We start from the raw sequence: 130,688 nt of genomic DNA, 5'->3' as shown, positions 1-130,688 counted from the left end.
CGGCTGATCGATGACTCTCTCTCATCGATGTTTCTAGCTCTCTAGCTCTCTCCCTTCCTCTCTGTACAAAATCAATAAAATATATATTTTTAAAAATTGCTTTGATGTTTACAGATTAATCCAGAAAAATCAGTTGCCCTATGATCTCTGATGAGTCAGGGTTTTCATATGGTTCTATTTATTTAGCTCATTTTAAATCAAAGAAATATTCTGATTATAAGACATTTTACATGATCTTATTTTTACCAACTTTGAAATGTGTTTACTCTCCCTGCTATAAATCAAAGGCTTCAATAACCAAAGCCTTCTCTAAAAGCACCTGCCTCTGAACCAGAATTGTAACACTATATTTCATATAATCTACTTTACCCCTTTGTAATATGTGCAAAGAACTCTCATTGTTTTATTTATTTAAATAAATTGAATATTACATAATTTTTAGCAATTCACTTTTTTAAAGTATTATGATTTTAGAGAATTTAGATTTTTAGAGAATCTAGCACATAAACTTATAACTTCTAAATAAAAATGTGTAATTGAGTGATTAATGCTAGACATAAAATGATTTTACTTTTCATAAATAGTATTGCAATATTTAAAAACTCGAGAATTTGAAGATTTTGCTAATGAAGTCAACATTTAAAGTGCTTGAAAGAAAACAAAATGTATTAAATTTCTAAATGTTTAAAGAAATGCAACTAACTAAATTGAAATATAACTTAATTTATTTCATACAGGATTTGAGACACATTTCTAACAGTGAACAACTGTTCGCCAACTTATTTACTAGGATCTTTTGGTAGCTTGTTAAGAGAATGGGGGACAAAAAAAAAAGAGAGAGAGAGAGAGAGAACGGGGGGAGGGGGGGGCCTTTGGAGTCAGGTAAATCCAGGTTAGAGTCCCATATCTAACTGATTAATTTACTTGTTAATCTTACTTGTTAACTATGTGACCTTAACAGCTTAACATTTCTAAACATAATTTTCTTTATGTGTAAAACAAGCAACAATAATAATAATATCAGTTTCACAGATTATTTGAAGATTAAATGAGATGATACATGAAAAAAACACAACAACTCTCTACAGAGACTGGCAAGTATTAAGAGCCCAATAAGTGGCAATTATTATTACTACTATAAAGATCAATGACATTTACGTTTGTGTCCTATAGAATTAAGCACACTGTCTGGGACCTAGAAAATGCTGAAATGTTTATTGAGCTACCTAAACTACCCTAGAAAACAAGACAGACGCAAAAGCACTTTGAAACTAGAAAATACTCTAGAAGCACGGTGCTACCAATCCCCCACCTAACCCTTAACTGGTCAAAAATCTCACTTTTTTTAGATAATACTTGACTAGATGGGTGTCACTGTTCCTGTTCTTTTCAAAATCAACATTTGAGGCATTTTTAGACTTTACTCAGTGTGAAACTTCCATTTCTTTGCTTATTCTGCTTGCAGCACCTCCACTGAGCTCTCAGGAGTGATTGCTTCAGTATGGATCCTATTCCCTATCATCCTCAATCAAACTCCAGAGGTTTGTGCCACAGGCAGTCAGATTGGTTTCAGAGTGTAGAGTTTGGCCTTGATTTTTTTGAGATAGTCCAAATATCAAATATCCAGATAACCTAAATTAATTTTTGTGAACTGTTGTATTTCTTTTTATAGAAATTATCATCAATTTATTCAGTCCTTAAGATTATTATTGAAGACCTATGTGATAAGTAAGTTATACTACTGAACAAGTTAGACATGATCCTTGTCCTCATGGAGTTTATAATCTTGTATTTACATGGGTACTGGACATGGTTTAATTTTTATGCTTTGCAAGACTTTTGATACAAATAAACTCACAAATTGGGAAGAAAAGTTTTCAAAGCTTGTGCCCATATTTTTTATTTTTAAAAATATGGTCACTTTAGCTCTGCCAGTGTGGCTCAGTGGTTGAGCATCGACCTATGAACCAAGAAGTAATGGTTTGACTGCAGGTTGTGGGCTTGATCCCCAGTAGGGAATGTGCAGGAGGCAGCCGATAAATAATTCTCTCTCATCATTGATGTTTCTATCTATCTCTCCCTCTCCCTTCCTCTCTGAAGTCAATAAAAATATATTTAAAAATATATATATGGTCACTTTAGCTGTGAAGAAATGCAAAGGATCATCTCTTTCCCAAGATCCTTTCACAAAGAGGAAGAAAAAGAAGAAAGAGAATTTTACTTTAAAACCAGGTACTTCACTTAAATTATCTAATTAAATTGTAATAACTTCAGAGAAAGAGCTCTCATCTCCATTTTAAGAACTGAGACTCAGAGAGGCTAACTGTCTTGCCAAAGTCTACCACTTACAAATGCCACTCCTGAAATTAGAACCTAGTGCTGCTTTAATTCCCCAACCTAAGTTTTTTCTCCATCTCCATTCTACCCCAAATCAAGCAAACAACAATTAAGCCAAATAAGTATGTGTTAGTAAATATTATGTTCAATAATATGTTTTTTATGTGCTATGGGTACAATACAAAAGAACATGGTTCTTAAATTCAAGGGGCTTAAATCTGTTTGTGACACAAGAATAACATGAACTAAGCTAAGTGACTCCAAGTATAATAAAAATTCCCAGAAAATATACATAAATGTGGGCTTGAGTGGTTCAAAGCAGTTAAAAACTTTTATCATTTTTTTAAAGAGAGAAACATCAATTTGTCATTATACTTATTTATGTATTTATTGGTTGATTCTTGGATGTGCCTTGACTGGGGATGGAACCCACCACCCTGCCATATCCAAATGGTGCTCTAACCAACTGAGCCACCCAGCCAGGGCAAAACAGCTCTGTAGAAAAAAACACAAGTTGCCTTAACCCCTTCTAGACATGTGTTTTTACCTTGCCATCAAGTGATACCTCTGATCACATTGGAGTCGATGAGTTTTCTTGCCTTCCTTCCCTCCAAGAGTATGAACTTCATGAGGTCAAGAGCCACATTCTCACTTAATTAACTTTTGTGTCCCCACAATCTAACACAATGCCTACCATGGAATAAATACTAGGAGTTTGATAAAAGTTTAATTAAATTGAAATGGATTCTTGAGAATTGTGTAAGGAAGAATTATTTAAGATTAATAAGGGAAGAACACTATAGGTGAGAGCCATAGTGAGGGCAAAAGTGAGGAAGTAAGATTGAATATGGCAGGTATGGTAGAAATAGTCTGAATGGAGCAGAAGTTTGAAAAACTGAATGCCATAGCTGTTCCAGTGTTCATGGGGCCACCTATGAACTGATAGAAAGACTTTTCAAGCCAAAACTTAACCTGAGATTAGAGACACTACAAAGGAAAATGGGAAAAGGTAGTTACAACCATTCATGAAAACGAAAGCAATAGGAAGACTGGAGAAACTTCCAAAATGCTCAGGATTGCCATAACCGGTTTTACTCAGTGGATAGCGTGTCGGCCTGCGGACTGAAGGGTCCCAGGTTCAATTCCGGTCAAGGGCATGTACCTTGGTTGTGGGCACATCCCCAGAGGGGGGTGTGCAGGAAGCAGCTCATGGTTCTGACTCTCTATCACTCTCCCTTCCTCTCTGTAAAAAATAAATAAAAATATATATTTTTAAAAAATGCTCAGGATCTCCCAACAACAGCTGGGACTCCCTGTGAGCAGTCAGCCCAGAGGAATCAGACTACTGCAATTATGTCACCAGTGTTGCTAGACAGCATTCCAGGGATGAGTTAATGATCCCATCTTTTATTTGATCCAAGTATAACTCTAGACGAGGCCCATGAAAACATCCCTGAGCACTAAGAGTAGTCAATAAAAGTGTCTTCTGTCATTGTAACCTCCCTCCCCCTTTCATACTTTCCCCTGGATCATAAGGACTCCCTCTCACTGGCCGAGTTGCTAAGCTCTTAAGCCTGCTAGAGCAAATCAAGGTGAGACTCAAAGGACAAGAGAAAAACAAAGTGAAGGTTAAACTATCTCACAAAGAAAAGGCCCAATTTTGAGAGGCTGAGGGAGGGTTCTTCCATGAGCTGGAACCATTTAGTCCAGATTTCAAGCACCAGGGGGTCTGAGGTTCTGGCTGCTGTTCAGTGTTGGATGCTCAGGGGACAAGGAAAGGTCTTGTCATAAATATTAATATTAACACTAAATGAAGCATATGCATCCCTAGGACTAGCTTCATTAAAGGAAGAAGGCTGATTTGTGATGGGAGGTCTCAGTCCCACCTGCATGGTGCAGTGGTTGAGCAATGACCTATGAACCAGGAGGTCATGGTTTGATTCCCAGTCAGGGCACACGCCCTGGTTTTGGGCTTGATCCCCAGTGGGGGATGTGCAGGAGGCAGCTGGTCAATGATTCTCTCTCATCATTGATGCTTCTCTCTCTCCCTCTTCCTTCCTCTCTGAAATCAATAAAAATATCTATAATACTAAAAGCATAATATGCTAATTAGACTGGACGTCCTTCTGGATGTCCTTCTGGATGACCTTCCAGATGAAGCCAGGGCTGTGAGGGAAGCCCAGGTCCCAGGTGCTTCCTGGTGGCCAGAGGGAAGCCTGGGTCATGGGTGCCAGGGGGGAGCTGGTGCCGGCAGCCCAGGGAAGGAAGATGTACTATTGCACGAATTTTGTGCATCAGGCCTCTAGTATTAAAATAAAAAGATGAGAAGCCTTAAAATATGAAATATGAAAGCTACTCCAGCTCATGGAGGCTCTCCAAGGTCTACAAATAAGGAGCAGAGACCTAAACTACAGCATAGATATATCTTTGCACTTAGAGGACTGGAAGGAAGACCTTCTGGGATTATAAATTATAGCTCTTTTAAAAAGGACAAACTCCTCACTTGGGCAATTTAAATTTGTTCCTGCCTGAAGTTTACCAGTATATTTACAAAGAGCTTTCACCCAAAATCATTGACTTGATCACAACAACCCTGTAAGGTCCCAGTTTATAGTTGAGGGTTTAAATGTTCAAAGAGACTAAAATTATTTAAAGAGTTCACCTGGGAGGAAGTTCCAGGATTGGGCCAGGTTTCCTTGGCCTGCTCCAGCACAATATTTGTTTCCACTAAACAAGTAATTCAAAAGTGTCTTTATGGTTTTTAATCCCACTAGAAAAATCAAATCACAGTCTCAGCTCTGTCATCTTGCTAATAACTCAGAAAGCATATCGAGTTTCACCATGAGAAGGGCAGGGCTAGGTGCTAGAAATATAGAGCTAAATAAATTACAGACTTTCCTTCAAGGCCTCTGAGTCTAATCAAGGAGGCAGACATGTAAACAATCAATACAATGTATTGTGGTAAGTGCTGTAATTCAACTAAGAATTGAAATTAGAGTTGAATAAAGGTCAACTCTACTTGCAGGAACTGGAGAATAGTGTCCCAGAAAAAGTGATAATTATAAGTTAAAACTTGAGATATAAGTAGTAGTGTACCTTGTGAACAAGGGGAAAAGGCATTCCTGGCAGGATGAATAGCTCACGCAAAGGCATGGAGATGTGAATCAATAAGACTTCGATGTAATCATCACATGTTAATGAGTACAGGAGTTAACACTTCCTGGTCTAGCTCCATCATCAGTAGTGGCTTCTCTGCAATTTGTACCAGATGGCATTCATCGTGTTTTTGTTTGTTTTTTCCATTCATTTAGCAAATATTTACTGAGCCTCTACTAATGATGAACTCTGTCCTAAGTGCTGGATACAACAAAACAAGCAAAATCCCTACACTTAAGGAGCTTACATTCTATTAGGAGCAAAATAATGTTAGGAGGTGATAAAGGTTATACAGACAGGTAGCTACCATAGCATAAAATCTCAGTTCCAAGAATACATTATTTAGGATTTGTTTGGCTGCACACAACAGAAAAATCAAATAGAACAGAGAATTGCACAATATAGAGTTTATTCCTTATGCAAAGAAAATAGGTAGTCCAGGGCTGTTATAGCAAGTTTTCAGTTGTCAGAGACCCAGACTCTTTGTAACATTCTATTCCATCATCTCTAGAGTGTGGCTCTGATCCTCAAATTCCAAGACAGATGCTGGAGTTCCAGGAATCACTGGGTGGAGGAACATAGAATATCGTTCTTTTTTAAAAAATAGATTTTATTAATTTTTTACAGAGAGGAAGGGAGATGGATAGAGAGTTAGAAACATTGATGAGAAAAACACCGATTCAGCTGCCTCCTGCACACCTCCTACTGGGGATGTGCCTGCAACCAAGGAACATACCCTTGACCAGAATTGAACCTGAGACCCTTCAGTCCGAAGGCAGATGCTCTGTCTACTGAGCCAAACTGGTTAGAGCAAGAATATCATTCTTATATCCTTTTTAAAGAGATATAAGCACTATTTATCATTTCTACTGCTTTGGCCCTGCCTCGCTACAAGAGAAACTTGAAAAAAATAGATTTTTGGTTGTATAGCAATAAACTCAAGTAAAAATAAGCATTTTGCTTCCAAATAAGGGGAAAATAAATATTGGGAAATGCATGACTCAAGATTCCAATGGGAAACTTAGTATTCTCAAAGCTAAGGAAGATTTATTTATAAAGGGACTATTATAAAAGTGATCAGGGTCCCACAGGCACAGTGGGGGCTAGTAGTAAGTACTGTAGCTGTGTTGTTACCAACCTAAGGTCCAACAGATAAAAGGACTGAAGGCTTTCAGAACATAGAACAAAAGAGAGATGTGTAATCCTAGCGGGTTTGGCTCAGTGGATAGAGCACTGGCCTGCGGACCAAAGGGTCCTGGGTTCGATTCTGGTCAAGGCCATGTACCTCGGTTGCAGGGTCCTCCATGACCCAGACTCTGGTCGGGGTGAGTGCAGGAGGCAACCAATTGATGTATTTCTTGCTCATCAATATTTCTCTCCGTCTTTTCCTCTCTCTAAAAATCAATGGATATTGATAGATAGATAGATAGATAGATAGATGATAGATAGATGATAGATAGATAGATAGATAGATAGATAGAGATAGATAGATAAGATTTGGTACCCTCAAAAGGAACTGTGACTTTGGTTGAGGGATTCAGTCAGCCAGAAGTAGCTCTGCAGGGAGGAAGCCAAAAGAATAAGCACTCTCCCTGCCTTCCTTTCCTGCCTTTCCCCCACTCTCGGACCAGGGCTTTTCTTTATGCTAACCTAATTGAGAGCTGTGAGGCATTTAAGCTTTAGACATAGAGTGGGGAAGGAAAGTGAAGAGTGGATCTAGTGGACAAATAGGAAAGATTAAGCACAAGAGGTAGAGGCACTCTCAGCCACCGGAACAATTCTGGCAACACCAGACCCCCTTTCCACCTTGAGTTTTGCATCCAGTCCTAATTCTCTCTCACAAATCTACTTCTTCTCTATTCTCTCTCCGTGATTCTTAGGCCTCCTCCCTGCCTGCTCCTAAGCATGCTATTTTGACTCTTCCTGATAATGGTTCTGGTTTTCCAACAGACAACCCTTCATTAGATCACTTCCAACCTCTTAATCTAGGACTTGGGAGAATTTATAAAGGAAACCTCAACTAAAACTAGAGCCAGGAAGACCTATAGAGAGGGAAGCTTTCATGCTGTCATTTCCAATTATTCCAAACAGGAAAACCATGTCAATTACAGTATCAGTTAATTCAGTTATTGATTCCAACAGGAAAAGAGGCACCTTTTATTCCCAAACAGGATGTGCAAATATTTATTGCTCCAGCAGGAGGAAAGAGGATTTTTCTTTCACCCAGCAACAAGCCCAGCCAATGGAAACAGTATAGCTTAGCCAATGACAAGTTGTTGCCACCTGAACCCTTTCCTCAACCGAACTATCATTTTTCTCTTGTTGATGATTTCCTTGTTACACACTTCTTTCTATAAAAGCCTTCCATCTTGTATAACCCCTCCAGAGTATATAACCTCCCTACCCAACTCATGAATTATTGATAAATCCATTAGATCTTCAAATGTACTCATTTAAATTCTGTTTATCAACACACTAACCGCTCTCTTTTCAGAATCTATCTTTGTGGAGTGTGCTCCATATCAATCTAGTTTAAACCCAAGAGTAGGAATAGTCCAAGCTTCATAGAAAGCCACAAATTCTGAAATACAGAGAGTTCATGAATAATGATAAAAAGTCACTTTATGCATCAACACTCTACATATATGGGTAATTTCAGAACTGTAGCCATCCATTTTGCATCTACCATTTTATACCTAATGTGCTATTTAAAAAAAAAACAAAAAAAAACTATTTGTGTTGATTTCAGAAAGGAGAGGAAGAGAAAGAAACATCAATGATGGGAGAGAATCACTGATTGGTTCCCTCCTGTATGCCCCCCACCGGGGATCGAGCCCACAACCAGAGCATGTGCCCTTGTCTGGAATCAAACCTGGGACCCCTCAGTCTGCAGGTTGATGCTATATCCACAGAGCTAAATGACTAGGGGTCCCAATCTGCTATTAACTGGGCTGTTCTGCTGGTCTCTTTCTTTGGACTAGTTTAATTCCTGGAGTCTGCTAATAATAGAAAACATGAATACTTCCTCAAGCTTATCATTCACTATCTTGATGTTCTCTGTTAAAGATGCTGATAATCAATTCAATAAATAAACCAGGGGAATGAGTCTACCCAGCACAATATCTGATTATTGGAATAACATCAAGGCAAATGGGATAACCACAAATTGTAGGAGAAAACAGTTGGATGTTAAGAAATCATTGAACATTTCTAAGAGTTCCCTCTTTTGTAGTTGTTTTTTTTTGTGGGCAGTTTATGCTTTGGTAACTGCAGTCTCCCCTACCAAACTTATTTATTTTCCCTAAAAACAATAAATTTGAAAAACATTTAAACAATCCTGAGATCATAAATATTGTTTTTATAGAGAAACCACCTTTAAAACTTCTGTTATTAATTTACTCACAACAGAATTAGTAGAATTAGTTTCACTATAGTCCCAGCCACTTTGTGTATGACTTCAGGCAAGTTATTTCAACACTTAAGCCTCAGATTCCTCATCTGTAAATTAGAGATAAAAAGACCTTCCTCCCTTCCTGGAAGTTGTAAGGATTAAGGGAGATAAATTTTGTAAAGCTGGTATCACAATGCTTAACATTTAGTGGGCAATGAAAAAAATGTCTATTTTTTTCCCCTCCATCCTTTATGAAACTATCATTTGATGTAAAATTCTGTAATTACAACACATTTCCTTTCAAGCAGGTCTGGACAAATAGACTTTGAAGTCCTTTGAGTAATTATTGGTAAACAATAATATTAAGTTTAAATTTTTCCATTGTTATATGTCAATTATACCTCATAATGAAAAAAATTTCCCCAGACATTGCTTTTCTTTATTAGCAGTACCTGGCAATAATGGGTGTTCAATAAAGTCTGTTGAAAGAATGAATGCATAATTAACAAAATTCTTCCTCTTTTGAAGCCCTGTGTCATGTTATTTGTGTTTCTCTTTCATATTTTAATATAAGCTTTTTTTTTTTTTTAAGGAGTTATAGGTTCACAGAAAAATTGAGAGGAGGGAATAGAGATATCTCATACCTTGGTCCTCACACATGCATAGCTTCTCCCATTATCAACATCCTCCATAAGAGTAGTATATTTGTTAAAATCGGTGTACCTGCATTGACATCATTATTATCCAAAGTCCATAGTTTACATTAGGCTCCACACTTGGTGTTGTACATACTATGGGCTTGGACAAAGGTATAATGACATGTATCCACCATTACAGTATCATATGAAGTAGCTTCACTATCCTAAAAGTCTTCTGTGTTTCACCTACTCACCCTCCTTTCCCTTTAACAATTGACCATTTTATATCTCCATAGTTTTCCTTTTTCAGAATCATATACTTGAAATCACACAGTATGTAGCCTTTTCAAACTGATTTCTTTCATTTAGTAATATGCATTTCAGATTCCTCCATGTCTTTTCACAACTTGATAGCTCGTTTCTTTTTAGTAATAAATAATATTGCATTGTTTGAAAGTACCACCGTTTATCTTTCCATTCACTTACTAGAGAATATCATGGTTGTTTCCAAGTTTTAGCAATTATGAATAAAACTGCTATAATCATTCATGTACAGGTTTTCATGAGGACATAACATTTTCAGTTCCTTTGAGTAAATACCAAGGAGCACGATTGCTGGATTGTATAGCAAAGGTATGTTTACTTTTTTAAGAAATTGCAGCCGAAACCAGTTTGGCTCAATGGATAGAGCATCGGCCTGCAGACTGAAAGGTCCCAGGTTCGATTCTGGTCAAGGGCATGTATCTTGGTTGTGGGCACATCCCCAGTAGGGGGTGTGCAGGAGGCAGCTGATGGGTATTTCTCCTTCATCGATGTTTCTAACTCTCTATCCCTCTCTTCCTATCTGTAAGAAATCAATAAAATATATTTTTTTAAAAAAGAAGAAGAAAGAAACTGCAAACTGTACCAATTTATATTCCTACCAGCAATGGAGTTCCCATTGCTCCACATCATCACCTGCATTTAGGGTTGTCAATGTTCTGGATTTTGGCTACTTTAATAGGTGTGTAGTAGAATCTTATTGTTGTTATGATTTGCATTTTTCTGATGACATATGATGTAATCTTTTATATGCTTTGTGTTTTTCTTTTGACACATTGTTTTATATTTAATTTTAGTGATATTTACTTGCTTTATTCTTGTTGTTAGTTTCACCCTATGACCTTCCCCTGTATAAGTATCCATAAAAATAACAAAACTGTTTTTTTACTAGTATAAGAATTTTCATATGCATTCCCAAATCAAAATAATAATAATAATAATAATAATAATAATAATAATAGAATTCTGTAACTGATGTTTTTCTATTTAGATGATTTTTATAGTATACTGAGCCAGAATTTCTATTTAAAAAGCTAACAAATCTAAATGACAAAAAAAGCAATAAAGGGCCAGCTGGCCTGGTTCAGTGACTGAGCATCGACCTAAGACCCAGGAAGTCACGGTTCAATTCCCAGGGAGGGCACAAGCCCGTTTATGGGCTTGATCCCCAGTGTGGGGGATGCAGGAGGTAGCAAATTAATGATTCTCTCTAATCATTGATGTTTCTATCTCTCTTTCCCTCTTCTTCTATGAAATTAATAAAAATACGTATTTTTTAAAAAGTAATAAAGAGGTATAAAACTAAATTACTTTATATAGCAAGATAATTCATCAGGAACCAGGATGTACATTTTGCAATCAATTTATTTTGAGTTAATCACCCCATAGGTACTTTGCTTATGCTAATTAGAGTCTTCACTAGGATGTTGTTTACTGGCATGCTGGTTAAAAATATATATCTAGGTTTCACCATAGATATTCTGATTATATTAACTCAGGGTAAAATCCTAGAATCTGTATTTTTAAAATATCCCAGGCAATGGTATATGTACAAAGATAATAATTTAATAATAATAAAAAAATATCCCAGGCAGGGAAATAAACCTCTGGGGTGGTTTTAATGTTTTTTTGTTTTGTTTTGTTTTTTCTGATTTGAGGGAGAGGAAGGAAGAGGGAGAGATAGAAACATCAATGATGAGAGAGAAACATCAACCAGCTTCCTCCTACACGCCCTCTACTCAGGATCAAGCCCCCAAATACATATTTCTAAGGAATCGCACCATGACCTAATGCTTCATGGGTTGACACTCAATCACTAAGCCATACTAGCCAGGCTGGGCTGGTTTTCTTATTGCTTTGCTTTATAACTTTGTTTTGTACAATTTTTCTGCATCGATTATTATTATTATTTTTTTTTTTTCCCCCAGCAAGGTCCTATGCACCAAAAGGTTTCCAGTTTGATTCCTGGTCAGGGTACATACCTAGGTTTCAGGTTTGATCCCTGCTCAGGGCACATACATCAGGGAGCTAATTGATGTTTCTCTCTAACATCGATGTTTCTCTCTCTCTCCCTACTACTCTCTCTAAAAATCAATAAACATATCTTCAGGTGAGGATTTAAAAAAATGCCTTGAGAGGAATCTTTTGGCCTTTTTAAATACAGTGAAGAGTCTACTTTAAAATATACGTTTGTGAAACTTCTAGTAGTTACATTGTTTATTTCAAGAGAACTCAGTGTCCATAATGATTTCAATGAGGTGTCAACCATATTCTTAGCCACATCATCAAATGTCCATATCTTAGATAATAAAAAGCTAATATGCAAATTGACAGGATGGCAGAATGACCGGTCGCTATGACACCCCTGACCACCAGGGGCAGATGCTCAACACAGGAGCTGCCCCCTGGTGGTCAGTGTGCTCACCCTATGGGAGCACCACTCAGCCAGAGGCTGGGCTCACTGCTCCTTAGCCCTATTTCAGAGGCAGGAGAGGCTCCCGCCACCGCTCCTGCACTCATGGCTGGCGAGTACAGCAGCAATGGTGGGAGCCTCTCCCACCTCTGCTGCAGGCGGGTGGTAAGGAGCAAGGGGTCACCGAATGCACGAGCCTTGGACTGTGAGAGCCCTGGATTGCAAGAGGGATGTTTGACTGAGAAAGGGCACAGGCCAGGCTGAGGGACCCCACACACAATGCATGAATTTCATGCACCAGGCCTCTAGTCTATAATAATAAAAGAGTAATATGCAGCCGAGACTGGTTTGGCTCAATGGATAGAGCGTCGGCTTGGGGACTGAAGGGTCCCGGGTTCGATTCCAGTCAAGGGCATGTACCTTGGTTGCAGGCATATCCCCAGTAGGGGGTGTGCAAGAGGCAGCTGATCGATGACTCTCTCTAATCGATGTTTCTAACTCTCTATCTCTCTCCCTTCCTCTCTGTACAAAATCAATAAAATATATATATTTTTAAAAAGAGTAATATGCAAATTGAACAAATGGTAAACAGCAGAATGACCATCTTCACAACCTTCTGGATGACCGCGCTATGACACGCATTGGCATCAGACATATAAGGGTGCAATTAGTCGGAGGCCCTGCCATTACTCACGATTGCTCTGTAGAGGGAAATCCAGGCCACCCTCTGTGCAGTGATCGATCATGGAGCCCTGGCCAGGTGGGTGGGGGCTCCCTCTGAGGGGCAATCAATCTGGCGGCTCCGTGATCGATTTCCCCATAGAGGGAGGCCCAGGTCAGCCAAGCCATCACACCCCACACCTGTCTCCCACAGAGGGAGGTGACTGGTGACGGGGAAAGGGGACAGCGCTGTACAGATGACAAGCAGTGGCAGTGGCAGGAGTGGGGTCAGCTGCCAGCCGCAGAGGAAAGGAAAGCCCCGATAGGCCCTGATTGCTGGCCAGGCCTAGGGACTCTACCTGAGGGGTCCCAGATTGTGAGATAGTGCAGGCCGGGCTGAAGGACACACTCCTCTTCTCCCCCTCCCTCCCCCCATGCACAAATTTTGTGCACCGAGCCTCTGGTGTGAGTGTGTGTGTGTGTGTGTGTGTGTGTGTGTGTGTGTGTGTTGATTCAGAGAGGAACGGAGAGGGAGAGAGATAGAGACATCAATGATGAGAGAGAACCACTGATCGGTTGTCTCCTGCATGCCCCACACTGGGGATCGAGCCCAAAACCTAAGTATGTGCCCTCACCAAGAATTGAATCATGACCTCATGCCAGCTAGGGCTCAAATGACTTAATGAGGTACTCACAGCAAAACCTACCCAACAAGATGAGATGATAACATCATTGAACCAGGGTTAAATACAATTGAAGTCCAGGGCTTCCACAATGAGTTTTTGTGTGTGTGTTTATTTGATTGTTAATCCTCACCCGAAGATACGTTTTCATTGATCTTTAGAGAGAATTGAAGGAAAGGGAAGAGACACACAGAGAGAAACATCAATGTGAGTAAGACATATTGATTGGTTGCCTCTTGCATGTGCCCCACCCAGTGTTGGGGAATCTAGCCTGCAACTGAGGTACCTGCCCTTGACCGGAATTGAACTCAAGACTCTTCAGTTCTCGGGCCAACGCTCTATCTGCTGAGCCAAACAGGCTAGGGCCACAATGAGTTTTTTATATAGTCAGCCTGAACCTTTAAAGTATTTTGGTATCATTAATTTGATGGATAGAACTGCAGACTAGCTAGAACAAAATGCTCTCTGTCCCTTATCCTGGCTTTAAATCGGAGCTGCAAACATGGTGTCTGGAAGACTTACTCTTAATGTTCTGTTTTAAGAAAGAAAAAAAAATGTTATTGCCAGAGTTACCTCTTAGTTGCTGATTGAGAACACAGAGTGCTTCCAAATGTTCCTAAAGGTAGATTCACACTCCACAGCACACCTGGGTTCACACAAGTTACCAGACTTCCTTCACAGGTGCGGTGTCTGTATTTTGTTGGGATAGGGGAAGATTCCTAGCCAAGCCGTATGGATAGCACCATCTCTAAAAGTCGGATAACGGAAACATCAGTGGCTTTGGACAATCCAAAGTTCAAATCCTAAGTCACTTCCTGGCAAGCTGACCCTTGGGGAACTGAACATTTAGGAGCCCTCGTTTCTCCATCAGTATAAATTAGGCATATAAATGATACTTCATAAAGTAGTTGAGAGAATTAAACAAGAAAACAAATATAAAAGGGCTTTCCAAATGATGTCTCTTTGAAAAAGACTGTGGAGTCCACAGGAACCTTTAAAAAATGTCAAGCTCTTCACACCTAGCGTATTTATTATTACAGAGTCATTAGTCCTAGGGCAGTGGTAGGCATACCACGGCTTGAGAGCTACATGAGGCTCTTTGGCCCCTTACATGTTCTAATTGCCATTTCTTCCAAATAGACTTGCCTAGCAGAAAACCAACTTCTGTGCATGGGCCATGAAGTTTCAATCTCACTGTACGTGTGTGCCCGCATGTGATATTTTGTGGAAGAGCCACACTTAAGGGGCCAAAGAGCCATATGTGGCTTTCGAGCCCTGGTTTGCCAACCACTGGACCTAGGGGGATGAGCTTTTGACAGTAAGAGATACCTCAGTTTTTTCCTGGCTTCTCTGCACCAGACTGGGTTGGAATTGTAGCCAATATGCAAAGCAGCCAACTGCTTTTTATTTATTTTTTTAAATATATTTTTATTTACCTCAGAGAGGAAGGAAGAGGGAGAGAGAGATAGAAACATCAATGATGAAAGAGAATCATTGCCTGGCTGCCTCCTTTACTCCCCCCACTGGGGATTGAATTCGCAATTCAGGGCATGTGCCCTGACAGGGAATCGAACTGTGACTTCCTTGTTCATAGGTCAATAATCAATCACTGAGCCACCTTGGTAGGGCAGCAGCCAACTGTTTTGATTGAAGAATAGTGAATGTGTGGTGGCTCTTTTGGATTTGGTCAAAGGAGTTGGAAAGAGAGACTTAAACATACATCTTCAGTTTCTACTACTTGCAAGGCATGAGTGAGAGGAGTATGATGCAATGCTGTGGAGCATGGGCACCAGGACCAGATTGCCTGGGCTCCACCTCTGACACTGTCACTTGTAGGGATGTCAATGTCCTCATCGTAAATTTGGCATTATATTATAACATACCTGCTGTGAGGATTAATGAGGTAATGTTTGCCAAGTGCTTATAGTAAGTTTTTGTGTTTGGTCAATTCATTTTGTGGTTAGTGTTTACTTCATCTGTGTAGGCCTTGTTTTTTATCCACTGGATTATAAATCCCCACGGAATAAATGAACCTTAGAAAGGGAAGGGGAAGTTCACATTTTTGCCTTGTGTTAGGGAGAGTCCCTATACATAGTCCGTGTTAGATTGTGTTTTATATCCATTACACACATTTAATTCCCACCGATAGAGAGAGATGTTATCATCTTTTTACAATCAAAGAAGCTAAGGTTCAGAGAGTACAGTACTGGAGACAGAATTCAAATCCGTTCTAATGGTGAACTCCACCTACCTTAAATAGTTACGAGGATATGGAGGGGAGACTCCAGTGCTTGTTGTGTGATCACATTCTGCTGTTATCTCTTATCAGTCACCCTAAAGTGTTCAGTGTGTGTTTCTGAAATAACACAAGGACATATAGTCAGTATTGTGCCTATGAATCAGAGGCACAAAAGTGTTCATCCTACTTTCCCAAAGTAAATATAAATTCATGTCAGGGGGGAAAAATAGTAATTATATTCTTAGGGGGAGGATAAAGGAGTGGAAGAGGTAAAAAGGGGGCTAAGAGGAAGGGAAGATATTTTGCTGACTAGCAAATGATATAAACTAAATTTATAGGACTGATTCACACAAAACATGCAGGAAGCATCCTAAGTAGCATAGAATTAGCTTCTGCCTGGAGGTAAGAAAAGGCCAGCAGACAAACATGTCACAGGCCACCAGGAAGCTCCCAGGTGATCAGACTCAGGTGCTGTCAAGCAGAGGAGGCATCCCTAGGACAGATGAGTTTCAAGCCAGGTGTTAACACAAGGAGCACATGGAGAGAAGCCCATGGACACTGCTACTGACCTTCAGGTAAGGCTGACAAATCCACTGATTTGTGGCTTTTGGAGTTGGGTTTTGAAAAATGCTGTTCAGAGTACTTGTGAAAGATTGTTCCATAAGATAAGCGGTGTAATAAGAAGGAGAAACGGGATGGATAGGACAGATGTGGAGCAGGCAGGAGGAAAGGAAAAAGGAAAGACAGAATGGGGTCAGCAGAGAAGAATATTAAAGGTTTTAATGAAAAAAACACACACTATCAGGCAGGTATTTTAATTGACCACCTACTACATGCAGAACACAAACTATACGCTTAGAATACAAGAGAATAATGAGACCACTGGGTTTTTTTTGTGTGTGTGTGTTTTTTTTAATGTTTACAAAGTGTCACATACTATGGTAGCAGGTTACATACTTATTTTCTGTTTTAATCTTAACAGCTCTCTGAGGTGAGGATTCTTGCCTTGAAAGTTTAATCAAAGCTAGTTAGTGGCAATCACAGATCCCTAAACCGAGTCTATTAAGATAATACATGTTCCTTCTCCTCCTTCATCTTCCCTTTAATTTTTATAAGATTTTTTTTAAAAATGCATTTTTGTATATTTTAAAATATAAAACGGAAACATACTTATTGTAGTAAAACTGGAAAACACTGCTAATAGCGTAAAAAGTAATGAGTTTTTCAAACCTATACTCTTTTAAGGAAGGACAAGAAAGAACATCCTGACATTGATTGCTAAAGAATGTATGAAAGATCCTGTCCTTAACACTCAAATCAACATTGAGTACCATCATTTTTAAAAATGCCCATTTAATAAAAAGAAGAGGAAGGTCATTGTTATTTTAATTTGCATTTCTCTAAGAGGTTTTACAGTTTTTCATGTTTTTGGTTTCTTCTACGTTGTTTGTCTGTGTCATACATGAGTATCTTTTCTTTTTTTTAAAATGTATTTTATTGATGTTTTTACAGAGAGGAGGGGAGAGGAATAGAGAGTTAGAAACATCAAATGAGGGAGAAACATCAATCAGCTACCTCCTGCACACCTCTTGTTGTCATGTACCTGCAACTAAGGTACATGCCCTTGACCGGAATTGAACCTTGGACCTTCAGTCCACAGGCCAATGCTCTATTCACTGAGTCAAACCGGTTTGGGCGAGAATGATTTCTTTATTTTTCTTACCGATTTACAAAATTATATTAAGAGTATTAACACTTTGTCTATTATATGTAGCAAACATTTTTCCTATATTCTTTTGTTTATAGTACATTTTGGCATAAAGAAGCTTTTTATTCTTGTGTAATCAAATCTACTGAACAATTCCTTTATGTTTTCCTCATTCGATTTCTTCCTTTTGGAAAGGACTTCTCCACCCCATGAGAAGCTTTGTTATCTGCTAATGGGCTGGGTTTTGAAGGAGGCCAGGGACAAGGATTAACTCAGAGGAGGAAGAAGGGATTTAGGGACTCTAGGCAAATACAATGGTGGGGCTGATGTTGCCAGAAGCAGGGATTGGCAAATAGAAACTGGATTGCATCAGTGCTCAGAAGGCAGACACGGAGAGGACACTATGCAGACTTGAGGCCTTGAAGGCTGGGCCGTAGAGCCTGGTATTGATTGGTTAAACAGGAAGTAGAGACTCATGCCAGCTTTTCCCAAAGGGGAATCCCAGGTGGAAAAGGGGAACTATATAAGGGTAAATTTGCTGGAAGTTGCACAAATGCAGGGAGCCAGTGGGCTGGGCCACTGTTGCTGCAATCCAGGCCTCTGATGATGACATACCACATTGGCAGGCCCAAGAAATAACAGCGATAAGAACGAAACTAGGATTTTGTGACTCGGCACACTAGGAGACACTCAAAAGGTAGGTTTTTAAAAGATGTCTTCAGTGTTTGGAGAAGCAGGTGAGGTTTCTGTCTCAGAGAGAGCAGCAGAGAGATGTGTAAGGATGAACTGGCTTCAGGTGCAGTGCAGGTAAAATCTAATCATAGTGTTGTAATGTTCTCATTTCTTAGCAATGATGAAATAGCCAATCACTATCCCAGTGGTCAGCAAACTCATTTATCAACAGAGCCAAATATCAACAGTACAATGAATGAAATTTCTTTTGAGAGCCAAATTTTTTAAACTTAAACTTCTTCTAACGACACTTCTTCAAAATGGACTCGCCCAGGCCATGGTATTTTGTGGAAGAGCCACACTCAAGGGGCCAAGGAGCCGCATGTGGCTCAAGAGCCGCTGTTTGCCAACCACGGACCAATCCTATGACTAAGGCAAGAGAGAGCAGTTCACTAGTGGAGTGAAGGAAGTTTGAGATCAAGCAGGAAACTGGGCGGCTTAGTCTCTCTTTCTGAACACATGGCTCTGAGCAAGGCCTGTGCTGTTCTGGATTCTTTGGGGGCTTCATTAGGAGCTTACAATGAGTTTTTTTTTAATTTATTTTTATTTTTTAATATATTCTTATTGATTTTAGAGAGGAAGGGAGAGAGAAAAACATCAATAATGAGAGAGTATCATTGATTGGCTGTCTCCTGCATGCCCCCTACTGGGGGACAAGCCTGAAACCTGGGCATATGCCCTGCCTGGGAATCAGTGACCTCCTGGTTCATAGGTCAGTGCTTAACCACTGAGCCGCACCGGCAGGGCTACAGTGAATTTTAAATGAATTTCTATAGTTAGTCCCTTTTTTTTTTTTTTTTTTCCTCACCCAAGGATATTTTTCCATTGATTTTTAGGGAAAATGGAAGAGAGAGGGAAAGATAGAGAAAAACATGTTAGAGAAACACATTGATTGGTTGCCTCCTGCACGTGCCCTGACCAGAACCCAGGTCGGGGAGGAACTTGCAACCAAGGTATGTGCCCTTGACTGGAATCAAACCCGGGACTCTTTGGACCACAGGCCAGATGCTCTATCAACTGAGCCCTTTAACAAGCATGATAACCAGCTATGTGTTGAGTTCAGACCTTGACACTAAATTATCAAATGAAGAAGATAGTGGCACTTACAACAGTAGGGGAGACTAGAGTAACTCAGGAGAAAAATTTGGAAACCAATTCAAGATGGAATCTAATTAGAAACTAAAACTGTGGCTTTGAAGAGCAACAGGGTGAGCTTAGAAGTGATGTCTCACCCTAGCTGGTTTGGCTCAGTGGATAGAGCATCAGCCTACGAACTGAAAGGTCCTGGGTTCTATTTCAGTCAAGGGCACATGCCCAGGTTGCAGTTTCGATCCCCAGCAGGAGGCAGCCAATCAATGATTCTCTCTCACCATTGATATATCTTTCTTCCTCTCCCTCTCCCTCTCCCTCTCCCTCTCCCTCTCCCTCTCCCTCTCCCTCTCCTCTCCCTCTCCCTCTCCCTCTCCCTCTCCCTCTCCCTCTTCCCTCTCCCTCCCCCTCCTCCTCCCCCTCTCCCTCTCCCTCTTCTTCTTCTTCTCCCTCTCCCTCTCCCTCTCTCTCCCTCTACCTTTCCCTTCCTCTCTCCTCTCCCTCTACTTCTCCCTCCCTCTCTCCCTCTACCTCTCCCTCCCTCTCTCTCTCCCTCTTCCCCTTCCCTTCCTTCTCCCCCTCTCCCTCTCTCTCTCTCTCTTCCTCTCCCTCTCCCTCTGCCTTCCTCTCTGATGTTCCCTCTATCTTTCTGGCTTTGCTTAGTTAGCTTTGAGAAGCAGACATAGTTCAAAGGAAGTAGCAATCAGCTGAAGGCCACACATTAATTAGAGGACAGGTGCTTCAAGCCAAGCCTTGAGTCACTTTAGAGCTCTTTCCATGGCTGCAAAGGAAGAGCTCATGAAACATACCAATTGTTTGCACTGACATGAAGATGAAAAGGTCTGCTCTCATTGCAGGAATATTTTCTGAAAAGAAATTGTGGAGCAAGAGCCTTCCTCCTTCAGCTTCCCCTTTTCCTCCACGTTCCTGGATCCTTTGTAAAGGGATTGCTTCTGTGAGAAAGTTGTGAGTGACGGTGAATTTTCCTGATGAGGATGAAAAATGGTGAAGGGTTCCTTGCTTGACAGACCTGGGAAAGCTGACCTAGAACTTCCTTGTGTCAGTCAGGGCTCTGCTTCATGCCTCCTCCTACTCTGCAACGTTGGTGGCCTGACATCTGATACAAGATTGGCTGTGAGGTCATGAGACCTTTGCAACCCAAAGGATGGGGAACTTGGCACCTCACTTACAGCATGGTACCTCTCTTCTTAGGGCATGGCTGGTGCAGGGCTAGGACAAAGGGACTCATTAATATTTTTAAGAGTACTTCATGATGCATACGAGTTATGATCTACATACTTTTTGTTATTCAGAAAAATTTTGGGAACTTTATTTTCAGATGGGAACCCAAATCTCAGAGATGAAATGTTAGGGTCAGGACATGGGGCCTCCCTGAATCACACATCCTGAATCTCACACTCGATTCATGTCACCACTGCCTGTGTTCTAGACAATTCCTTATAAATATACCAATTAAACCTTGTTTCTGGGGACCATCTTTTGAGGACTTGTGCCCTTAGATAAAAGAACTTATTGTAAAGGGATTGGCCTCTACTACCATTTACTGAACACGTCCAGTATACCACGCATCATTATGCTAAGCAGTTTGTAGTCTCCATCTATGTAAACTTCATTGCAAGGAGAGGTATGTGTATATGTATATGCGGCTGTGTGTGTGTGTGTTACTTGCTCAACCTCATATACTAGTAATTGATGAGATCAGAATTCTACCATTCTAGCCAATTCTAAAGCTGCTATTACCTACTTTAATATTCCTTTTTCTAGACTTTTGTTCCTGTCTTTGAAGTGCACAAAGTGACATTCAAACAAGCTTTCATTTTAAAAATTTCCAACTTCTTTCCTACATGTTTGTTCTGTCTCAGACATAAAAAGAAGAGAACAAAAACTATGATCTCTCAAATTTGGAATTAATTTTACTAGTCAACCAAAAACTATCATTTGTGAGTGCATTTTTAGGATCATGTTTATAATTCTGCTGTAAGTAAAAAATATCTGTTTGTTTAAACTAAGATATCCACCCCTGGACAGGTGGCTCAATTGGTCAGGGTTGTGGGTTTGATCTCCAGTCAAGGCACCAACAAATTTTTAAAAATTAAAATTAAAATAAGGTCTTTAAAGCTTTAATTATTGGTTTATGCAGGCTTTAAACACCCCCCCCCCCTTTTTTTTTTCCAAAACAGAATGAATACTACTCATCCCCAACAATGTTACAGTCTTTCTAGTGCTTACCTTTAATAAGGACTCTACCACAGTTTCTCAATTATATGTGAATAGCCCAGTTTTTTAATCTTTGGATAAAGTTTTCAGGATTAACATTTCAAGGAAGGCTAAATTACTTTGCTTCAGGCATCCATCCTCTCACCTTTCACTGAGGAAGGTCATGAGTTGGTTTTCCTGAAGCTCTGAGATGAGGAAAGAAGTCATAGTATAGAGAGGTGGCCTGGGCAGAAATTGGAACTGGCACAGCCCTTGACAGGGAAGATCCAGAACAGAGCCCCTGTGTGCTCACCTGCTCCACGTGGTTAGTTAGCAAATATTTACCAAGCACCCACAATGCCTGTGTGCTGGCTGTACAGGGACTCTGGCACATGGGAGCTCATTTCAGTTTCCTCTTCTCTCACAAAATGCCTGCAGAGTATAAAAACTCAGTGCCCAATTTGAAGTTCTTATTACAGATTCTGATCTGCAGGTTAGGGACCATTGATTTATTTTTATTTTTTTTTATTTTTTTTTAAAATATATTTTATTGATTTTGTACAGAGAGGAAGGGAGAGAGATAGAGAGTTAGAAACATCGATGAGAGAGAGTCATCGATCAGCTGCCTCTTGCACACCCCCTACTGGGGATGTGCTCGCAACCAAGGTACATGCCCTTGACCGGAATCGAACCCGGGACCTTTCAGTCCCCAAGTCGACGCTCTTATCCATTGAGCCAAACCGGTCTCGGCTCTTTTTTTTTTTTTTTTTTTTTTTTTTTTAAATATATTTTTATTGATTTTTTTACAGAGAGGAAGAGAGAGGGATAGAGAGTTAGAAATATCAGTGAGAGAGAATCATCAATCAGCTGCCTCTTGCACAACCCCTACTGGGGATATGCCCACAACCAAGGTACATGCCTTTGACCGGAATCGAACCTGGGACATTTCAGTCCACAGGCCGACGCTCTATCCACTGAGCCAAACTGGTTTCGGCGATTTTTTTCTTTCTTAAACTCACTTATTTTGAGATTTTACCATTTTCCTGATGGTATACTAAATATATATATTATTGATTTCAAAAAGGAAGGGAGAGGGAGATAGAAACATCAATGATGAGAAAGAATCACTGATTAGCTGCCTCCAGCAGGCCCCCGTTGGGAATGGAGTCTGCAACTTGGGCATGTGCCTGTGATCAGATTCAAATTCAGGACCCTTCAGTCTGCTGGCTGACGCTCTATCCACTGAGCCAAAGTGGCTAGGGCTGCTAAATATTTTTATACTCGTCATCTATGACTCTGATTCCTTGTCTGTGAAACAGAGGCAATAATAGTAGCTGTCCTGTGGAATTATAGTGAATGAGATGATGATGATGATAATAATGGCCACGATTTGTTGAGAGTGAACCCTGTGCCAGGCACAATCGTTAGCACAGCAATTATTTTATGCAACCCTTACAAAAACCATGAGGTGAGTACTCTTATTAGCTACATTTCACAGATTGAGGTTCAGACTGGTTAAGTAAATTGCCGCAGTGAGGCACAGGCTGGTTAAGTAAATTGCCATGCTCACAAGGAAAATAAGTGACAGACTTTGGACTCTAAATCTAAGTAGGTCAGAGATTAAAGCTATGTGCTCAACCACTGATCCATGGACTCTTCCTAACAAAAGTGGAAGAAGACTTTAATGTACTGTTTGGTAATGGTTGCCCTATGTTGTTGCTTCTAATTCATTAACCCATTTTATACCATAAGTAAACATTTTAAAAATTAAAATTTTTTCTGCTAAATCAAATTAGACAGATTGATTCTTTACCAAACAAATAGAAACACAGGGTTATCCTTTGAGTGGTTGGAGCTAAAGTGAGTACATTTCCACTGCATGCTTCTTTTTTTTTTTTTTTTTTTTTTTTCCTGGTCAAAAATAGGCTTGATGATTTTGGGGAGCAATCTTAAATGAGAAAAATTTACATAGCCTGAGCTGAAATTGAGAAAGGTAGAAAATGAGAAAATTAATATTTATTAATCTCCTCCATATGTGAGTCATCTTAAGTATGTTATTCACTTATTGCGCACAGAAAAAAATTTTGAGCACCTACTGTGTGCCTGGAAATGTGATGATAAGCTATCATATTCTTACCACAACATGGCAAATGAGGACAGAGAGCCTCAAAGAAGTTGAGGAATTTGCCCAAGGTCACATGACCAGTAGTTGACAAAACCTAATTTCAAATTGTGATCCTTCTGCTTTCAGTCTGTGCTATTTTTTATTTTTATTTTGAGAGTGCATTTATTAAAGCTGGGGACAGTGAAACAAAGGAAGGACTTAGTACAGAAGGAGCAACAGGAGAGAGGCTAGGCATTAGAAGCATTATAGAAAAAAAGTGAGCCATGCAAAGTGGCATGCACTCATTGAGAAGTAAAGGTCACAGTGACAGAAGTGAGCTAAGACGGGGCTGCTGTTTGCCCACTGGAAAGTCAGAGAAAAGGGGACCTTGGAAACAGATTCAGGGGTTAGCCTGGGATGAGCTGCTGCTGCCTATTGCTCTCCTGGTTGCAAGTTTCCTCAGAACCCTTAGAGCTTAGGAGAAGGAAAGCAGAGATACATGCCCAAGAAAAGGGGGAGAAAGGTATGGATGTGCTTGATCCTCAGCCCCAGTTGGGGCCCATATAGGAGGCAACCAATTGATGTGTCTCTCTCATATCAATGTTTCTCTTTGTCTCTCACCCTCCTTTCCACTTTCTCTAAAAAAAAAAAAATAAATAAGATTTAAAAAATCAGTAGAAAATTATCTTCTGGTGAGGATTAACAAACAAACAAAATCAATTAAAAAATTAACACATGCAAAAAAAACAAAACAAAAAAAACATTGGATTGTCCCAATTTGTATCAGAATTCAAACTCAGGCATATCTAACTGCAAACCAATGCTCTTGCACTGTTCAAAGTTATCTAGAATTAAAGATATAATTTTAGGGAGAAAAAAATTATCTCACATCATGCAGGGAAGCAAACTGCCCACAACATTTGCAAAGCACTAGGAATTATTCCCTGAGCTACTGTATCATCAGTTTAGTTTAAATATAACAATTATCAAAGGAACCCATTATAATTCACAGCTGTCTACATTCTAAATTGACCAGGGTCTCCCTTTTACAGAAAACAACAACAAAAAAAGCCCTCTTCCTTTCCCCCCTCTCATTTCTCTATATCTTCTTTGGGAAACCATGTCAAACTGTATTAAGATTTTTGGCAGTGAAAATATAATCATATTGAATTTTACATGAAATGCCTCCATAAAATGATAACATCTTCATTAAATATATTATTAAATTGGATTTGGACTGTGAACACATAATTACCTACTTTGGAAGAGTAATGGGCTATTGGAAAAAAACAAACAAAGACTTGATTACTTAGAACTGGATCTTATAGAGTATCTGCCAAAGTAGACTATATCATTGCCTATCTTGGATAAATCATGTATTTATATTTCACTCAGCCCTAATCAACTTGCTAGCTTCCTTCCAAATGCATTAGTATTTTATTATCAGTCTTTTCATTGGATAAATGCTTTCATCAGTGTAACCAGCTAGTGTTTACTGAGCCTAGCAAGGTAATTGATTGCATGCCTGTTTAGTCTTTTGTTCCCAAAGCTAATTATACATGCCATATACTAAGTCCTTAATGAAGACAATTATAAAACACACTAAGCCAAAACCAAAACTATGAACAATAATATTTAACCATAAGCAAATGAACATTAATTCCTCAAATATTGAATTATGGAGTAAAGGTAGAGAAATGACATAATAATTCTTTAGAAAAAAATACACGTTTCAAGTTTCTCAAATATGAACAACAATAAAAAGGGAACTTGGTGCCAGATTAGGTTAAAAAAAAGGGGGGGGGGTGTTTATAAATTCCAATAAGCTATGATGATCTTTGCAAACATGTAGTAATGGTGCAAGTAAAGAAAATAGACCCAATGGAATAGAACACAAAAACCAGAAACAAACTGCCACAGGGACACCTAATTGATAGCAAAGGTAGCATTTCAAAACAGTGGGAATGGGATAGTAAGTGATGCTGAGTGATTAGATGTCCATAGGCTATAAAAAGGAAAAATAATATACAAAGTTCAACACCAGGTATATCATAACCTTACATATGAAAATCAGGACAATACAACTTCTGGGAGATTATGTAGGAGAGTATCTACCTAGAGGTAGATGAAAAGTTCCTAAACAGAACTCAAAAAAGCACAATATAAGCACACTGTTGAACACTCTCCTCCCTGAAATATTTTCCAGTTTTCCAGGACACTTGCCTGATTTTTCTCTTATTCTTTCAAATGCTTCTCACCATTCTCCTTTCCTGGTGCTCTTAACTTCCCTGACCTCTAATTTTTGGAGTGGCCCAAGGCAAGCCCTAGAGAGCACATGGGCACTTTAAATCTTCACTCAAATGTAGTTTTTTTCAGTGAGGCCTTATCTGGCCACTCTTATCTAAAATTGTAACCCAACATCTCTTAACTCCTTTTCTTAGTTTGCTAAAGTATTCCCATTAGCACTATCTAAAAAAATGCTATTTTACTTATTTTGTTTACTGCCTGTCTTCCCTGCTAGAATGTAACTTTCAAAAGTTACTGCTACATGCCTAGAACTTAGAACAGTACCTGACATATGTATATTAGGCACTCAGTGTTGACTACTGAATGAATTGCTCTTAAGGTAAAATTCATTCTCCAAGCTTACAAAACCCTGCTTAATTTGTCTTCTGCCAGCCTCTCCTCTCCCATTTTATACCCCTTTTATTTCTCTAAACTCACCAAGCCCTTCCCCCACTCAGAGACCTTCGCACTTAATGTCTCAGTCTGCCTACAAAGATTTTTTTCCTGGCTCTTCGCATAATTGGCACCTCAGGGCTCAATTTAAATATTCCCTCCTCTGAAAGCCCCACTCTGACCACTCCAAGTACTCTTTTATACTTTCCCCTGTTTAGTGCCCTCATTTTTATTTTATTTTATTTTATTTTATTTTATTTATTTGTGTGTGTGTGTGTGTGTGTGTGTGTGTGTGTGTGTGTTTGGTTTATTTACCATGGTAAGATGTAAACTTCATGAGGATAGGGGTCTAGTCTGTCAGTCTTTCTTATTGCTATCTCCCCAGGTCTGGCACAAAACTGGTGGTCAATAAATGTTTACTGAGTGAACAAGTGAATGCACAATTAAATAAAGGAAAACAACATCTTTCTTAGTGTGTAGAGCAGGATTCAAACAGACACAAAGAAGCAATGCCATCACTATCCAGAAGAGGACAAAGGACATTTGTCCTGATGCATCAAGAGCCCAAGAACGACATACTCAGCATTCTTTTAGAGTCAACTTCCTTACAAGATCCTTTTCCCTCCTCCGACTCTGACCAGTTGCTGCGGGAATAGTCCACCTGCACCAAATGGGCTCCTTTTGATGTACCAAGTAGACAAGGCCTCAAATGCTTGGTTATGGACAATTACGGATGACTGGCCTTTGTAGTCTGTGCTTGAAACAACAGTGGCCGTGTGGGAAGAGGAGTGGGAGGGTGGCTTCCTGGTTGGGGGCAAAGTACACTGTGTGTTCCACCCACTTCTGCATTTTATTATTATATGTTAGAGAAGAGGGTTTTTTTTGTTTTGTTTGTTTTTTTAGCAAATTAAGGTCAGATTTAAAAGGAAAATGAAATTACAAAGAAGTTGGATTTTTTGTTTGTTTGTTTTTTTAAGGCAAGTTGGCCTGGAGAAGTTGAAGGGACAGAGGGCCAGATCATTTTTATGAGGAGGGCCAGGTACTGCATATAAATGACAGCACTGAGTCTTCACAGTAAGTCTTCATGGTCAGATACCATTCCCATTTAACAGATAAGGAAATGGAGGTTTAGAATTATGAAGGATTTGTTCAAATTTACACAGATTGAAACCTCAATCCCTCTGATACCAAAGCTCTTCCCTTTCTTTCTTTTTTTTTTTTAATATATTTTATTGATTTTGTACAGAGAGGAAGGGAGAGAGATAGAGAGTTAGAAACATCGATGAGAGAGAGTCATCGATCAGTTGCCTCTTGCACACCCCGTACTGGGGATATGCCCGCAACCAAGATACATGCCCTTGACCGGAATCGAACCCGGGACCCTTCAGTCCCCAAGCCGACGCTCTATCCATTGAGCCAAACCGGTTTCGGCTTCCCTTTCTTATTTTCTGTATTAATCCTCACCTGAGGATATTTTTTCCACTGATTTTTAGGAAGAGTGGAAGAGAGAGGGAGAGACAGGAAGAAACATCAATGTGAGAGAAACACATCAATTTGTTGCCTCCTCCATGGGCCTTGGTTAGGACCCGGGCCAGGAAAGAGCCTGCAACTAAGATATGTATGTACCCTTGACAGGAATTGAACCTGGGACCCTTTGGTCCACAGGTTGACGCTCTGTCCACTGAGCCAATCCGGCTAGGGCAAAAGCTCATACTTTTCCCATGATACTGGTAATCTCCCCGTCTTCCTCCAAAAGAACAGTCTTGGATTCCAAAGCTGTGCCGCCTGAGATGATCCCCAGAGACTTCCCTGTGCAATGCTACCTTATGGTGTATTTCTCTCCATTCTCTGTGACTAGCATAGTGCCTACTACATAGCCGGCTCTTCAGTAAATGTCTATCAAGTAAAAAATAAAAGAATGAACAGGGGGGAGGTCTTAAACAATATTCCACTCTTATAAATTACATGCTGAGAATCAAAATGACAGCCACCTTCTGAGGGTTCCCCCCACTGTAGTCCTCCAGGGGATGCAGACAGTCTGGTGTTGACTTTCCCTGCCCTGACCTGGGCAATACTCTGTTTGTAAAGCTGCAGGGTTATCTTCTTGTGGTGTAGTAGTTGCCAATAATGATAGCTAGCACATATTGAGCAAACACTCTGTGCTAGAGACTGTGCTAAGCTTTTTCACATTTTACTTTGCTTATTCCTCAAAAGCCTGAGAGAGAGAGAGAGAGAGAGAGAGAGAGAGAGAGAGAGAGAGGGAGAGAGAGAGGTCTATTATCTCACTTCACAGGCCAGGAAAAGGAGATTTTGGCTTATCTACAAAAATCAGCTGCCAACTTGTGAGGCAAATACTGCAAAGTTCCTTCTTTTCTCTCTCCACACTTTCTCTTCTTAAGATGTAAAGTATAATGCCCACAGAAACTCAGTTTTTGAGAATAGAGGCATCAGGAAAAGATTTGCGTAGTCAAAAGATTCAAGAATCCATAAGACATTGCATTTGTCTGTCCTGATAAATGCAGTAGGACAGGGCTGTTCTAAAAAATATATTGTTTCTCTGGAAGAGACTGCATTACATTGATATCAAAAGCCCTGGGGTTGAGTCCAGGTTGCCATTAACCTGGAGGAGACTCAGCTTTTTTAAACATGAAGTAGGAATAATACAAACCTTTTCCTGGTGCGCTTGTGCTAAGGGTCAAATGAAGGAATGTGATTTTAATAGTGAACCTGTGTGCAAATGATGACTATTCTCCTGTTTGGAGATGAGTTGGGCTTCCCCAGGACTCTCGAAGATCAGGGTCTACCATGTAGCCCCAGTTAAGTGTCCTTTGCCATAAGAGCTGGTGTCAGTGAGCTTGTGTCCAAGATTGTACACAACAGTGCAAGGAAGGCTTCGGAGACACTGGGAATCCAGGTGAAGTTCTATATCCAGAGCAGTAAGAAGCAGGGTGGAGTGTGTCTAAATATGGGATATTTCTCCATTTATTTATGTCTTCTCTGATATCTATGAACCAAGTTTTAGTCTTCTCCCTAGAAAATAGCCTCATCTTTTATTATTCCTGGGTATTTGATATTTTTAATGCCATTAAAAGTTATCTATTTCAGACAATTTAAAATTTGTGGCTGGTATATAAAAATGCAATTGGTTTTTATATATTAGTTTTGTATTCGGTAAACTCGCTAAGCTCTTATTAAGTCAAATCATATATAGTTGTTTTTGGATTTTCTTTCTTCCTTTCCAATCCTTAATACCTTTTATTTATGAATTTTTCTTGCTTTACTGAGCTATCTAGGTCCTCCAGGGCAATGGTAAATAAAGGAAGTCTTACTTTTTATTTCAAAGAAAAACTTTTCATCTTTTAACCATTTAATATGATACTAGAGGCCTGGTGCACAAAATTCGTGCATTGGGGGGGGGGGTGTTCCTCAGCCCAACCTATACCCTCTCCAATCTGGGACCTCTCGGGAGATAGGGCCTAAACAGGCAGTTGGACATCTCTTTCACAATTCAGACCTGCCTGCTTGATTGCCCCTAACTGCCTATCCCTGGCAGCCTGATCAACACCTAACTGCTCCCCTGCCAGCCCAATCGTCCCCAACTGCCCTCTCCTGACAACCTGGTTACCCCAAATGCCCTCCCCTGCATATGCCCTCTTTATTAGATAGGGTTTTTTCTTTAACATATTGGACAGCCATAACTGGTTTGGCTAGGTGGATGGAGCATCCACCTGCAGACTCAAGGGTCCCAGGTTTGATTCCAGCCTTGATTGGGGGCACACACTCAGTGGGGAGTGTGCAAGAGGCAGCTGATCGGTGTTTCTTTCATAGATGTTTCTAGCTCTCTATCCCTTTCCCTTGGTTTATTCCATCGATCAGTTAAGGTACAAATTAAATCTCTGACTTTTAAAAATACTAAACCAATCTTATATTCCTGATGTAAATACATGGTTATGTCTAATTTAGATTTAGCTCAGCACTATTTTATTAAGATTTTTGTATCCAAGCCGGGCCCAGAGCAGCCGGGTCTTGTGCGGCCAGGCCCGGAGCAGCAGCTGCCAGGCTGGGAGCGGCCAGGCCCGGAGCAGCCGGGTCTGGTGCAGCCAGGCCCAGAGCAGCGGCTGCCAGGCTGGGAGCGACCAGGCCTGGAGCATCCGGGTGTGGTGCGGCCAGTCCCGGAGCAGCGGCTGCCAGGCTGGGAGCGGCCAGGCCCGGAGCAGCTGGGTCTGGTGCGGCCAGGCCCAAAGCAGCGGTTGCCAAGCTGGGAGCAGCCAGGCCTGGAGCAGCCGGGTCTGGTGTGGCCAGGCCCGGAGCAGCAGCTGCCAGGCTGGGAGTGGCCAGGCCCAGAGCAGCTAGGCCCAGAGCAGCCGGGTCGGGTGCGGCCAGGCCCGGAGCAGCAGCAGCCAGGTCCAGAGCAACTAGGTCGGGAGCAGCGGTGACCAGACCCGGAGCAGCTGGTTGTGGAACGAACCAGAGCAACAGAGGCCAGGCCCGGAGCAGCCAGGCCCGGAACAGCTCGCTCCTCGCCTGCCCCTGCCCCACGGCTGCCTCTCAGACATGGATGGAAACTTTTGTGGGAACTTGAGGGTCTGCTGAATCAAGTGATGAAGGCTTAGATCTGGATGTGTTGAGTTAGTATAGCGCTGGGGTGTTGATCTGTGAGTGCCTTGGGTGGGGCCTGGATGAGGCTGGTTGACCTATTTGGAAATGTCTTTTGTGTGAAATGTATCATTGGGCATGTGGTGGTATTATTGATATGAGAAAATGCTAAGTAACTGATTTACTATCTGAAAAGGGATTTACTATCTGGGAAAGGGAGGGAGGAAGAGACTGAACATAAACTGCACCTATGAATGAGGACAATGGGGGATGGGGAGGGGGCGGAGGATGGGGTGGGAACCTGGTGGAGGGGGGAAGAAATGAGGAACCTTTGTAACAATATGAACAATAAAGATTGATTTAAAAAACAAAAAACAAAACAAAACAAAAAAAAAAAAAGAGAACTCTGAAGAAATCATACTAAAAAAAAAAAAAAAAAAAAAAAAGATTTTTGTATCCATATTTACAAGTCAATTCAGTCTATATACCCCATTTACTTTTGCAAAGTGAATTTTCTTAGCAACCTCACAAAGTGGTTTACCACTTCCATTTTACTTGCAAGTTGAGTAACTGACCAATGTCACAGAGCTAGTTGGTGGCCATTCCAGGACTTGAAGTCAGGTGTGTCTGAACACAAAGCCTGTTTGTTTCCTTTAAGCAAGGAGTATTTATCAAGGTTTCAAAACCAATTACCCAGCTCCTGAATGTTTTGGAAACATATGGCTGAGGGGAGGAGCATGATAAAGGTAATAGCAGGAAATAGTCTTGGGAGGCTGTGCTAAATATTCTGATTCACCAAAGTCAAGAAGAAATATTTAAACTGTATTTGTGGAGAAAATGGGAAGAGCTAAGTAGCTATTCATGTAATTCTATAGGAATCAATCTTACAAATAAGAATAAAAGAGAGAAAAACATAGGAATAGTTGCTAGAGCAAAAATATGAGATCATTCAGAAACCCAGGGTAATCCAAATTACAGAAATTCAAAATCTCAAGATAAAATATTGGCTACAGCTAAGTAGCTATAAAGTCCAGAAAATGTTTTTGAGTGAAGGAAAATGATTGACTATACACAGGCTAACTTGAGAGAGAAGTCTAAAATATATATTTCAGCTCTTGGATTTAAATGAACAAGCAAAAGGTGTTCATCAAGTTGAAGGATTCCCAATGCAGTATAAAAAAATGTATTCATACTTGTGTATTTTTATGAAACTTAGAGAAATGTTTTGAAATGATTAAGTAGGCTACAGTGAGGTACTGCAGAAATATCTCCATTCCTTGATGTGCTCCCAGTGATGTCTATGAAAAGCTCCGGAAACCAGAGTGTATATCAGAAATTCCTAGCATTTTTTCTCATACTTTACCCAAAGAACCTTTTCAGACAGATGTACAGAAGCTATCTCATAAAAGTAATCTTTCTCTTTCTTAAGCTAATGAGATAAATTACCTTTTATTGTACTTCATGTGCCAGACACTGTAAACAGTCTATCTTTCCCTTCTCTGGATTCTTAACATTGTCGTATTAGGGTACACTAAGTTCTATAACAAACAATGACCACATTGCAATGATTTAATATAACAAGAGTTTATTTTTGGCTCATATCATAATCCAATACAGGTTAGAGGTGGGGGTGTGTTCTGACAGATGATGGAAGGGAACATAGAGGCTTTCAAGGGAAAGATTCATGGATCAGGCTTGAAGGTGGTGTTCATTACTTCTGTCCATATCTCACTGGCAGGACACAATAATATAGCTTCAAGGGAGGTCAGGAAATGTAGTTTTTTTGTGTGTCCAGGAAGAAAAGGAAATGTTTTGCTGAAAATGAGCAAGCCTCTACCACACTAGTATATTGTAAGGATTAAATAAATTTCTTATAAAGAGTTTAGCTCAGCATTTCTGTGCACACAGTGAAGGTCCAATAATATCATGTAAACTCTTTTCAGTGAGATAGGTACTGGCATTAATCATCCTCATTTCAGAGATGAGCAGCAGAGACCAACAGGATGCTCTTTCCCAAAACTGCAAGGCTGAAATTAAATATAAGTAGGTCTGACAAGGCCCATTTTCTTAAAAACTATAATTTATTAGCTGGAGGCACTTGACAATTAGGTTATGTCCTTTTATAGACAGGCCACACTCTCAAAGGTTCAGCTATGCTCACCTCTTTGGGTTTCCTGGGAAGTCACACTGTACCCTTCCCATTTGTCATTCATAAATGAATTTCAACCAATCATTGCTAAAGATGGGTTTGATTATTTCCACTTTATCGGTGCAAATTCTGTTCCTTAGACCACTGATCTTCAAGTGGGGTGTGCCTACTCTAGAGCAGTGATTTTCCACCAGTGTACAGCAAGAATTTTAAAAACATGCAATACCCAACTATTTAGTCATGGGCACTGACCTCTTTCCTTTAGATTGTCAAATGAAAAAATGGCACCAGCCAACCAACAATAGTCATATGGTGTGGATAAATCAAAATTATACCATTTTTTGTCAGATCAACAAAAAATATATTTTTGGTCTGCCACAGAATTTTTAGTAATTACTTTATGTGTGCCATGAGATGAAAAAGGTTGACAATTGCTGCTCTGGAAGTATGTGAGACAATCCACTGATCTGCGGTAAGAATTTTTGTAATTTAAATGTATATTTGTAACTCATTAAAAAAATAACCTCTATTAAAATGGATTAAACTTGGCCTGCTCACACTGTCCCTATACTTGATGCTCACATATCATTTGAGTTATGAATGGAGAGTCTTTCACTTTCAGCATTAAGTGACATATGGCAGTTCAAAAAAATATTTATAATTTTTTCCCAAAATCTAATTTTCACTAAACTAAATCTCACAAAAAGAGCAACTGGTTTAAAAAGATTACTGGGGGGAAAAAACACCTGTTAATTGAAGGTCAAAAGAAAAGAAAAAAGGCAGCGCCTACTTCTGATGATGACTTAATAAATAAATGATGATCTAATCAAATCTGATACATTGACAAAAAAATCCCAATTATGTAGTTCATTTGAAATATTAATTTATGTCCACTCTCTTTTTAAAAATATATATTTTTATTTTTTTACAGAGAGGAAAGGAGAGGGATAGAGAGCTAGAAACATCCATGAGAGAGAAACATCGACCAGCTGTCTCCTGCACACCCCCTATTGGGGATGTACCTGCAACCACTGTATGTGCCCTTGACTGGAATCAAACCTGGGACCCTTCAGTCTGCAGGCCAACGCTCTATCCACTGAGCCAAACCGGTTTTGGCTATGTCCACTCTTAATAACAAATATAGAATCCTAAGTGCATTTTTGGTCCTGGGATGAAATAGCTTATTTCAACATTATTTCATTTCTTAAAATTGTTTACTTTATCTATATTTCATAATAGGCATCATATACTAGTAATCTACATATTTTGAGAGTGTGTGCTCAAAATAAGTGTGCTTAATTTGAGATATAGTAGTCCCCTGTTATCCACAGGGGATATATTTCAAGACTCCCAATACATGGTTGAAACTGCAAGTAGTACCGAATCATTGATATATATGATGTTTTTTCCTATCTATTATAATAAAAGCATAATACGCTAATGAGACTGGATGTCCTTCCAAACGACCTTCGGGACAAAGCTGGGGCTGCGAGGGAAACCCAAGTCCCAGGTGCCAGAAGGAAGCCAATGCTGGCAATGGGGGAAGGAAGGCCTACTCTTGCATGAATTTTGTGCATCGGGCCTCTAGGACATATATAAAGTTTAATTATAAATTAGGCACAATAAGAGATTAACAATAACTAATCATAAAATAATTATAATAATATACTGTTATAGTTATGTAATGGTCTCTTTCAAAATATCTTATTATACTGTACTCATTCTTCTTGTGCTAATGTGAAATGATACAATGCCTACATGATGAGATGAAGCGAGGTAAATGAAATGATGTTAGGCTACTACAAGGGTTATTTAAACACAAGAACTGCCGGGACCGGTTTGGCTCAATGGATAGAGCGTCGGCTTGGGGACTGAAGGGTCCCGGGTTCGATTTCGGTCAAGGGCATGTACCTTGGTTGCGGGCATATCCCCAGTAGGGGGTGTGCAAGAGGCAGCTGATCGATGACTCTCTCTCATCGATGTTTCTAACTATCTCTCCCTTCCTCTCTGTACAAAATCAATAAAATATATTTAAAAAAAATAAAATAAACACAAGAACTGTGATACTTTGACAGTAGATCTGATAACCAAGCAGGCTATTAACCAACTAAGGGGATGGGTATTATATATAGCATGACATGCTGGACAAAGGAATGTTTTACATCCTGGGAGAAATGGAGCAGGAAGGCACAAAGATTTTATCACAATACTCAGAATGGCATGCAATTTAAAACTTATGAATTATTTTTTCTGGAATTTTCCATTTAATATTTTTAGACCATGGTTAATATTTTCAGACCAGGGAACTGAATCATAAAAAGTGAAACACAAATAAGAGGAAACTATTGTACTGACTTAGACAAAGCCTTTCCACCATTCTCCAGTTAAGAGTTCTGGGCTATGAACACAGTGACTAGCACCTGATGATCATGCAATGATTGTTAGTTGCTATTATTATTAGGTCCAAAAGCCCAAGGAGGTTCAGATCGTTCTGATGTAGAGAGACTTCATTTATATAACCACCATTTCACCTCAAGTAAACAACGTAATCTGTGGTCTCTCTTGAGACAGTTTTTTTGCAACCATAACATTTGCTGCAATTATAATGCTGGATCTAACAGGCGGTCACATTGACTTGAGAAATTCCAGAAAGCTTTTTTTCTAACCCCCCTTTCACTGAGACTTGAGAAAACTCAAAAGACCTCTCTTAATTCCTTCTCTAACCACAACAGCCCCTACCTCATTCCCACCTGAAGCCCTTCCATTAGCATTTATTCCAGAGAAGGGGACTACTTTAAACACCCCACCTCTGCCCCCAATTCACCTTCCCTCCTCTGTGCTGCAAAGCACCTAGTATAAAACTCAAAAACAGCACTTTGAATGTACTTACTTGTTTATGTGTCTGCCTGCCTGCTGAATAATATGTTCTGGTAGGGATAAAGGCTGTCATATTCATAGGCTTTGGAATTAGTGCCGAGAAATATGATTTTAGGCATATAAACATACCTCTCTCAATCTAGGGTCTTATCTATAAAGTGGGAAAATACCTCATAGGCTTTACGTGACCCTTAAATAGGATAATGTTTTGTTTTTTTTTTTTAAGTATCTGGTTCACTGTTATGGTGCTCCAATCCTAAAATCTACTCTTTAATTTGAGCCAGTCTCAGGAATGACAGAGCAAAATTCTATTCACAAAAATGTCTTCCCAGAGTCCCTGGATGTAAGTTTGGAGTTTGAAGAAAAAAAATCAATTTCCCGAAAGAACTTGGTTTAAAAAATGTATGTGTGTGTGTGTGTGTGTGTGTGTGTGTATGTATGTGTGTGTATATATATATATATATATATATATATATATATATATATATATATGGCTCATTTTAGGTGTTCAATACCTGTTTTCTTCATCCCTCCCACCCAACAAAATAATAAGTACCTTTTTTAGTGTACATTAAGTGAAAGAATCATGAACCAATTAATTTATTTGGCTCGAGCTCTTGTATTTTTTTTTTTAAATAATAATGTTTCAAGGGTTTACTATGTTTAGGTACTGTGGTATATGCTTTATATATGTTTAATCTGCACAACCACCATATGAAGTAAGTACTACCTTAATTCCCATTTCATATGTAAGAAAACTGAAGCCTAGTTATTTATCCACAGATGAGTGGTAGAGCCAAGATTAGAATCTGACTCTCAGGCCCATATTCTAACTGCTGTGTTTAGGGTAGAGGAACACTTATGGTTTAAATACCCAATTTTCAACTGTGCTCAGGGCTAGAACAAAGCTGTGTGTGTATTTGGATTTAAAGCAAACACTGCCAAGGCCTTTTGCAAACACTTCATGGAGACCATCCTGTTCCCTCTCCTATAAGACCGTGCCCTCTGAAAAGCAATGTGCATAGCAGTGCCAGGAATCAGATCCTTTGAAGTTCACAGCCCATGAAATCAACCTGCCTGGGCTTTGGCCATCAGCCAGTTCTGAGTCAGCTGATAGGCAAAAGGGACAGAGGCTCAGATGTAATCAGTTCTTGAACAGGCTCAACCACACCACCTCCACCTTCCTCAACCTTATTTATCCTTCCAACCTGATTTCACAAAAAACTTGTTTGCAAAGGAAGACACCACCTATGAGAAGTGGCCCAGAAACTCCCCCTTAAACCCTTCCAACTAACTTTCTCCTCCCCCCAGGGACAGCCACACTTACTAGTACTATGCAAAAACCAAGAATGATTAGCGATAATAATGCTTGGAAGCTTTGGTAGCATATTCGAACGGAGTACAGACTTTGGAGTCAAATCAGCTAGAGTTCAAAGTCTTAGTTTTATCATATTGTTGGACAAATTTTCCAATCTCTTTTTTTAAAAATACATTTTTATAGATTTCAGAGAGGAAGGGAGAGGGAGAGATAGAAGCATCAATGATAGAAAAAAAAAAACATTGATTGGCTGCCTCCTGCATGCCTCCTACTGGGGATCAAGCCCGCAATCCAGGCATGTGCCTATGACTGGAAATTGAACCTGGAACCCTTCAGTCTGCAGGCTGACCCTCTATTCAACTGAGCCAAACCAGCTAGGGCTCTAATCTCCTAAGATTCCAAATTTCTTATTGATAAATCAGGGATACCAATATTAACAGTATTTTACAGAGTTGTTATAAATATTAAGAAACTTCTGTAACTTTGTTTACAGGAAGAGATTAAATGTAATCTGTAATTGTGAAGCCTTGGGTAATAGAACAAAGGAGACTCACTCTCACCTAGAAAGCTTTTGCGCAAAATTAAAACTGGCACAGAGTAAGTGCTCAAACATTAATTTATTTGATCAAAACTCCTTGTTTCCCAGTTTAATAAGAATAGTAAACAACTCAAATTTCTTCTGTCACAAACCTGATTAGACTCAGTCTTGCTTAGGTAAGCATCTGGACTATATAAGGTTCTGAGAATTTTATATAAGAGCTACATGTACTTTAAAAACCTTAGAATTTACACAGCATTTACTTTAACCAGTCTAACCCTCAATTTATGGGGTATTTCTCATATCACATTTAGAATTATTTATAGTTGTCCCTTGAACATGGGTCCACTCTATATTGGATTTTTTTTTCAATTGACCTGTTCAAGAGTCAAGTCTTTGGTCAGGAAAATCCCTGTGTGTAGAGAGCTGCTGTAGTTATACTCGAATTTTCTACTGCCAGGAGGTCGGCACCTCAAACCCTGGCTAACACAAGTAATCAACTCTATTTGCTTCACATGCCATTCTCCTCCACTATGAGACAAGAAAAAATTTTCATCATCTTTCTATACGGATAAAATTTCACTGATGAGGACACAAGCCTAACTGTTTTAAGTGGGTTTCTGAACAGAGAGAGGTAATAATAGAAAGCTAGAGATAATATGACTCACGTAAGGTAAGCTTTGGGACAAACCTTAATTTCTTCATTTTTAAAATCACATAATCCTTACTTCAAAAACTTTGAAAAGAAAGATGCCGATCCTTTGGTTGAGCATATATTAATAAACCTAAAAGCAAGTTGAATACAATCTTTGATCATTAAAAAAAAAAACTGTACACGACCAGTAGTTAATGCTCAGGAAGCATGATATGATTCTCCCTAATATGGAAAGGACCAAGAAAGGATGGTAACGCTGTAAATTTATGGAACTATGCTTGTAGGCTGCCTGGATACCCAGAAATGTTTCCTGGGTTGAGTTTTTAACCTGGGGCACATGAAAAAAGCATTCCAGATACCTGTACAGATATAAAGTGGTTAAGGTTGTTCCTTTTTTTGTGCATGGAGGAGGTGACATCCTAAATAGGGCCACAGCTTTTCTAATATTCTAAGAGGTTAATGGACCCTAAGAACCACTACGTTAGGGTATGAGAAAAATCCCTATTGATTCAACACGTATCTGTCATACCCTACATAAAGCACCATGCCCTCACAGTAGAGAATAACGTGAAAACAAATATTCTGAAAATTTTCAATGAAGTTTTTATCATTTTTGTTATCAAAACAAGCAGGCTCTGTGATTTCTTATCTGCTTATCTCAATCACCTGAAAAAAGATAGATATTTATAAAGTGCATAACAATAAGCTATCAACATTAGTTCATTTCCCTTCACTTATCAGTTTAAAACATACATCTCCCCTTCTTTAGTGCTACTTTTTGTTATTGTTAATCCTCAGCCAAGGATATTTTTTCCTTTGATTTTTAGACCAAGAGTGAAAGGGAAGGAGGCGGGAAGAATATCCGTGTGAGAGAGACTCATGGGTTGGTTGCCTCCCGCACATGCCCCTGACCGGGGCGAGTGCTCTAGCCTGAAACCCAAGTACCTGCCCTTGACTGGGAACCCAACCCATGACCCTCCGATGCATGGTTGACACTCTGATCACTGAGCACACTGGCCAGGGCCTTTGTGCTACTTTTAATATTCATTGAAAGAAAATCTTGCCTTAGGACTAACTATATTATCCAAGATGGGAATAGGAGGCATAGTGTGATTTTTCCTGTATCTGTATATCTGAAAAGGATGGCAGCACTATAAAAGCCTTTAAGTAATGTAGGTCAACTACCTTACATTAAAAGCTCTGACCCATAGAAGGTACTACATCAATAGTGGCTAATAAAAATAAACTAAAATATTCAAAATCAGAACAGGTACAGACCCAGTGGAAATGAGAATAGAAGCAACACTGGTAAGTTTTAACAGTTTTCACAGTTGTAACATATGAGAACTACAGGGAACATTAAAGTATATACAGTCATTCTATAAATGAGAAGGCTGAGGATCAGGGAGCTATATCACTGGTGTCCAGTTCAGATCAGCCTTAACTTTGCAACTTTTGACAGCAACTTACATGAAATTAAAAAAAAAGTTATTGAGACATGGATTTATTGTTCTAGTTATTTATGCATTCACTGGTTGCTTTTTGTATGTACCCTGACCAGGGATTAAACCCACAACCTTGGATTCGATAATCTAAGCAACTGAACCTGGCCAGGCAATTTACATGAAATTTTATGAGATCATAATGCTTGCTAGCATTTGGTTTTGTCATCTACATGTGTCTCCTCAGTTAAAATTGGAGGACAGAGTAGGTACTCCCTCCTGGTAGCATGCCCTTGCCTATCCTTCCCACTCTCCTTTCCCCACAGGCGTGCATCTCCTAAACTCTACGGGGAGCGATGAGCAGCAGCAGCAACTCATCCTGGGCTAACCCCCTAACTCTGTCCCCAAGGTCCCTTTTCTCTGACTCTCCAGTGAGCTGACAGTGGCCTCGCCTTGGCTTACTTCTTTCCCATAATGTTTCTAGAGAGCTAAAGCAGCCCTGCCTAGTCTATCTGTTGCTTCTTCCACCCTAAGCCCTCCCTTGTTTCACTTCCCTAACTTTAATAAACATATTCTAAAAAAAAAAAAAAGTTGGTAGACGGAAACTTGGGAAACACACACACACACACACACACACACACACACACGGTTTTACTTGTAATTGGAGAACACTGAATTGGACTTTGGAATAGAATTAATCTAACCTTATTTACTACAATAATGAAATTGAATCACAGAAAGGGGAAGTGACTTTTCAAGGTAAGCTACTGGCCAAGTCAGTAATGGAATCTCAGTTCTGTATCTCAGAGAAAGCCAGATCAAACTTCACACGAAGGACAGCCCTCTTCAGGGCTCATTTCCTTTCTTTGGTGCCCCCTGTCTTTGAAAACCAAGAGCTCTTAATACTACTCAAAACATACTTCCTGTATATATTGTTGCATGCACATTGTTCAGAACACACTGTCAAACCCTAATCTCCAACTCCCTCCACTGACCCCATCTGCTTTCTAACCCAACACACTTATACTACATACACCTTTTGAGAAACTTTTCAATAGCTTGATCTATAAACTAAGGTACACATAACAATAGTGTAATGATTTAGGCCCCCCCCGGTTTTTTTTTAAATCCTCACCCAAGGATATTTTTCCATGCTTTTTCTAGAAAGAGTGGATGAGAGAAAGACAGAAACATCAATGTGAGAGAAACATATCAACTGGTTGCCTCCTGTTACCAGGGCCTGGGCTGGGGAGGAGTCTGCAACCAAGGTACGTGCCTTTGACTGAAATCAAACATGGACCCTTTGGCCCACAGGCTGATGCTCTATCCACTGAGCTAAACTGGCCAGGGTTATTTAGCCCTTCTTTGGGTATCTGTATTTCTACAGAGGCTTTTTAGAAAAGATGCTGCCCAAATGCCTTTTTTTGTATAAAAAAAAAAAAGTTGTACATGGAACAAACATTACTCTTTGAAAAATTATTTTTTTCTTACTATAACACAATTTATAAAAGGGGCAGTACAATAAATTTTGGGGGGTAATGAAACTTCTATATCTTGACTATGGTAGTGATCATACAACTCTATACATTTGTTAAAATGCATAGAATTATACATCAAAAGAATAAGCCTTACTGTATTAAACATTTTAAATTAACAGAACATTTTTAAAAGGGAAAAAAGTAATTTCAAAGCTCATTACTAACCCTTAGTTCTCCTGCCCAGAGGCAATAGTAGTCTTATAAAAAATGATATTATAATGGTGGAAATTTGGTCGCAGAGAAAATTGCCTTATTGGGGAGATATTTTTGGAAATGATGGTTGTTAGTTCTCTTAAACCAGGAAATCTCCTACTCCACTACAACATATTATTCTGCAGCTTACAGATCTATTCCCCACCCCCCACCCCAACTGTTAGCCTCCTAAGGGCATGTCTGTGCTTAGTTATCTTGATGTCCCCAGCATCTGCCTCGTATATCTGACACCTAGTGGATATTCAATGAATATCTGCTGAAGAAACAAGTGTTTTAAACATAGGAAATATGAAAATATGTTATAGTACCTGCTCTCAAAGGAATTTAACAATGTACTATGTACTCGCAATATAGTTAATGATATATAAACAAGTGGGAAATATGAGGCAGAGGTAGGGCAAGACTGAGTGTAGGCTGATGATAGAAACCTTCAACCTATCTTTTTTTTTTTTTTTTTAATTTATTTATTTATTTATTTTTTACATATTTTAATGATTTTTTTTTTGCCCCCCTCCCTCCCTCCCCCATAGCCCCTCCCTCCCCATAGTTTTATGTCCATTGGTTGTACTTATATGCATGTATACAAGTCCTTCGGCCTTCAACCTATCTTAATGTTCTATTATGAACATTAGTGCTATAATGTACAACAGGAGACCCTTTAATATCCCTTCATAGAACTGTGGCTGATGATTAAAAAAACAAAAAAAACAAACCTTACTGGGTGACAGAACAGACCAAATGGAGGTAATTTATCTAAAAATACTTTATCTAATTGCGAAGTGTGTGTGTGTGTGTGTGTGTGTTTTAAAGAAATTAAGGATGGAACAACCATTGACAAACCTGCATCTTAAAAATTTTTACATAAAGAATCAGATCCCAAAGGAAAACAGTAATTACTGTCACCAACACAGTCATTCTGGAGTAATTTTGCAGGCTTCCTTTAGAAAATAAACTTAAGTGTTACAGGACTAAACAATCCATTAGTTTTATAATTTAACAACTTGCAACTTGTTTACAAACTATTTTCTGCATATCTACTGTGTAAGTGCCAGGCAGAAGAGTGTATTATTAACTCCAGGCAAAGGTAACATCTGGCCACCAAAGACAACTTACTGGTTTATGAGCCAGTCATTTTGCAACTTTGTGCTGACAGGGAGTTAGAAGGTAGGATCAAGTTGTCCTAGACATGGCAATCAGCTTTCGAAGATCACTGTGAATTTTAGAGGTGGCTTTTCTCTCATTGGCCCACAATTAGTCACTGGTTCTACTCTTCCAGGTCAAGTATTAATGATGCAGTATGTCCACAATTATTTTCAAAATATAAAATTGTGTCAGGTAGCCTGCATAAGAACTACAAGTTAAAAAATAATACTGAAAATTAAGGTTCTGTAAAGTTTAAGGCACATTGCCAGTGTTTATGCTTTTAGTACCAAATCACCCAGATGACTATTTTGAAAAGGAAGCAACTATAGGTGGACAATCTCTTATCCTAAACCCTTGGGACCAAGTGTAATGCAGAATTCAGAAATCCTTGACATTTAGAATGGCAATAAGGTCCTTATACTGTATTACAATTCCAGAGCAGGAGGAGTAGGTTAACAGAGGTTAAAATAAGGCAAGTGTGGCCAATTTACAGCCAGTTTATAACTAACAAGCCTATCTTATCCAGCCAAGAAAACTTGAGAACAAATGGTTAAAAACCTCCCAGAGGAGAGAATGCAGAAAGGAAGGGGGAAAAGAAAAACAGGGGTTTTATTTCTTTGCAGAGAAGCCAACAGTCTCAAGGCTCGACAAGATAAAGTTGCCAGGTGCTTCTCATGAATTCTGGGAAGGCTACAACAAAAAAGGGACCTTGGGAATTAATCTTTATCAAAATACTCAGCAAAGAAATTTTGAACCCTATAGATAGGAGGGTAGATAACACCTCAGATCCCAAACCTTTTTTTTTTTTACAGAGAGGGAGAGGGATAGAGCTAGAAACATCGATGGAAGAGAAGCTGCCTCTTGCACACACCCCACTGGTGATGTGCCCGCAACTAAGGTACATGCCTTTGACCAGAATCGAACCTGGGACCCTTCAGTCCCCAGGGTGACTCTCTATCCACTGAGCCAAACTGATCAGGGCCCACAACCAACTCTTGATTAGCTGAGAGCCCATCTGCACTTCATAAACCAGATGTATAGGTTTGCTTTCTTTGCTTTTTTAAAATAAAGTTGCATGCTTGAATTATTTTAATTGGCTTTTATAACACAATGGTCTCTTGTATAAATTCATTTATGAGAGAAGATAGGATCAAGGTTTGGACAGCCCTCTTCCAATAACTCAGGGCGCTGTCCAGTAACACCACTCTGGTGTCTGTGCGAGGTGCCTCTCCCAATGCCTTGGTAGTTGACAAATACTGATGTGCTAATTTAGATATTGGCCTACTGCGCCCCATATGGATCAAAAGGGCTTGAAAATCACTCTTAACTTTAATATTTTTTTTTCAGTCCAATGTTTCTGTCTTAACTGCTTTATAGCTTTCTATACAAGCTATGTGGAAACAAACTGATATCCATAAGGGGTGGAGAGGGAGAAGAGCTATTAAATCCTTTCAGCTGTAAATTACCAACACAAACCCCAGAAACCTTGAAATTTTTAGAGGGTAGAAAAAATACCAAGTATAATGTGAAGGTAGAGCAAATTGCAGGATGAACTCCAACTTATTTTTTAAAAACCTGCTTTAAATAGTTATGGAACTTTTGTTTCACCATATGGCCTTTGTTTCATATGGCTGTTTTATTTCCTTGGGAAATGTGTGGGGAAAGAACACAACGTATTTGTAGTCTTCGCCAAATGGGAGATAAACTTATGTCTGGGGCATTTACTTTCTCATTTTCCCTAAAAGATACTAGTCGCAGTTCTTATGTAGTAGATCTTAAATGTCAACAACCTGGGTTCTACTTTTTTGTTATTGATTTTAGAGGGAAAAACTTATTTTGTTGTTCCACCTATCTATACATTCATTGGTTGTTTTTGTATATGCCCCAACAAGGGATCAAACTCACAACCTTGGTGTATTTGGAGGACGTTCTAACTGAGCTACCTAGCCAGAGCATGGGTTCTAGTCTTTTTTTTTTTTTTTTTTTAATTATTTGTGTACATATGGTTCTAGTCTTAATCCCTCTACTTGTTAATGGGTAAACTTAAGCAGATTTGTGCCTTAATTTAAAAATGTAGGTGACCCAAAACAAGTGTGGCTGGCTGAGTGCCAACCTATGAACCAGGAGGTCAGAGTTCAATTCCTGGACAGGGCACATGCCCGGTTGCAGGTTTGGTCCCCAGTGTGAGTCCTGCTAAACAATGATTTTCCTCATCGATGTTTCTCTCTCTCTCTCTCTCCCTTCTCTCTGAAATAAAAACATTTTTTTTTTTTTTATAAAACAGAGGTGAATCTTACTCTAGTACAGTTGAATGAAAACAGTAGCTAAAAATATACTTGTAACAGTACCTATCTCATTTAGTTATTGAATTTCTAAGAGGTTTCTTACTTTCCAGTGGAGGTAGGTTAATGCTGAAATGTTTGAGCAGTGTGTAGGGAGTTACCAGAATTGAGACTGATTAGGTGAAAATAAACCTGTTGGGTGTGCCAGGCACTTTCCTGGGCTTTTGCAGTACCACCAGCTACAATGAAAACACTACACAACCTTACCTCATGGAGCTTACACCCGAGTGAGACCACTTGCAGTCACTTTCCCTGCCTGTTCCTAATAAAACAAAAGGAGGTTAAGTCCTAAAAAGTGTCTATCTCCACCATGAGAAATATGAGAACTTCCTTAAATCCACTTTGTGGTATAATTTGACTTTGAAATGGAGGCAAGGCATCACAAGTTTTCCAGTGAACAGGTCTCTGAAGTTCTTAATCAGGCCTTAGAGTCAACAGTAAAAAAGAGAAAGTTCCTGTCATTACAGGGGTCATAGATTTCAGGGGGTCCATGAACTTGGATGGGAAAAAGTCACATCTTCATTTTTAATAACTTCAAAAAAATTTGAATGTAGGAGACCAGAGTAGTGTCCTCAGGAAATGTTGACAACTTGAAGTATTTTATGTTCAATGTTAAAATTACAGCCAGTGCTAGAGCTTAATGAGTTAATAAAGTATACCACAAATTTCAATTTTTGATAATTATTTCAATACTAGAGACCCAATGCATGGGTCTCTAGTATTGGGAGCCCTTTAGTCTGGGAGCCCTCAAGGGCAGGAGGTGACCCGGCAATCAGGGGAAGGTGACACCATCACACCTCTACTGCTGCCACTGCTAGCAACTCAAGCCTCAGCCTGCCCTGGTTACCTGAACCTTGGGTGGCCCTGGATGGCTCAGCAGCCAATATCCAAGGCTTGCCTGTGCCTCAGGCTGGCCCTGGGCTGCTGAGGAGACTGAGGGACACTGGAGGCAGGTGTGCGAAGGAGCTGGAACCCCTGGGGGTCGGCCCAGCTGTGCTGTGTGCCTTTTGACCTAGTGGGGCTAAAAGGACTGGGTGCCGCCATCTTTTAGTTATGACAGTAAATTAGCATATCCCCTTATTGGCTGAGGACACCGCCATCTTTATGAGGGCATAACAATCTATTAATATAGTCCCACTTTATTAGATAGGATTGGTTCCCTTTGTAACCCAACATACTGTACTTTAAAAATTTCTTTTGAAAATGACACTGAGCCGAAACTGGTTTGGCTCAATGGATAGAGCGTTGGCTTGGGGACTGAAGGGTCCCGGGTTCGATTCCAGTCAAGGGCATGTGCCTTGGTTGCGGGCATATCCCCGGTGGGGGGTGTGCAGGAGGCAGCTGATTGATGACTCTCTCTCATCGATGTTTCTAGCTCTCTATCTCTCTCCCTTCCTCTCTGTACAAAATCAATAAAATATATTAAAAAGAAAAAAAAAGAAAAAAAGAAAATGACACTGAAAAGGTTGTCTAATGCTCTGAAGGATCAGTCTCCATTGTATCCCCAGAGCCTTGTACTTGATAATTACTCCATACCTAAAGAATGAAATGGACTTACAACTGGTTAGAACGGCACTCTCCAAATATTGATACTTCAGATGTCTATAATAAAGTACTGTAGGGTTCATTATTCAAAATTGTTTTTTAATCAAATGCCTTAATTGAAGACATGGATCATGTAACCTTGTTCATTTCCCTAAGAAAACTGATACACCTTTGTTAAGCAATACTTGGACATGTGGTTGGATTACAGTTTTCACTGAATATACATGTACAAAGAAACATTAAAAAATATTTGGCATTTACTCTGGCCAGTGTGTCTGTGTATAGTATTGGCCAGAGCACCAAAAGGTTGAGGGTTTGATTCCTGTTCAAGGACACATTACTTAGTTGCTCCCTGGCCTCAGGAATCAACCAATGTGTCTCTCTCACATCAACGTTTCTCCCTCCCTCTCTCTCTAAAAATCAATGGAAAAGAATATACCCAAGGATTTTGGTAACTGTCTTGAAATTTCAACAAAAATAAGATGTACTGAGCATAATGGAAAGAAGACTATTAGGAACACAAAAGAGGGGGCTTACACTTAGTGGCCCAACTTTGGTATTATTTTACCTTGCAGTGTTTAAAATTAAAATTAGTTGAAGAGGAATCACCAAGTTAGTTTATTATTAAATGGCTATATTCATGGATATATTAATATTTGATTAAGTTCATGTGCATATACTTATTCTTAAAAATAAATGTTTTCAATCATCCAAACCTACAGAAAGAAAGAAAACCACAAAGGGCAAACTTTTCTGGTTAATCATTAACTATGGGAATTCAGATTTCAAATCTGACTTTGGGATATTTACTGCATTTACCTTTAGTAGCACATGAAACCAGAAGCTAAAATTATGCCAATTTGCTACAAATACAACAGTGAGTCAACTAAACAGGACTAGAAAACTTATTTTCTTTTCCTGAATATTAACTCAAAGTAAAATGTATAAAATGTGAAATACTAGCCCTGGCTGGTTTGGCTCAGTGGATAGAGCGTCGGCCTGCAGACTGAAGGGTCCTGGGTTCGATTCTGGTCAAGGGCATGTACCTTGGTTGCCGGCACATCCCCAGTGGGAGGTGTGCATGAGGCAGCTGATGGATGTTTCTCTCTCATCAATGTTTCTAATTCTGTCTCTCTCCCTTCCTCTCAGTAAAACAGCAATAAAATATACTCTTTTAAAAATGTGAAATACTAAAAAGTTTACAGAATGAGGGAAACTCCAAATGCTGAACCCTATAAGGTATGCTCATTTGTGTCCGCTTATAGAAATGTACAATACAAAAACATTTAACTCCATCTAAGGTGAGATCTGAAAAGGTATCTTTTGGTAAATGTTTTCCTTTTTCCCCCTTAAAGCTTGTCTCAACTCTGTGATCAGGTTAGAGTAATTTTTAATGTAACTGCTGGGTCTACATCATTTGGGGTTGCTGGCATTTCATTTTGGAAACAAGAAAATTGATTCTGCCCTAATCAGTTTGGCTCAGTGGATAGAGCGTCAGCCTTCGGACTCAAGGGTCCCAGTTTTGATTCTGGTCAAGGGCATATATATACCTTGGCTGTGGGTACATCCCCAATAGAAGTGCAGGAGGCAGCTGAGTGACGTTTCTCTCTCATCGATGTTTCTAACTCTCCCTCCCTCTCTGTAAAAAATCAATATATATATATATATATATATATATATATGAAAATTGACTCTTTTAGAAGACAGATACGGAAAAGCAGACAAATTTCATAGCATGGAATATGAAAGCATTACTTTAGAACTATGTAAGACATGAAACAGTTCTAACATTTTTCATAATTTAGATTTCTTTTAGAGAACAAATTACAATGATCCTAAATTAAGATAGGGCCTGGTTTTCAAAATCAATTGGTTTTTTTCAAGCAACACAGGTATACAAGCAAAATCTGTTACTGTGTAATTTTTTTTTTTTAAATTTCAGCCACCCTAGGTACTATAAAAATCTCTTCATAACATAATTCAGTAAGGAGAATTTTATATTCCTTACGTGGTAAGGACTGGAAAGAATTTTTGTTGGTCTCTATCATAAGAAATGAAACTTTATTTTGGTAAGAGCTTAAGTATGACATCAACAAATTGCTGAAAAAGTACATCTGAGGTAATCTCTATTCTGTCCTTGGGATCCTAACTGCTCTGGGGCTACTCCTTAAAAATTTAAACACACACACACACACACAAACTTATCTGTTCCAAAGCCCCCTCTGCTTAATGCTTTATATAGATTGTTTAATCCTCTCTCACATCCTAGAGGCTATTATCAGGCAAAGAATGTTACTAATTTCTGTGATACTGTGCAAGGCATTCAAGATACATTTGAAACAGAAGCAGCTGGAATCCAGAGGTCACTGATAATATTCTCTAAAATTCTAAAATCATTCTTCATTTACCATCTCTAAGAGGACTGACCTCCTTCCTTCAAAGACAGACCCTAAATGTGTGAATCTTGAGGCTGCTTTAAACATTTAAATGCTTGTTCTCTTGAGTCTTATCTTTATTCTCTAGCAGATATACTGTACATGCAAGAATGCTACAGGATTTTGAATGTATACTCCAAACAGTAATGGAGTAAAAGAGATACTATATCTGGCCAGTGTTGTTCAGTGGTTGAGTATGAATCAGGTTACAGTTGATTCCTGCTCAGGGCACCCGCCCAGGTTACAGCTCCACCCCCAGGAGGTATGCAGGAGGCAGCCAATCAATGATTCTGTCATCAATGATATATCTATTTATCTCCCTTTCTGAAATCATATTGTTACCTGAGGATATTTTCCATTGATTTTTAGTCACTGGAAGAGGGGAGACAGAGAAACATCGATGTGAGAGACACATCAATTAGTTGCCTCCCATACACATCCTGACAGGGGCCAGGGATGGAGCCTGCAACCAAGGTACATGCTCTTGACTGGAATCAAACTCAAGATCCTTCAGCCCGTGCACCCATGCTCTATCTATCCACTGAGCCAAACTGGCTAGGGCAATAAAAATTGATTTTTTTTAAAAAAGATACTGTATTACATATGCTGTACCCAAATATCAATAATACTAAGATTAAATTAACAATTTTTAAAATTTAGGATGTAGGGACTTATTAAAAATTATTTTCAAAAAATTTTAGTATCTGGCTGCCTCTGTCTAGACTCTAGAGAGTTGTTTCTTTTAAATATATGAATAGCTTTACCATAATTTTTTGATTGCATTAAACTCTTACTGAAAAAGAGTCTTATCACTTCCTTAGCATTAGACTAAATCCTTACTCTAAGAAATATCTAGATAAGTTAAGATATTTTTATATTCTTTCTCTCTCCCTAGCTATCGGGTATAAATTGACCCCTGGGTGATTTCCTCATTTACATATATCACAATTCATTTATGGGTATAATTTGTAATAAACCTAAAACTTTTGCCAATACTATTCACAATATTATAGATATCCTCCATATCACCTATAATTTTAAAAATACACAAAAATTTTGTAGGGTTCCAACCCTACAGAATTAGGCAGGGATGGATGGGTAATAACTGTATTTTTTGATTCTATAGAGGTGATCCTGACACTTAACCCTGTTGAAAAACAAAAACAAACAAAAAAAACCTGACACAATACTTAATGATCTATCTATAATTATAATAAAAATCAATGTACTAACCCTATTTTATTTTTCCCATCACATTTATCCCCCCATATGCTCCTCCCTAATTTTCTTTTGAGAGATGGAAAAAGGTTTCTTATCTACTTAAGGCCAAACTAATTCCACTTTTCAGTTTTCCTAACCCAAGTGTTTTCTCTGGGACACTGAGTTTATTGTTTTAGAAGCTGATATCACTGATTCCTCAAATATTAATTTTGTAATTAAAATTTCTAAAAAGAGTATAGATTACTCCCCCCTCGAAAAAAAAAAAAAGTTAAGGGTTAACTCATGGAATCTTACTGTAGCTATTAGCTAGATTCATTTCATTTCTTCATGGTTAGATGTCCATTGGATATAAGGCTAGAAAAACTTCAAACTATCCAAACACATAGCAAATTACAGAAATCAGTGCAGTACATAGTAGGTCTCACTCTCACACATTTCTAAGAAATCTGTGTTTCTCCCCCCAACAAATTTGTCTTCCATAGTAACTCAAACTGAGGAGGTTATTGCTTAAAGAAATACAAAATGAGCAAGTTACAATAATTTTGTATAAGACAAAAAAAACTTTGTATAACCAACCCCTAAAAATAATTTAACCCTTTGCACTCCAAACCATTCTGGACATTGGCTACCAGCTACTCGACACTACTTTGCGGCGGACACATGCGTTGAATTAACTCAATTCCCCGTAATCACTAATTAACTGCAATGTCCCCCCTGAGAGGGGACATGAGTGATATGCTAGAATTTCGATGTCCCCTGAGAGGGGACAGTGGAGTGCAAAGGGTTAAGTTTGAAACTAAGCCTAAATGTAAACCTGTCTAGTCTATTTTATATCTATTAAGCTTGAAACACTTCTACAGTTACAATGAAGGTCAGAAATAAAATAGTAAACACTTGGTTCCTTTTCCTATACTTACCACCGTTACTTTCAAAGGTATTTTTTAATAACAGAATTATTTGCATGAGCCCTTCCCACTGTTATATTCATGGGCAAATGAGATTAATACATACTATCTTTGTTTAAAAATAAAACAAAGCCGTTCATCTGTGACTTGTTCCGGGAAATGTGACATATAAGATCATTCTTCATAAAACTGCTTACATTTAAGAGACTATTTCTACCATGCTTTTGTCGTGTGTAATAATGGTGCCTAGCCTTTCTTTGACAAGAGGATTTATCAGCTACAGTTTTATTAACTGCTAGCAGGTGAAGTGCATACCTTACTGACTCAAAATAACTAGTTACTTTTGTTTTCAGAATGAGGTGCAAAACGGAGGAAGTCAAACACCATAAAGTATATCAGCATTTTTAACCCTTTCAGACACCCTCAGGAGGAAAAGAAATCTCCCATCTTCCCACAGTTGTAGGCAGACTCTGAAAAATAAACACAGCATTGTTTTAGTAACACAATGGGCATACAGATCATTTGAGACTCTAGACAAAATCCCTTAAAAGACCAGTGGTTTTGATTTCAGTTACTTAGTTTAAAAAAGTAGCTGTTAAGTAGTTGTAGTTAGGGAGTACCACACATTTAAGGAAGTTGGCGAGCCGTGTTAATCAACACCCCATCTCTGCAGCATTTTAACGAATACTCTCTGGGTTTACCCAAGAACCTGTGCTACTTGGGAATCGATCGCCAGCCATCAATAATATCCCTCTTCACCATCTCTCCCCCTTTTGCTGGCAGGAATGAAGATGTCATTTTAACCCGGTTTGTTTATCCTTTAGGCCGCTCCTTGTCCTTCCTCAACTGCGGCCCCAAAGCACCGTCCGCCCCTTGGCAGCTTGTCCACCTTCCGGCATCGATTTCCTTAGACCCTTTTGCAAATCACTCCGCATGAAACACCAACGAGGGTCCGACACCTCTGGAAGGAGTAAGGAAGGGTGGAAAATAAGAAGTTAAACATGCATTTGGAGGGGACAGCCCAACTCCGTGGGTGCAATCTTCTCCGACCACAGGCGAGAAGGTCGCCGCCCGGGGTCCCCGCACCCCAACAAAGACATCGACCACCCGCCGGTCCCGTTAAGAGGGTCTAAAGGATGCTCCGAGCCCAGGCGTGAACGGACTCCCTCAGTACCTTACTTAGAACACAGAGCAAGAGGCGTAGGGGGCCTAGGCAACCCCCGCAGAACCGTGAGGCCCCGAGGCAGGCCCCTGCGACCTCTGGAAGCCGCCTCCAGCCAGGCCCGCCCTACATCTGTCTCCAGGTGAAAACTCCACCTCCCGGTTCCCAGGCTCCGGCTCCCGATCTCCTACGGGCTTGTCCTCCACCTCTCCATCCCAAAATACTCCACCGCTCGCCTCCCGCGCTGCTGAAAGCCTCGGCCGGCTCCGCAGAATGGCCCGGCTCCCGCAATATGGCGGCCTAGCATCCTTTGCTGCCAGAGTTCGCTCTGGGCGCGTCCGACCCCGAAGCATTCTGGGCATTGTAGTTCCAACGGCAGCCTCCGGGCCCCGGCCAGGCTTGAAGAGGACTACATTACCCAGCACGCAGCGCTCCCGAGCATGGCTATTGGGGCCTTTCGGACAGAGGAATGATGTCATTGCAAAAACCCCACTGCATTCATTGTGCTACGGTCTACCCGCCCCCCCTGCTGCTGCTGCTGCTGCTGCTGGGCTTGTGATTGCCGCTCGCTCCAGCTGAGCTAAGAGTAGCAGCGGCATCAGGGCAGGGACTGACTCCAGCCCTTGGACTTCAGGCTTCGCTCGCACCACCTTACGTTGCGTGCGTGACTCATTCGCATATCATTTCTGTTTATGCCTGGGGTGGGGAGAAATATCCCAAACCAGGTGAGTTGAAGTGATTTGTATTCAAATGGTTTTTACCAAGTTATTCCTCCCGCTTCATTATCAAGGCTTTTTTTCTTTTTCTTTTTCTTTTTCTTTTTCTTTTTCTTTTTCTTTTTCTTTTTCTTTTGGGAAGATGGGGGCTAGAGGAGGAAGGATTGGGGAGCTGCTTGCAAGCGCTGCTAAGCGAAAAGCTCTGTGCAATTGGGGTCACTGTACAGAACAACTCCGGCCACCTTCCCCCGCGGGAGGACCGATCCCTGCCAATGCTCTAGCCGCGACTCCCTTCAACCTCTCCGAAGCCGAGAAGGGGGCTGGGCTGGGCTGGGGAGGATGTTGGGAAGTGAGTGCTCTTGCAGAATCAGAAGGCTGAGGCGGGGGACCACTGCAGTCCTGTCACCCACGGCCCGCGTGCTGAGGTCTGAGTGGGGATGAGGTCTGAGTGGGAATGAGATCTGAGTGGGAAGGGGGGGATGCATGGGGAGAAATGGAGACAGTGATTGAATGTGCTCGCACGACTTTAGAACATTTCTGTGTCGCCTGGGCGAGCAAACTCTCTTCGCTTTTAAGCTGGGCGTGCTTCTTCTCCGGAGGCTAAGTTTTTTTGTGTGTGTGTGGGGCTCTGCTTTCTATGCGTGTCTGTGCCGCTTGCCTCGCCTTTTCTGCGGATCTGAGGTGACCGTGTCCTTTCATGGTGCGCTCCGTGCCCGTCAGAAACGTTTCACGTGTCTCGGGAAGCTCCTCGTCGGGCTGCTGGGGAGCAGCCGTTTCGTTCGTTCAGCGTTCTTTTCCCCGACTGCAGGGTTTCAGGGTTTGTTTGGAAGCGGAGCTGACAGATTGGTGCTTGTGTGAGTGTTTTAAATTACATGGCAATAGGCTCCTCGCCACGGGCAGGGGTACCGTAATGAGCTGCTGTTTCCTGAGGCTCCGTCAAACCAGGCACGAATAACGGTCTGGAGAAGGGATCATTAGGGAAACCTGGGTTCGTTTCAACGCGTTAGGGGAGGAGGGAAAGTTAGAAGCGCCGTTCACCTTCATTTGCCATTACTGGAAGGTACCCACGAAAAAGTGATCCTGGCCAAAGAAACCAAGGAGTATAGTAGTATTTTTGTTTTGTTTTTCTTCTTAAAGGAACTAACATATTTAACAGGACAGAAAGCATTCTGACTTGTCTCATGTTGGCTCTTCTTGTAAGTAATTAGGATGATGAGTGCAATAAATATGTTACTTGGACATAAACAACTGGCTGACTCAAGAACAGATGGGGCCAGTCTTAGCTGAGAGATCTGCAACGTTGGAAATGAATAGACCCGGGGTCAACCACACCCCCCTCTTAGAATGTCAAAAGAAGGAGAAAACGCCAGGCACTTTATGCTTACCTCTAAAAGGCCAGACCTTTTCATAGTCAAGTCAGGCATTGGGGGGAAAGTCTTTACTGGTTATGTTCTGCTGCTGAATTGATCTTGCTCATTTTTAATTCTGATCCTTAGATCTCCAAAGTTACATCTGGGTGGTGCTTCATTTAATGTTGCTTTTTTACTGAATGCAAAGGACAATCCATTGTGTGGGCTTTGTAGTGGAGTGATTTATTGGGACGCAGTGACCAGCTTTTGGATTTGGGAAAAGATGGTCTGCCTGGCTTTGCCTCTCTGTGTGTCTCTCTCTGTTGCTTACTGTCTGCTTTTTGGGGGCACCTTACTTGTTTCTCTTGTACCTTCCTTTCCCGACCCTTCTACATCTCTTGAAGTTCTTTCCGTTTCTTTTCCCATTTCTCCATTTGCGATTCTCACTTTTCCTCCGTGTTTCAGAATCTCCCTCTTATCACCGGTATATCACAGCTGTTTCTTTAGGTTTCTTCCCAGTCTCTGAATATCCTCCCCGCCCATTCTCCATCCACCCTACCCAGAAACTCCGGGCTGCGTGGAGGCAGTGTGAGTATTTATTCCACAGAGTTCTCTTTGAGGAGGCTTTGTCCTTCTCCTGTCTTTCCGTTGGTGCTTGGCAGGATGAGCAACATCGGGCCTGACCTTTTAGCCTGGTTTGTGGCTTCTGTGGCAGCATGCGAACAATGAAATGTTGCAGTAGAGCTCATGCCAACTGTATTGCTGCCTTTATTAAGAGCTGCCAATGGGTTAGCAAGGTTTTAAAATGCTTTACCTGGAGTGCTCTCATGATTCCCAAGGAATAAATAGATTTCAAATGGCTTTTGCCTCATTTAATACTCTTTCCCCCTCACCCCCATCCCTGCCCGGGTAAGTGGTGGGAAGTCTGCCTTCCCCCCCTCCCTTCTCTGTTGATTGCTGTGGAGCATCATCCAGAAGGGACACCTTGAGCAAAGACATCTTTTTTTTTTTCTTTTCTTTTTTTTAAGAGCCCTTTTATTTTATTTTAAAATATTTTATTGATTTTTTACAGAGAAGAAGGAAGGGGGATAGAGAGTTAGAAACATCAATCAACTGCCTCCTGCGCAGGGTATGTGCCAGCAACCAAGGTACCTGCTCTTGACTGGAATTAAGTCTGGGACCCTTCAGTCTGCAAGCCGACGCTCTATCCACTGAGCCAGACTAGTTAGGGCGTAAAGACATCTTTCTCTCCTGTGGTTTTTAATTTGTGGAGAAGGAAGTTTGTTATTTTATTTCCCCCTCTTAAGAAGAAGAGTGTGGTGGTGGTGGTGGTTATATTTGTTTGTTTAACATGAGTGCTTCTCTAGGCATGGAAAGTGTAATGTCTAACTATCTGGAAGCAACTAGTACGACAGGCTGATTCAGAAGCTGTTATCCTAGACTTCTTCTCTATACCATCTTCTCATTTCTAGTGTTCTTCTCAGATGTTCCCTTTCCCAACCATGTTTCTTAGTGTTTTAGGGAGGAGAAATGCTATTTCTGTGCTCTTGAATAACTATGCAGTTCTTTCTATTTTAGTTTATATCTTTACAAAGGGACAATGATCCTTGCCCCTTGGTTTACTTGGCCTGCTGCAATCTGGGCCCAGCTTATCATTCTGATAATAAATATTAATTGAGCAGCTACTGTGTTCTAAGGACCGTGGATACACCAGGGAAAAGAGAAGCTTCTCTTGCCCCCATAGAGCTTATATTCTAATAGGGAGACAATCATTGAACAAGTTATTGCAAATGTGATGAGTGTTACTGACAAAGGGTGTGTTTGTGTGTGTGTATTACAAGGTGGAACAGGAGTGCCTAACTGATGCTCTCCCCTTGTCCAGAAGAGTCAGGGAAAGTTTCCAGTAGAAAGTGACATTTCAAGAGACTTGAATGCAAATACTTTAGGATGGTAATGGAAGGTTCAATTACCTATGTAGTTGGTTCAATGTAATATATAGAAAGATATTAAAAATCTCACCATGGCTGTTAAGGGAAGAAAAGATTGGAGAGAATTGGCCAAACTGAATGTGTGACCAAGTTGTATGTCATTTTTGTTGTCTAAGTAAATAATGATGGTGGCTTGGATCCAGGGTAGTGTCAGAATCTTAGAGAGAAGGGATGAGATTAGAGAGACACAAAGTTTGAAGATTATAATTGATAAGATTATTAATTGATAGGATGTGCGGATAGGGAGAAGAGAGTCAAGATAACTTGATTTTTTTCTTGAGCCACAATTTACAGAGAATGAGAACATTGGATGGGGACTTTGTTTTTGTTTGCTTTTTTTAAGAAGGAGTGACTTTTGGACATGTTGAGTTTGAAGTTCCAGGAAGACATCTAAGATCTTTCTCTCACCCTGTCCACACGTATAATGTGGCATGGTGGAATAGAAGAGAACTCTGGTGACTGGGTATTACTTATTTATTAGCTGTATGATGTTGGACACGTCATATTCTTTTTTTGACCTTTATTGTTCTCATCTGTAAAAATATGTATTCCATGAATTTATACTGATCTCCAGCTATATGTGCACTGTGCTAGGAAGGTAGCACTGACAAGATAGTGTTTACTTTGGAAGAGTTGAGGGAGGAAGACAAATAACCACATACAGAGAGGTATGTAGGCCTTGGTAGAAGAGCACAGCCCCAAGGAATGCTTTTATTCTTCTTTGCTGGGGGGGAGGGGTAGTGTCTACATTGGCCTGTGACATTTGACCTGAGATACGAGATAAGAAAGAATCCTTTAGACTGTCCCCAGACACCTAATAGAGTACCTTGCATAAATCAGGGAATCTGGATATTTGTTGATTGAGTGAAGTAACCTAGGACACTAAGGGCCCATTCAAAAGCAGGAAATATCAAAATACTGAAAGAGCAATTAGTAATGCAAATATCAAATGTGAAATGTTTTTAACAAATCCATTAACATGTGAAACTGAGAACTGAAGCCTATGAGATCTTTGGTGGATGAATTTAGGGAAATTCAGAAATATTTCAAATCTGGTTTCCTTTTGATCATCGCTTCCTTTATTCAAGTTAGTTTCTCAGAAATAATATTAACTGTATATAGTTTGCTAAACCAATGGATCTTAGACTTTTGAATTTTATAGATAAGTATAATTTTTAAAAATAAGATAATATGGGGGGTGAGCGGTTGACAATAGTTATTTTTCTAATGTCCCCTTTGACTTTTATCTCATAAAGGACATTTAATGCCAAACGTTGTAGGAAGAGGCATAATTTAAAAATTAAGAATATATTTAGCTTTATAATTTTTTTTTTTTTAACATTTTCTTTATTTTCTCACTTTGTTGGAGAATGATTTAAAGAAGACAAAAAAATATCCCTAGCCGATTTGGCTCACTGGATAGAGCATCAGCCTGTGGACTGAAGGGTCCAAGGTTTAATTCCAGCCAAGGGCACATGCCTGGATTTCGGATTGGGGGCCTGCAGGAGGCAGCTGATCAATGATTCTCTCTCATCATTGATGTTTCTATCTCCCTCTCCCTCTCCTTTCCTCTCTGAAATCAAAAAAGAAATATATTAAAAATTTTTAAAGAAGACAAACAATAAAAACTCAACATTATAATATTTTTAAAACATCAATTTATTGCTCCACTTATTTATGTATTCATTGGTTGATTTTTAAAATAAATGTGGAATATTTTTTATTTAAAATACATATCTATATTTTATTTATTTCAGAGAGGAAGGAAGAGAGAGATAGAAACATCAATGATGAAAGAGAATCATTGATCAGCCACTTTGTGCACCCCCCCCACTGGGGATTGAGCCCACAGTTCAGGAATGTGCCCTGACTTGGAATCGAACCCGCAACTTTGGCCTATGGGGACGATTCTTTAAGTGACTGAGCCAACTGGGAACGAGGGCAATATCATAATAATTTATGGAACCACTGTCCTATATTCTTGGCTGTGATGAAAATGTGGCCTATCTCCAAATAAGAACATTTTTAAAAAAAAAATATTTTTATTGATTTTATAGAGAGGAAGGGAGAAAGATAGAGAGTTAGAAACATCGATGAGAGAGTCATCGATCAGCTGCCTCTTGCACACCCCCTACCGGGGATATGCCCGCAACCAAGGTACATGCCCTTGACCGGAATCGAACCCGGGACCCTTCAGTCCCCAAGCCGACGCTCTATCCATTGAGCCAAACCGGTCCGGCCAAATAAGAACATTTTTAAGTATGGAAGAATTTTATATGGACCAAGGCTAATTTATTTTCAGTTTCTTCTTTATAGGAATCCAACCTTTAAAACTAGATAGGCCTCTGCAAGATCAGGCTAAGGCAGGGGTTCTTAACTATTCCATGGAGGACTCTCAGAGAGAACATGAACCCCTGAGATCTCATGTTAAAGTGTGTCTGTGTGAGTTCACATGTGTATACACATGTTTTCTATCACTACATGTGTGTCCTTGGGCAAGGATACACATGTTGTGATATCCTTTGTTTCTTCATAAGATTGTTATGAGGATTAAGTGAGATTATACACACACACACACACACACATAAATATATTTTTATTGTTTTCAGGAAGGGAGAGGGAGAGAGAGATAGAAACATCAATGATGAGAGAGAATCATTGATCGGCCACCTCCTGCATGCCCCCTACTGGTAATTGTGCCTGCAACTTGGGCATGTGCCCTTGATGGGAATCGAACCTGGGACCTTTCAGTTGGCAGGCTGATATTCTATCCACTGAGCCAAACCAGCTAGGGCAGATAATATATTTTAAATGTCTGGAACTATGCCTGGTGCTCATGGTAGCTGTTTTTAACATTAAATGCACTTATTGTTTTGAATATTTTATTTATTGGCTGAGGCTTGCTTAGTGCCCACAGTGATAAAACGAGTAAAATATAACTTAGTATAACTAGAAAACCTAATGCAACGGAAAGTATACAACATCATTGATGTATAATAGAATTCTTGCCAGAAATGTTTGACCTAAATCTAATCATGAAGAAATAATCAGCCGAATCCAGGTTGCGGGACATACTGCAAAACAGCTGGCCTGTGATCTTTGAAAATGTCAATGTCATGAAAGACAAACAAAATGAAATAAAACAAAATGTGTGGGTGGCTGATCGAGACTAACGGAGACTAAACAGTTGTGACAACCAAATGCAACAGGTAATCCTTGGTTGGATCAAGGACTTAAAAAGCTATAATATAAAGGAAAATTTGGGGACATTTTGGGAAACTGAATGGGAGCTGCCGATTAGATAATCAGTTACAATGTTAGTTTTCTTGAATGTGGTCATGGTATGTTCTGTTTAGCCTGACATGCTATGGTTTTGGTGTCTGGATCAGTGGCCATTCCTGAATGTCTTCTTTAGGAATGTGTTACCGCAAAGCTAGAAGACATCAAGGGCTGCTTCAGAAGGCAGTGATTTTTTTGGTCACTACAAGTATTTAATCAGCCTATGTGCTGGAATACCATTTGTTGGGGGGGCATTGTAAGTGATCTTTGTATCTTTTCTAAACATAATCCTGTATAAATTCTATAAGGGTGTAGACTTTGCCTGGCCAGTGTTGCTCAGTGGTTGAGCATCGACCCATGAACCAAAGAGGTCACTATTTGATTCCCGGTCAGGGCACATGCCCAGGTTTCAGCCTTGATCTTCAGTGGCAGATCTTCAGTGCAGGAGGCAGCCAATTGAACGTTTCTCTCTCATCGATGTTTCTACCTCTCCCTCTCCCTGCCTCTCTCTTTTTCAAATCAGTAAAAACATATTTAAAAAAAGAATGCAGACTTTTTAGCTGGCATTCTACCTTTGATATTATTAAAAGTAGTAATGCAGCTGGAGCTGCAAACTAGATGGCTCCAAAATGAAGAGGAAAGGCTGAGAAAAAACACAAAAATATATCTTAACTTTTAAAAAAAATTCCAGATATAAGATTAATCAAAATTTATTATAGAAATACACAATGAACTACATAGGAAACGTTCCCCTTAATTCCACCCTGTTGAGATTTTTATGTATATTCCTCTGTCATTTTTTTCCTACACATATGCTCATGGTATTAGTATAATAAATATATACATATTTTGCTTGCTTCCTTTAACTTAATATATTTTGGGCATTTGTCCCACATATTTGCATGCTGCTCTATTTTATCCATTTTAATGGCTGTTGGGCACTGCTGCAGTGAATATTTGCGGATGCACCTTTTTGTGATGAATTTGTAGGACTGTTTCGGTAGCATACATTTCTAAGGTTAGAAACACTGGGTCAGGTGGTGTGAACAGTTCCCCTTTAATTGTCCCCTGACAATTGATTTCCCGTGAACGTTCGTTCAGAGAGCCATTTCTACATACCTTTGTCCAGTTACTTAGCCCTGGAGCTAAACTCTTTTACCGAGGGAAGAAACTTGTGATGGATAGACAGAAAGTGGGCAAAAATGGAACCGCAGACGTCCTGCTGGTTTTTGATATGTAATAAAGGTTGTAATAAAGGTTGATATGTAAATAACATAGAAACCTCTGGAAAAGTAAAATATATTATCTAAGCCTGTGGCACAGCATGATGTTTAAAAAAAAAGTGAACTGAAAGAATAAAGCAGCCAAGAGTTTTCCCCAGAAAATTCTGCAGGAAATTTTTTTTTTTTTTTTTAGTTATGGTTAACTTCACTAAAATGTGGACACCATCAATCTTGAGATGAAAATAACCTCTTCTGCTTAGTTCCGCTCCATCTCAGTCACACAACCACAGTGGAAAGGGGAATTGAAGCTTCACTTCACTTTTTAAAATATCTGAAGCAGGTGGTTAAAAGGCCTGATTATCAATAGAAGCAGTCCAAGGGCAGGTTTTGGGCATTTTTTCTGGTAAAAAAAAAAAAAAAAAAGGTCTGACTTCAGGAGTGGCTGTCAGTGACTCACTCTGCCTCAGCAAAAACCCTGAGGAAGCGATTGTAAGGATTATAGGCTGTGAATTATTTCAAATCTATTAGCGAGTTGTTCCCTTTCTTTTGTGGCTGAGTGGAGCAAGCACACATTTGAGTTGTGTGCTACCTGGGTAATTTATCTTTTTAAGCTGCAGTTTCTTCATCTGTGAAATGGGGATTATTGTGAGGCTCAAATGAGATAATGTTATAAAAGGTTTTGGCAAATTTATGTGCTGTTGTGAACGTGCTGCTGTCTCTGACTGGGCCAGCTCTTCTTAATATTTTCTTTAATGGAATTTGCAGCCTAAAAAGCATCTGTCTCATACAGTCTCTCATTACTTCTTTAACCAATATTTGTGATCATAAGTTAAATGCAAGGCCCTGTGCTGGGTGTTCTTATAGGGAAACAAACATGGACCCGTCCAGGAGTTTTCCTTCTTCCCCACTTTTATCCTAGGAGACTAATAATATCTTTTAAAGAGAGTCTTTAAAATAAGAGATGCTTCACAATGCCGTATTATGTATGCTGTCTCATTCTCTCAATCCTATGTAGCAGATTTGAACTCCATTTTCCCATATAAACAAGGAAACAATTCCAAGTGAGGTTAAGCAACTTGGGTTTTTTTTTGTGTTTTTTTTTTTAAAGTTACCTAGCTTAAAAAATTTTGCAGATGTAGCTCCTAGGTACATTTTCTGGAACCAAAAACCATACTGCTTCTTCAGCTGCTTCCTGTTTCTGCCTTAACTTCTGATAAAAAATACAAACTTCATGAAGGCAAGGACTGGCTGGTGACCTTTCCTTTAATGTGATTCATTTTCCCTACACACATGGGGGAAGGAGCTTTCTGTAGATTTAGCTGAAGCCATGATGTGAACTGTCGTGACATCTACTGGGTAATAGACGGTTTATGTGTTTTATTTGCTTTCCCCCCAACTTATTTTGAACATGTTCAAACATATGGAAAAATTGCAAAAATATTACAGCGACCACCCATACACCGTTCATCTAGATTCATTTGCTTTCTTTATCTATGTTCACACATTTTCCCCTTCCCCTAGATTACTTGACACTGTAGTCGTAGACATGACGACACTTTATCTCTAAATACTGGAGCATGTATCTCTTGAGAACAAGGACATTCTCCTGTGTAACCATAATACCATTACATCGAAACAATAATATTTTCAGACTTTCCCAGTTGTTCCAATGTTGTTATAACCTTTGTCTTGGAACCCAAGATGGAAAGAAGGATTACACACCATAGTTGTGTCTCTTTAGTTTCCTTTAACATATCACAATACCCCTGCCTTTTTTTTTTTTTGTCTCTTATGACATTGAAATTTTGAAGATTCCAAGTCTGTTGCCTTGTTGTAGACTGTAAGTTGGATTTGTCTGATTTTCCCCCCTCACTCTGAGACTCAGGTTAAACGTTTGTGGTAAGAATAACCCATACGGGCCGAGACCGGTTTGGCTCAATGGATAGAGCGTTGGCTTGGGGACTGAAAGGTCCCAGGTTCGATTTCGGTCAAGGGCATGTACCTTGGTTGCGGGCATATCCCCAGTAGGGGGTGTGCAGGAGGCAGCTGGTCGATGACTCTCTCTCATCGATGTTTCTAACTCTCTATCTCTCTCCCTTCCTCTCTGTACAAAATCAATAAAATATATTAAAAAAGAAAAAGAAAAAAAAGAATAACCCATACGGAATGTTGCCTCCCTCCCTTGCGTCATATTTGGTGACACACAATGTGAGTTTGTAACATCACTGGTATGTGAGGTGGTGTTGCCAGATCTCTGCATTGTAAAGATAATGTTTTCTGTTTGTAATTAATAACATTATCTGTGGGGTTATCCTTTGAGATTGTTTAGATATTCTGTTCCTCTGCAACTTTCCAGTGGTTTTAACATCTATTGATAATCCTTGCTTAGGTCAATTGATATCTATTGGTGTTTTCCTGATTGGTTAGCTTTCAGCTTCCCTCTTCTTCTTTCTTTCTTTCTTTTTTTTTTTTTTTTTTTTTTTTTTTTTTTTTTTTGTATTACTTTGACTTCCCGATTCTATAATCCATTACCAACCTTCTTCTCCCCGCCCCCCCCCCCCCAATCCTTATGCTTTTTGATACACAAATTATCTAAAATTTGGCCACAGGGTACCTGTCTTAATTTACTTAACTCTAAAAGCAACCTAATAAAGTAGGTGGGATTTTGACCACTTTATAAGTGAGAAAATTAAGGCTCAGAAAGTACAGATAATCATCCCAGGTCACATAGCTAGTTAGCAGACGGGGCCAGATGCAAACTCAGTTCTGACTAATTCTAACTGCTTCCTGCTACTCACATTGCTTCCTGGCAATCCGGGAACAGAATGTCATCTGATGAGACCAGGTTAAAAGCATTGCATCATTGTTGGAGATAGTAAATGATTGGGAACAGCCTAAGTGTGCATCAGTGGGAGATTGGTTAAATAAATGGATATGTTCACACAGGGGAAACTATGAAACTACAAACAAGAATTAGGGTATTCTTGCCCAGACTCTTGATTCCAATAATTACAGGCTGTTGTTATTCCTGTGATTAAGCCCCTACTGGTTTGGCTCAGTGGATAGAGCACTGGCCTGTGGACTAAGGTGTCCCAGGTTTTATCCTGGCCAAGGGCACATGCCTGGGTTGCGGGCTCGATTCTCTCCTCCCGCCTCCCCCCCCCCCCCCCCCCCCCCCCCCCCCCCCATTTCCCAGCCCCAGTAGGGGATGTGCAGGAGGCAGCCAATCAATGATTCTCTCTCATCATTGATGCTTCTATCTCTAGCTCTCTCCCTTCCTCTCTGAAATCAATACAAATATTAAAAAAAGAAGAATTAGGGTATTCTTGAAGTACTGGAATGGAGAGATCTCCAATAATACGTTAAGTGAAAGAAAGAAGGTGGCAGAACAGTGCATATTTTGTGAAAGAAATGGGGCTAAACATATTTCAGTTTGCATGAAGATTCCTTGGAAGGGTGTTAAATAAATTGGTTACTAGGCACTTGTACAGGGCAGTAGGGGTGAGTGGTTTGTATGTATAATGAGATTTCTTAAGATTTACTATTTTATATAATGCTGACTTTTATAATAGCTTTATTGAAATATAATTCACACATCACACGATTTACTCATTTAAAGTATTCAATTCAATAGTTTTTAGTATGTTGACAGAGTTGTGTCAACATACTAAAAACTACCGAATGTTTGGGAACAGACTTGTGTCACCATCACTAGACTCAATTTAGAACATTTTCATTATCCCAAAAAGAAATTCTGCACTCATCATCAGTCATATACCATCTTCCTCACCCCAAGACCTCAGCCCCAGGCACCACCTATCTTCCTGTCTATAGATTTGCCTATTCAGGACATTTTATATAAATGGTTTCTCTCATTAGTGTAATCTTTTCAAGGTTTATCATGTTGTAGCATACATTAGTACTCCATTCTTTTTTTCTTTTTTTTAATATATTTTATTGATTTTGTACAGAGAGGAAGGGAGAGAGATAGAGAGTTAGAAACATCAATGAGAGAGTCATCGATCAGCTGCCTCTTGCACACCCCCTACTGGGGATATGCCCTCAACCAAGGTACATGCCCTTGACCGGAATCGAACCCGGGACCTTTCAGTCACCAAGCCGACGCTCTATCCATTGAGCCAAACCAGTCTCGGCAGTACTCCATTCTTATTTCATTAACAAATAATATTTTATTGTATGAATATACCATATTTTATCTATTCACTTATTAATTGATGGGCATTTGGGTTGTTTCCATTTTGGGGGTATTATGAATAATGCTGCTTTAAACACTTGCATATAAATTTTTAAGTGGACATTAGTTTTTATTTACTTTGCATCTATATCTAGGAGTGTAATTGCTGGGCCAACTGAGAGCTCTATGTATGAACTTTTGAGGAACTGCCAAATTGTTTTCCAGAGCAGCTGCACTATTTTACATCTCCTCCAGCAATTTCTCTGCATCCTTGCCAACACTTGTTATTATCTGCCCTTTTTATTATAACCCTTCGATTGGGTATCACATTGAGTTTTGAATCACGTTAATATAGTACCATGTAATATCTATTCCAAAAATAAAATTAAATTAAAACAAGAAAATTAGAAAGAAATGGCAGCTCAGAAAGAAGTTTCAGATGGCCAGCCAAAGGGTCAGGGTGTGGTGATTTGGCCTTAGGGTAAGAATGAATAAGGTTTGTCTTGTTTGCTTTGGTATCTTGATGCATATACATTTCCCTCTTTGCTTCTTCCTTTCTTTCTCTCTCTCTCTCTCTCTCTCTCTCTCTCTCTCTCTCTCTCTCTCTCTCTCTCTCTCTCTCTCTCTCTCTCTTCCTTTCTTTTTGGTTAATCTTCATCCAAGGATGTTTTTTCCATTGATTTTTTTAAAAAGAGAGAGTGGAAGGGAGTGGGGAGGAAAGAGAGATTCTTCATCTATAATAAAGGAGCCTAAAGTATCTACCTCATCAGAAGGTGCTCACTAGTTACAAAGGGGGAGAGAGTGACTTTACAGTGGAGAAAAGTAGCAGGCACCATTTTTAATTTCAGTATGTGACAAATCAACATCTGAGGGCATATCACTTGTGTGGCATTCTGCAGAAAATGCATAATCTGAATCTATGAGGAAATATTAGATAAACTTAAACTGAGAAACAGTCTATAAAATAAATCAACTAAAAAAATAAAAATAAATAAAATAAATTAACTGTATTTCTCAAAAATGTCAAGATCATGAAAGACAAAAACTGAGGGATAGTTCTAGATTAAAGGAGACTAAAGACCCATAGAAACTAAATAGATCACATGATCCTAAATCAGATTGAACCAGGAAAAAAAAAATTTTTTTTGCATTAACAGACATTATTTGGTGAATTAGTGAAATTTGAATAAGGGCTGGGATTATAGTATAATATTTATATTAATTTTCTGGTTTTGATAATCATACTGTGAAAATATAAGAACATGTCATTATTATTATTATTATTATTTGTTAATCCTTACCTAAAGATATTTTTTCCATTGATTTTTAGAGAGAATGGAAGGGAAGAAGTTGGGGGAGAGAAAGAAAGAGATAGAGATGAGAGAGAGAGAGAGAGAAAAAAAACATTGATGTAGAGAGACACACAGATTGGTTGCCTCCCACACACTCCTTGACTGGAGCCAGGCATCAAACCTACAGCCCAGCAATGTGCCCTTCACTGGGAATTGAAACCGAGATTCTTCTTCATGTGAGGCAACACAAGCCAGGGTGAGAATGTCCTTATTTTTAAGGAAATGCTAAGTAGTTAGTGGTAATATAATATCTGTTTACAGAGACAGCGAATGATAAAGCAAACGTGAGAAAATATTAACATATAGGTAATCTGGGTGAAGGATATATATCGATTCCCGATTTTTTTGCCTTTCTTTTTGTATGTCTGAAATTAATTTGAAATAAAAAGATAGAAAAGGAGGGAGAGGCTATGCCAATACCTAGAGCATAGGGTTGTTGTGAAGATTAAACAGGCCCCTGTGTGTCAAGTCTTAGCATGGTGCCCCCCACCTGGTGGGTCTCGGTGGACAAGCCAGCCAATAGCCATTGCTGGGGAGCCAGATTAAAATTGACACATGGGATATGGTGACAGTATTGTTCTGAATCCAAAATGGTAATGCATGGTCTGACAAGGAATTTTTTTCTTTACTTATAAATTCACTTAATTGCAAAATTTTACAAATACATATATTACATCTCATTTTGTTTTTCATTAGCAAGTCATCTTAGTATAGTGTTAAATTTACATGAAGTCATGATTTTTCTAGGAAAATTAGGTGTTGTTCACTTGGGGCCACATTTGGGCCGATATTAGCATTCAGGCAGCTTCCATTTACCTTTTCTTTTCCTTCCCTTCCCTCTCCTCTACCACACAACCAAGTTTCCGATTTTTGTCTCAGAGAGCCATTTTAATTAGCCATGTCAAATGTTAATTATTATGGCAGACAAAAAGAAACTCGAATAAGCTTTTCCTTCTAATACTTAAAAACTACTTTCTAAGAGCTAACCTTGGAAGGAATGTTTCTGGTTTGGAAAATTCAGATAGCAACCTCAAAAGGAATTCATGTCCTAGAGGAACTGGGAGGAGAGTGGGGAGTTCAGTTTCCTTTGAGACAGATTAAAATAAATATTTCTGTCTGAAATAGTAATGAAGGTCTATTTATTGCTTTCATCTTTTTGCTAAAAGCTTTACAACATGAATGATTAAATTCAAAATCGATTTAGCCGAGGTACCAAAAAAATGCCAAAACCTCAAGTAATCCTGATTAAAAAAACATTTGTGAGATCTTGGACAGGCTGCTAAGCTAAGTGAGATGACCCTTAGTATAACATTTAGGTCTGTTCCTTGGAAGTGATTTCCAGCTACTAGAGTTGAAACCATATAGTAGCTCAAGATTTCACATTCAGTGGTACCAATTGGATTCATTGTTACTGCTGCAAAAGTGTCTTGTTTTGACTGTTTCTTGCCATAAATTGTTTGGTCTCAGAATACTCCATGCTCTTTGCTTTTAAAGTTATTGTGGTCAGGAAGCTCAGTGGTATGTTTGTATGTGCAATAAGTGACTTTTATTATATAACTTTATATAATAGTATTGGCCAAGTTTTAAAGTTTGTGATGTGCCAAGAGCTGTGCTGCTCTACATAAGTTAGAGCATTTAATTGTGGCAAAACCACATGAGAAAGTTGAAACTTTGAGAGCTTATTAAAATGCATAAGGTCCTATGACTAGTTAGAGGCAGATCCAAGATCAGAAATCAAGACTGTCTTACTGCAAAGTCTGTGCTTTTCTGCTGTGATTCTGCCTTTTTGCAAATTTGTATGGAAGATGATTCCTTTTTTCACTTCATGTTTGGAGCAGCTCTGTCTTATTTACTCGATGGGTACTTATTGAGTGCCATTACCTGTCAGGCACTTTGAGAACTGTAATGATGATTGAGACCCTTTATTTGTCATTAAGAAGTTCACACTCACATAAAGGAGAAGAAACAGATGCACCCATGTACACCCATGTTCATAGCAACATTATTCACAATAGCTAAAAGGTGGAAGCAACCCAAGTTTCCATCAACAGAAGAATGGATAAGCAAAGTGTGGTATGTACTTACAGTGGAGTGTTATTCAGTCTTAAGAAAGGAAGTTTGACACATGGTAAAACATAGGTGAACCTTGACGACATTATGCTAAGTAAAATAAATCAGACACAAATGGGCAAATATTGTATCACTAGAGGCCCAGTGCATGAAAATTCATGCACTGGAGTGTGTGGGGGGAGGGTGGTCCCTCAGCCTGGCCTACCCCCTCTCACAGTCCAAGAGCCCTCAGGGATGGGAGGTGACCTGGCGATCAGGAGCTGAGGGGACTGGGTGCTGCCATCTAGTGGCTATGGGCACCACCATATTTGTGATAGCGTGATGGTCAATTTGCATATTCCCTCTTTATTAGATAGGATTTCACTTATTGAGTTACCTAGAGTAGTGAAACTCATAGAAACCGAAAGTAGAATGGTGATTGCCAGAGATTGGGGTGGAGGGAGCAATTGGGAAGTTATTGTTTAATGGGTATGGAGTTTCACTTTCACTAAATGAAAAAGTTCTTAGATTAGTTGCATAACAGTGTGAACATACCTAACAGTACTGAACTGTGCACTCAAAATGGTTAAGATAGTAAATTTTATATTATGTGTATTTTACCACAAATTATAAACCCCAAACAAATATACCCCTCCACTATGTGGTGGAAACTAATTTGTGAGTCAGGAAGGTCTAATGAGTTCATAGGAATTAGAGGTGACAATGGGAGATGGGTAAGATTTGTGTGGCAACGAGGAAGGTGGGAAGAGCATCCCAGGTGAAGGGAATAGTGAGCAAAGTAATTGAGGCTGCTTGGTGCTGCCTTAAGATCCGATTCTAGCAAGGAACAAATCTCCAAGTACATGGCTCTGTAATTATGGTGTCCCAGCCACCTTCCATGTGGGTAGAGACTTATGCAAAGTCTAAACCATGAGGTCGTGGTATGTTGGACAGGGACTTATTCATGATTCATTCAGTAAACATTTATTTAGCACATAGTGCTATGCTGGGCACTTTATGTATGTTGGCAGGTTTAATACCCCCAACAACACTGAAGTTATTAATAATCCAATTAACAGATGTAGAAATTGTGACTCAGAAATGAAGTACCTTGCCCAAAGTCACATGACTGGTAGGTAGCAAGAACAAGAAGACTTTGTCTGTGTCCTCCAAGCTTTACTGCCTCCCCTTGGTGGTGAGTGATAAATGATATCTGTCTTTGAACTCAAAGTCAAAATAGCATGTGACTGCCACCACTTGTCATCTTCAGCTGCTTATGAGGATACCTTGCCTGAGTTATCTTATAGCTCTGAGGCTTCTTTTTTATCTGTGAAATGAAGACCTTGTGTTTCTCCCATATTAAAAATCCCATTCATCCCTCCCTCCATCAATCAATCCATCCGTCCAACACTAATTTAGTATCTATTATATACCAGGTACTGTGCTGGTGGACACTGGTAATTAATATTTCACAGAGCACTGTTCTTACCTGAAAGGAGAGTATAACCTAGAGAAGGAGACATAAAATGGATGATTATTGTACAGTATGGTCTAGTGCTGGTATTGGTATAAATAAACAGAATCCTGGAGCACAGAGGTGGGTGCCAGACCCTGTCTTGGATAGAGGATGTCAAGAGGAAATGGTTCTACAGATCAGGAAGATAATATTAAAAAGATCACAGGAACTGCATCCTTCCTATGGCCATCTTTATTAAGTTTAAGAAAACATTGGTAAAATCAGAATTCCTTTTTATTTTAAGCCTTGTGGAAAGTTTAGTTGAATTTGGCCATTGTTGAGTACAGCTATGTGCCAAAGATATATAAGGTTTGGATTCTCTTTCAGATTGGAAGAAGATTATAAAGTTGAAAAGAGCCGAAACCGGTTTGGCTCAGTGGATAGAGCGTCGGCCTGCAGACTGAAAGGTCCCAGGTTTGATTCCGGTCAAGGGCATGTACCTTGGTTTCGGGCACATCCCCGTGGGGGGGGGGGGGGTGCAAGAGGCAGCTGATTGATGATTCTCTCTCATTGATGTTTCTAACTCTCTGTCCCTCTCCCTTCCTCTCTGTAAAAAATCAATAAAATATATTTAATAAAAAAAAAAAAAAGTTGAAAAGAGACCTATGAGTTCGTCTCTCCACCCACCTACTTCTTCCTTCCTTCCTTCCTTCCTTCCTTCCTTCCTTCCTTCCTTCCTTCCTTCCTTCCTTCTTTCCTTCCTTCCTTTCTAGAATTTAGGAAGCATAAAGTAGACTAAGAGGTCCAAGGGCCGAGAGTTATTTGGTATGTTCAACTAAAGTCACAGATAGTTATATTTATATTTCACTTTTTTGTTTGTTTTTGTCTGTATTTTTGGTTGTTTTTGATGGTTATATTTCAAAGAGGTAAGTGAAATGTCAAGATATTGGATAACTGCCTGAATGGTGTAGCTCAGTGGTTAGGCATTGAGCCAGGAACCCAGAGGCCACTGGTTTGATTCCTGGTCAGGGCACATGCCTGAGTTGCAGGCTCCATCCCCTGTGGGGGGCGTGCAAGAGGCAGCTGATAGATGATATTCGTCTCTTATCATGGATGTTTCTATCTATCCCTCTCCCTTCCACTCTCTCTAAAAAATCAATAAAATATATTTTAAAAAAAGGTATTGGGTAATATATGTGATTCTTTCAAAATTACTAAGGGCCAGTAGATTAACAGTAATTAGAATAACTAAGTATTAGAATTCCAATATTAGGGGATTGATTGAGGGGGAAAACTTAGGAGCTAACATTTATTGATTCACAGCTACTATTTATCAGGCACTGTGCTATGCCTCTTAGATTCATAATTTTGTTTATCTTCCCCACAGTCCTATAAAATAAACATCCTTATTCTTTACAGATATATAAACGGAAGCTCAAAGAGTTTGTGATTTGCTTCAGGTCGCAGCTGACTAGAGTCTGAGCAGTGGTTCAAGCACAGGTTCTTAAAATCAAGGCCTTTGCCCCTAACACTAACCCCGTGGTCAGCAAACTGCGGCTTCAAGCCACATGCGGCTCTTTGGCCCCTTGAGTGTGGGTGGCTCTTGCACAAAATACCACAGCCTGGGCGAGTCTATTTTGAAGAAGTTGCATTAGAAGAAGTTTAAGTTTAAAAATTTGGCTCTCAAAAGAAATTTCAATCATTGTACAGTTGATATTTGGCTCTGTTGACTAATGAGTTTGCTGACCACTGCACTAACCTAATGCTTCTTCAGGATCTTGAATTTTCTATTTCTGGAGGAACTTCACTGGGATAGAGGACTTCTCTCTCATTCTTGGAGCCCAGGAAGTAACAGTAGTCAGGAGAGGCCAGTTCTTCACACTTCCCATCATGCCTAAGGACAGCTCCCCGAATGTCCTGTGTCTTCCTTCTGAGTTGGTAGATCACCAGCTACCAGAGATAAATGGTTCTTACTAAAATGTCAATTATTTCTCTTCTTTGCCATTATCAGGCAGTATATGAATGCTTGCTTTTGACAAAATTCAAGGATGAATTTTGACAAATTGTCTCTTACAAGTGGCTCTAAAAAAATCATCGTAGAGCGCTGGCCAGGTGGTTAGAGCTGATGTGCTAAGGTTGTGGGTTTGATCTTTCGTTAGGGCACATGCAAGAATCAGCCAATGCATGCATAAATAAGTGGAACAACAAATGGATGATTTTTTCTCTCTTTCTCTCTCTCTCTTTAAAATCATTTTAAAAAATCATGTTAGAGAATGCTCATTGAAGCCAGCTAAATCTATATACAATATATAGTGGATCCCCTCTCCTTCTCCAACAAAGGTTACCTTGAGCTCATTTGCCCTGGATTCTATCTTTGGAGTCCTGAGAGACCTTGTTGTCTGGGTCTCAGAAGCCTCAACTACGAGATTTTTGACAAAATCACATGGAGGTCTCAGCACTTCTAACCCATGCCTCAGGCTCCCTCTTCCTCCCTCAAGGCTTCCCTGTGGGTATAAGCTATGGTATCTTGTCAGGGAATATTTTCCCAGCTGTTTTTGGAGGCAGGCCAGGCATCTTATCCCAGACCCTTTAACCCTCTGGGAAGTTCCCACATATGGCTACATGAAACAGAGCAAACTAACCTCCAACATGGGTTGAAGAATGATGGCACTGGGAAAAAATCTTGTCCAGCCAGGCCATTACCCTGCCCTGGAAGTCCATAGTGAAATGGACAGAGGTTCTGGAATTAGGAGACTGGATCTCAGGTCTTGGCTCAAGTCATAAACCCTGGGGCCATGAGCACTTGACCTGTCTGAGCCTGTGTTCTTAGCTGTAAATGAAGGGCCGATGACAATCTCGTCTTCACACGGTTGTTCTGAGAGTCAAATAAGTCAATGTGTAGTATAAAAGTGCTTTATAAGAAGCCTGCAGAACATATCACAGATGTCAGTACTTGTTGTTATAAAACAATTTTGGCGCAATGATAAACGTTTCTGGAAACTGAACAGGATGCATGCTCTGTCATCACTGGCCCCCAGCTTCTGGCAGACCTTTTCATTGCTCAAGTAGGCATTCATCACATCACTCTCCTGTTTATTTTGTAATCTTTTCATTTATAGTCTTATAAATGTTCCCAGAAGCTTTGCTAATTCTTGAATATTTATCTTTGAAAACTCTGACCAGGGTTGTGTACTTATACCCAGAGCTATTTAGCCCAGAGTAATTATTTGAATTCTTAGAGCTCTATGTTGATCTATTTCCCAATAAATTATGGGACAGCAGAGGTGGCTATGTATGATTAATGAGGTTTATCTTACTCATTAGGATTCAGTATGTTTGAGGACTCTAGAGGGTATCTAATAGTAGGTAAGCCCTGAGGGAGGGCTATTACAACGTGGTCCATGCTTCTGGTAATAAATTGAGAAGGAAGAGAGAGTATCACATTGTAAATGGTTCATGATTTTATTTTTTCTATTTTAAAATATATTTTTATTGATTTCAGAGGGGAAGGGCAAGGGAGAGAGGGATAGAAACATTACTGGTAAGAGAGAAGCTTTGCTCGGCTGCCTCCCTCACGCCTCCTACTGGGGATTGAGCCCACAACCCAGGCATGTACCCTGAGTGGGAATAGAACAGGACCTCTTGGTTCATAGGTCAATCCTCAATCACAGAGCCATACCAGTTAGGCTAAATGGTTCATGATTTTAGAGCTAGTAACCCTTGAAACTGAAAAAAGTCATTTGTGGATTGTCATAAGTTTATTGGAATTATTACTCTGTTCTGAGAAATTTTTTAGACATTTGGGGATTGGTTACTTCAATCTTCTTGCCACTTCAAATGATTGCAATTTATTTTTTCTTGACTACGTTCCTCCAAATTATTTTTAAAAAATTATTTATTGATTTTAGAGAGGAAGAGAGAGAGAGAGAGAGAGAGAGAGAGAGAGAGAGAGAGAGAGAGAGAATGAACCATCGATTTGTTGTTCCACTTATGTATAAATACATTGGTTGATTCTTGTATGTACCCTGGCGAAGGATTGAACCTGCAACCTTGGCATATTGAGAAGATGCTCTAATCAGCTAAGCTTTCAGAACTCCTTTATGTTGTAGAGATGAAAACCCTAACTCAGCCTGTCTTGGGCAAAGAGGGGATTTATGGAAGAACACTAGAATATTTCATGTAACCATGGAAGGTTGGGTGCAACTGGAATCAGGAGACATTAGAGATATAACAACCCCCCAAGTTTCGGTGCTTAACTTGTCTATATTAGCAGTCTGTATAGCAGTTCAACATGGTGTCCTGGTTAGGCCACCTTCGATGTTTCAGGAAGCCAGGATCTTTCCATCTTGTGGATCCCTTGTCATCTCAAAGTTCTCTCCTTTAAAACTGCAGTTGCAGAAGGAGATTGAAGGATCTCATGTGGGAGGTTCTCATGGGTCATGTCTGGAAGTGCCTTATATCACTTCTGTCCTCATTCCATCAATTACTACTCAGTACATGGCTCACATAATGGTAAACGAGGCTGAGAATATGGCCTGTTTTCCCAGAAAGAAAAAGAAGCAGGTTTGGTGAGCATGTAGCTAGTTTGAGCCACATAGGGACTCAAGTGATGTTAACATTCTGTTTCTTGCTTTCTCTCTCTCTCTCTCTCTCTCTCTCTCTCTCTCTCTCTCTCTCTATATATATATATATATATATATATATATACACTTTTTTATTGATTTTTTTTTTAAAGAGTGGAAGGGAAAGGGTTAGAGATTTAGAAACATCTATGAGAGAGAAACATCCATCAGCTGCCTCCTGCACTTCCCCTATTGGGGATGTGCCCACAGCCAAGGTACGTGCCCTTGACTGGAATCGAACCTGGGGCCCTTCAGTTTGTAGGTCAACGCTCTATCCACTGAACCAAACCAGTCAGAGCAATATTCTCTCTTTTTTTTTGCTTTTGTTTCTCTCCTACATAGCAGGGAGCATGGCCAGGATTGTTCCTGAGCTCTTTTTTTTTTTTTTTTTTTTTTTTTAAAGAACCTCTGGCTTTTAAAGACATACTTATTTGTTTTTTAATTTCAATGAGAGAAAATCATCAATTGGCTGCCTCTTGCACACCTCCTACTGGGAATTAAGCCCACAACCTGGTCTTGTGCTCTGACTTGGAATTGAACCTTGACCTCCTGGTTCCTTGGTTGATGCACAACCACGGAGCCACACTGGCCAGGCTTTTTACCCCCTTCTTTGTTTTTTTTCAGTACAGTTTTATAGTCATCTTTTTAACTCTTTTTTCCACAGCTACATCAACTGATTGTATTTCACTGAATCTATGACATCACCATTTATAATGTGCATGATTGTATTCTATGTATTACTGAGAAAGAAAGAGAAAACAAGGTTCCAAATAAACTATGACACAATGCCAAGATGCCTTCCATTGTAAAGTGCATCCTAATTTTCAAGCTGTCAAAATATGAGGAAAAATGTTTTTAGAATTAATGAAAGATGCTATGTATTACTTCAGAACCTATACTTTCATGCCTCAGTACTACTGCTTCTTTGTTTCTTTAGTCCATCCATTAGTTAAAAAATATTTATAGGCCAGGTAACAATGAATAAGACAGATTCAGTTTCCACCCCCTTAATGTTTATCACCTCTCCCCCTTTTCCGTCTTGGTGTAATGTAGTATCTGCTGTGTGCTAGGCAGTCTGTTAGGCACTGAGGGCTCATGAAGAAATAAGATGAGGTCCTTGTCCTCAAGGGACGTACCGCCTGGGGTAGTAGAAGCTGTAGGGTGTGGGCAGACAATCCTAGAGAGAAAGTAAGTAGGTAGCAGTTTTATCTTGCAGTGGAGTCAGTCTGTATTTCCGTACGTTAATTACCTAGACTCCTTCCAGAGCCGCTTTTTCACCCACTGATGCTTTTTCAGGCCCTAGTGGCTGCTCTGGATCACATGCTCTGCAGGAGGAGAGCAGGAGCCGCCAAGAAGGGCTGATGAAGGCACTCAGGGCCGTGCTGAGCCTGTGAAGCAAGGTTTACAGTGGTGGGATTTGGAGAAACGGTGGGTGAGGCTTTTGGGAACAGGGATCAGAGAACAGCCATTGCTGGGCTTTTCCTTAAAGAATCCCAGAAGCCAACACTATAACCTGAGTACTGGATTCTTCTCTTTCAAGCAAAGATTATCCTTATCTTTTTAGCTAAGATTGAACCCACTTTAAAAAAAAAATGTTTTCATTGATTTTAGAGAGAGAAGATGGGAGAGAGATAGAGAGAGAGAGAGAGAGAGAGAGAGAGAGAGAGAGAGAGAGAGAGAGAGAGAGAGAGAAACATAGATGTGAGAGAGAAACGTTGATGAGTTGCTTCCTGTACCCACCACTATCGGGGACCAAATCTGCAATCTGGGCAGATGCCCCGACCAGGAACGCAACATGTGACCTTTTGGTGTACGGAAGGATACTCAACCAACTGAGCCACAACAGCCAGGACATAAACCCATTTTGATCCATTTAAAAAGCTCATGAAAACAAGAAGACTCTGGGAAGTAAAGGGAATTTTTTGAGGTTTATACAGAGATCCACAGAAGGCTAGTGTCTGTCTATGTCTTCTGACTCTTAGGAAGAGCTTACCTAATGAGTCAGGAAGACAATTCAATCTTTAACTGTTATTCTTTCCTCTGGTTTATGAAGAGCCTGGAAATAACTACTGAGCCATACAGGCTTTTATTCCTTAACATTCCAGGGCACTGTGTGAATCTACCTCATTATTGGTTGAAGGGGGTCTTCAAGCCTCTGGTCAATTGAGAGGAGAGAGAGCTCCAAGTAGCAGCAGCTGCTGCTGCTGCTGCTGCTGCTGCTGCTGCTGCTGCTTCTTCTTCTTCTTCTTCTTCTTCTTCTTCTTCTTCTTCTTCTTCTTCTTCTTCCTTCTTCTTCTTTTTATAAACATATTTTTAAATTGATTTTAGAGAGGAAGGGAGGAGAGAGAGAGAGAAACATCAGTGATGAGAGAGAATCATTGATTGGCTGTCTCCTGCATGTCTCCCTACTGGGAATCAAGCCTGCAACTTGGGCATATGCCCTTGACCAGAATCAAACCCAGGACCCTTCAGTCTGCAGGCCAATGCTTATCCACTGAGCCAAACCGTCTAGGGCTCCAAGTAGCTTCTTTAGAGGAAAGTAAAGAGGATAGAATCTCTACATCCACTTTGCAATTTCTAAGGACAGTCTGACACAGTACGAGGTTGGAGTGTGCTCTACTTGTATTAGAGACACTCGATGAGGGGTGGCAGAAAAGCAGCCCTCACTCCCTTCAGGAGAATGCTTTGTAGGCTTACAGAAAGAGGAAGAGCAAAGAGCAGGGAGGAAAAAAGAGAACAAGAAGCTCATCTTTTGAAGTCAGCAAAAGGTATATCCCCGGAAGTGATTTATGGGTGTACAGAGGGGGAACATTAAAAGAATAACTGTTGGCTGTTTGTTTTAGAAAAGTATGGGTAGTGGGAATGGAGGCAGGGAGCTTTATTTTCTATTTTACCGTGCTCCAACTTCCATTAGTGTTAATGGGGTCATATATTCTAGGCTTTCCTTGGCCTGCTGCCCTGACATAACTGTTTGAATTCCTTGTTTTAGTATTATGTAGTCTTAACAACAGAGGGAAAGAGAAACAGAATGTTGTGTGTTAAATTATTCTAAGCCTCATTGTGGATGGGATTTATTCTCATGGGTCCATGGCTGTTAAGATGATCTGTTCAGATGATCTGTGTTTCTGATAGCTACTTCTAGATAGCTTTATAATTTGCCCAAGGGGTTTGTTCAGGGATTGGCTACATGTATTTTTTATTTGCTAGAACAAGGTAAGTCTTAATCCTGGTTATCTGAGCTCCAGGCTGGTCTGGGGACTGCTATCACCCACAGGGCCAATGGAGCTGTGTGTTCCTCTTGTGGGGAGTCGATCGTGGAGGTATTTTACTAGGCGGTCATTTGATACACATTGGCCCTTTTGGTGGGAGACTGTGTTCTTAGGATTCCTGCTGCGGAATCCATTTATTCAATTAAACAAATACCAATTGAGCTCCAGTAGTGGGAATACTCTGTGCAAGAAGCCGGAATTGGACTGTTCAGGGAAACCCAGCAGAATTAGAATGCTAAAATTCCCGGTTTGAAAGAAACTTAGAGATAATCTAAGGGCCTGAGAATATGTATATTCATTTTAGGGGACCACAAACAGTTTCTGATCCATGTTATTCTTTGTTTGCTTTTATAACCATTTGAAAATGTGAGCCACCTTGGCAAGAGACAACTGATTGATGTTTCTTTCCTCTCTCTCTCTCTCTCTCTCTCTCTCTCTCTCTCTCTCTCTCTCTCTCTCTCTCTCTCTCTCTCTCTCATCAATAAACATATCCTCCAGTGGGGATTTTAAAAAAAGAATGGAAACTATGCTAAACCAGGGGAAGGGAGCACATAGGCTGGATTTGATCCATGAGCCATAGTTTCATAGTTTGTCAGCCCCTGATCTAATCAATTCTCCTCCAGTTTTTTTTTCTTCTTTTTTTAATCAAAGGGGAAACTGAGAGCCAGAGGGTGAAATGATTACTCCCCTCATTGTCCACGCTCCCCCCCGCCCCCCCATAGTTACACAGCTAGTTCTTGATATTGTTGGGTTGGTGACCCTTAAGAAAAGATCCCCAAAGTGCCTAATCATTTTTGCAAACGGCTAGTTTTGGTACTGAGGGAAGTATGAATTTTAGTTAATTTTAAACTTATTGAGTGCCTACCTACCACCTTCTGGGCACTGTGCCTGGGATTTAGGATGCAAAGTTAACATGACAAAGCCCCAGGCATCAGTCAGCTTAGCTATTGGTGCAGATAAGATGGCAGTGTGGAAAGCGCATATGGAGACAAGTAGTGGGTGCCAGGAGGCACAGGGAGGCACTCTGCCCTCAGTATGTGGATGCTTCTGTGGGTGAATGAATGAATGAATAAATGAATGAATTCATTGCACCTCCCCCACTTGTGTTTTGGATGCGTTACCCAGCCTAACGGAACGGGACAGGGTCTGGCTTTCTCCCCACTTGCTTGTTTTTCTCTTGGGGGCTCATACCTTGTATACATCCTATGTATGCAGGGGTGGGTTAGGAGATTAAAAGAACAAAAGTAAAAAAAGATCCAGTCGCCCACCTGAGAAAGATGGCAGTTGCTTTGACGTACCCGTTTATCTAAGCAGTGGCACTGAGACACATCTGAAATCATATAATATCAACCATGGAGCCTTTACTATTTTAGAGTCGGAAGGACCTTAGAGGTCACTTAACTATATACTCTTCCGTTTTACATATAAAGAGCTTGAGGCTCAGAGATGTTAAATTTCTGGGTCACACAATTAATTCACAGAATGAATCTCAGTGTTGCAAAGGACTGTAAAAGATATATAGTCTAACCACCCAGATAATAATAAGGAATAATAATTATAGCTAATATTTATCAAAAGTTTATTGACATATATATTATAGTAGTATGTATTATCTCATTTAATTCTGCCAGTAACCCAATGTAATAGGTACAATTACCATCCTTATTTTAAAACGGAGGAAGCTAAGCTTGAATAGTTTAAGTAATATTTTCCCAACAGATGTTTGCACAGTGAGTGAACCAATGAGCCAGGCAATCAAGTCGTACTTTCAGCAGTTGACACGTTTAGTGACAAGCGAATGGGAACTCGGTGGCTGAGCTAGAGCCATGCCCAGGTCTTCTGATAACTTATCCTGTCACCGGTTGTATGCCGTGCTACAATGCAGTGCTAATATGCAGATGTGGTCCAGGAAAGTGTATTGTTCTGCAGCTGTCTTTACAGTGACACTGAACAGTTTTGAGAATTAATGTGCACAGTAGAATTTTCTTTGAACATCAAAGTTCCTTGAAGATGTGACAGCCTGATTGGTTTCTCTGAATCTGCTGAAGTTTGTAGAGGCAACTGGAAGATTCTCTCTGCGTGAGGTACCTTTTTTTTCTTTTTTTTTGCACAACCATTTAATTTAAAGTTGTAATTTCAAACTATATTCTGAGGCATCCTGCGGTTTGTGGGCTAGAGAACTGAGGGGCTCTGTAAGAAAGCGTGGGCATGGATTTGGCTTTGAACCAAATAGTGCCCCAAAACAAATATCTTTGCTGCACTAATTCTTTTAGCTCTGACAGATGAGAACAACCAACTTATTAGATGTACAGTAGCTTGTGATGTGTTCTTTCCTTATAAGTTGAATGTTTTTCTCACTGAACAATGGTAATATTTGGGCTTGTTTGATTGGAAGTTTTTGAAGTCAAAGACATTTTAACATATTTGTAGAGCTTGTTCTAAAAACAAAACAAAAACACACCAAAACCTCTCCACCCAGATTACTGCTTTTTATGTAAAGAACAGCATGGGCATTGTTTGCCATCCATTGTAAGCAGAGTATCCCTGTATGGCATAGAAAAACTAAGGTTCTTGGATTTCAGCTCAGAAAGCTATATTCTTTGAACCTAGGCCCCTGGGTTGATTCATAACGTCAATACATAGCATTAATAATTGCTCCATATCACTTGGAGGAAAATCCACATTAAATAAAGGAGGCTTTCATTAGGTTGTGGAAAAACAGATACAGGCTCCATTGGAAAGATAAACCACCATTTACTTGTTTGAGGGCCTTTCAGGGGGAAGAGATGTAATACAAGATAATCTTCTCATTTGGAGGCGTTTGAGAAATCCCTTAAAATAGAAACACATGAATATTTGTTTTCTAACACAAAATATTTCAGAGACCTCCCCATGTGTCTTGCCAGAGCTTTTTTCTTTTCAAGTTTCAGCCAACCACCACAAATGTTTTTTAATTATACCAGGGAGAAATCCTCACTCAGTGAATCCTTGCTATTAATACCTACTTTAAAATTTTTATTTATTTATTTTTTTAATCCTTACCTGAGGATATTTTTTAAAATTGATTTTGAGGGAGGGAGGGAGGGAGGAAGGAAGAAAGAGAGAGAGAGAAACATTTATGTGAGAGAGAAACATTGCTGTAGGATAGAAACATCGATCCATTGCCTCCTGTACAAGCCTCTTCTAGGATCGAAACAAAAATCTGGGAGTGTTCCCTGACCAAGAATGGAACTCAAAACCTTTTGGTGTACGGAATGATGCTCCAGCCAACTGACCCACCCAGACAGGGCAATACCTACTTTTAAACACTTCTTATGTATTAATAAACCTTTCTTTTAACTCTACCAGGGCTTGCCCCTGATTTACTCCACCTCCCTCTTCAGCAGTAGTAGTCGCTTTCAGTAAAAAAGGGGTAGGAGGTGGAGGATCTGTTCATTATGTGGTGGCTGCTGTATTACCAGATAAGCTTCCAGTGTCACCATGTTCTGGAGATAGGTACACATGTAGATTTCTAACTTTTCATTTTCAAAAATTTCAAATGAACAGATTAGTACAAAGAACACTCAAACATTCTTAAATTTGCTAATTCTTTTTAAAAAAATATATTTTATTGATTTTTTACAGATAGGAAGAGAGGGATAGAGAGTTAGAAACATCGATGAGAGAGAATCATCGATCAGCTGCCTCTTGCATACCCCCTACTGGGGATGTGCCCGCAACCAATGTACATGCCCCTGACCGGAATCAAACCTGGGACCTTTCAGTCCGCAGACCGATGCTCTACCACTGAGCCAAACCGGTTTCGGCAAATTTGCTAATTCTTAACATTTTGTCACATTTGCTTTATTATTATGTATGCAGATTTGTGTTTTTGGGGGGCAGACGTCATGATACTTGATCTCTAAATATGTCAGTATTTATCTCCTGAGTATAAGGACATGTTTTTACATCACCACAACAGCATTATCATGCCTGAGAAATTTAACATTGATTCCATAATACAGTCTACATTTAAATCTCATCTTTTTTAATTTTTAAATTTTATTTATTTTTAAAAATTTTTTATTAAATTATTACCTTTGTACATATACCATTGCCCCCCCATACATCTTTAATCAGTTAACATTTGCTGTATAACAAAACCATCATTTATTTGTTTAAAAAATTTTTTTTTTATTGATTTCAGAGGGGAAAGCAGAGGGAGTTAAAACATCAATGATGAGAGAATCATCTATCAGCTGCCTCCTGCATGCCCCCTGCTGGGGATTGAGCCACGCCTGCCAGGAGAAATCACCATTTATTAACTCTCATGATTCTGTGAGTCATCTGGATGGTTTTAATTTGCATCAGGACCAGCTGATCTTGGCTGGGTCCCCTCAAAGTCTTTAGTCAATTGCTGGATCTATCAGAGACAAGCCATCCATAGTGCCTACCTTCTGGGTGTTTTTTTTTTTTTTTTTAAGGATTAGGTGACAAAATGCCCTTAGATCATATAATGCATACAAGCATATAGTAATGGCTCAATAAATGCCATTTACACTTATTCTTATTATAATGTTTCAGGCATTAGACTTTGGTTCTCACAGCAATTATCCTGGATTAGGCATTATTTTTCCCATTTCTCAAAGAAAGAAACTAAAACTCTAAGGACTTAAATAACTTGCCAGATATCACAGAGCTGGTCTGGGCTGTCAAGGATTTGCCAAGGAAGTTGTGGCAACTCCAGTTCTGAAAGTCAGCTTAATAAAGATTTTATCTTAAAACCACAGAATTCTAGGGTTTAGAAGGATTTTAGGCTTAGGAGGATTTGTCGGCCCAATTATTGAATTCTTTAACCGTGTAGCCAAGGGGTCACCTGGTTTATTCCTGAACACTTCCAATGACAGGAAAGTCGTCAGCACCTGGGGAAGCTCATTCCACTTCCCCAGCTCTGACCAGGAGATAGCCCACCTCCTCTCCTGTGTCTGCTCTCATTCCTAACTCTGCCTTCTCCCCGCACTTCCTCTGCCACCAGAACTCCCTCTTTAAGGCACAAGTCAGATTGTCACTCCCCTAATTAAAAAACTTTTTTGATTTTCCATTGTCCTTATGACAAAATCCAAACTCTTTTCAGTGGTCAAGTAAGCCTGCCTCATCGCAAACATTCTTTTTCCTTGTTGTTCACTCAGCCTTGGTCCTGGTGGCCTCTGACACACCCAGCATCTTCCTGCAGATGGCCCTTGCTCTGGTCCTTCTGCCTGTGTGCTTCTTTTCTAAGCTTTGCAAATGGCTGGCTCATTCTCATCTTCCAGATCTTAGCTCAAAGGCCACCTCCTCAGAGAGGCCTGTTCTGACCACTTATCTGAGCCCCTACCTCATCTCCTATGCCCATTCTTCATATCACCCTGCTTTCTCTCCCCATGAGAATGGAAGTTCTTGGTGACTGGACCTAGGAAACAGTGTTGGCAGTTGTATCCTCTACAGCAGCACAGTAGCTGTCCCTAGAAGGTGTTCCATAAATGTCTGAGGAATAATGAATGGCCTCATGATTGACTGAATGTAAGGTTGTGGAGTCATTGAAAATGGAGTTGAGTATTGTCCCAATACACCAAGCTTGTGGGTCTGATCACCAGTCAGGGCACATCCAAAAGGCAACCAGTGAATGTATCAATTGGTTGCGGGCACATCCCTGGTAGGGGGTGTGCAAGAGGCAGCTGGTCAAGGTTTCTCTCTCATCGACGTTTCTAGCTCTCTATTTCTCTCCCTTCCTCTCTGTAAAAAATCGATAAAATATATTTAAAAATATATATATTTTTAATAGCGTTTTTGAACTTGGCTACTTTTGGTGTGACTTTGAGAAAATTATGTTAACTTCTGGGCTTTTGTTGCTGCACCTGTATACTAGCAATCTTATCTACCTCACAGAATGTTATGAAGATTAATGAAGGTATCAGCTGTGAATGTACCTGTCACATTTCCTGGCACACGTTAGTGTCCATTCCATCTCAAAGCCTGGGGCTTAATTCTGAGCACGTGTACAGGAGTTCTGTGAAGTTTCAGCCTGATTAATGGAACTGTTTACATAGTGTTCCTATGTGTGTGACTCACAGTCAGGTGAGAGATGCCTGTGACTCCTCTGACGTAATGCTTGCCTGGCTGGAAAGACAGTGCTAACCCTGGATATCAGTTGTGCCGAGTGATGCTCAGTCTGATAACCCAGGGGCGCCAAGCCCAGTGCCTTCACTGGGCCACTGAACACAGCCCCCCAAACTAAATGCTCACATGTGACCTTGTGGTCAATCTCTTGTCAAGATGGATTGGGATGCTCTGTCTAGATGGTTGCCTCCCTTGGGAAATCATAGTTACCTAACAGGAGGCACACGGTGTCCTGTTAAGAATACAAATAGCCTGTGAGCTGTTTTTCAGGAGGTGGAGGAGTGGAGGTTGCTGTGAGGTGTGTGGGTCTGTGGAGCAGAGCCTGCAGAAGGGAGCTGTCGGCTTCTGTACTCACAAGCATCTCAGGACCATGGTGGTAGCCTTCTCCTTCACATGTGCAGTGCCCACAGAGCCCACAGGTCATGGGAAGGGGAAACCGTCACTGGCAGCCTAACCCGAGCCAGTGAGTGTGTGCCGCCACTGAGGAACTACAGGAGGAATTACAGGGGAACCCTGGCACATGGCTTACCTGCTGGGAAGGGGGCAGAAGTTTCCATGCAACTTGCTGGCTTGGAATGATGGCCTCGGGGATTACCCTCTGTAGGCTCTTAGGGTGAGTGTTTTAACATGGGGGGTGGGGGGTCTAAACTGAGACAGACCTAGGATCAAATCCTGGCCAAGTTATGACCTTGGCCAAATTATTTAACATCCAGCCTTAGTTTCCTCACTGAAAATGAAGATAATAATAATCCTAGCTTATTTGGTTGCTGTGAGGATGAGATGATACAGTGCATGCAAAAATCTTAGCTTAGTTATAGGCCAACAGATCATGTTCAGTAAATGATGATTCTTTTTTTTTAAAATACTTTTTTACTGATTTCTTATAGAGAGGAAGGGAGAGAGATAGAGAGTTAGAAACATCGATCAACTGCCTCCTGTACACCCCCTACTGGGGATGTGCCTGAAACCAAGGCACGTGCCCCTGACTGGAATCGAACCTGGGACCTTTCAGTCCACAGACTGACACTCTATCCACTGAGCCAAACGGGTTTCGGCATGATGATTCTTTTTATCTGGCAGGACAGGTCAGTATTCTGCGTTTATTTCTGATGAGCTGCATCCGTACTGAACTTTGAGTCTTGGTTCACCCCTGCCAGCTGTGTGCTTTGGACAAGTTATCTAACCTCTGAGTCAGTGTTCTTATCGGTTATATGCAGTTTATAATTCCCACCACACAGTGAAGGTAAAATGAGATAAAAAGCACCTGACACATGGTAAGTGCTCAAAAAATTCTTTTCCCTCACCTTTGGTTCTTGAGTGTCTGAAATACGGTCCCTTTAAGCTTGTTAAGATTCTTCACTAGCCTTGAATGCAGCTGTATTCAGACAGCATTGGCAGAAAGAGGCGCTTTTTAATTTTTTTATAAATGACTGTTTCATAATCTGTTGGCTCATCTGCTGCTGCCACACCCTGTGCCTCTCAGGGACTCTGGGTCCTATTGCATTTAGCATGTGCCTTGCCTCTCACCTAAATGACCCTGGAAAGTGGTTGCTGTGGGAGGTTGCTGAATGCTAAATGGATTTTTCTCCCTGCTTTTTGGGGCCATGCTGGCTCAGGGATTCTTAGCTGCAGGAGGAGGGGCTGGCAGGCCTGAACTGCAGTTGGACTTTGCGGCCTGGCGTTTTCTGGTTTTCATTAAAATTCTCTGGCTGTCTTTCGGGGTTGCTCCATTGGCGATGACTGTGCGCTGGAGCTGGTTGTGCTGTTTTCTCAGCCTCACACACCCATCAGATCACAGTGGCCCTGAAGACGAGAGGAAGTTGAAGGTGGGGAACAGGCTGATTAAAGGGTCTTGCTCAGCAGCCTTTGTGTAAGGGACCCCCATCTATAACAGCAGAGCTTGAATTTGGCAAAGTCTTAAATACAAATGGGGAGGCAGACATAGCTGAGCTGGGAACCCTTTTACAACTTACTCTTGATGACAGACTTGCTCTTGAGGCAGACAGGAGTTTCCTGGCAGCTGTCAGAGGGTCCTTGAATGTTAGTTACATTCATGAATGAGATCAGTCTGGTCTAATCATTTTTCTGAGGGTATGTTGGGCTGATACCCTCATAGCCCAAGGAGATGGAAATTGGGTAGCAGTTCTCTGAGTTTGACAGTGAATTGAGTAAAGAGGACTTGGTGTTTAAATGTTAATTTTTTTTTAATTGTCTAAAGTTTACATATGTTTCCTTTCCCTCCTCCTCTCCCCCAGCCCCTGATTGACCCTATCCCCAGCCATTCCCACCCCACGCAAGCCCCCACCGCCCCAGTGTCTCTGCCCATTGGTTATGCTAATATACATGCATACAAGTCCTTTGGTTGCTCTCTAACGCCTGCTCCCCTCCCCTGACATTTGTCTCTGGATCTATTTTTGTTCATCAAATTATGTTGATCATTATATCCCACATATGAGTGAGATCATGTGATATTTACTTCTTGACTGGCTTATTTCACTTAGCATAATGCTCTCTAGTTCTATCCATGCTGTTGTAAATGGTAAAAGTTCCTTCTTTTTTATAGCGGTGTAGTATTCCATTGTGTAGATGTACCACAGTTTTTTAATCCACTCATCTGCTGATGGGCACTTAGGGTGTTTCCAAATCTTCTGGTAGGGTATGATCACAGAGAGTGGACTGCTCTGTCTTTTCTACTCCTAGTCTCTCTATGGCCTATCTCTAGCTCTCTGTGGGATGAAGTGAACGCCATCAGCTAACCAGAAAGACAGCAGGGAGGGGACAAGCAAGATACTTCAACAGCACATTGTAAGGCAAATAGGAAAGAATCTGGACCAAGTTTATTTACCATAATTTGTCAGGTTCAAAAGAGAGTATATAGTACCACCTATGGAATATTCTTACGTAAAAGTTGACTCTTCCACCTGATCAAACCTATAGAGCTGACTTTAATTTATTGGGAATACAGGGGAAAGGATGACAAGTTAAATTACACTCCAAGGAACCAAACACATAAATCTAGTGTTGAACAACTGATTTGGTCTCTGCATGAAGTCAATGGCATGAAAAAAATAATGTGATTTAGGAATGATAACCAAATGTGTTATATATATTTATAGTAGTGAATTTTAATACCCCACTGACATCACTGGATAAATCTTCTAGACAAAAAAATCAACAAGGAAACAGCAATCCTAAATGAGACTCTAGAATAAATGGAACTAATTGACATCTTCAGAACATTCCCCAAAGCTACAGAATATACATTCTTCTCAAGTGCACATGGGACATTTTCTTTCTTTCTTTTTTTAATATATATTTTATTGATTTTCCACAGAGAGGAAGGAAGAGGGATAGAGAGCTAGAAACGTCGATGAAAGAGAAACATCGACCAGCTGCCTCCTGCACACCCCCTGCCGGGGATGTGCCCACAACCAATGTACATGCCCTTGATCGGAATCGAACCTGGGACCTTTCAGTCCGCAGACCGTTGCTCTATCCACTGAGCCAAACCAGTTTCAGCTGCATGGGACATTTTCAAATGTAATATATAGATCTTGTTTTTATTTGGATAGTCTCTGTGTTAGTTTGTTATATAGCATAACAAAATATCACAGATTGGGTAGTTTAAACAAGAAAAGTTTATTTTCTTATAGTTCTGTTGGCTGGAAACCCAAGATCAAGGCGCTGTCAAGGTTGGTTTTCTCTGAAGTCTCTGTCCTTGGCTTTCAAATGATTGCCCTTTTCCTATCACTGTACATGGTTATCCCTCTATGCACATGCAGACCCGGTGTGTGTGTGTGTGTGTGTGTGTGTGTGTGTGTGTGTGTGTAGGGCACAATTTAGCCCATAACACTCTACCTGTGTAAAGCTGTTTTTGAGATGTTGGGGAAATTTTATTATGGACTAATATCAAGGGATTATTGTTAATTTTCTAGTGTTGTGATGTTAGAAAATGGGTAATGTAGAGATGGGTTTAGAAGTACATAGGTTGAAATGAAATGATTAGAATTTGTTTTAAAATATTTAAAGAATGAGAGAATAAAGGATAGATCAAGTAAACAGGCCAAATGTTCATCATTGTTGAATCTGGGTGATGGGTATTGAGGTTCTCTTTTGAGTATGTTTGAAAATTTTATAATCACACAGTTTAAATATTTAGACTAAAGAGGGTTTAATGGCAGAGGGGTTGGTGGTGATGACCATCCTCAGTGTGTCTCCCTGGAGACTCTCCCTGGAGTCTTGGGGTCCTCAGTTGCTTGTCTCTACTAGATCCTCTGACTCTTGTTTACCACGTGGTGAAGGACATCCTCCAGCTTGTAGAATCTTCTCTTCTGCAATTTCACAGTCATTTCACGTTGTGTCCGGTGTGCTGGGTCCTTTCAACCTGGCAACGTGCATTCCTCCGTTCTTCACAGTTTCGTCGAATGATATTGATTCATCATGATTTTCCTTTCTTTTTTCTGTTCTCTCTAGGGAATTTATCTTATTCTGATAGGAGATACCCTGTACTGGTTTCCTAGAACAAGCATGTCAAACTCAAAGGCTAACACAGGCCAAATAAATGAGGCATGTGGTCCGTGGGCTGTGAGTTTGACATGCTTGCTCTAGAGCAGTGTTTCCCCCAGGGGTTCAGGAAGAGTTTGGTGGGGGTATGCGTTGCACCAGAGTTTGGTGGGGATATGCACTGCACCAGAGTTTGGTGGGGATATGCACTGCACCGTGCTTAGCTGCACCTAATTCTACGTTCTCATGAGTATGAGGGCTGCTACTCAGCGTTACATAAATTATAGAAGGGGTACACATATGTCAAAAGTTTGGGAAACACTGCTCTAGAGTACTAACTTTCTTCTGTTTTCCTTATCTTTGTCTTTTGACTACACTAGCAGATTTCCTCAACTTTATCTTTTAATCCTTTTATTGAGTTTTTTTTTTTTTTTTTTTTTTTTTTTTTACTTTTGCTATTAAGTTGTCAATTTCTAAGAGCTTTTTTTTTTTTCCTCTCTAAGTGTTTCCTTTTTATAGTATCCTATTTTCACTTCATGGAGGCAGTTTTACTTCCTTTTTGTGAGAATATTAATGGCACTCTCCCCCTCCCACATAGTATCTGTTTCCTTCAAGTTGCTCTTTTTGTGTTTACTGTGGTCTGTGTCTTTATTAGACGCTTTCCCAAGATGTCACTCTGAATGTGATCCTTGGCTGTGTTGCTCCTGATTGCGGGAGGGTGTGTGTGTGTGTAAATAAAAGCTGTCAAGATCTTGCCATTATGGTAAGTGAAAGAAGCCACTCATAAAAGACCCCACAGTGTGTGATTTCATTTATGTGAAATGTCTAATCGGCAAATCTATACAGACAGAAAACAGATTAGTAGTTGCCTGGGACTGGAGAGTAGCTGAATTGCAGAGTGACTGCTAATGTGTATAGGGTTTTCTTTGGGGGGAGCAGTGATGAAATGTTCTAAAACTGATGGTAGTGATGGTTGTACAACTCTATGAATATACTAAACACTGCTGACTTGTACACTTTAGAAGAGTGAATTGAGTATGTGAATTATATCTTAATAAACTATCCCAGTGGTGATGGTTGTACATTCTGTGAGTATACTAACTACCATTGAATTGTACATTGTAAGAAAGTGAATTGATTATGTGAGCTCTGTCTTAATAAAGTTGTCAAAAAAAGAAAGAAAAATGAGCTGTCAGGAAACTGAGTATGGGATGGAGATGATTAACTCGAAGCCTTCCTGTAGCATGATTGGGCTGGGCTGTTTGGGGAGCCCCCGAGGCAGCATCTTCAGGTTCCCTAGATTTTTGCATTTACCCGGGAGGAGTCTTCCGCTCCTCTTTGCAGTGTGTGGCTCTACCCGACAATGTCTGGTAGTCAGGAGGGTGTGAGGCACTCCACCTGTATAGACACATGCCCTTTGTTATGCTTCCCTTCAGACGCACTGGGTCCTTCTGGACCAGAGATACTCTTACTTTTTATTATGGAATATACAATATGAACCCCCATGTTCCCATCATCCACATTCACCAGTGATCACTTCATGGACATTTGTGTTTTCTTTCTTTCTTTCTTTCTTTCTTTTTTTTTTTTTTTTTTTATATTTTTTTTTTATTTTTTTTTTTTCAGAGAGGAAGGGAGAGGGATAGAGAGCTAGAAACGTCAATGAGAGAGAAACATCGACCAGCTGCCTCCTGCACATCCCCCACCGGGGATGTGCCCGCAACCAATGTACATGCCCTTGACCGGAATCGAACCTGGGACCTTTCAGTCCGAAGGCTGACGCTCTATCCATTGAGCCAAACCGGTTTCGGCGACATTTGTGTTTCAACTGTATCCCCCAGCCCCTTCTCCCAGATGGTTATAAAGCAAATACTGGGCATTTCTGTTTATTCTCTCTGGAGACTAAGCAGCCAGCATTCTGCAAGTGGGGAGAGGACACAGGGACTGCTTTCCAGCTGCTTTCACTCTTATCTTAGTCATCGTAGCATCCTACGCCCCTCAGTACACGGGACTGCCAGTCCCAGGCCTGGAAGGATTCTGTGGTTTAAATCGGCTCAGTTCTCAGCTTTCCCTGCATCTGGCTTAGGGTTCAGAATTCTTGAATCTGCTAAGCCAGTCTCCTTTTTCCCTGTACTTGCACGGTTTTGTTATTAAGAAAAAAAAAATAACACTCCACCAACTTTCTGTGGGTTTCAGGAACAAGTGAAATTATTATAGATGCAGCTGTTCCATGTGCTGCAGGCTTAGAAAGATCAGCTCCCCCTAACGCGACCCCTCCCCACCCTGGTGTTCTATCCTACCCTGATCTACTCAAGCCCTATTTCATTTACTTATGTATCTTTAGATTTATTTGCCTTCACAACTCATTTTCAATCTTCTGAGCACTAAGGGGACTCCTCTTCTTTTACCTCGCCTTCCTTCTGACCTTGAGACTAGGCGAAGTGAAGGAGTCCCGCATTTGTGCCTTGCTAGCGTTTTGTGCTCACCTCTTATTACAGAATTGTTTGCTTGCACTTTGCATGCTGCATTGCAGTTTGTTTACCTGCCTATTTCCCCGAGAAGCCGGGGTTGTGGGTAGGACTGCGTCTGTTTGTCTCTGAATCATGAGCACAATGCCTCGCTGCCAAGTGCACATTTGTTCACTCACAGACGGGATTGCTGAACACCCAGGGTGGGGACAGGCAGCAGACAATGCCCCTTTCCTTCTCGCCTTTTATTGACACCACCGTTTGGTAAATATTAAGGAGCAAAACATGCCTTGTCTGGTGTCTTGCTGTTATGCAATGCTGTTCCCTTTGCTTTCAAGTCTGGTGTTTTTTACTTAGTCAGCAGGTTGGAGAGGGAGGGAGGGAGGGTGGCTATTGGAGTGTAAACATCCTACCAAAGAAGGAATGGACTTTGTCAGAGATGCCTTGTTGTTTCCCTTGATAGAAAGGCTGGTGTGTGTGTGTGTGTGTGTCCAGGGATACGGCGGGGGGGGGGGGGGGGGGGGGGGAGTGGAAGATAGGGGGGATGAATGGTGATGGAAAAAGAAATTTAAAAATTACATTAAAGAAAGAAAGGCTTGTGGTCTAACTTCACAACTGGAGAAGGAGGGTATTTGTTTTCTTTTAAGGATGGGCAATTTATTTATTTATTTAACCCTCATCTGAGGATATGCCTCCCCTCCCACCCCCCACCAGAAAATGCTTTTTATTGGTTTTATTTATTTATTTATTTTAAAATATATTTTATTGATTTTTTACAGAGAGGAAGGGAGAGGAATAGAGAGCTAGAAACATCAATGAGAGAGAAACATCGACCAGCTGCCTCTTGCACACCCCCTACTGGGGATGTGCCTGCAACCAAGGTACATGCCCTTTACTGGAATCAAACCTGGGACCTTTAAGTCCGCAGACCGATGCTCTATCCACTGAGCCAAACCGGTTTTGGCGCTTTTTATTGATTTTAGAGAGAGAGGAAAACATCAGTTGCATCCCATATGCACCTCCACCAGGGAAAGAGCTGTGACTCTTTGGTGCACAGGAGGGTGCTCCAATCAACTGAGCCACCCTGGACAGGGCAGGCATTTGCTGGTTTGACAGCTACTTAGTTCTGCACAGCCTTCCATTGTTTTTTCCCTTTGAGCAAAATGCCAGGAGAATTTTTAAAATTACTGATTACAGTACTTAAAGATTTGGTGTTAAGGGGTTATCTATGAGAGGTCCTATTGCAAAATATAACTTTGCAAGGGTAACACTTAACCTGTTTTTTTCTTAACCTTTGTTCCTCAAGATGCAGTAATCCTCCAGAGGGAAAGAAGTAGAGAACTTGTGGTCAAAGTTGGGGTGTGAATTCAACAAAGTTAAATAGAGTTTCTTAGTTCAAGAATTCTCAGAGCCTTGCTACTGTGTGTTGTGGGTCTCTTAGAGGGCTATGTAGTAGGCAGAATTCCCTAAATTTACTTTTCTTTTTTTTTTTTTAAAGTATATTCTTATTTATTTCAGAGAGAAAGGGAGAGGGAGAGAGAAATAGAAACATCAGTGGATGAGAGAGACTCATTGATGGGCTGCCTCCTGCACGCTTCCTACTGGGGATCGAGCCTACAAGCTGGGCATGTGCCCCTGACCAGAATTGAACACAGGATCCTTCATTCCACTGAGCCAAACTGGCTAGCGCCCTAAATTTACTTTTCTTCTGATGAGCAGGTGATTTGAGTTTTGTGTTTTGCAGACCACACATACAACTCTGGAGATAGCCCCTCAGCTTAAATTGATCCTTTGAGGTCTAGTTTAAATGCCACTTCTTCCAAGGCTTTCTCTCTCCCCCAGAGATATATACCCTTTTCCTTTTCTGAATCGCACTGTCTTCATTTGTCTGATTCCTCCCCAACCTTTTCCCTACATAAATTCTATATACACGTTGTATCACTTCCACTGCATCGGGGACATTGCCTTGTCCAAAGGTGCTCAAGAATCATTTGCATTTGGTGTCCTAGCTGAGTCATCCGCAAAGTCCAGAGGGCAGTGGCCGAGTGGGACTCTCATTGCTGAGGGATATGGATGGGGAGAGGGCTCACAGCAAGGGCACAGGGCCAGCATAGAGCTTGGTCCTGAAGGACAGACTCGGAAAGCTCAATCAGGAGATGCTCAATCAGGAGATGCTGAGAACATTAATCAAATGTGCTGAAGGCTGGTTGTATGCCAGCCATCCTGAGGTCAGCTTTGAATACTTAACCTTAACCCTAACCTTTCAAGTAGGTAATATTCTTCGCATTTCATAGATGAAGAAACGGAGCATCAGAAAAGCGAAGAAGGAATAAGTACCTGTATATACCAGGCACTGTGTTGGGGACACAAAGATGACTAAAAACTCAGGCCTTTCCCTGAAGGGACCCCCGTTTTATGGAGTAGATAGTCTTATAAATAAATAATTGTAAACAGTGGGTAACTGCAGTGATTAAGCTGTGGCTAGGGTATCATGGGAGAACATAACCTGTATATGGGGTGGGCGGGGGGTAGGGGAGTGGGCGGGGGTAGGGGGGTGGGGGGATGGGCGGGAGAACGGGCAGGAAGGTGACAAATCCAGGAAAGCTTCAGGGAGAGTGATGTCTGAGCAAGGTGGAACAAGAGTGTAGGGTTTGAAGGGACCAAAAATAAACATATACTTACACAAATCTAACTAACCAACCACCTATCTAAATAAATAGCGTGGGCTGAGAAATATCCTGAGGAATTTATTGTTACTGGAGTATGAAATGTGAGTTAGGTGAGAAGTGAGGCTAGATGAGTTGAGATGATGTTTTAAACATGTTGAAGAGTTTAGGACTTGATTTTGAAAACCATGGAAAGCCATTGAAGAGTTTTCAGCGGAAAAGCAAGCTATCTGATATATTTTGGATAAATACTCAGGTGGTGGGTAGTAGGTAGTATTATTCTTATTTTCTAGATGGGGTAACTGAGTCTCGGAAAATGACTTGCCCAAGATTACCCAGCTTGTCAGAGGTTGAACAGAACCATGATTTCAACTCAAATCCATCTGAATCTTCCTTAAGCGACCTCTCAAAGTTACCATAGCCAATGATTGTATTGAATTTTCTACTGAAAAGTACTGTTTTTCTCACTCTGACACTTGAATCAGAGAATAGTTTTGAGCATTAATATGATCAAGAGCTAGAACTTAGTGCCATCAGCTTCAGAGAAGGAGACACCAAGGAGGACTTCATGGGAGAGATGGCATTTATGTTGTCCTGAAGGAGAAGGGAAACTAGAACAGAGAGTGGGAAGCCAGGTGATAGAAAGATGGGGCTGGAGGGGTGAGGTTGTGCCACCATGTGGTAGAGTAGGAATGAGCATGGGAAACATAACAAGAGACACCGGCATGTCACTTGCTTTTCCAGATACCCATATAAAGAGGAAGGAAACAAAAGTGATCATGTTCCTTAATTTCCATCTTCACTTTAGCTGACTTATAAATACACAACTGGCATTTAAAAAATCTTTGTACTGCCTAATTGCAGTCACTTGAAAGATCTCCCTTACAGTGTACAGGGATTAATTTCAGTGTCCCCATCCTTTCTTCAAACCCACTATGAACATAAAATGGCAACAGCTGAGGGTCCTATAGTTAGTAGGACTAAAGCCAGAGGTGCAATAAATGATACTTAAGTGAAAATGCGGTAATGAAAATTGAGCTTGCTTACACAGAAGAAGGTGTGTTTGTATTGGCTTTTATTTCTCTAAATATTCCTTCCATCTCTGTTATGATTCACTTCAGAGGTTGGTGTTGGGATATTTTTCCAAATACTATTGTGTTATATAGGCTGGGGAAAAAGTAGGTTTACTGTTGTGAGTATGCAAAATACAGTTTATTTTTGTAATATTATTGTTTTATTTTCCATAAAAACAACCGTGCACCTGCTTTTGCACTACCTGGTTTATATTGTAGTCAATGGTGTGGTAGAAAGAGGAAGCACCTTCGAGTCAAAACACACCTGGATTAGTATCCCAGTTTCCTCTACCTACAATTTTCCCCCCTAGGGCACATTATTAGCTTCATTAAGACTAGTCTTATAGCCTTAACTGGTTTGGCTCAGTGGATAGAGCATCAGCTTGTGGACTGAAAGGTTCGATTCCGGTCAAGGGCATGCGCCTAGGTTGCAGGCACATCCTCAATAGAAGGTGTGCAGGAGGCAGCTGATTGATGTTTCTCTATCATCAATGTTTCTAGCTATCCCTCTCCCTTCTTCTCCGTAAAAAAAAACCCCAAACCCTCCCACAAAAAAAACCCCACAAAAAAACAAACAAAAAACCTCACTACTTGATCTTTGATCTTATAATTATGTCCATAATTATTAAATTTACCATCATTAAATTTATCCTCATCCTTGGATAATTATTGGTAGCAAAGAAGCATGCTCTAACATTTTTTATCGGAAAGCAAAATAACAAATCCCAAACCTTTTCTAATTTTGTTTATTGTTTATCTTAAACTCTGTTGACATATTTTTCTCTAGCTATCTTCTAGGTTTTTTTTCTTCTCATTAAAACTTAAAAGTTGTCTGTAGTTTTTTTGCTTTGACTTCTTCCTCTCACTCTAATCTCTTCCTGTCATTCTACCAGGACTATTCTTATCTGTGTCTACTAATGACCTTTATGTTGCCAAATCTGAGGCCACTGTTTTCTATGTGACCTTTGACCTGCCCCATGTCAGTCTCAGCCTCTTCTCATTGACCAAGCACCCAGCCCCATTACTTTTGGTTCCTGGAACATGTCATGTTCATTCTCACGTTAGGGCCTTTGTAGCAGCTGTTACTTCAGACTGAAATGTTTTTCTTTCATCTTTGTGTGCTTGGCTCTTTCTTATTTAAATATCAACTTAAATATGGCCATCTCAGAGAGGCCTTCTCTGACAATCCGGTCTACAACAGCTACCTAGTCAGCCTCTGTCCCTTCCTCCTACTTTAATTCTCTAGTAGCACTTGTCACTATCTGATATTTTTCTTGTTAATTTATGTATATGATCATTTCCCCATTCATTCATTGCTTGTTCTTCACTATAGTTCCTGGACCAGTGACTTGACTGACTCACAGCAGATGCTCAGTACAGATGGATGGAATGAGTGAATATGTCTTTCTTATCTGTAAAATGGAAAGGCCAATACTCGTGTCTCAGAGTTGTTGAGGACTTGCATGATCTAATTTGAAAATACATGTAAAGTAGTAGTTCTGTGTTGAGCACTCTGTGATTAATAAATGGAAACTATGATTTTCTAAGTATCTGGGTCATCATAGACATTGTACAAAGATTAGTTAGTTGTCTTTCTTACAGTCTGCACCCCCTGCAGTATTTTTTTATTTAAATAACCCGTACTCTGGACAAAGTGAAGCTATGACTCTTTGTTTTTTGAAGAAGAGTTTTAAAAAGCATTATTCAATGAATAGTCTACATAAGCTAGTTTAGAACCATTATTAATGTATCTTCTGTCCCCTACCTCCCCATGCACACAGAGACACTCCATTATAACAAGGTTTGGCTTTCTCTTGGGAAATTATAATTTCCTTCTTCTCTTTGGTTATATGATCTTTGCCAATTAATCCTCCATAGGATCAAAGTGTTTTGGGGCTTGATTTCCTCTCTGGTTGTTTAGGTTCTCTGAAAAGGATTTCCAGCTTTTTGTGTGTCCTGATCACTTTTTCTTTTGCGTTTATTGAATAAATATTTATTTAGGGACAACTGAATGCCCGGCAATGGGGACACAGATAAGAATTCTTAGGAGCCTCTGTCCTTAAGGTCTAGTGGGGAAAGCAGAATACATAAACCGGTGAGGAAAATGAAGTGCTCATGGAGAGAGTCTCCGTAGAACATAGTGGAGGCACAAAGGCGCGGGTGACTGATGCACATGGAGAGGGAAGTAGGGCTTCAGAGAAGTGTGGTTGCTCTCCAGCCAACAGGGAGAGAATGGGCGAGTGAGTAAAGATGTGGAGGATGAACCTGCCTCAGGCTCCGCATTCTAGGAGCCTGCTGTGGCTCTGTGGTCTCAGCAGTGGTGGCAACTCAAAGGTCACGAGAAACAAAGCCAGAGAGATGAGCAGGGGCTGAGTCGTGGATGGCTTTGTGTGCCCGGCAAGGGACTGTGAACTTTCTCCAACAGTAACAATGTCAAGAGCAGCACCTAACATTTATTTTTTAAAATATATTTTTATTCATTTCAGGGAGAAAGGGGGAGGGAGAGAAAGATAGAAACATCAATGATGAGAGAGAATTATCAATCGGCTGCCTCTAGTACTCCCTCTACTGGGGATTGAGCCCACAACCTCAGGCATGTGCCCTAATTGGAATTGAACCTCCTGGTTTATGGGCCGATGCTCAACCATTGTGCCACACTGCCTGGGCAACACCTAATATTTCTTGAGTGCTTCCTCTGTGCCAGGTTCACTCCTTCATGCTGAGTTGTATTAATTCCTTTAATGGCACAACCACCTTTGGAACAGGTACTGTTATTACCCCTGTTTACAAATAAAGAAACTCAGGCACCAGGATGATAGGGGACTTCCCCAAAGCCCCCAAAGGCAGAGGCAGGGCACAGACTGAAGCAGCTTGGCTCCAGAGCTCACTCTCATCACCAGGGCACTGGACTTCCTTTCAAATGGTTTTGTATAGGCACCAGGGAGCAGCAGAGCAGATCTAAATGTGGAGATGACACGGTCAGATTCACTCTTTGGAAAGGTTGCTGTGGAATCCCATTGCCTCTTATACAGGAGTTGGTTTCTAAAAGCATCCATGGCCACCGGGTTTGTGTGGCTCAATGGTTGAGTGGTGATCTATGGACCGAGAAGTCACGGTTCGATTCCTAGACATGGTATCTACTCTGTTGTGGGTTCAATCACTGATGAGGCAGGAGGCAGTCGATCAATGATTCTCTGTCATCATTGACGTTTCTATCTCTCTCTCTCTCTACTTTCCTCTCTGAAATCAATAAAGATGTATTTTAAAAAATAAAGTAAAAGCATTTAAGGCCAAAAGTGCAAGTACATTTCTCCTGGAAGTGAGGAGTGCCTGAGTGAGTTTTGCTACGTTAGCGGTGGCATTTCATGTCTGAGTCAGCTCAACACAGCAGCTTTCCCCCAGCCCTGGAACAGAGGGCAGTTTTCGGTAGACGTGCATCTAAGAGATGAATAGTCGGCTTGTGTTAATGGGCCCTGGTGTGTGAAAAGCACAAAAGCATGTCACACCCTGTGGAAACTGAGCCCCTCGGTGGTGACCACAGACTCAGCTGCTCCTCTCAGTTTTCTCAGGGCCCACACTCACTCATGGGCTGCAGAGCCCACGTGCTGCTTAGATTGTGATTTCCCCCGTCCCTGTTTCTCTCCCAGGAGGAGTGGCATGAGTGTTCGTCAGGCCTGTGCGTGACGAAGGCCTGCCTATGAGAGGGGAAGTGAGAAGAAGGCAGAGAGAGCAGGCAGCACAGGGCAGCTGCAGCGCAGGTGTGAGAGGCTGGCCCCCATGAAGGTCAGGGCAAGTGCACAGGAGAGTGTGAATGTGAGAGATGTAGAGAGGTTAAATATTCTGGACCCAATGACAGGTTGAATTTGTTCCCTTCAAGCTTTTTCTGATCTGAAAACATAGTTCATCATTGCATCTTTCTGTTTTCACTCTTGTAAAACCCTTTCTAATTTCCAACTACATGAGCCTTAGTAACACTCACTCCTGGTTTGTGGCTACTGAGATAGGCTTAAGGGTTTTCTGCACGCATTAGGAATTTTGACCAATCTGTCTATTCTGTCACAATGGTGAAATATTTCTGCTTTGTTGTTGCTGTTGTTACAGACATTATATTGGGCCAGATCTCTTGATAGCACTTGAAAAAAATCACCACGATGTTTTTCTCATACAGATCTTATGCTAAGTTCATGGATTCTTTAAAAAAAAAAAAAAAAAATCAAAATGATTTTCTAACTACTTTTAAGAAAACTTGAACATGATTACAATGATAAAAACCAAACAAACCCACCCAGTGTACAGGAAAAAGAGACAGGGAGAAGCATATAAAAATGCTGACAGTGATTGTGTTCCTTTTGGTAATTTGTTTTCTCCTGTGCTATGTTTTCTACATTAAAAAAAATGTCAGTGGTACATGCAAAATGTTAAAAACCTACTTAAAAATAGAAAAAACTTAAAAAATAAGCTCCTTGGAATCCCATAATCCTAACACAACACATGTTCTTACTTTTGAAGTGCCCTTGTTCACATGCAGGCTTATTTTTCATGGCCGAAGTCTTGATAAGTGCAGCTTTGTGTATTCTTTTTATTTTATAGCCCATTGTCAACATTATTTCATATTTCTGAATAGTTTTCATAATTGGCATTTCTAACTGCTGCCCTGCATTCCAGGGTGTTGATGTTCCACGCTGAACTATCCCTTGTTGGACATTTGGATTGTTTCCAATTCTCTTAGATAAGACGTAGTGAGCATTTTTGTTCACTTAGCATTCTGAGTTGGTTCAGTTCTTTCCCTAAAGTGATTTCCCAGCAGTGAGCTCAGTGCATGACAGCTTTGAACTCTGTGATGGCTTTGGCTTGTACCAAGAAAGATCATGATTTCTGGAAGGGCCAGTTGAAAGTGGTTGGTCACTGGTGTTTCCACAAAGTGTATTATTTCTAAATTTCATGATTATTGAAGAAAATTTAGGAAAGATATAAGCCCATAAAGAAGGAGGTAAGCATTTTAAATGCATTTCCTGGTGTGTATCAGTGGTTGAGATCCCCAGTTCGATTCCTGGTCAAGGCACATGCCCAAGTTGCAGGCTCCATCCCCTGCAACTCCAGAAGGGGGTGTGTAGGAGGCAGAAGTTTGATGGTTCTTTCTCACTGATGTTTCCATTTCTCTCCTTTCCTGTCTCCCCCACCCCCACCCTTAAAAAATCAATTAAAATGTATTTCCTTTCAAGTATGTTTCATCATGTTACATCGTGTGGCTCTATGAAAGTATAACTTCTTCTTTGTTGTTGGATGGCGGTTTACTCCTTCCTCCAGTGTGCATACCGGAATGAACTTTGTTGTGAAGAAATCTTTGTGCACATCTTGGAATCATTCCTTAGGAAAAGTCCCCCACGCAGAATTGCTAGGTCAAAGAGGATGCACATTGCTAAGGCGTTTGATGAAAATCGAAAACTTGCTATTGAGGAAAGTTGTGCCATGTTATACGTCCCCTGGTTAGAAGTGTACAGGAGACCGGCTGGGTGACAGCTGACCAGGGCCTGAGCCAGGTGGGTGTGGTAGAGACAAGCTGGAGCAGAGAGAGAATTCAAGCAACATTTCTGAAAGAAAATCTGTGGACCTTGGTGACAGACTGCTGAAAAAGAATATCCACCTCGTCTTCCACATTGGAATTTGCCAAGATGCAGATACGATAATGAGCAAAGCACTTGCAACCCTAAGGTGTTGTTTAGACATAAAAGCTTATGGATAGTAACAGTGACTAAGAAAGCCCTCCCAGCAGGGCTGTCCCAAGGATGAAATGGGCTGGTGTGTGTAGAGCTCCTAGGCTGTAGACAGATAGTTTTCTCTTGAGGAAGCACATTCCTGTATCTTATCCTCATCTATGTGAGTCCCAGAGCACGTGGACACCTTCTTCCCTTCCATTCTGTCCTGCTTCCAGTGCAGAGGGAATCTGCGTAAACAGCTGATAAGAGTTCAGCTGGAGCGAGAGTCTCCTGGCGGAGGAGACACCTCGGTCCTTGGTGGGCCTAGCGTCCCACTGTGGGCTGCAGCCCTGACCTCTGGCCACTTGGCCAGGCTGCATTGTGTGCGCAGCCTCGGGGAGGAGACTGAAGATGCTGATAAGAAGGCCCTTCCGGTCCAGCCAGACAGGCGCAGGAAGGCTTCTGCAGAGGAGAGATTAGACACAGTCCCTGATTTAGAGAGCAACAAGGAGGGCCAGGGAACAACCTCCCCTTCTCTCTCCCCCTCCTCCTTCCCCAGTTCTTTATGGGTGGTATTGTTTATTGTTGGAGGAGGACAACAGAGGGAGCCTTGCCTGCTTGTGCAGAGTACGGAAACAGCAAGCTGGGTCTGGAAGGGCCTTTTTTTAGATCAGTTGAGTAAACATGATCTGCAGATAAAATCTCTCCATCTTGGGAAGCAATTAATGAGTAGGAAGGGTAATTTTCTTTTCCCCCAGGAAACAAGGTGCTAATATTTCCAGGAGCGCCCAAGATGCGTTGTCAAGCACCTGCACCCAGGTGCTTCATACCCAAACCAATGAGCTCTGCCTGGGGAGTTAGTGCAGGGGGAACCCAGTGCAGCCATCCTCCCTTCTCCTCTCACCTCTCTGTGGGAGAGCCAGCCTGTGCTCCAGGCAGTGATACCTGCTCCCTCTGGAAGGTGACAGAGCATTGTTGCTTTAACAACCTGATTCAGACATCTGCTTTGGTTAATGCTGATGAAATGCTGTTTCACGGCTTAATTTTCAATTTCCTTATGTGTCTGGTATCCCAAATGTATTGTGTATGTCTAGGAAATAGGAAAATATAAAAGACAGTGCAGACAAAGACTATGAACAGTAAGATATTTTATTGTTTTGCTTTTTAAAAATAATACTGTGAAGGTCTCAGGCCTACTTTGTTTTTAGTGTTTATTTTATATGTCTTTAAAAATATCCCCAAGGGCTGTTTTTGAGCTCCCTCTCATCGATGGCTCCATGCCAGCCTCCCTGGAGGTTATGCCCTTGGCCTTGCTCAGCAGGGAATTATCTTTGCAGACCTTATTCATCCTTCCTAGCAGCAGCTCTGATTTGGTGTCAAAGGAGCATGAATGCTCTTCTGGTTGTTGCTGGCATGCTGCATGGCTGGAGGCACCTCACTCTTTTGAGTGCTTGGAGGAAGATTCTGTGTCAGAGTCCAGTGAGAGTAATTTCAGAGCGGGAATGCATGATACACGTGTGCCAGAGTTTTACTTTTATCAGTGACATAGATACACTATTGTTTTACCCTTTGGTTTTGGCTGTCATACACCGGATACTTGGTTTTGAGGGAAATCGGTCTGAAAGAATTAATCTGCGGTGTAGGGACTTGCTGTGCTGAGCTATGTTTATTTATTTTTAAAATCCTCACCCAAGGATATTTTTCCATTGATTTTTAGGGAGAGTGAAAGAGAGAGGGAAACATTGATGTGAGAGGAACACATCAAAAGGTTGCCTCCTGCACAATCTCTGATCACTTAATGCACATTGCAGATGTCCTTTGCCGGGGAGGAGCCTGTAACCAAGGTATGTGCCCTTGTCTGGAATCAAACCCGAGACCCTTTGGTCTGCAGGCCGGCGCCCTACCCACTGAGCAAAACTGGCTAGGGCCTGAGATATGGTTTAATAGGGAAGCAGTGGTATCCAGAGTCTAGGTGGGATAGTGTCATGTGAAAGGGTGCAGCAGAGCAGACAAAGAAAAGAACAGAGAAACAGAGCACCCCAAACAGATTTTTTTAAATGGCGTCCCTCTCTGTATTAAGCACTACTGTATACTGAATAGAAGAGCAGAGTATAATTTTTTAGGATTTGGAGGTTATCTTTTTTCCTAGAAAAAACTAGATACCTCAGCATCCCCAGAAGTAAACACTTGCTGGTTTTCTTTCATATCCTTCCCAAGAGCCTTCATGCTTCCGCAGATAAATAATGATATGCCCCCTATTCACACTATGCACACCACTTTCCACCTTCCTTCTTTCACTTAATGCACATGACAGATGTCCATAGCAGGCTGCATGGTACGTTGATGTATAGTTTCCACAGACTATACAACTATTTTCCTGCTGCTGGACTTTTGGACTGTTTCATATTTGCTGTTGTAATGACACTCCAAGTGTCTTTGTGCACATGCGTCAGTGTAAGTGTAGCATAGATTCCTAGAGGTGGAATTGCTGGTCAGAGGGGTTGTAATAGCCTTTCTGTTTTAAATCAGCATTGCCCTCCATAGAGGTGGCGTTGACTTACCTCCTGTAAGGTCCCAGCTAAGAGGTTTGCGAAGCAGAAGCAAGACACAGAATCCAGGCGATTAAAAGGGAGGAGGTTTTAATCTGCGCTCCAGGGCAAAGCTCTCTGGTCCAAGGGTGGGCCAGGGAAGTTCGTGCCAAAAAGCGGCATAGGCACTTCTTTTATAGTGTTTAGGGAGGGGAGGGCGGAGGGCATGAGAGGTGTGGAATTCCTGCCTCCGGCCAGGGGTCTAGGAAGGTCCTAGGAAGGTGCCAGCTAGCCAGCTATCTTTGTCACCATCCACCTTGCAGATGCTTGCATCAGCTCTGGGCTTCCCCCCTGCCTCAACCTAACACCTCTCACCACCAGCGTACCAGTGCCCATAGTTCCGTAGTCTCGCCAATACAGAATGAACTTTGCCAATCTGCAATGAAAAATGGTTTCTGTTTAAACATCCATTATGATTTTCATTATGAATTATAATTTACATTTACAATTAAAACTTATGATTATAATGTACAATTATGAATGATACATTTTATAGAGTTTGTTTTACTCTTAAGAGTGAAGCTGATCATTAAAAAAAATATGTAAGTGCCCCTTTTATTTTCTGTCTTATAAACTATCTGCTCATGGTCTTTACCCATTTTTTTCTGTTGTGTTATTCAGTTTTTCTTACTGATTGGTAGGAGGAACTCTTTATGCATTTAAGGAAGTTAGCCCTTGGTTGTATGTATTTCAATCGGTTCATTTTTGTTGTTATGCCATATAGAATTTTTAAAAGATTTAATTAGTCACTGGTCAATCTATTTATTTTATGGCAGGGGTGGGGTACGTCCAGCCCATGGGCCGCATAAGTCCTGAGGAATCATTTGGTCTTTGGTCTGGCTCTGCCAAGGCATTAGGGGTGAGTTAATTAAATGTTTGACCAAATATAGCAGGCTAATTTTTAAGTTGATAATTTTGGTGGCCTGTGAATGATGTTATAAATATTCAAATGGCTCTTGGCAGAAAAAAGGTTCCCCATACCTGTCTTCTGGCCTTGATTTTGAGTGAGTTTTAGAAGGTTATCCCCACTTTAAGATTTCTGTATATATTATGCTTTTTTTATAGTACTTTCATGTTTTTATTTTTAAAATTCCAAATCTTTAATTTATCTGGAATTTATTTTAGCATAAAGAGTGAGATAGAATTCCAATTTAACATTTACCTATAAGATGTGGGTTTTGATTTGTGTACTTTTACTCACTAGTTTTCTAATTTTGACCAAATTAATTAATCTCTGGGAAGCTCAGTTTCCTTATCTGTATAATGGGAATGGGGATAATAATAATTACCCGATGGAGTTGTTGAAAAGGTTAAGTAAGAGTATATATGGAAAACATTTAGCATAGTTCCTGGCCCATATTAAGTGTTCAAATCATGGTCCACATTCTCAGGAACCTGGGACTACATAGTGTGTTCCAGCAAGCAGAGAAGTTCCAGGTGGTTAGGAGACAGAGGATACCTAGCAACTTCCTAGGGTGCGATTTAGGGTGAGTCACTTTGTCACCTAAACCCTCAGTTTCCTCACCTGTATATTGAATGATCAGAGCCAGTCCATGAGATATTGGCAGGTCCCCTGTAAGGGACCATATAAAAAAGCTGGAGAATATGGCCCAGTAAGTGAGGAGCAGGGATGGCACAGGGGAGTGTTTGACACCCCTAGCCAAGGAGCATAATTACCTTGCAATAACATGAAATTAACAGCCGGTGTTAAGCAAGTGAGCTTGCAGCAGTTGATTATAATAGTGTTTAGTAATTGCCTTCTGGTAATTAAGCAATAATGAGCTTCCTGAGACAGAACCTTGTTAGAGCAAGAGATGGATCAAATGCTTTCACTACAGCGTGTGCATCTTGAGCACAGCGGAGGGATATGCAGACACGAGTGTCTTGTTGAAGCACGCTTCTTGTCCTCGAGGACAGTTGGGGCAGTAGAAGGTAGAGCACTCCCTTCTCCACCGGGCAGGTGCACGCACCTAGATGTACTTGGAGGAAAGCCCACAGCGGCTGGGGTTGTCCAGGAGGGAGAGACTTCGCCTTCAGAGCCCTGTATGCCAGACCCAGCCCAGTCCCCAAGTGTTGCCCAGCATCTAAAGAGCCCCAGCTCAGAAATGCCTTCTTCACTGTCACGTGTTGCCCCTTTTTATTATCTCTGTTCGGTTGTTTGGCTTCATAAGGCGTATTCTGTTTCTTATGCTCTGCAAATCTCCCTCCGCAGCTTCTGGGTGAGCTTGGTGTGTGTTCAGGGCCTCTGTTTTTACTGGACTTGCTGACTCAAATTTTCCCTGGGTGGGGTTGCCAGATAAAATATAGGATGCCCAGTTAAATTGGAATTTCAGACAAACAACCAATAATTTTTTCAGTGTAAGTATGTTCCACACAGTATTTAGGTCACACTTCTATACTAAAAAATTATTCATATGTCCATGTCATATTTAGAATAAACATATTAAAATGTATTTGTTGCTTTCTGAAATTCAAATTTAACTGGTATCTTTTCTTTCCTTCTTTCCCTTCTTCCCTTCTTCCTTTCTTCTTTGCTCCCTTCCTTCCTTCATCTAGCAACCCTACCTGTAGGGCACCAATTTCAAATGCTATAAAATAGCATTGACTACACTAATGTTTAATGGCTCCCTAGTAGCAAAGGGCATTAAAAGGTGTTATATGAGAAAAGAATTCTGAGCTACAATCATGCTTGGTAAACCCTGGATTAAACAAGGTTAGCCAGTTTTCTTAATTTTGGGAATTTCTAGAACCTTTTAAATCTCCAACGTTGGGTTGTAGTATGTAGTATTTCTCAAAGGTATGTCACTGTCCTTCCCCTCTCCATTTCTGAGTATTTAAGGTTATAGGAGCAAATGCTGAATGGATGCTGATGGTCTCTGATCGTAGACCATGAATTCTTATGTTGGGTTTTGGGAAAATACTTCTCTATAGAAAAAACAACAACAACTTTGTATAACGTTATGATTCTGTTTTTGTTTTTGTTTTAAAAATATATTTTTATTGATTTCAGAGAGGAAGGGAGACAGATAGAAACATTAATGATGAGAGAGAATCATTGATTGGCTGCCTCCTGCACACCCCCTACTGGGGATCGAGCCTGCAACCCGCGCACGTGCCCCTGACTGGAATCGAACTCAGGACCCTTCAGTCCATAGGCCAGTGCTCTACCCACTGAGCAAAATTGGCTAGAGCTGATTCAGTTTTTGTTTTAAAGACATAATTTATAAAATATACAGATAGATGTGAATATATAGAGATTAAAAAACAAAAACAAAAACAAAAAACCCAAAACTAGAAGGATGTATATACCACAACGTTAACTGGTCTTATCCCCAGAAGAGGTGTGGAGAAGGAAAAATTATAAGTGATTTTCTTTCCTTTTTGTTTTGCTGTATGTCCTGTAGTCTGTATATATGACTCTTATCAGAGGGTTAAAAAATGTGATTATTTCATTTTAAAAAGGATCACTGTTCCACATACTATTTTATTTGTCTCCCAAGCAACTCAGTGATCTAGGCTCTAATAGTATCCCCATTTTATGGAGGACACTCAACACAGCTCTGTAGCAGACTCGGGTCTTCTCCTTCTCAGGCCTGTGGTGTGAGAGAATGAGCTGTCCTGGGAGGGGTAGTGGCACCTGTCCACCTCACCTCCCATGCCCCCCTCCCCAGTTTACAGAGTCTCAGGTGAGACTGTGAGAGGGAAAGTGAGTGAGACACATGGTTTCTGAACAAGGACATGTCCTCAAATTATCTTTTTCTTGGGCAGGGGCTGGGGATCAGAAGGCAGGATAAGGATTTTGCTTTTTATTCACCAGAAGCCTTGACTTTATCTGTTACACTAGACCAGAAGGACAAGAGGGAAGTGTTCTGATGCACAATGGTGAATACAATTTTGTTTTGTTTTTTTGAAAAGGTCACTTTGATAAATGATTTATGTTGCCAAAATCATATTGCTCAGAATTTTTTTCTTGTCTTTTTTTTTTTTAATCTTTATTGTTGAAAGTATTACATAGCTTCACTTTCCCCCCCATTATCCGCTCCCATCCTCCCACACCCCAATTTTTTTTCTTTTTAAGCTTTGCAAAGAACCCGGTTTCTGTATCTTTTTATTTTTATTTTTTATTTATTTATTTAAAATATATTTTATTGATTTTGTACAGAGAGAAAGAGAGAGGGATAGAGAGACAGAAACATCAGTGAGAGAGAATCATCGATCAGATTCCTCTTGCACACCCCCTACTAGGGATGTGCCCGCAACCAAGGTATATGCCTTTGACCGGAATCGAACCTGGGACACTTCAGTCCACAGGCCGATGCTCTATCCACTGAGCCAAACCGGTTTCGGCTCCTATATATTTTTTAAACTCATTTTTTCCTTTTCTTTGTCTAATTTTTCTGTTTTGAACCTTAGGCATATCTCCATTTATTTAGAGTAGGGGTGTCGAACTCAATCAGAGAAGGGGCCAAAATCTAAAATCCAGCCTAAATCGCGGGCCGAATGGTTTACTGAACAGTCATAAACTGTCATTGTGATGGAAACGCAGCGGAGTGCAGTGATGACAGTGCGGTGTGGGCCACATTGCAAGGCCTGGCGGGACGGATTTGGCCCGCGGGCCTTGTGTTTGACACATGTGATTTAGAGCTATTGTGGCGATCATGTCATTTGGGAGTTTTGCTTGTTCATCGTGATCCTGTCTCTATGCCCTGTGCCTGGTACTTGGTTACATGGATGAATGGTGACAGAATTGTGGGCATGCTATACAGGGGAAAATCTGGGTCCAGCTCCTAAAAGAAACCTGCGCTCAGAGGTCACAGTGAGGAGCAGTGCTTGTATGATCTGGAATCAGTGTGTGAACCTATCAATGTGGGTGCTGCTTCCAGAGCGGGGAGATTCTAGAGCACTGTAGTTCAAAGGAGCTGGGTTTCCATTCACCTGGGCCTCCGCCCTTATGACAGATAGAGCAGTGCTATTAACACGAGGCAAGGGGCAGCGGCATCTACTTCAGAAGGAGTTGTGCTTTGGAGTTTGATGGGTCTGGGTTTGAATCTTGGTCCTAAGACTAACTAGCTGTATATGTTTAGCATAACCTCTCTGTGCCTCAGTTTCATCTTCTGAAAGCCAGGGATGATAATATTCCTGGACAGAACCTGGCACATCATAAACATTGAGTGTCAGCTATCATCATCATCATCAGTAATAGAATATACAGTTTCTAGAGTAGCGCCTAGCCAGTGGCATGTCTTGCCAGGGGCTTGCTTCCCAGACAAGGTGTGACTTTGCTGCCCCTTTAGGGATGGATGTAACTGACTGCTTCTGGTTGGGTTTCCCTTTCTGGGAAGCTGCCTCATCACCTGGTGATCGGTGATGCCTGAGCTGTTGCATTACTCACCAAGCAGAAGGGCTTCCTCAGAGTGCAGTTTCCAGAGAATTATGTGAGCTTTTCACTCAGCATTGTGTCTTCTATTAGAAAGAAAACAGTAACCACAGCAGGTAACCTGTAGTTTACAGTCCAGCCTTAGCCTGCATTTTTAAAGAATCCAAACACTTTCCTCCCAGATGTTTATTTTTCAAAAAAATTCAATAGAGCATTAAAGTAATTTCTTATAGAAAGGAGAAGAGCCTTAATTTTTATTCTGTGGCTCACTCCAGGTGGTAACTACATGAGACTTGATGATGCCTGTGGACTTGGACCAGATAACTCTTTGCCTTCCTTTTTTGAAGGTGCGTGATTTGGGCACTGTTAACCTTCTCTTAAGAGCCCTGTTCCTCAGGTGGTTATATTTGAACTAGAGGCCTGGTGCACAGGGGTTCCCTCAGCCCAGCCTGCACCCTCTCCAACCTGGGATCCCCTCAAGGATGTTTGACTGGCCCTGATCCCGGGGATCAGGCCTAAGCCAGCAGTCAGACATCCCTCTCACAATCCGGGACCGCTGGCTCTTAATTTCTCACCTGCCTGCCTATCTGATTGCCCCTAATTGCCATCCTCTCCCCCTACTGCAAGCCTGATCATCCTTAACCACCTCTGCCTGCCAGCCTGATTGCTCCTAACTAACCCTCCTCCCCCGCTGGCTTGGTTGTTCCTAACAACCCTCCCCTTCCCCTCGCCCCCCCACCGACCTGGTTGCCCCTTACTGCCCTCCCCTCCTCCCCCCCCCGCCAGCCTGGTCGCCCCACACAGCCTGCTGTTCAGTCATTTGGTCATCCCTCACTAACCTCCCTGCCGGCCTGGTATCCCACACAGCCTGCTGGTCATTACTGTTACTGTGATGGCGTCCCAGACAATTTGCTTATTCCTCTATTATTAGTATAGATGCTGTTCTCTGGATTCTCTGCTTGCTTCTTTGACCTCTGCCAAATATGGAGAAGTAAACGTGTGGCAAATAGTTTAAGCTCAGAAAAAGAATGCAGCCCCATCCTGTATTCAGTGTTTATAGGCTCATGAAAGCCATGAGCTGTGATCCGTGGGTGGTCCACATAGCCTCAAATCTTTCTGCTATGCTTGTGCTGTCACTGTGTTTTCTTTTCTTTTCACTGTTAACAGCTTGAGTTTTAATGAACATATTCTGTCCCTGAGTTTTTATTCAGAGTTTGACCTTGATTTTTATTTAGATTACTACAGTGAGGTGGAAAAGAATTTTGGATTTGAAGCCACAAGAGAGAATGGAAATCATATATTTAAGTGCTTACCCTTTATCATTTAATGTGTCAGATCTTTTCTAAGCTCTTACTATGAGCCAGGTACTGTGAAAGGCACAACAGGGCAGTAGTTCAGGGAAATGAACCCAGGCTGTCTTAACAACTTCAGTGAGGTCTTAACAACTTTTTATTTACCTTCTCTTCTGCTTCAGTAAACCCATTTGCCAAGTTAGGCTGCTAATAGTGTCCACCAGATTGGATCGTTTGGAGGATGAAATGAATTAATAATATATAGTGAAATGATGATGATGGGGACGGGTTGGGATCAGGACTGAACAATTTCATTACTCTCATCCTGCTCATGGTCCTGAGTGCGTGCGTGCGTGTGTGTGTGTGCGTGTGTGTGTGTGTGTGTGTGTGTGGCCGAGGTGCTAAGACATGATGTTGGAGACAGATCTATATGATTAAGTACAGTCGAGCATGATGAGTACTACTAAAGGAGAGGAGGAGGGTATTGTGGGAGCATATAGTAGGGTACCCAGTCCCCCTCAGAGGTCAGAGAAGCACACTAGAGAGAGCTATGTTTAATCTGAGATCTAAGGAAGGAATAAAAGTTACCAGGGCTGGGAGCAGCGAGGGGAGGTTGCATTCTGTGTGGTGTTTAAGAAACTGGAGAAATCTAGTGAGCCTAGAGCATGGGCAGAGATGGTGCCTGCGATAATGAAGGCAGAAACCAGACCATGAAAAGTGTGTGAGTCACAGTGAAGATTTGGGGTGACTAAGAGCCAGATCCTGTCCTTGGGGCTTTTCATTAATTACTTCAAGCATCACAACTGTGTGGTATACGTGTTATTAACCCCATTTTGCTGGTGGTGAAGTTAAGACTCTAAAAAATTTTATCCTTCAAGGCACTATCCTTCAAGGCACAGACTTAAAAGGCAGTATAGTCAGGTTGTGAACCTAGGTTTCTCTGGCTCCTTTTGATGACTTCAGGCTAGCCTCTTAATTTCCTTTGTCTTCTGTTTACTCACTCGTAAAGTAGAGAACATAAATAAATATCTGCCTCATAGACTTATGAAAACAAATGGGAATATAGAAAAGGTGCCAAGTACCTTGTCTGGCATATAGCAAGTACAACGACTTCTTACAGACCCAGGTTCTTGACAGAGAAATGTTTTCCTTTCATGGTCCCCTGAGCTGAGACAGAACCCCATGAGCTGCCAGCTGCATTTGGCCTGGTTGTCAAGTCATCTTCCCAAGGAGCGGTTGAAATTAAGATCCACAGAGAACACACCTTTGCACACAAGAAACCTACTCCTCTTGCTGCCTGACTGGTGACAGTACAGTGGGCTCTGCTTCTGCCCCGAAACCCTGAGTCATTTGCCGCCCAGCTGGCTGAGGCTTCTCTAACTCGCCAAGCATCCTTCCCCTCATGGCTTGCTGTCACCCTTTCCCTCCTCCTCCACAGTCCACCGGGCTTGTTCTGCCCGCACCTTATGAAATGAGCTCTGCTACTGATTGGAATTGAATTGAACTTTGTTGTTGTTGTTTAGCTTTTCTCATGTTGGTCCTGAGGGCAGAGATCTCTGTATGGTGATTAGCACAGTACCATCGTAGGTACTCAGTACACTGCAATTATTTTCAGTAGGATGGGGCTTTATGGATTCTAAGACTCTATTTAATAGGTTTTTTGTTTGTTTGTTTGTTTTTGTTTTTATCTCCACAACAATCCCCTCAAGTAGAGCATATAGTATTCTTCGTAGCACACTTGGAGAAGCTAAGGCCTATAACTTAAGCAATATGACCATTAATGAATTATTGCATTCTAGAGTAGTCATTTACTAGGTGTAACTCTGTCCCATGATCTAGGAAAATAGAGCTGAAAGATGTAAGCCCTTTCCTCTATGATGAGATAGACATTTGAACAAATAACTGTATATAGCAAGTGAAGTTTAGGACAGAGGAATGATGAAGGTGTTTAACTGATAGTTGGAGAAGATCAGTGAGAACTTCGGAGTCAAAGAGATGGGCTCCCCTTTGCCTTGCTGCCTTGTACCCTGACTTCTCCGCACATAGATCTATGATCTCCTTTCCGTGCGAAAACACATCTTATCACACGAGCGAACTGCGACCTGACTACTTGGAAGTGTAAAGGTTACCAGGTGAAAGAACATCTGTGTCATTTGCTCTCCGTGGTCTGAGGTGGCTGGGGAGGAATAAAGTCCATCTGTGACCAAACACCTGTGCTCCCCTCTCACCGGCAGAGTCACCAGAGGGGAGCATTAAATTGCTCTTCAAATGAGTCAGACCCGCTGTTCCCGAGGAGACAGGGCCGGCGCAGCTTCAGCTCCGCGGGCAAGTCTGACCAGGCCCCATCTCACGCTTGCCTGTGTTTGTTTGCCTTGCAGCTGTGTAAATGAGTATGGAAGATTATGATTTCCTGTTTAAGATTGTTTTAATTGGCAATGCCGGCGTGGGGAAGACGTGCCTAGTCCGACGATTCACTCAGGTAAGAGAACTCGGAAGTCCGGGGTTGGCTTTCTCGGTGTGGTCGGTGGGGTTAGGAGGAATAACAGGACAGGTGACTGGCCCCGCGCCAGCCTCTTGGCTGCCAGTTGTTAATGCGCTGTTTGGAAGCCCAGGCTAGAGCTTTTAAGCACCTCAAGGAAGCATGGCTCTCTGGGTCACCAGCCCCCTCCCAGGGTCTTGTTGCTTCTTTTAATGAAAAGGGGCAAGTAGATTTGTTTTTAGTGTGCAGCATCAAAAATAGATGATTAGGCCCTGGCCGGGTGGCTCAGTTGGTTGAAACATCATCCCTTACAACAAAAGGTTTTGGATTTGATTCTTGGTGAGGGCACATACCTAGGCTGTGAGTTCAATCCTCGGTCAGGGTGGGTATGGGAGGCAACTGATCAATGCTTCTCTTTCACATAAATCTCCCTCTCTCTCTCTCTCTCTCTCTCTCTCTCTCCTCTCAAAGTAATAAACATATCCCTAGGTGAGGATTTAAAAAACAAATTATTAGATTAATAAGTAGATATTAATTAATAATAACTCAAAGGAGGAAACAAATAAGTCTAGATATCAAGTTAAACCTAAATATTAATTTTTTTAAAAAAAAATCTTTATTTTGAGAGGATTACAGATGTCCCCTTTCCCCCTCCATTGCCTCCCTTCATCCAGTTCCCACCCTGACCTACGCCTTCACCACCCTACAGTCTGTGCCCATAGGTAACGCATACATGCATGTAAGATCTTTGGTTAATGTCTTCCCATCCCTTCTCCTGGCTTCCTTCTGTCCATCTGTCCCATGTTTCCATGCCTCTTATTCTATGTTATTCATCAGCTTCTTTTGTTCATTAAATTTCTTGTTCGTTCATTTTGATTTTTATATTCAACTGTTGAAACTCAAATACAAATTAAACCAATCAGATTGCATTCTCAAGTCCCCCAGAAAATGGAGGGAATTGTTTTGGTTCAGAACCAAATATGCTGGTTTTTCTAGATCTGTTAAGAGGAATGAATTGAGAACAGTGAAGGACTACTTGAACTAAATAAAATCTCTGCTGTGGGTTGAGCCCTTATCTTATGATCTGAGTACAAATTTCCTTTGGGGCTGCCCTGTTGAGAATTATTGCCAGAGATTATATGTTTGTTTTTATACGGAAATGGTGGGAAATCATTCTGAGGTTGACCTTCTTTTGTGTTTTTCCAGAAAAGATTTGAATGGCATCCTTTTTGGGATTATCATACATGCATCTTGCATTTTTCATGAAGTGCTAGTTGGGAAAGTTGAGACTAGTTCTTTTATCTGAGGCATAGAGCAAGCTGGTGCCGTGGAAAGGACATTGCTTTGGGAGTTGGGACACAGGTCCTAGTGCCAGCTCTGGCCTTGGCTCATCTCTGAGCCTGGGTAGGTTACCGCCCACCTGCCTTCCTGATGGACATGAGGGGCCTGGTGTCCTTCAAGGCCCCTCACAGCAGTAACAGCCTGTGGCTCTGGGGAAACCTGGAGAGGCAGATTGGATAAGGCAAACAGCATTGGGCAGAGAGTCACCTTTGGAAATGTCAGGGTTTCCCCCCTTACAGTGAACACAATAGGTCTCGTGCTTTTTGCTCAGTCTCAGCCTTGTGAAATCAAAAGTAACAGACTCAGTCAAAACCACAGCGCGTCATATCGGAAACTCCGACTGGTTTTACTTCCACCCAACATTGGCAGGAGGACAAGACTGCAGAAATGTAGAGACGTTTTCAGTCATTCCTTTGACCACCTCTTATTGCAGAAAGATCCTTTAAAGAGCCCACACCTCTCATTTTATGGGTGAAAACCTCAGGTCTAGAGGGATGAAGTGAACTCTTAGTATCCCATATCAATGTTAGTGGCAAAGCTAGTATGAGACCCAGGTCTCCTGGTTTTCAGCCTGATCATCTTTATCTTCCGCATGTTCTATCTTCTGAAACCATAGGCATCTTTTTAAAGGAAAACCTTGTCATTAGAGGTAAAAAAAAAAAAGAACACAAACACTCACATACACACACACACACACACACACACACACAAAACAAAACAAAAAAAAAAAAACTTCCACTTTTGAACAGATTTTTACCAGTTAGCACATCACCCCTTATTTTTCATTTCTGTGTGCTTTTTGCCCCTCCCAGTCCCTCAGCTCCCCCTAAAGTTCATATTTCATAGACAGGCTTATGTGTGGTTTTGTTATTTAGTAGGCAGTTAAAATGAATTGGATTCAGCTGTTGCTGAGGCAGGAGAAGTTGGGGAGCAAAGTGAGGGGAGAAGACATTAGAAGGGATTTGTTTTCTTTTGTGGCATTTGTTAGCCTGCAAAACAGCTGGAGCTGTACGCTTGAAGCTTGGCAGCCTCGTGTTTGAGCCAAACCAAAATAGAAGAAAATTGATTCAATATTTGTAAGTAAAGTTATGAATGTTTATGTTTACATCTTTTGCAGACATGCAATGGAACATTTTCTGTTGTTTTGAAGCTCAGTCTTTCAAGATTAAACATAAATTAAAGATTTCTCTTGTTAAGGAATGGATTTAATTAAAGATGGCCCAATCTTAGCTGCCAGAGCCAATAAAATACATTTTACTCTTAATTTCTGGAAATTCTGGAATGTAAGTGATGAGGGAAGAGAAACTAGGTGAAACGTTCTTTCTTGATAGAACTTCCTCCCTAAGCTTACAGGAAACATTATGTAACAGTCAATTACATTACTGCATGTGATTTTGATAGAATCTAGTGTAGCTTCCAGTTTGAGATAAACTTTTTTTTGGTTTTGTTTAGAAATGCTTATAGCAGCTTCAAACTCACTGGATTTGAGGCCCAGATTGGGTAATTGTTTGCCTGAAGTCAACAGAGATCCTGGGCTGTTACCTCCGGGTTTAGTGCTATTTCTATTGGTCTTTAATCCTGAATGACTGGTTTCTTCAGTTATCTTCCCAGTATCATTGGCCTGGGTCTCATGCAATAATATATCACCCTAAGGGCAGGGGGAAATCCAAAAGCTTCATTGTCTTGTTTATTTTTCTCATACTGCGTTCCTGTTGTTTCTCAGATTGTTGTCCACCTCCATGAATGTCCATGCCCTAGACTGAGAACTAGTTTGGATCTTCCTTGATTTTACCTCTTTTAGAGAACCCACCCATTTTTGCCTTCCCCCTAACAATCCTGATCTCATCCTGGTGGCAACTCAGTCTTAGTTTGTGTCTGTTTTTTTTTGTTTCATTTTTTGAAACCAGATCTCCACCTCTGTCCATTCCCAATTCTCTCCTTCATCCTCTGTCTTCTTCTCCCTTATTTGTCCCCCTTTTTCCTTTCCTTTCAGAATTTCTCTCTCCCCTTTCCTCCTTCTTTTCTCTTTCCTTCAAAACATACATACATGTGAAGTTAAATGACACAGGGCTCCGGGGACACTAACTAGGGTTCTTCTTTCTGCTGGTTAACTCAGCCAAAGGGAGGGACTGGTGGTGGGGGACGTGGGAAAATTTTCGGTAATTATAAGATTTGCTTAATTATTATTTTCTGTTATTTCTTCTTTAGGGTCTTTTCCCCCCAGGTCAAGGAGCCACAATTGGAGTTGATTTTATGATTAAGACCGTGGAGATTAATGGTGAAAAAGTAAAGGTAAGATGCTACATGTTCAATAAGGCTTTTATTGTGCTATGTGAGAGGAAATGGTGTTTTTATAACATTTGTCATATCTCCTAATTGAAACCCTCATTGAAAATAATACACTCAGTCACAGCAGCTTATTTCCCAGTAGAGCTCATTCCCTTTATGGGGGCAGGAAGGGCTGTAGGTGATGCATTTACAGATGGGAAGACAGAGAAAGAAGGGCTAAGGCAAGTTTGTCCTGTTTTCGTCACATCAGAGGTGATACTAAAAGCAAGGCAGGCATTTCTTTCTCTTTTTAAAAAATATATTTTATTGATTTTCCACAGAGAGGAAAGGAGAGGGATAGAGAGCTAGAAACGTCGATGAGAGAGAAACATCGATCAGCTGCCTCCTGCACACTCCCTACTAGGGATGTGCCCGCAACCAATGTACATGCCCTTGACCGGAATCGAACCCAGGACCTTTCAGTCCGCAGACCAACGCTCAATCCACTGAGCCAAACCGGTTTCGGCAAGGCAGGCATTTCTTGTTGGGATCTCTCTCCTGAGTTGGGCCAGGAGGTGGTACGACCTCTTCCGAACAGCAACCCCATGAAGAGCCTGTGGATTCCCACACTGGTTATGGGTCATTCAGTCACATGGATCATTTGCTGTCTCCCATCATCCCCCTGTTCCTAGCAAGGGAGAGATACTATGAGAGGTTCAGGAGGGATGCATGACCTCTTCCTTCCCCTTTGTGGCCTCTGGATAGTTCGGGATCTGTAAGAACTATGGTGTAAACAACAGGAGAAGAGAGATGGTGTCTATCAGGTACCCAATATGTGTCAGTCCTTTTGCTAGTTGATTATGCACATGTCGTCCTATTTGACTTAATCCTTACTATAACTGTTGTGAAAATTATTCATTTAAAAAATATATTTCATTTAATTTTATAGAGAGGAAGGGAGAGGGATAGAGAGTTAGAAACATCGATCAGCTGCCTCCTGCACCCCCTACTAAGGTACATGCCCTTGTACCTGGAATCGAACCTGGGACCCTTCAGTCCCCAGGCCGACGCTCTATCCACTGAGCCAAACCAGCCAGGGTTTATCTTCATTTTGTAGGTTTCAGAGAGGTTGAGTGACTTATTTATCTGTGGCTTCGCAGATAGGAAGGGAGGTGGGAGATAGGCAGGATCTGAATCACCCCACTGCCTCCCTGGGGTCTCCCCTACCATGAAAGAAGATGGGAAGGAAGGCAGAATAAGCTTGTCACTTTGAAGCAAGGAAAGAAAGAAGGTGATGGAAAGGTTGAAATGAGATTAATCACACGGAAGGAGGATAGAGAGACTTGAGTTAGTGAAATTCCACTGTCAGGTCTTTCAGAGCTGAGGCCCATGGAAAGATTCCACGGCCCTGGCAGCAGCTGCACAGTGAAAACCGTGGCATCAGCCCAGCTAGATCCCAGCCCAAGCACTCCAAGTTTGAGTCCCCGACATTTGCATCCTTCTCCCGTATACACCTGCATTCCTGCCCTCAAATGCTGGGGAAGGACAGAAAAGCTCCAGGGTGCTCCTGCCGAGTTCCAAAGACACACAGAGGAGTGTTAGGATGAGGCTCCTACGTGGGGGACAGCTCTCCGGTGTCGTCCAGCAGTGACTCCACCAAGTGGCTCCTTACTGCAGACATTTACACCAAATACTTTAGTGACGGAGAGCTGGAAAACCGAAACGGTGCGGAATCCACGAGTGGCAGGGCAGGACCAGAACCGAGGTTTCTCTCCTACTTCTCATCATCCCCTTCCCCCCGTGCTCCCCTACAAGTCTCATTCTTTCTAGAATGGCTCCCAGAATTGAAGACAGAAAATAAAAAAGTTTTAGAAAGATTCTTATAGCTATTTAGTGCCAAGCCAATGAAGCAAAACTGAGGAAGAGGCCCTTTTTATAAGGTGCTCTGCATTAATGAAGGTGACCTTGCACAGAAAATGTAACTAAAGCATACAGAATTTTCTCTTTTCCATTGATCTTTTTTAGTCTACCATAAATAAACTAGAGGTCTGGTGCACGAAAATTCTTGCTCTGAGGCGGGGGGGGGGGGTGAGGGGGGGCGCGGCGACGGTGGGGGGGAATCCCCTCAGCTCACTCTCACAGTCCAGGAGTCCTCAGGGAATGTCCTAAGCTAGTCTACCATATTTTAACTTTAGGAGATTAATTATAGTAATAGACTAGGGGTGTTGAACTCAATCAGAGAAGGGGCCAAAATCTAAAATCCAGCCTAAATCGCGGGCCAAATGGTTTACTGAACAGTCATAAACTGTCATTGTGATGGAAACGAAGCAGAGTGCAGTGATGACAGCGCGGTGCGGGCCACATTGCAAGGCCTGGCGGGACGGATTTGGCCCACGGGCCTTGTGTTTGACACATGTGTAATAGACTCTCCCCTCACCCCCTCTAATCAGGTGTATTTTGCATAGAAAGCAGTCTTGAAAGCATGCACATGTATTTGCTTATCCGACCACCCATCTATCCATTTATTTAACGTCCTCTGTTATAGTAGATGCTTTGTTCCAAGCACAGTGTTAGGTAAAGCACCTTGCTCCCTAGTAACTTACTATCATCTAGCTCAAACATTTTATCTATGAAAACATCTTTAATACCCTACACAAAATTAACCCTTACGCAGAAACCGGTTTGGCTCAGTGGTAGAGCGTCGGTCTGCGGACTGAAAGATCCTGGGTTCGATTCCGGTCAAGGGCATGTACATTGGTTGCGGGCACATCCCCAGTAGGGGGTGTGCAAGAGGCAGCTGGTCGATGTTACTCTCTCATCGATGTTTCTAGCTCTCTATCTCTCTCCCTTCCTCTCTAAAAAGATCAATAAAATATATTTTAAAAAAAATTAATTCTTACTCTGTGATTCCACAATCCTTGGACACTAGCCATTACTCAAATGTGTCCACCGTGTACCATGTACTGTGTTAGGAAGGCACTGGGGTATAAAGTAAGAGACAATCCTGGCCCTTAACGAACTCAGTCTAGTAAGGAGACACACTAAACCAATGATTGCAGTAGGTTATTGTGATGGTGAGGCAACAGAGGTGTAAGCAGTGTAAAGAAGAGAGCCCGTGAACTGCCTAGCCCCATGCCGGAGGTGAGCGTGGTTAGCCTGTGGCTGTGGCGATGAGAACAGATTGGCATGAGACTAACGCTAGGAGGAACTTTCTCCTGCTGGTACCTCTTTAAAAGGACATCTCATGTTTTATTATGGTCAGTTAATATTGTGTTTATCTTTCCTATGGACTGTGAGCTCTTTGAGATCAGGGGTTGTGTTTTATTCATCTTTGTATTCTCCCAGTGCTTAGTACAGTGCTCTGTACATATTAATGAGCTATAAATGCTGAGAAGGAGCAAATGAATTGCAGAGAGAGAGTGGTGAAACTGAGCTAAAAGATAAAGGCAATTAAATATGGATATCCTCAAGAAATGGGTAGCCTCCTATGAGAAAGCATCCTGGCAAGGTAATGCAATTACACTTTCAGGAAATATTTCAGTGGCTTTAATGCTTGAGGCTGTTCTCAAGATGCGCCAGTCATGAGAACACACTGCTTTCTAATGACTGACAGTGCTAAGTCCCATCACAAGTGATTTTAGAGGCTCAGTGAGCCACTAAAACAATAGTCCGTTGTTCTAAGGTCCTAGCACAGGGGAACCATGTCTGTATGTTTGGGACCGGGGAGAAATAATAACCTTTGTCCCAGCAAAAGCCAGAACATCTGTATGGTCGCCTTCAGCGTGCACACACTTCCATGTCCACCATCAAAGAGCAGCTGTAACTCCAAATCAGAGAGCCTTTGTGCCTGGACCAAACGGGTGTGAGCAGCGGGTGACCCCGCCTGCCTCATCCCCGCTGGATGCCGATGCCCATGTAAATGAGTCTCTGGGAGCAAACAGCACAGTGGCATGAAGTGAGGCTGAGGCCTGCAGTCTGAGTCCCAGCTTTGCGAGTCACCATCAGGACCCCCTATTACTTGCCAGACACACCGGTGCAGGGAAAACTGGGTGAAATGGACCCTGACTTCTCCCTTGTGAAGCTTTCAGTTTAGTGAGGCAGACACCTGATAAATTATTACAGATAAGTGGATGGTTCACATGTGTCGGGTGCTGTGAGAATTATAGGGTGGGTTGCAGGAGAGAATATGGGGCTGGGGAGCCTGCCTTATGTGAGGGTGCCCAGGCCTTCTCTGAGGAAAGGATGTTCTGCTTATAGGGGGTGAAATTGCATTGCTCGACGTGTGAAATGTATGCAGTTAGAAGGGAAGACTATCTTGGTTATTTCTGAAGGTCTTCTGGTTTGTTCTGACTCAGCCGTCTCTCTGGAGGATAGCTGTCTTTCAGTATCTTCTGTTCTGTGCAGGGAAATTTGGGGAGAAGTGAAGCATTTTGCCTTTCTTTTTTTGGTTATTTTATTAGGCCATAGAACTGATAGATGACTTCAGAAAATGTGCACTTTCAGCAGGTTTATTAACCTCTTTTTATAAAGAAACTGCTGAAACCTAAAGAGACTAAGTGACTTGGTCAAGGTCACAGAGCTTGAAAGTGGTGGAAGAAAATTATTTTTTTTTCTGCCTTGGTACCGTTCCTGTTTTTATGAACAAAGATAATACCTTAATACATTCATTTGAACTTTGAACTGGAAAAGGTGGTGAAGTTGGATTTTCTCCCTCTCCAATTGCTGGCTGAATGACGGCTCTCCCTGTATCCTGACTCTTAAATATTGCATTGTGATTAAGAGCAGGGACTCTGGGACCAAACTGCCAGGTGGGACTGGCTCTGGAACATACTGGCTGTGAGATGGTGAGCAAGTTAATTAATGTTTTTGTGCTCCATGTGAGCATTGGATACAATTAAAAGTACCTACCTCATAGTCATTGTGAGGATTGAGTTATTACATGTAAAATGCTTGGAATGGAGCTTGACACATAATAAATGCTTGTAGACACAGACAACAGTGTGGTGATAACCAGCAGGGGCGAAGGTAGGTAGTGGAGGGCAAAAGGTGGGGGGGAAATGGAGATGAAAAGAGACTTTGATTGGGTGATGGGTGCATGATGCATTGTGCAAATGATACTTCGTTGAGTTGTAGACTTGAAACCTGTATGCTTTCATGAACCAATGTCACTCCAATCAATTCAATAAAAAAGAAAAGAAAAAAAAAAGAATAAAGGGAAAACTTTAAAAATAATCTAACAAACACATACACACACACAACAGCAGCAGCAACAACAAATCAAAGCAAACCCCTATCCCTAACTAGACACACACAACAGATTAAAAAAGAAAGAAAGAAAGAAAGAAAGAAAGAAAGAAAGAAAGAAAGAAAGAAAGAAAGAAAGGTAAGTGCTTTTTTTCTTAGTGCCGAAAATAACAATGAAATTATTTGGGTGAAGGTGTTTCCACTTTTAAACTAAAGTCAAGCAATGCTTTTTTTTTTTTTTTTTTTAAATATATTTTATTGATTTTTTTACAGAGTGAAAGGGAGAGGGATAGAGAGCTAGAAACATCGACCAGCTGCTTCCCGCACAACCCCCACTGAGGATGTGCCCACAGTCAATGTACATGCCCTTGACCGGAATTGAACCCCGGACCTTTCAGTCCTCAGACTGACACTCTATCCACTGAGCCAAACCTGTTTCGGCTAAAGTCAAGCTATGCTTTTATTTCTTTTCTGCTTCTCCAACCTGATCCTTCTTGTATGCCTTTACAGCTTCAGATCTGGGACACAGCAGGTCAAGAGAGATTTCGGTCCATTACTCAGAGTTATTACCGAAGCGCCAATGCCTTGATCCTCACCTATGACATAACCTGTGAGGAATCCTTCCGCTGCCTTCCTGAGTGGCTGCGGGAAATAGAACAATATGCCAGCAACAAGGTCATCACTGTGCTAGTGGGTAAGTAAGGACTAATGAGGAAGGAAATTTATTTTTGGGCATCAGAGGATGTATAATCACACAAAGCACTGGTGCCTTCCAAGAATATAATCTACAGCTATATAATTCGAGCAGCCAGCCAGCATTCAGTTCTGCAATTGAAGAGAAAATTAAGTAAGTCCTATCTCATGGTGATGGTTCAGAAAAGGAAAGTAGAAAATACTACTGATTGATTTTTCTGTCAATGGAGGCTCTAGGGAAGAAGATAGACTGCCGTGAAATTATGTGGGCTGATAACCATTATTTTAAATCTAATTACGAGATCATGAAACTGCTGGTCTAAAAGTAAAATATATCTCTTAAGTTGATAAGAAATTCATTATTGAAGCAATTGTTTTTTTGCCTAAAAAATGGACTTTGGCTAATTGTGTCCCTTCTTGCATTTATGCTTACTTGAGAAATTCTTAATTTTCAGAAAGAATCCACTAAGGGAAATTCTGCAGTTTATCTCATTTTGTAGGAGAGTAAACCTCTGTTTCGCATGGGGGGAAAACAGAAAACAACCCATGATTTTCTATGGTAACAAATACATCCATTTAGCCCAGGCCTGTTGAGTAATGGTTAGAGCACCGGCCTGCAGACCGAAGGGTCTGGGGTTTTATTCCCAGTCAAGGGCAACTGTTTCAGTTGCAGGTAAATTGTTGGAAAGACAAAATACACCATGAATTATTCATGTGGTTACTTCCATTTATAATTTAGAACTTTAGCCAATTTTTCTTAATCTTGTTAATCTTATATCTGTATTTACTTTTTCTCATAACAAAAATCCCTGTCCCAATGACACTTGCACAACCACTCACTTGCTTTATCCCCAACAAACATTTATAGCAGCCTCAGAATAACAACACCTGCACTACCACTGACAAGATGATTACTGCAAGAATTTAAGATTTCTTTCCTTCAATTCTTTTTGTTGTTGGGGTATATGTGACTAGAGATGCATAAGTTATGGTCTCTTAAACTCCCATGAAATCGTTTCTCTGTGTGGTTATGCTGTTTCAGGATAAACAGGCTCACTTGTGTAATTTTGCTTTCAACTTTAGGAATTGTTTTTTAAATTTAATTCCATATTAATTGTATAGTTATAATTATTTAATTATGTACACCATTTATAAAATTCTGAAGTCAAATCTATAAAATAAGGTATATTTAGAGAGTTTCTAGTTTCTAGCCCTCTCTACCCCTATTAAAATATATTTTTATTTTTATTTATTTCAGAGAAGAAGGGAGAGGGAGAGAGATAGAAACATCAATGATGAGAGAGAATCATTGATTGGCTACCTCCTGCACATCCCCAACCAGGAATCGAGCTGTGACCTCCTGGTTCATAGGTCAACACTCAACCACTGAGCCATGCTGACCCAGGCTTAACCTTATTTTTTTAATTGGTAATCATTATCTTTAAAATTAAGATTATGGTTTATTGTCCCATTAAAAAATAAGCAAATAAACTGTGTATATTTTTCATCCTTGTTCTTAGATATACAGTTGTATGTTATACACTACTTTTTTCTACTTTGCTTTATTCACTTAACAATATATCCTAGTGTCTCAACTGGCAGCATATATAGACATGTTCCTTATTGCTTTTCACAGTAACAAATTACTATGGGTCTATTATAGTGTATTTAGCCAGTGCTCAGAATGATGGACATTTGGGCTGTTTCTAGTCCTTTGCATTACATATGGCACTGGTATTTTAAAATAAACATTCCAATAATTATACTCCCATTATTTGGCTTTACAAACCCATCTGTCTGGTTTGACTTCAGATTAGGAATTGAATTTTGCTGTTTCCAAGCCTGCAAAAAGTCAAATGATGATTCTGTCTGTGATTCTACCACTGTTTTAGGCAACAAGATTGATCTGGCTGAAAGGAGAGAGGTCTCCCAGCAGAGAGCAGAAGAATTCTCAGAAGCCCAGGACATGTATTATCTGGAGACCTCAGCCAAGGAATCGGATAACGTGGAGAAACTCTTCCTTGACTTGGCGTGTCGCCTCATCAGGGAAGCCAGGCAGAACACCCTTGTGAACAGTGTATCATCACCCTTACCTGGGGAAGGGAAAAGCATCAGCTATTTGACTTGTTGTAACTTCAACTAAAGGCCAAGGCAAGGAGAAGCAAGAGGAATCATCCGCTGTACCAATGGGCCACACATTGCTGGGGAGATCTGGCAATGATGATGGCTCCCGCTCTCAGACCTTCTGACTCCTGAGTTTACAAGCATGGCAGGCAAAGGGCCTAGTCCACAGGCCGGGATTAGCAGAACATATAATGGTTTCGTCCTTTTGCAGTCTGGAGTCAGAGCAAGGAGACGATTGCACTAGGTGCTCCATGACCTGCAGAGCATGTTGCTTTTGTTTTTTCTTTTTTAAAAAAAGCAAGCAAAAGCGCATTCCTGAACACAGTCCAGGGGATTCCCTCCTGCACACCAGTGGGTGCACGTGGGGGCTGTTCTTTAGGGCTCCTGGGGACCTTGGTTTTCTTGTCCACCGGAGAAACCAGAACTGGGAAGGCCAAGTACTGTCTCTGTGGTGCGTGTCGATGACCCCATGGAGAGTTTGAAGTGTTATTTCTCTTATTTACAGGCACTTTCAAGAACTTTGAGATGTAAGATGAAAAATACCTTTACCCATGACCAAGAATTAACATTTATTGTTTTAATGATATATACAAGCTCATGACTCTTTTTGGTGCTAATGATTCCGCTATTTCACAGACCAAATGTTTTAGTACATTGATGTCCTTATGTGTATTTCATAGAAATAAAAAAAAAAAAATTAAGGGAAGTCCATGAATCAGCACTCTTTCTCAAAGTCTTGTTATACTTTAGTGGATTTGTTGGAAAAGATCGTACTTTCCTTTCATGTTTCCCTCTAAATCTTACCATTCTCTTCTATTTTCTATTCTTTCCTGCCCTTTGAGTAAATGAAAAATATTGAAAAAATGGAAATAAGAATGGTTGATAATAATATTCTGATATAAAAGATTATCTGTAAGACTCTATGAGTATGTGTGAGGAAACAGACCAGATCTGACCAAAATACTGTGGATTCATGGACTGCAGTGCAGAGCTCCTTGCAGAGCACAACCCTTGAGCGGGTCACATCTTTCTCTTTCTGGTACTATCTTTCTTGGACAGACCAAGGCTTGGGGTTTTGTAGGTTTTTAGTATAAGTGAAAATAGCAACAGATGAAAACTCTCATGAACCATTTTTGTATCTTCAACGACAACCTTAGAAAATGTCTGCTTGTGGAAGCAGGTTCACTTGTCATGTCACCTCCTTTGTGAAGTAATGTCACCTTCAGACCATACCGTCTTTCTTGTTTCTTTTCTCTTTTCCTCTCTGTCTTTTCTGGTCTCTCCCTTCTTCTCTTCTTTCCTCCTTCCCTCTCCCCAACTCCCTTCTTTCCTTAGATGCATGTGTTACTGAAAAATCTCCAATTCAAATGGAGGTGTATATGCCTTTACTTAGCCAATTTTAAACCAGGATTCAAAAATGGAAGACCTGCTGCTGAATATGTATTATGTCTTCAGTGCCATACTTTGATACCTTCCAATTTATTCACTGATATAAATGCAAATTGGTAAAATAATTAAACCTGTACGTTGTTGATGCTGTCAGATGTTTATGTAGCTTGCTGCTTAGCATAACTGAGGGATGAGTAATGGGATACGGATATAATATGCAATTAAACTGTTTCTGTAGATGTGGCAATCTCGGTCCTGATAGGTTGATGTTTGAAAGCTAATTTTAAAGAAATGAGTCATGTAGAGACAGTATTGATAAAGAATTTCTAGCATTCTCTAGCCTGTTTCAGAGTGATCCACCTCTTGCACATGGGAACTATATAGTATTCTTTAAGGGACTTGGACTGGTTGGCCCCACTGTATTTGTGCTGATTGTATGGGTAAGAGAGATCCCAGAAGTTTAGAATGTCTTTATTTTAGAATTTCTCTCTACAAGAAAGAAAAATTATTTTAATAAACACCAACCAAAATAATTTATAACTGTTGCCTTTCCATCTCCATCTTCCCCACTAAGCCAGCAACTAAAGGTATTCAGAAACAAGTTGATCAGGGTGGGCAGAACTTCTCTTTTTAAACTGTAAGGAAATGTCTCTACATTTAGATTTATTATCTTTTAATTAGGTCAAACATCCAGTTACCATAGGACATCATGACCCAACTTTGTCTCACAACAGCAAGTGTATTGAAAATAAAGTTGCTTTGTGAACTTAGAGGATAGGACCTTATTAGATTGGACACATTTATATAAAATAACAGCTTCTAGTCATTCTAGCATCTGAAATTCTTTTTCCCCCCTTTATTGATTAAGGTATTACATATGTGTCCTTATGTCCCCATTGCCCCTCTCCCTCCATCCCCCTCGCCCCTGCTCGTGCACTCATCCCCTCTAGTGTATATGTCCACGGTTATATTTATATGCATGCATGCAAGTGCTCTGGTTGATCTCTCCCCCTTCTCCCTTCCCTCCCCTACCTTCCCTCTGAGGTTTGATGGTCTGATTGATGCTTCTCTGTCTCTGCATCTGTTTTTGTTCATCAGTTTACGTTGTTCATTAGCATCTGCAGTTCTTATTCACCTGCCCCTATCTACCTTTGGCTGCACTTAGAAGGGGATTAGAAGGTCTGCTCTTGGCCTCTTCCTTCCCTTTAACCTTCTAGCCTGTCTGTAATGTACAGTCACCCATCCATGGCCCATCAGCAGGACAGATAAGAATGTAGGGCTTCTTTTTTTTTTTAATCTTTAGTTGTGTGAATTCTAGATTAGGCCTTATGGACACTTATTCACTAATGTAGCTCAAGTTTGAGAATAATCCCTGATAAAATGGTAGGTGTTTAATAAGTGTAGTTGAATAAATAACTTAGTGCCAAGAAGAACTTTTTTTTTTGGTTAAATAGAAATTTCTCAAAAAGAACTTGAGAAAGGACACTAATTAAATGTGGTCTTCTTAATCCAGGCCAGGGCCTAAACTTACTGGTTTGCCTTCTAATTCTGACTGTCATGGCAATATTTGCTAAGATGATTCTTCTTAAATACAAAAGAATTCTCATTTAATGGTGATTGAAAAAGAGAGTTACTTTCTCATAAATCAGTTTGGTTTAATTTGAAGACTATCAGATTCCACGTCTGTTTCCATTTTTGGTGTGATCTTTTTCTTCTTTTAATAAAGTTACTAAATACATCCCAATAAAAATGTATCCTATTTATGTCATGGTGTCAGGTTTGGGAACATCTGTGAAATCATACAGTTTGATGATTATTAATGATTTATTATGACTTTGTGTCGACTGCATCATCAAAGGATTTTGTGCTTTCTCTTTTACTTATGCAATGATTTTTATTACATTGTATGCTTTTATTAGATGTATTGAATTATATTAACATTTAATTTTGATTATATAGGGCCAATTGCCCTTTCTGTGGATTCCTTAGATTAGCCTATTAGCTTTTTCTGGCCTTACTTTTCCCCTTTTAGTCTTTCATGTTCTCATCTCTTCTTGAGTAAAGTGGCAAAAACACAAAAAAATGAAAGCCAAATGGATTGATTTGATGTCATAATTTCTGATTTAGGACTTGGTAAAAGCCACTGGCCAAAGTTAGATATTTGGATTAGGATTATTTTAGGCAATAAAGACTTCTGAGAGGGTGCAGGGAGAATTTAATAGAAAACTGGATGCGTTTTCTGTTCATGAACATTTGTCCTTGGAGGACACTAGTGACTTCCAGTGTTAGATTAATGATTTGCCTCATTTCCCCTTTTAGCCATCTCATAATTCTTCCAGATTCAGCATCCACTTTCGGGTAATGAATCATTCTGAATAAATACCAGTTATGATTTTGAATTGGTCTTCCAACTAAAACCCAAACATCTTTTTTTAAAACAATATATATAAACCAGCCACACTAGCTCTGGAAGAGCTCCTTTGGGGTTTGCCCTTTCAACTAGAATTGGTTACTTATTTTCCTCAACCATAGTCCAGAGAGATGTTTGGTTTTTTTGTGTCTGTGTGTTTTTTTTTTTTTTTTTTTTTTTTTTTTTTTTGATTTCAGAGAGGAAGAGAGAGGGAGAGAAAGTAGGAACATCCATGATGAGAGGGAATCATGGATTGGCTGCCTCCTGCACGCCTCACACTGGAAATTGAGCCCACAACCCAGACATGTGCCCTGACCAGGAATTAAAACGTGACCTGCTGGTTCATAGGTCAATGCTCAACCACTGAGCTGTGCTGGCTGGGCCAGACAAATGTGTTTTAATGCAAGTATAATAATACTTCCAAGACTTAACTAGAAAATTAAAAGCAGTGAAAAAAACATGTGTATCCCATCATTCAGTCATAAGCCTTATAGTTGAATGCTGATTTGGGAATAAGAGAGGGATGTTCTTTTCTTTTCCGGTCTCATTTCTGTCACATGAGCCTGTGTTTGGAAGGAAAATTGCATTCTCTTATTCTTCACATTGGGCACATACTAAATTAAGAACTTATCATCCCTTGAGACAACTAATTAATGTAGTAATGTTATCCCAAGGGAGATGACACTTCATCGCCTTTCATAAGATGTTGGAGTGTTATAATCATTCCTGGAAGCCATACTTTGAAATAAGAAACAAATTGAGGCATAAAAAAATATGTGAAGAAATTTAAAATTTAAGATATTTGAATATTTGAAGGATTTTGGGGAGATTTAGCTTGTGAAGGGGGGAATACAATTAGTGCGTTAGAACAAGGCTCTGTTCAAAGGGGTGTATTGAGGCCCCTTAAATAGAGGCCCTAGGGCCACAGAGTTGGGCTCCACGTCTGAGAACATTCTTTAAAAGATGTTCACTATGGAAGGGGCTGCTTCAGTAATAGTCTTTCAAGCAGAGGTTAGATATGAGCTAACCTCTTTAAGAGATTAAAGATGATGTAGAGAGGATTCCAGGAAGATTAGGTATTGGAGCAGATGACCTAGTAACTTAAGATTCTATGTCCCAGTGCTTTGTCTCTCATAACATGTTCAGTTAAATATTTGTTGACCCACAGCTAATAATTTGAAACAAAAAGGCTTTGCTCTTCTATCAAAAGTGAGTCCTACCCTCTAGCTAGGATGTTGATTACATGTGTTAGGCCAAGGCTACTTGCCATTATGCCCTAAGCTGGGGTTGCTTTGTCAGTCCACCCATTGATGTCCTATTGAAATCACAAACTGGTTCTTGAGTTAAACATTTTTTAAAAAAGGTGTTGTTTTATAATAGTATAAGTTACCTGAAATCATGAAAATTGCGTGTTTGTCACTTGCCAAAAATAAACCAGACTCAGGTTAGTAAATAATTGATGTCTCTATAGGATTTTAGGATAGGCGTTTTTAGGTAGAGCAACATCTTCAGCTGAAGGTCTCATAAAACCAACATGAAGTTTTGTAGCTCCCATCAGAGATGGGCTGGTGGATCACTGGCATAAACAGTCCCCAAGTTCTATTTTGGAAAATCTTAAATGATATTTGTTTTTATTCTCTTGAAAAAAACAAAAATAAAAACAAAAAACAAACATGATCTGAAAGTGATTTTAACAGAAAGGAGGCCAAATTGCTTCATATAAAAAGTAATAAAACAGTCTTTGAAAACCAGGAATAACTATAAGCAACATTTGCCAATAAATCCCATGACCCAAATAATTTTACCTGTAAAATAATATGCATTCTTGCTACACTGATAGATTCATTGGGATTTATTAAAAAGTCATTGGTTTCACCCGGTTGGTGTGGTTCAGTGGTTGAGTGTTGACCTATGAACCAGGAGGTCTTGGTTTGATTTCTGGTCAGGGCACATGCCCAGCTTGCAGGCTCAATCCCCAGTAGGGGGCGTGCAGGAGGCAGCAGATCAATGATTCTCATCACTGATATTTCTCTCTCTCTGTCCCTCTCCCTTCCCCTCTGAAATCAATTAAAAAAATATATATATATTTTTAAAAAGTCATTGGTTTTGCATCAATAGGAAAACTTGAGTTTGAGTGAAACCCTTTGATTACTTTGGCTAAGAGAACAGAATATAAAAGCTAGCCACCTCTTCATTAATTGACTTCCTGAGGTGCATGAGTCAAAATTTTACTTTCCCACTGAGTTAAAGCAGAAGTTTTGGAGATGTTGTATTCTAGTTCCTGATGGAATCCTTCATGGGTTGTGATTCTGGCACATAAGGGAGTGATGTAGGGAGCTGCATAGAAGGGGAAACACTAGGCTAGGTGTCAGGAGTCCTAGTACTGCCATGAATTAGCTGTAACTTTATACAAAGCACAATCTCTTGAGTGTCAGATTCCTCATTGATGATAGACATATAATACCTGTTAGGATTATTATGAAAATTAGATAAATTAAAGTATGGTGCTTGTAACAGTAAGCACTCAAACATTAGTTTTTTATATCTTTGATTTAAGAGCAGACTTTGGATGATCTCATGCAAGCATAGATCCTTTGGACAAAATAAGGAAACCTTGATGATTTCAAAGAAAAGAGCTCCATTTCTAAAAGGGTCTTAAAAAGAAGTCACTTATTTGATCCATCAGCCTGCCTTTGGGTATTACGGTTACCCAAGAGACTCTTCATTTCTTTACATATTTCAGGAAAGGCATTCTTTCTCTTTCCTCCCCCCAACCCCAATAGGAAATTCCAGGGTTGTGAATTCCTCTATCAGGAAAGTTAACCTTATTACTGAAATACCTCACAGTGCAATTTGAACCTGTTTCTTCCTGATCCTATTCATGGGAAGGAAAATGGGTTGATCCTATCTTCTTTTTAAGGGGCCATGTTTGGCATTTATTATTGCCCCTTTGCCTCATTTTTTAAAATGACAGTCAGAAAAGCTCATCAAGATGATA

At 40.7% G+C, this 130,688-nt stretch overlaps 1 protein-coding gene and 1 long non-coding RNA gene across 11 annotated transcripts; one reads left to right on the top strand and one right to left on the bottom strand.

Annotated features, from left to right (window-relative positions):
* Positions 1 to 41,817: 41,817 nt before the first annotated feature.
* On the bottom strand, positions 41,818 to 44,756 carry LOC123651889. The gene is made up of 3 exons (XR_006740874.1): positions 43,826 to 44,756; positions 42,297 to 43,631; positions 41,818 to 42,128 (listed from the first exon to the last, which is right to left on the bottom strand). It is a non-coding gene; the product is annotated as an uncharacterized LOC123651889 (long non-coding RNA).
* An 8,278-nt stretch (positions 44,757 to 53,034) lies between these two features.
* RAB30 (RAB30, member RAS oncogene family) lies at positions 53,035 to 124,174 on the top strand. Of its 10 annotated transcripts, XM_036427911.2 has the most exons (7): positions 94,884 to 94,894; positions 95,064 to 95,070; positions 107,162 to 107,167; positions 112,121 to 112,221; positions 115,771 to 115,854; positions 121,585 to 121,768; positions 123,660 to 124,174. In XM_036427911.2, the coding sequence occupies exons 4-7, from the start codon at positions 112,129 to 112,131 to the stop codon at positions 123,908 to 123,910; spliced, it is 612 nt and encodes a 203-aa protein (XP_036283804.1). In that variant the 5' UTR covers positions 94,884 to 94,894; positions 95,064 to 95,070; positions 107,162 to 107,167; positions 112,121 to 112,128; the 3' UTR covers positions 123,911 to 124,174. The 10 variants fall into 10 exon arrangements, with proteins under 10 accessions (XP_036283796.1, XP_045434047.1, XP_036283799.1 ...); XM_036427903.2 differs by lacking the exons at positions 94,884 to 94,894; positions 95,064 to 95,070; positions 107,162 to 107,167 and adding an exon at positions 53,035 to 53,171; XM_036427906.2 differs by lacking the exons at positions 94,884 to 94,894; positions 95,064 to 95,070; positions 107,162 to 107,167 and adding an exon at positions 53,569 to 53,587.
* Positions 124,175 to 130,688: the final 6,514 nt, after the last annotated feature.

The sequence above is a fragment of the Pipistrellus kuhlii genome, unplaced genomic scaffold (genome assembly GCF_014108245.1).
Source record: "Pipistrellus kuhlii isolate mPipKuh1 unplaced genomic scaffold, mPipKuh1.p scaffold_m20_p_9, whole genome shotgun sequence".
Taxonomy (NCBI): Eukaryota; Metazoa; Chordata; class Mammalia; order Chiroptera; family Vespertilionidae; genus Pipistrellus; species Pipistrellus kuhlii.
This window is presented reverse-complemented; position numbering and strand designations above follow the sequence as displayed.

Bases quoted from the DNA above. Each gene is read 5' to 3' on its own strand.
- RAB30 (XM_036427903.2), top strand. From the start codon at position 112,129: ATGAGTATGGAAGATTATGATTTCCTGTTTAAGATTGTTTTAATTGGC. The intron at 112,222-115,770 runs GTAAGAGAACTC...TTTCTTCTTTAG, and splicing joins TAGTCCGACGATTCACTCAG to GGTCTTTTCCCCCCAGGTCA. The intron at 115,855-121,584 runs GTAAGATGCTAC...ATGCCTTTACAG, and splicing joins TTAATGGTGAAAAAGTAAAG to CTTCAGATCTGGGACACAGC.